This window comes from Pelophylax lessonae (assembly GCF_965119305.1).
Source record: "Pelophylax lessonae genome assembly, chromosome: 2".
In the NCBI taxonomy this organism is placed as follows: domain Eukaryota; kingdom Metazoa; phylum Chordata; class Amphibia; order Anura; family Ranidae; genus Pelophylax; species Pelophylax lessonae.
In genome coordinates this window covers 153438192-153582370 of record NC_138769.1, presented here as the reverse complement: position 1 = coordinate 153582370, position 144179 = coordinate 153438192, and the positions used below count along the sequence as shown (strand labels likewise).

Below are 144179 nucleotides of genomic sequence, written 5' to 3'. Positions count from 1 at the left end.
AATGCGTCCCGCTATTTTTTTTGGCGCGATGCTACCGCGATTCGGCAGGCGGAAATCGCGGCAACATCGCACAGTGTTTGGGGTGCTATTGCAAATCACGGGCAACGCACAGGCGTCCCGCGATTTGCAATGATTTCCGGATCGCGGGCGGAATCATGGCGATTCTGCCCGCGATCAATACGCTGACATGTGAATGCAGCCTCACACTAGTAAAGGTGGTGATCAGCGACTTTTAATGGGACTGCGATAGTGCGGCAGATAATCTGACACTAACTGGTGCTGGGGGGAAACTGACTAACTGCCACTGACATCACCAGTGACATTAATACAGTAATCAGGGATAACACTATACACTGTCACTGTACTAATGACACTGGCTGGGAAGGGGTTAACATCTAGGGCGGTCAATGGGGGGCCTTACTACGTGTAAAGTGCTCTGCTTTTACTGATAGATCTCTAAGTTCTCAAACAAACAGAGAGGTTGTTCTTTATGTACAGAGCTCTGTGTTGACTGTCAACACAGAGCTCTGGGCTGTGATTGTACCCAGCCAGTCAGCAGGTCCCAGCCATGAATCATTGGCAGGGATTTGCTGATAGGCTCCGTGTACAATCACAGTGGATGCCAGTTGCACACACCCTAAACCCAGAAGCAGTCAGCGACAAACATTGCTTTACCTGTGTGAGCAGTACATTGCGGGCGGGCAACAGGTAATTAATTCAACACATATCGCTTTTGTACTATAGCATTTTTATTGTTTGTTTTGTACTACACATTTTCATTATGAGTTAGTGCATCTATGTCAATTTGCAATATCTGTTAGCTGTACACATGAAAGAAACATACGAAACCATAGATCTGTTGTTGAAGCACATCCAGTACATCAAGTACAACTGGAATAACTGTTGAGATCTAAAAGTAGTGGCTCTCCTGCTTGGAAAGCAGCTCAGATATACCAAGTACTGTTGTTACATTTTTAAATGGAACAGCCTTGCAAGAGAGCCACATTACATTAAAAAGGAAATAGGTTCCAGGACAGGAAAACTGGAATATAAACCACAGGTTGGTCCAATAAAGTTGCACTGATGAAAATATTGTGAAAATGATGAACAAGGAAGGTGAAGGCTTTCATTTTTTCAGACAGAAATTTCAAAGAATAATACTAAGAATAAGCAAGGCATTTTTTGTTGGTCCACAGATCAGATATGTCATCAATAACAAGCAGTTTGAAGATCTTTTAGTAGGGCAAAATAAGAATAAAACAATTACCCTACATCCAAGCAATACATCCAAATTGCCTCTTGTTTTGTCTCTTGTGCGGACAAACAGTTCTTTCTTCAAAAAATCCAGTGAGCTCCTAACTTCTTGTATGACAACACTACCTCTTCTGCACTGAAATCCTAAGCGGTGGTCACTCCAGCTGGACTACACTTCCCCCCTCTCCTCATCTCCTTAACATAAAGAGAAGGTATTATGTAAGATTATGTCCCAAGGACATGAACAGTACAAATGTGCATAATAGGATTTTAACCACTTGCCGACCGCCCACAGTATATTTACTGCGGCAGTCAGCCCCTCACAGGCAAAGCGACGTAGGACTACGTCGCTAGCCTGTGAGGCTCTAGGGGCGAGCGCGCGCCGCCGGAGGCGCTCTCCCGCCCCCTGATCGCTCCTGCACATCCCCGCGCGTGCGACTAGAGGACCTGATGTCCGCCGGTCACTCGCCATCGTCCGGTGCAGAGGGAGAAAGGCAGACGGCTGATGTAAACAAAGCCGCCTGTCATTCTCCCCTGTGTAAGAACAAAGATCATACGGTCCTGCTATGTAGGATCGTATGTCTCTGTTGTTACACCACTAGCCACATCCCTTTACAGTTAGAAGCACGCCCCTAGGGACACACTTAACCCCTGCATCACCAATAAAGTTAACCCCTTCCCTGCCAGTGTCATTTTTACAGTAACAGTGCATATGTATAGCACTGATTACTGTAGTAATGTCACTGGTACCCCCAAAAGTTTCAAAAATGTCAGTCAAGGGTCCGATCTGTCCACCGCAATGTCGCAGTGCCGCAAAAAAAAAAAAAAATCGCAGATCGCCGCCATTACTCGTTAAAAAAAAAATACAACAAAAATGACATAAATCTTTCCCATAGTTAGTAAACGCAATAGCTTTTGCGCAAACCAATCAAAATACGCTTATTGCAATTTTTTTTTTTACCAAACATATGTAGCAGAAAACACATTGGCCTAAAATGTTCAAAAATTTTGATTTTTACATTTTTTGGGGGAATTTCATATAAAAATATTGTTATTTTTGCAAATCCTTCGATCCTCCAGAAAATGGCACTCCCCCATGGTCCAGCGGTGGAGCCTGCTCTGGACATGATGACATCAGGAACAGTCCACGTTTCAAGACTGCAGAAGCTCAGGGGTGCCAGACTGGTCTTGTGCTGGGAAGATCAGGTAAGTATATCTCCTCAGTCCTCTCCCATAGAAAAAAAACAAGCTGTTAACCTGCCCCAGCACCACTGCATGTGAAAAAATGTTTTTGCCCAGAGTTGGACTTTAAGAATGAATAGCAATGCTAAATATATATACAGCTTGTTACAGTATATTTCAATAATGTGTTAAATTTGGGTTTTAAAGGAGAAGTATAGCCAAAGCTATTTTGGCTATTATTCTCCTAGGGATCACAGGAGTGCAGTTCGTTCTACACTCCTGTGACTTGTTTTCAGCCAACAGCGGGGTTTAGCTGAGGTAACAGAGCTAGTCCAAGGATCCAAACCATATGGTTGGGATCCACCCAGATGCCTGTACCGGCAGCTGGTTCAGCCTCTTGGCGAGTCGCTGAGAGCCTGAGCCAGCCGCTTCCGCCCTCTCCACAGCCCGGTGATCCAGTGAGTGCTGGAGTGGCAGAGCAGAGAGCAGATGACTGACAGTCACCAGCTCTCTGCAGCCTGAAGACCAAGAGCTGAGTGACCAGCGATGTTTGATTGCTTAGTTGTCGTGAGGCAACACTCACATGGAGCACGCTCATCAATGCCTGAGACCAGACAGAGTGCAGAGTTCCTCTGAAAAGAGACTTGTCCCATGTCATTACACACTGTAACTTGTATGTTTGCATTAAGAAGGACGTGCTAAGCCTGTGCTCACTCCAGTAGTGCTCACTCCACTAGTCCAGCGTACCTCTGGTACCTCTGGTACCACACTTCAACTAACAGAATCAGGTCCCGCCGTACGGCGGACCTCATGCGTGTAATGTCCTTCCTGTACCATGTAACTAGGCCATAGATCTCTGTAACGCTTGTCTGCTCCTGGTTGCTATGTGAGATGGTCTGCCAGAGAGGGAGCCAGAATATTGACCCTTCGTTACTGGAGGACCTATCACCTTACCAGGTACCACGCTTATCGATTGGTTGCTGTAGCTTTTTATTTCTCTTGGTTACCCATAGCAACTACAATTCTCTTCCTTGTCTAGAAAAGTTAACCTTTTGTAGTTGTGTTACTTTATACCCAATAGTGTAATTCCAGACCCAGGTGCTTTGGAATATGCCATAACCAACATGCTCCCCTTTGAATTACAGACCAGGCTTAGCGCAGTTAATATAATTTTACTGTAGAAAGGCTTCATAGCAATACAAAAGAAATAACGTCCTGTTCCTAAATCTAACTAAAATAGCATTTTGGATGCTGTCTGTGATCTTTAGTACCATTATAGCACGCATAGGTGGGTCTCCATACCCTTGGCGCTACGTACTTCACTCCGACTCCTGGCTCCGGCCTAAGTGGTTCCTTCTTTATATATCACAGGTGGACCCACCAGAACCAAAAATCCAGGAATTAAACTGAAAATGTTTAAGGTGGTTGTAAAGGCAGAAGGTTTTTTTTTTTATCCTAATGAATTCTATGCATTAAGATAAAAAGCCTTCTGTGTGCAGCAGCCCCCCTCAGCCCCGCTAATACTTACCTGAGGTCCAGCTATATTCAGCGATGTTGCAGGAGTGTCTCGGCTGCCTGGTACTCCCCTCCTCATTGACTGAGACAGTGGTGCAGCGCCATTGGCTTCCTCTGCTGTCAATCAAAGTCAGTCAGCCAATGAGGAGAGAAAGGGGGCAGGGTTGGGCCACAGCTTCATGTCTGAATGGACACAGAGCTGTGGCTCGGCTCGGGTGCCCCCAAAGCAAGCTGCTTGATGTGGGAGCACTCAACAGTAGGGAGGGGTCAGTAGCCTCGAACAGGGACCCGAGAAGGGGAGGATCTGGGCTGCTCTGTGCAAAACCATTACACAGAGCAGGTAAGTATAGCATGTTTGATATTTCTAACTAAAAAAAATAAGACTTTACAATTACTTTGAGCTCATCCCCAGCCTGGGCCAGCTGCTGAACTAACTACACACATTTCAACCTGCCTACAAGTGGGGAGAGAAGGGAATGCCAATAACTGATGGGCCATGGGGGCCTATGGATAACATCGCTCCCAGACATTCTCACCCATTGTTGAGCGCTCTTTCCTTTCCCCTGCAGCTGCCACTGGCATAAGTGACCGACTTGTTAGGTTGAGCCTGGAATTCTACTTTAAAAGAACCCTGGTGATCCTGCTATGAAGGGTTCTGTTCAAGCAATTCCCATTATGGGGTTACAAGTGTCTCCCAATTGTACTTCTGTGTTGTCACACTATAACATTAGGCACTGTTCGGGTATATTGACAGCTGGTGAGGTCAACTGTCAGAACACAATAGCCATAGAAGGTTTTTCCATCTGTGCTGCATAGCGTAATTGGTTGGAATTCTTTTCAAAATCTCAATGTGTATGGCCAGCTTTAGTTACCATCTTCTGAATGAAAGCCTTTGTGAGAGGTTGATCTTGAGGGAGCCTTTCTTCAGTATAGTCAACTGTGTAAAAATATTTAAACCACCTTTGACTTGACTAGAATGTTCCAGACTATGAAATGTCTCACCTCTCTAATCACACTACCAAGAATCATACGCTCTCCTGTGCTAACAGCAGTTTCTGTCTAATATTATAGAGTACTAAAGGTTCTGTGTAGTGTGGCACACATCTGGATCACAAAGTATAATTAAATAACTGCACCTAATCAGCAGCCTATTCATCTGTGGCATAGCACTCGGGGAGAAAAATGCAATGAACGTCAGCAGAAAAATATACACTATAAATCTCTAAAGTGTATATTAATCTGCCTACGTTATTGTGTGTTGATTACCTTTCTGAGAGACCATTTAGAAGCATTACGTGCAGCGGGTTTCTGATTATTAAAAAAAAGTTCTCAAAACTTCTGTGTAACTAATTTGTACCTTCAGGGAGTACTTTTTGCAGTGGGTTTCAGGGACAAAAGCAAAAATGTCACTTAGCACGTTAAAGAAAACCTTTACTGAAAGGAACATCACGGAGACTACATCTGTTGACCTTTCCTTCTGAAAATGCTAGTTGTCTGATTGTCATGCTGATCCATTGTTGTTAGTGTGCTGTTGATCATTGTTCAATTGCACGCTGCAGTGAGTCATTCACCAAGCAGTGTTGCTCAATGTACTCTTGTCATGTGACAAATAAGGAGCTGCCCTTGCCGAAGTCCTTTTGAAAATTATAGTTGCCATGCTGCTTTAATGTCCAATTACCTGGACAATGGGCGAGTCACTGACCAAGCAGTGTTGCTCAATGTACGCTTGCATATAAGAAATACAGAGCTACCCCTTCCAAACTCCTTCTAAAAATTATAGTTGCCTAGTAGTCATGCCGATCCACTGCTTTCAGTACCTTCAGAGTAAAGCCCCGTACACACGCAACGATTATCGGCCGACCGATCGTCCGTCTTTTGTCCAGAGTGGTGTTTTGTTGGTTGGAATGTGCCTAGACTGCACACAAATTTTCTCGCCCAACAAAATTCTACTTCAGAAGTGATGTCATGTGTTGGGTTGCTTTCTTTGTGTTCTTTCTTCTCTGAGCATCCCCAGACTTGCTCATCAGATTTTTCCCTGTCGAAATCTGTACTGACTGCACGAAAATCGGCCGTTGTGTTGACGGCCAAAAAAAATTTTATAGTCTGCACACCAGATTTTTTTTCGGCCGAAAAGTCGGAGTTGGTTGTCGGAAGCATCATACTAACAAGCCGAAAATCGGCAGATCGGTCGTCGGACGAAAATTCCCTGCCGATTTTTGACGCGTGTGTACAGGGCTTTACACAACAATTATGCAGATGAAAAGCTCGGACTTTACTGTGACCCAACCTGCTGCATGCTTGTTGATTATTAAAGTAAAACTATAGGCAAAGAGTCGGTTCACACTATGGCGACACGACTCTGTACTACTTCGGGGGCGACCTGTGAAGTCCAGTGCACCGCGACACGGACTTCATATAATGAATGTCTATGCAAGTCGCCCCGAGGTCGCCCCGAAGTAGTACAGGACCCTTTTTCTAAGTCGGAGCGACTTGTGTCGCTCCTATTAGAACGGGTCCTGTAGCGGTCAATGGACCGCGAGGGACCGTGACTTGTCAGGTTGACAAGTCGCCTGACAAGTCGCGATAGTGTGAATCGAGTCAAATCCTTTTTTTTTTTTTGTTTTTGTTTTGTTTTAGATAGAGTGGAGAGGAATTAGAACCTCTGTCACTTTTTATTGCTCTCTGTGCCCCCCCCCCCGTTAAGGAGATTCACCCTATTTGTCCTGTTTACCATTATCATTGGAAGTGAAAGTAAAAGAAAATCCCAAATTTTTGGGTTGTTCTCAGAAAACTAATAGAGGGGAAATCTTCCAGTGGGGACACTAGTTCTAATGATCTGGGATTTCCCAAATAATTCCCCTCATTTGCAGGTATTTTCTCTTTTTCTCTCACTTCCTGTTTGGCTATGGGACAGGAAGTGAAGGGAAATCCCCCACAATGGGACACAGATAGCAAAAATAAACTTGACAAGGGTATAACCCTCCCCTACTCTATCCAAAATGAAAAAAAAAATGTGCCTATAGTTCTACTTTAAGATATTTCTCTGAGCACAAGTTTCCTAATACCAGCTAACCTGAAAAAAGTCCACCTAAATATCTAAGGCCCGTTTCATACGGCCAGATCCAGTTTTGCTCAGCAGGGTATCGGTCCGCTGATCCCCTGCAGAGCTGAACTGAGCTGCCGGATTACAGGTCTGTGTCCCCTTTGCTTATGCAGAGTGAACATGGACACAACCTGCGCTGCTCTATGGGCAGTCGGATGTAAATGGGACTGGCTGTCCGTTTACACCAGTCTGCCCTCTGCTCCAGCCAGACAGAAGGGAAGGGACCTCCCTTCCGTTTGTTTTTGCCAGATCAGATCAGATCGAATGTAGCTGGGTGTAAAACAGACACAAGTCCATTTACATCTGACTGCCCATAGACGAGAATGGTGGGTCTAATCGAGTCCACCTGAGAAACGGACAGGTGGACCCAATCGGGTGGCCTGTCTAAAAGGGGCCAAACACAAGTCAGATAAGAATGATCACTGAGCACCTTAAAAAGCCCATTTTGACAAGAATTATCATTAGTATTTTGATGATATTAATACAGCAACTCAGATTGTTTTCTATACACCCTGTTCACAACATATACAGTATGTGAGGTGGTGTGCACTTTGTGACATTTTAATAAAGTAAAAAAAAAAAAGGGGGTGTTGTGTTCTAACAACACATCACACCTCCCTTCACAATGCACACCAACATGCATCATATGGAACCCTTAAACATATGTGGCAGCACCTATTCTACCAACCATCCCAATATGTGTGATTCTGGTAAGTTGGCTATGCCTGATAAAGCGGACCATGTATTGCCCCAAAAACGTAAGTTGCATTTTTATATTGAGAATTTGTAGTAAAGCTTACTAAATAAGGAACCTTAATGTTCTGGTGACAATCTTTTCTTGCTTGTTCTACAAAGCCACCATCTCAGTGCCATCTTAAGAGCCTTATAGGCCCCTGGGCAATGCAGTGCACTGGGGCCCCCTGGCTACACAATCACCCACGAGAATAAAAATATACATATTACAGGGACCAATATATACTACAAGAGAGTACAACTACCTGGAGTATATACCTTACTATATACATATTACAGGGACCAATATATACTACAAGAGAGTACAACTACCTGGAGTATATACCTTACTATATAAATATTACAGGGAACACTATATACTACAAGAGACTCTTTTAGTATATAGTGTTCCCTGTAATATGTATATAGTAAGGTATATACTCCAGGTAGTTGTCTCTTGTAGTATATATTGGTCCCTGTAAGATGTATATACTCCAGGTAGTAGTTGTACTCTCTTGTAGTATATAGTGTTCCCTGTAATATGTATATAGACTATATACACATTACAGGGAACACTATACTACAAGAGAGTACAACTACTACCTGGAGTATATACCTTACTACAGGGCTCAAAATTTAAAGTCCTGAGCTACTAGCCAGGCCTTAAGGGTTACTCGCCACCAGTTGCCCCACCCAACTCCTACCCTGCCCCGCCCCTAATTCCGCCCCTAAACACGCCATAAAATTATACTGTTAAATGTTTTTGCATTAATGCAGAAGTTACAAAAATAAATATTAATAACAACGTTTTCAGTGCCCATCAGTGCAGCCTAATCAGTGCCCATCAAGGGTCTGGAACCCCCAAATCACCATCCTAGTATCCCCCCCCCCCCCAAATTTCACCTCCTAGAACAAATCCTACCCGTCAAATCCTCCCCCCATCAAAATTTTCCCCCTAGCACAAAAAAAAAACATTATTCCTACTGACACAACCCCCCCCCCCCCAATACCCCTTTTTAACAGCCCCAAGACTTCCTGTTATGGCACAAATCCATCCCCCCATTCCAATAATCTCTATAAGGGCGATCCCCAAATCCCCACTCCTGGCACAAATCCTCACCCCCCCAGCACGAATCACTCCTCCTAGCACCCTCCCCCCCCCCCCCAATTCCCCTGCTAGAAGAAATCTTATATTGTCACCTCTCAAATTCCCCATCCCAGCACAACCCCGCTCCCCCCCCCCCCATATCGATCCCACTTAGAAGTAATCATCTTCTCCCCACCCCTCCTAGTACAAATACTTTTTGGGGGATTGTCCCTGGGGGGGGGGGGGTTGGAATAAGAGAATTTGTAGCATGAGGGGTGGGGAGAAGATGATTACTTCTAGGTGGGATCAATATGGGAGGGGGGTTGTGCTAAGAGGGGGGGGGGGGACTGTGCTGAGATGGGGGGGTTGTGCTAGGAGGGGGGATTGTGCTGAGATGGGGGGGTTGTGCTAGGAGGGGAGGGACTGTGCTGAGATGGGGGGATTGTGCTAGGAGGGGGGGGCTGTGCTGAGATGCGGGGGGGTTGTGCTAGGAGGGGGGGGGGACTGTGCTGAGATGGGGGGGACTGTGCTGAGATGGGGGGGTTGTGCTAGGAGGGGGGGATTGTGCTGAGATGGGGGGGGGACTGTGCTGAGATGGGGGGGTTGTGCTAGGAGGGGGGATTGTGCTGAGATGGGAATTTGGGAGGTGACAGGATAAGATTTGTACCCCAGTGTAGTTCACCCTTTCCTCCAGCATGTCACAGACCTCAGATTCAGCACCTGTGATACCAGATACATCGCTCTGTGATCCTCCTCTTCTTATGTCAGAGCGGAGGAGGAGCGGAGGAGAAGCCGATTCCTATTCCTAAAGCTTTGCACGGACAGCTGGCGGGAGAGATGCGGCTGCAGAAGCAGAAGGGGAAGAAGATTGCAGCTCAGGAAGGACACTGCATGTCAGATCGGACTATACAGAGTTTGTTACCCGCCCCCTTTCCACATTGCTTTGACTCGGAGGAGAGGGGATAACAAACTCTGTATAGTCCGGATCTGACATGCAGTGTCCTTCCTGAGCCGCAATCTTCTTCCCCTTCTGCAGCCGCATCTCTCCCGAGCTGTCCGTGCAAAGCTTTAGGAATTAATTGTCTTCTCCTCCTCCTCTCTGACTCAGGGGAGAAGTCCCGATCTGACAGGAGTGTGTGAAGCCCGGCGAGAAGACAGAGAGAGCGCATCCCGCTCTCTCCTGTCACAGAAACACTCCTGGCAGCGCCCCTCCACCTCCCATGACACAGACGCCCAGCCAGAGCAGCCATTCATCCATCCATCCCACCCTACCTTATACGGGTGTACTGCCGATTTTTCCAATTTGGGCTTGAACCCCTCCATCAGTCCTGCTGGATAATGTCGGAGCGGCGGATCATCCCGCTCAGCTTTAATTGTAATTGGCGGACGCTCGCTGACATACACAGTCCCGCCTCCTAGCCCGGCTTCTTTGATAGACAGAACATGTCCTGGTTGGCCAGGTGTTCTGTCTATCAAAGAAGCCGCGCTAGGAGACGGAACTGTGTGTCGGCGAGCGCCCAGCCATTACAATTAAAGCTGAGCGGGATGATCCGCCGCTGACATTATCCAATCCTTCGGCGGCTTTCCTCTCCTCTCTTCCCCTGGCAGTAGCTCGCCATACATAATTTTCCACTCGCAAAATGCGAGTAGAAAATTTGAGGGCTGCCTTACTATATACATATTACAGGGACCAATATATACTACAAGAGAGAGTACAACTACCTGGAGTATATACCTTACTATATACATATTACAGGGAATCCTATATACTACAAGAGTCTCTTGTAGTATATAGTGTTCCATGTAATATGTATATAGTTAGTAAGGTATATACTCCAGGTAGTTGTCTCTTGTCTTGTAGTATATATTGGTCCCTGTAATATGTATATAGTAAGGTATATATTATCCTCCAGGTAGTAGTTGTACTCTCTTGTAGTATATAGTGTTCCCTGTAATATGTATATAGACTATATACACATTACAGGGAACACTATACTACAAGAGAGTACAACTACTTACCTGGAGGATAATATATACCTTACTATATACATATAGGCCAGGGACCAATATATAGTAGGTAGTATATCCTCCTCCAGCCAGGACAGGTAGTAGTTGTCTGACTGTCTCTTGTGTCACTCACTGACTGTCACATCGATTAGATCCCCATCATCATACAATGCCATCATTATCACTTCACATCATGCCATTGAGAATGAGTTAAAAAAAACTGGCAGACTTACCTTACCTTACACGGCTGCACATGGCATGGGAGGAGGTGGGAGGAGGCGGAGCCAGTCTTCTTCTAGGGTCGACTCGACGGACGGAGCCGGAGGAGAGTGAGGAGGAGAGCCGACGAGGAGGAGGATCCTCCTCCAAGTCCTCCGCTGCGGCGGCGGCGCTGTGCATCCTGGGTCTGCTCTGCTGCTCACGTCACTGGTTGCTAGATGCCAAGCGGGCTGGCCTTAGCAACCAGTGTGTGCAGGGCAGACTCGAGCCACCCACGGCCGCCGCCGGACTCCGGACTGGAGGGGAGGGGAGGAAGCAACAAGGGGGGGGCCCGGACGCCCGGCGGACAACGGAACGGGGGGGGCCCTAGACCACCAGGGAGTGGGACATCACATGCCACCAATCCATCGATCCATGTGGGGCCCCTTGGCAAGTGGGGCCCCCGGGCAACCGCCGGGTATGCCCAGTGGAAAAGACAGCCCTGCACCATCTGTCTGGACACTTGAACACTTTTAGGTCTGAGAACTGCTGGATGTGTCAACGTCTCTTAAAGTGAGCCTGTCCTGGCTCTTAAATAAGTTTGGGGTTATAAAAAAAAAAAAAAAAAAAACACCCATGCTCACCTTCTTTCTGGAGCATCAGTCTTATGCTACAGTTATCCCTCGCCAGGTCTAAGCCAAAGAACTGAGCGATCGCTGATATTCAGATTTCAGTTCAGTTTGCTCAAAATGAAGATCGTTGACTGAAATTCACCAGTCTTTGCTCGGCACCTTCAGTGCTCACTGGACCGCTGGGCTGTGGAGGGGGCAGGAGTAGCTGGCTCCAGCTGGCAGTGTTGTGTGGAGGGGCTGAGCCAGCTGCCAATCAGGTACCTGGTGGATCCCAACAATATGGTTAAGATCCTTCCAGAGTCTGTGATGTTGGCAGATAGCAGGTTTTAGCTCACTGTTGGCTGATTCTGGTTCACAGGACAGCAAAAGTGCACACCTGTGGTTCCCCCAAAAAAAACTATGGCCAGAAAGGCTTTGGTCATACTTCCCTTTTAAACATTTATAAAGTAACAACAGAGATTCAGTACAGACATCTTGTGGTTCTTGCAAATTCCCATGTTAGCCATCAAATCAATCCCTTTGTTACTATGGGGTCCCTTGGACGCTAGTCCTAGTCTGTACATGGAACCTCTACTGCCCACATCAAGCTCTACCACTCCTGGTGCCAAGTCCTCCTCTTTGCCATTCAGCTTTAACATAGCGGAATTTCAGTGGGAAGTAAACACTCTTCCATTTAATAAAGGCCTTTCTCCCCCTAAACACAAAATCAAGCGGTGGTGCTTGCAGCTCTGACTGTTGCTGCAAAATTGGGGGTTTGGGGTGCCGTTCAGAATCAATTGCATCCAAACATGCATTTTGATGCGAATTGGCAGGCAGAATCACATTAATTCTTCATGAGATTACTAAGAGCCCAAATGTGAACAGGGCCCTATTAAGCAAAAGCAGAGTATTTCTGCTTTTGCACCCTTGTTGGGAAGTTATTGCTCTTGTGTATATCTTGTCATGTACCAAAGTATATGTAATCCCAATCCTTAAAATCCTAAATACCCTTTAAAATGTATTTTCAAAAGGTTGTTTTATATATTCTTATACCACCAACTTTCATTAAGGCTCCATTCACACTTGTGCGACTTGTGGTTCAACTGTGGACATCAAAGTTGCATGACAAGTAATTTCCAATGTTTTCCAATGATAACCATTCATATATGCACAACTGAAAGTTGCAGCAACTTCCAAGTAGTTCTACACTACTTTGGCCTGACTTTCATGCAACTTGAGGGCCATAGACTTCAATGTTTAAACAAAAAGAACCTCATATGACCAAAGATGTGATTGCCTTCATCCCAAATATTATCTACAAATTGGACTCCTCTATTTGGTGGGATTGTGAAGGAAAATTAAATTGTACTACTAAAGTATTAAATATAAATAGTACTATTGTTACTTAAAATTTCTTGTATTTTACTTAACCTTATTCTATAACCCCCCCCCCACAAAAAAAAAAATGGGGTATACATTATAAAACATTTGAAACATATACAGACAATCCATCATAGAAAAAAGGACGGCAAATGGCCCAATGTGGTAATTCCAGCTACTCGGTGGTATCCACATCCAGGCACAATTGATGCTATTCAGAGCTGAAAACTTCCAACGTGTTTCAAACATTCAACTTTTCCCTCATCAGGGAGTGCTTACCACTCTCAAAAAAGTAATTAGGCCACAGCGTTAACCAACAGAGACCATCTGGACAGGCTTTATCAGTCCTCCTCATAGTACACAAGGACCATTTTGGGCACTTTCCAACCATCAGATTGTCCTCAAATATAAGGAGCCTAAAACCCTTTTGAATGGGAGTAAGATATAACAATATAGATGTATATGTGGAAGCCCCAGTGAAGAGGAGAGTTCCTGGTTTTGCTCTTTGGAGGGCGAAGCCTTTTCTGGGGTTGCAAATCCTGCCTTCCTGCGCTTCTCAGGCGAGGCAGAGAGGGATGGCGGGACTTCCACATATACATCTAGATTGTTATATCTTACTTCCATTCAGAAGGGCTTTAGGCACCCTATGTTCTAATGCAGGCTACAAAAAAAAAGAAAAAACAGGGATAATTTTGTTGATCAAGGCTACGCACTTTCCTTCAGACACTTTTATACAAGTGATGGTGATTGGTGATCTGCTCTTTAATTATGTGCTTTAGTTTAATTACTTTGCTGCTGTCTAATTAAGCATGTTATTGTTAATAAACATAATGGCGAGGAAATAGGGAACTTTACAACATGGAAATAATAAAATATGATGTGCTGATTACTTTGTTAATTAGTAGAATACAGTAAGTGGAATGTTAGGAATAAAGCAATCGGTTAAGTATTATTAATTGCTCTTGCCGTGTCTGAAAACTCTCTAGTTCCAGATTTACAATAATGTGAATTCAGGTAAGGCAAACTTCATATTAAACACTTGATCATGTGCAGGAAAAAATGAAAAATAGACACAGCAGTCCTCCTCACAAATCAGTCCCTTGTGTGTATGGGGCAGTTATTGCATGTGTTATAAGGTTCCATTCCAACTTTTTTCTGCAAAACTCTTGCAAATCCTCTAAAAATGTTTTCATTATGTGTTGGAAATATTAATCAATGTGGTTTTCATGCTTCTGCTGTTGTCCATCATAGTAGATTTTTGCACATATGGTGGAAATGCCCCAAGGTAGAAATTTTAGTTCAAGGTTTACCCTTTGATTGATGGTCAGTGGGAAGGATGCTTCATTACACTAGGGATCATTGGAGGTCGGTGTTATGCACCCTTAGTTTTATGGTCAGTGGGGAGAATATCCTATTACACTGGGGATCAGTGGGAAGAATATCCCCCTCTTGGCTAAAATAATTATTGATGTCAGAGAGGCCCCATTGGTTCCACACCATTGGCTCAGCTGAATTATATTGGTTTCAGGACTATGCAAGCTTCAATATGGCACTTTTCCACTGCAAGTACCGGCTCGGCCCTGCTTGGCCCGGTTTGCTTTTCCACTGCTGGTACCGCATGGTACGGTGTTGGAACGGTTCGGTACGGTACGGTTCGGTACGGTACGGTTTGCTTTTCCACTAAAGTTAAGTGGGTGGGTGGGTGGGATAACAACGGGGTGGGTGGGATTCTCGGACCAATCAGTGGCTAGTAGTGACTGCATGCAAAGGATTGTGGGATATGGTACCGGGTATGGTACCTGTTGGAACCACAATCGAGGTGGTACTGTTTTTGAGAGCCGTACCGTTCGATTCCATGCAGTGGAAAAGCGCCGATGTACCGTACCGAACCGTTCCGACACCATACCATGCGGTACCAGCAGTGGAAAAGCACAAAAGTGAGCCGAACCGTTCGGTTCCATGCAGTGGAAAAGCACCAATAGATGGGAGATCAATTCACCACTGATCAAAAAGCCCTAGTAATGATTAGCGGAACCCTAAGAAAAGCTGGTCTTGTCTGTACAATATACTGTGATCTTTCCATTCTATTGCAGGCAGATGCTTGCAATATCAACTATAAATTACTTAAAAACAGCCACATTCAGTACGGCCGATGCCTCCTGCAGATATTTATGTATTTGGCATTAAATATAATCTCTTGGCAAATGTGGCCATTGACAACTAACAAATGCAGTGTACTTTAGGGTACATCAGGGGTGGGGAACCTGCGGCCAGCACGATCCTTCTGTTCTGCCCCCCGTGCCGCTGTGTCAGAAGGAGCCGATGGCTCCGTTCTGACACTGTGAATTCTCCGAAAAGGGTGGACCCGAAGCGCAGAGCAGTGCGCCTCGAGCCCGCCCATTTGTGTGACAATAGCGAACGAAAATTCGCTACTGTCTCACGGATCCGCCTCCTCCTCGGCCAATGTCATTGGCCGAGGAGGAGGCAGGAGGAGGCGGGACGTGGGACGCGGGAGGACTCGAAGAGACGAAGAGAGGAAGCCGCCCGCCGCTAGAACAGGTAAGTCAAGTGCACTGGGGCTTGGCACGCTGTTCACTCTGCATTGTGGTCAGTCACTCCGCATTGAAAGGGGGCAGGCTCTGGGCACTCCGCATTGAAAGGGGGGCAGGCTCTGGGCACTCCGCATTGAAAGGGGGCACGCTGTGGTCAGTCTGCATTGAAAGGGGACACGCTCTGGGCACTCCACATTGAAAGGGGGGCACGCTGTGGTCAGTCTGCATTGAAAGGGGGGCACACTGTGGTCACTCCGCATTGAAAGGGGGCACGCTGTGGTCAGTCTGCATTGAAAGGGGGGCACGCTGTGGTAACTCCGCATTGAAAGGGGGCACGCTGTGGTCAGTCTGCATTGAAAGGGGGCATGCTGTGGTCAGTCTGCATTGAAAGGGGGGCACGCTGTGGTCACTCCGCATTGAAAGGGGGCACACTGTGGTCAGTCTGCATTAAAAGGGGGCATGTTGTGGTCACTCCGCATTGAAAGGGGGGCACGCTGTGGTCACTCCGCATTGAAAGGGGGGCACACTGTGGTCACTCCGCATTGAAAGGGGGGCACGCTGTGGTCACTCCGCATTGAAAGGGGGGCACGCTGTGGTCACTCCGCATTGAAAGGGGGCACGCTGTGGTCACTCCGCATTGAAAGGGGGGCACGCTGTGGTCACTCCGCATTGAAAGGGGGGCACGCTGTGGTCAGTCTGCATTGAAAGGGGGCATGCTGTGGTCACTCTGCATTGAAAGGGGGGCACGCTGTGGTCAGTCTGCATTGAAAGGGGGCACGCTGTGGTCACTCCGCATTGAAAGGGGGCATGCTGTGGTCAGTCTGCATTGAAAGGGGGCATGCTGTGGTCACTCTGCATTGAAAGGGGGGCACGCTGTGGTCAGTCTGCATTGAAAGGGGGGCACGCTGTGGTCACTCCGCATTGAAAGGGGGCACGCTGTGGTCACTCCGCATTGAAAGGGGGGCACGCTGTGGTCACTCCGCATTGAAAGGGGGCATGCTGTGGTCAGTCTGCATTGAAAGGGGGGCACGCTGTGGTCAGTCTGCATTGAAAGGGGGCACACTATACCTTGATTGCTGAAGGCCCCTTTCACACTTTTGTGACCTCAAAGTCACGCAATTTTTTACAGCGTTTTTTGCCGCAAAGCAATGCCTATTACATTTATGCATACATTTTGTACGGCCCCCGAATGATGTTACAAAAATCCAAATGGCGCTTGGTAGAAAAAAGGTTCCCCAGCCCTGGGGTACATCAAGCTTGCATTTAAGATCCCTCTGATCTCTTAAGGTGCTTTTGCTTTGGCTTGTATACAGAGGTAAAAAGTTCTGATTTAAAGAAATTTGTGGATACACATGTCCCAATTCTGGGTGGGAACGGGGTAGTTGAAATAAACGGTCAGGGAAATTATAACAGCCGGTTCACACTGGGGCGACCTGTCAGACGACCTGGTCGCCTGACAGGTCGCCTGCCATAGAGAAGCTGTGGACCCGCTCTAATAGGAGCGACACAAGTCGCTCCAACTTAGAAAAAGGGTCGGGAGCTTCTTTGGGGCGACCTGGAGCGACCTGCATAGACTTCAATGATATGAAGTCCGTGCCGGCCGCTCCGAGGTCGCGGTGCGAGCTGCGCACCGCGACTTCACAGGTCGCCACCGAAAGTCGGGTCGCTCATATGTGAACCGGCTCTTAGGCTCCGTTCACATTTAGGCGTTTTGGGGCGTTTTTGGGGCGTTTTTCTGCTCTAGGATCAGCTCTCAAAACGCCCAACAAGACAAATCCTATTCATTTCAATGGCCCCTGTTCACATCTGAGCGTTTTGACGCTGTTTACAAAACGCCCAACGCTCAAAAAAGTACATGAGCTTCTTTTTGGGCAGATTACAGGCGTTTTCCATTGATCTCTATTCAATCTAAAAACGCCTGCACAAAAATCGCGGTAAAAAACGCCGCAAAAATCGCGGTAAAATCGCGGTAAAAAAACGCGCGAAAAACGCTACGCTCAGGTGTGAATGTAGCCTTAAGGGTTTGGTAAATGTTTTATAAACAATCTTTGTTTACAAATAAACATCAGATTAAAAACATTTTTTTTAGAGCACTACTAGTTAGCTAAAGAGTAAGGACGTTATTTGCAGTTTATCTCACTAAAAACGTAGGGACTTTCACAATGCTGCACTTTTTTAAAACTGCATAGTGCGTTATAAATGCATTGCATGCAATGCATAAGCGGTGAATAGCTGGTTGTTAAGGACACCAACGGGGCTGGCTCCTTAACAACCAGCTATTCATTGGTTGTTAAGGATGCCGGTGGGTGGTTAAGGAGCCAGAACTCAATGGCATCCTAACAACCAGTGATAATACCTCCCTTGTAGTCAGCATGCTCCAGCTCATCGGAAGCTGAAAGACAGTGGGCAGAACAGAAGGGAGCATCGGCTCCCAGAATCTGAGAGAAGGAGGCAGGGGAAGACAGGGCCGAGCACTAAGTGAATGGGAGGGTGTGTGAGGGAGGGCACTGTTTACATCCCCGCTGATTAAGGAAGTCAGGATGTTCCGGCTCCTTAACAATCAGCTATTCACTGGTTGTTAAGGATGTTGCTCCTTAACCACCAGCAAAAACACACACTGGGTGCATTTTTGTTGGGGTTCCCATTGACTTCAATGGAAGGTGCATGTTTGGTGTGCTAAAGAAACAAATATTAATATGCAATACTTAATTTTTACCGAATTAATATATAAACGAGGGGTCTTCAAAAAGTTTCTGCACTTTTATATTTTCATTGGAAACTGTTAAGGTGGGAGGAATAGTAATTGGTCATGTCTGAGAGTGTCATGTGACTAGTCTGTCTGGCTAGCCGGCTGACCTTGCAGTTTAGTATAAGAGTTGTCATATATATATATATTTTATATACACACACACACACACACACACACACACACACACACACACTTATCAAAAGTATTGGGACGCCTGTCTTTACACGCACATGAACTTTAATGGCATCCCAGTCTAAAGCTGGATACACACTATCCAACTTTTGTGGTTCGATTTCCTTCAGATTTACCTTTTCTATGTAGTGCAAGAGCCTGCCTGATTGCAAACAAATTGAAAGTGTTTAGGTTTGACCTCATATTATATGGTTTTGGTAAGTCTAAAGGAAAAAGTCTTCAGAAAATCTTATAGTGTGTATGGCCCATTAGTCCGTAGGGTTCAATATTCAGTTGGCCCACACTTTAGAGCTATAACAGCTTTAACTCTTCTGGGAAGGCTGTCCACAAGGTTTAGGAGTGTGTCTATGGGAATGTATGACCATTCTTCCAGAAGCGCATTTGTGAGGTCAGACATTGATATTGGATGAGAAGTCTCCGCTCTAATTCATCCCAAAGGTGTTCTTTTGGGTTGAGGTCAGGACTCTGTGCAGGCCAGATAAGTTTCTCCAACCCAAACTTGCTCATCCATGTCTTTATGGACCGAGCTTTTTAAATTAAAGGTTAAATTACACACAGGTGGACTCCATTCACTAAATTAGGTGACTTCTGAAGGGAATTGCTTCCACTAGGTTTTAGTTAGGGGTATCAGAGTAAAGGGTGCTGAATACAAAGGCACGCCACACTTTTCAGATATTTGTAAAAAGAAAATGGGAAAACCATTTATTATTTTCCTTCCACTTCACAATTATGTGCCACTGATGTGCCACAATGTAAACACATTTAATCCCAATAAAATTCATTTATGTTTTTGGTTGTAATATGACAAAATCGTTTTTGATTGTAATATAACAAAATGTGGAAAATGTCAAGGGGTATGAATAATTTTTCAAGGCACTGTAAATATATATATATATATATATATATATATATGTATCTATATACACACACACACACACACACTCTTCTAAAAACAAAAACAAAGGAACACTTTGAAAACACATCAGATCTCAATGGGGAAACATATTATGCTGGATATCTATACTAATATGCACTGGATAATCTGTTAGGAATGAAAGGATGCCACCTGCAGCAGCTCAAAATGGTACTCAGTAGTTTGTTTGGCCCCCACGTGCTTGTATGCATGCCTGACAATGTTGGGGCATGCTCCTAACGAGACGACAGATGGTGTACTAGGGGTGTTTTATTGGATTTAGGTCAGGTGAGCGTGGAGTGCATTCAAAAGGTATCAATTCCTTCATCCCCGGGAACTGGCTGCATACTCTCACCACATGAGGCCGGAAATTGTTGTGAACCAGGAGGAACCCAGGACCCACTGCACCAGTGTAGGGTCTGACAATGGGTCCAAGGATTTCATTCCGATACCTAATGGCAGTCAGGGTGTCATTGTCTAGCCTATAGAGGTGTGCGTTACTCCATGCATATGCCTCCTCAGACCATCACTGACCCACCACCAAACTGGTCGTGCTGAATGATGTTCCAGCCCAGGCAGCATAATGTTGGCTTCTCCAGACCCTTTCATGTCTGTCACATGTGCTCAGGGTGAACCTGCTCTCATCTGTGAAAGGCACAGGGTGCAAGTGGCAGATCTGCCAATTCTGGTATTCATTGGCAAATGCCAATCGAGTGCCATGGTGCCAGGCATTGAGCACAGGGCCCCCTAGAGGACGTTGAGCCCTCCGGCCACCATCATGAAGTCTGTTTCTGGTTGTTTGGTCAGAGACATTCACACCGGTGGCCTGCTGGAGGTCATTTTGTAGGGCTCTGGCAGTGCTTATCCTGTTCCTCCTTGCACAAAAGAGCAGATATTGGTCCTGCTGATGGGTTAAGGACCTTATATGGCCCTGTCCAGCTCTCCTGGAGTAACTGCCTGTCTCCTGGAATCTCTTCCATGCTTTTGAGACTGTGCTGGGAGACACAGAAAACCTTCTAGCAATGCCCCAGTTTGATGTGCCAGCCTGGAGGAGTTAGATTGCCTGTGCAATCTCTATAGGGCCCAGGTATCACCTCATGCTACCAGTAGTGAAACTGACTCTAGCCAAATGCAAAACTAGTGAAAAAAAGAAAAGATGAGTAGGGAAAACAAAATTTCAGTGGCCTCCACTTGTAAACCATTCCTGAGATTTTCTTATTGTTGCCCATCTAGTGTACCTGTTAATTTCATTAACACCAAACCAGTTGGAACTAATTAACAACCCCCTCTGCTACTTAACTGGCCAGACCTTTCATTTTTTTGAGCAGTGTATATATATATATATATATATATATATATATATATACACACACACACACACACACACACAGTGCCTTGCGAAAGTATTCGGCCCCCTTGAACTTTGCAATCTTTTGCCACATTTCAGTCTTCAAACAAAGATATAAAACTGTAAATTTTTTTGTGAAGAATCAACAACAAGTGGGACACAATCATGAAGTGGAACGAAATTTATTGGATATTTCAAACTTTGTTAACAAATAAAAAACTGAAAAATTGGGCGTGCAAAATTATTCAGCCCCTTTACTTTCAGTGCAGGAAACTCTCTCCAGAAGTTCAGTGAGGATCTCTGAATGATTCAATATTGACCCAAATGATTAATGATGATAAATAGAATCCACCTGTGTGTAATCAAGTCTCCGTATAAATGCACCTGCACTGTGATAGTCTCAGAGGTCCGTTTAAAGCGCAGAGAGCATTATGAAGAACAAGGAACACACCAGGTAGGTCCGAGAAGGAGGTTGTGTAGCTTAAAGCCGGATTTGGATACAAAAAGATTTCCCAAGCTTTAAACATCCCAAGGAGCACTGTGCAAGCGATAATATTGAAATGGAAGGAGTATCAGACCACTGCAAATCTACAAAGACCTGGCCGTCCCTCTAAACTTTCAGCTTGTACAAGGAGAAGACTGATCAGCGATGCAGTCCATGATCACTCTGGATGAACTGCAGAGAGTATTGCATGCAGAGATCTACAGCTGAGGTGGGAGACTCTGTCCATAGGACAACAATCAGTAGTATACTGCACAAATCTGGCCTTTATGGAAGAGTGGCAAGAAGAAAGCCATTTCTTAAAGATATCCATAAAAAGTGTTGTTTAAAGTTTGCCACAAGCCACCTGGGAGACACACCAAACATGTGGAAGAAGGTGCTCTAGTTAGATGAAACCAAAATCAAACTTTTTGGCAACAATGCAAAAAGTTATGTTTGGCGTAAAAGCAACACAGCTCATCACCCTGAACACACCATCCCCACTGTCAAACATGGTGGTGGCAGCATCATGGTTTGGGCCTGATTTTCTTCAGCAGGGACAGGGAAGATGGTTAAAATTGATGGGAAGATGGATGGAGCCAAATACAGGACCATTCTGGAAGAAAACCTGATGGAGTCTGCAAAAGACCTGAGATTGGGATGGAGATTTGTCTTCCAACAAGACAATGATCCAAAACATAAAGCAAATTCTACAATGGAATGGTTCACAAATAAATACATCCAGGTGTTAGAATGGCCAAGTCAAAGTCCAGACCTGAATCCAATCGAGAATCTGTGGAAAGAACTGAAAACTGCTGTTCACAAACGCTCTCCGTCCAACCTCACTGAGCTCGAGCTGTTTTGCAAGGAGCAATGGGCAAAAATTTCAGTCTCTCGATGTGCAAAACTGATAGAGACATACCCCAAGCGACTTACAGCTGTAATCGCAGCAAAAGGTGGCGCTACAAAGTATTAACTTAAGGGGGCTGAATCATTTTGTATGCCCAATTTTTCAGTTTTTTTATTTGTTAAAAAAGTTTGAAATATCCAATAAATGTCATTCCACTTCATGATTGTGTCCTACTTGTTGATTCTTCACAAAAAATTACAGTTTTATATCTTTATGTTTGAAGCCTGAAATGTGGCAAAAGGTCGCAAAGTTCAAGGGGGTCGAATAATTTCTCAAGGCACTGTATATACACACACACACATATATATATATATATATACACACATATATAAATACATACACATATATATGTATATATATATATATATATATATATATATATATATATATATATATATATATATATATTACACACACACACACACACACGTATGTATCTCACACATATGCAACACCCCTGCTTGGAACTTAGTTATCCCTACCCTGAAGTCCACTGGTACCTTCATAAAACAAAAATATCAGTTGATTACTAAATAGCTCAGTTTTAGTAATACTTCCCTTTTAAAACACATACCAATGAATTTGAAATGCAACAGTAAAAAAACACAGAGTTGCTTTAATTCAGCACTATCAAAGCCCTGTACTTACATATCCAGCTGTGAAATCAAGGTCAATTGAGTCAGAAGTTGACCGTAAATGAACTGTTAAGGATGGATTTTCCCTGTATTTAAGAACACATTGGACTGTATAATTATTTCCTATTTGCACAAGACATATTGTCCTGATAACTCTTACAACAGAGAGGCTTGTAATCAGGAGCAAAGGAGGGGACCTTTCACATGCCTGTACTTAGAATGCAATAAATTGTGGATTTCATTAAATAGGTCCTACAAATTTGTACACTTCATAGACAAAATGTTTTTTTAATAGAATATGCCTTTTGTGTAGCTCTCATTCAATAACAAAGATGTATGTACTTATTAAAAATCTTAAGCATTGTTTGTCAGTTTTTGTCTCTGCAGAATTCACAGTATAATTGCATATTGCCATTGGAAACATAATATAGCTCATATAAAAACAGCACAATATGAACAGAGTATTATTGCACATTTATCATAATAGAATTGCCAGCATTTTCAAACCATTTCCAGAGATGTGTTTCTGCTGAATAGGCCTTCAAAAACACATCCTAATTTACTATATACTGTACTTAATCATATGTTTAAAAAAGTGCTCAGTCTAAACCACTGCCCAGGAAGAGTGCTTGCTTTTTTATATTCTTTCCCCAGGAGATAAGTCCAAAGCTCTGTGTTTGGAAGTCATCAGAATTTAAAGTGAAGTGTGGATTGCAGGACCCAAAAGATCCTCCAACCAAAGGCACAGTGCAATACACAAATTTCTATTTGTTCCTCTCATCTGTCCTTGTATGGATCTGCCTTTTAGCAGATCCATAGCTGGGGCTGTGACTCGCAGCAGGGAGTCCATTGCATTCCCGGTCTCCGTTTCAGGTGCAAATCTGGTCCAAATGTTTGCCTGAATTCGGACCTGAAACAGAACCAAGACACACAGGACCCTTTTTCAGTGTGCACCTGGCCACCCCAGAGTCTCCTGTCAACCTCCTGAAACCCGCATACAATTTGCATAAGTGTGAACCCAGCCTTAAAGTATGTAGTACCCTCCTAGGTAGGTGCTAGTGAGAAAGTAAAGTTTGAGCTTGGCTGCAGGTAAATCTATATTGTTCTCTGCTAACCAGAGAGCAGGATCAGTTAGTAAGCTCTACTCATTGTGCTTAATATGCGATTCATTGTGTACAGAGAGAGTTTCACACTGGTACAATAGGGAGGCATGATGGACAGTGGGAGGAAATCAGAAAAATGGATGCATAGGTTTTGATAGTCCTGGTGATTGGCAGAGGGCATGTCGCCTCAGTGCATTCCGGGATACTGTATAAAAGCCAGGAGCACATGTGCTGCAAGGTCTTTTGCTGGAGAGCAGAGTCCTGGTGGAAGGGGGCAGCTGCCTCCACCTCTGTAGCAGTGGCATGCGGTCACAGGAGGTCGTCCTGAAGGCCAGAGGAACGGATGAGAGGAGCTGAACCCAGAGGTTCAGCAGAGCTGACTGAGGAGGAGACAATTGAGACCCTGGGTCTCGTGTCAAGGGGCCTGACCTGAGGGGAGCCACCCCAAGTGTAGGATAGTCAGTGGATGGGTGTCAGCAGTTAAGATAAAGAGGATGCTAGAGAGAGTGTCCTGAAAATAATTGTTAGTCCACCAAGTCGTCTTAGGAAAAGAGACTTAATTCCCAAGTTCACCCATAGTGGCAGGGTGAATGAACAGCCTGGCTGTACCTGAAGATAGGAGTCCAAAACCACTTGTGCAAAGTTAATTTGGAGTATCCCATTATTCCCTTCTCCTATCCCTAATTTATAATAAACACAAAACAACCAAAATACCCCTGGACTGATAATTGGAGTGAGCAAAGGAAGGAGAAAGTAAGCAATTGAAACTGTCACTTGTATGCTGGTAACTCAGGGGGACCCGGAAGTGTGAAATCTGGCAGTCCTTAGGGGGGGGGGGGGGGGTTAGTGCTACAAGTAGAATTCTAGTCCTTTTTTGTTTTTTTACGATTTTTGTTTACGATAAAGTGGGGAAGGGCTAGAGACTTATCAGCATTTTACAGTTGTGTCCTTTTTAGGGAGATTTCTCCCTACTTCTTGTTTAGTAGTTGTTGAACATTAAAGGCTAACTCCATCATTTGCAAAAATAATAATGTATCCATACATATGAACTAGTAAATAAAAAGTGTATTTATATTTTTGCAGTTGAAACTGCAAAGTATTGCATCTGCAATTAGTGGATCATAGGTGCAAGGCTCTGGCCCTTGCAAACTATTCCTCCCTCGGCAGGTCTGTACCTTCAGTTATGGTGGTGGAGGAAATTTCAATATACCACAACTGCGATGGTGTCACCACACTTACTGTATGCTCCATTGAAAACTACAAGTCCTTCAGCCAGCCATAGCGGCATCATGCACATGGACAGGGAGGGCTGCAGACTGTGAATATAGGTGTAACATGAAACATGCTCATAAAAATGGACCTAGCTCTTAAAACCTCATGGTGTTTACATCTCTATTGCTTCCATTCTGGAGCCGTGTTTTGCACAGGCACATTTAAATGAACTCCTGTGCCTACTGAAAAAGCAGGAAAAAGGACCCTGCTCCATTTTTTCAAACCGCAGCCCGCACGGAAACTGCAGTTGCAGTACAGTTCTCAGCGTGGGGAGTGGATGCTGAAATTTCCAGTGCATCTCCTACATTTTTCTGTGTGGGTTGTTGTGGCTGCGGGAAGAGGTGTGGACCCGCTGCAGGAACCAGCCGCACAAGTGTGAACCAGGCCTTAATTTGTAGGATACAATGTGTGAAATATGTTTGTACAGAAAATGTACTGAAAGAAAAAGAAACTTGATGACAACATTGTATACGAGAATAGCACCAATAAGCAAGAAAATGGGCTGTCCTGTGAATCTGTAATGAGGCAATGTATTGTTAGATTGACATCTAATCTTCATATTAATGAGGGCAGGATGCCGCTCAACCGACCCAGTGCTCGTTGTAGTGAATGGCTTCATTTCTCCAGGAGCCCACTGACACGGATCACCCTGCCCACCGGGGCTTAGTCATAGGAGGTGGGGAATACGAGCAGGACAAGAATTTACAAGTGCATAATTGGCAATGAGAGGAAGGAGAAGCGTGTTTATAATTAATGTAACGATTTTCATTATTTTTTACTCACTTTATCCTGATTATCTTCATTTTTCCTGTTATTTTAACTTAAATCGTGGTTATTTTTTTTTTTTATTCATAACTTTTTTCTGTTTATTTCTTTTTCATTTTAATTTTAGTCTAATTTATTTTTGTTTACTTCTTTCATTGGATATGCTTAGTTTTCTTATTTTTAACTATTCATTTTTATCACTCTTTTCATTTTCATTTCACTCCCTTTTTTTCCGCAATCAGTCATTCCCACATTAACTTTCACATACTTCCCTTGCTTAGGTTGATTATAAACATGTTTCTCTTTCCTCTCTCACAGCCAATGATGAGCTTAAAAATGCTTGTCCTGCTGGGCGAAACACGTTAGAAATTCAGAGCTGTTCTGCATCAAGTGTTCACTTCCTATGTAATCTCAAGGAAAGAAAATGGCTTTCTTAAGGCCCGTACACACGTACCGATCGTCGGCATACAAACGTCGGTGGACGAAGGATCTGCCGATTGTACGCGTGTTAGTATGGTGCCTCCGACAGATGTCTGCGCACAATCCGCGGACAAAAGTCTTTCGTGCAAACATGAAAATATTTGTATGCCGACACCAGAACGGACGATTGTTCGCCTGTCAGTACACAATTCGGCCGACAGACCGCAGATTTGCAAGACTGGGCATGCTCAGAAAATAGAAAACACAGGGAAAGTTAACCATTACATGACATCACTTCTGCAGTCGGCGGACAAAATTCTTGTGCTGTCCTTGTGCTGTCTTTGCACTTTTCAGCAGACACCGACATCCCGGGGAGAAAAGAGGAACATTTGTAAGCCGACCATCGGTACGTGTGTACGGGGCTTTAGTCCCTGTGATTACAGAACAATTTGCCATAATGTTGCGGAGATGGGAAAGTAGGTGAGTCTGAGTAGTTTTGTTAGCGAAAACCAGGCAGGGCTGACAACGATCAGTCCACAAAAAAGCTGTGTTGTCAGCTCACAACTGAATTTAGAAGCTGTGTGCATTTCTGGCAGATCAACAGGTACTTTTTCCATACTTTCAGGGTGGAAATAAAAGATGGGTAATATGCATGTACTGCATTTTTCTAATTTTACTCTGACATACACAGTAAATTTTGCAGAATTCTGACTGCAATGTTTCCTAGATTAACAATTTGCCGATTTAATTTCTGTAATTGCTCATTGAGGGTATTAGGATCGATTCACACCAAGACATGTTGCTTTTGAGCGTTTCTGTAGTGCTTTTTGGATGTGCTTTTCACGTTTTTATTTTTTTTTTACCACGATTTTCATTTTTAATGCTTTATTTTTTTGGGGGGAAAATGTGTTGTTGGGCAAATATTAAAAACGCAAATTGCGGTAAAAACGCACTACATGCTTTTCTGCAGCTTCCCCATTGAAGTCTATTGAACCGTGGCGTTTAAGCCTGGGTTCACACTACTGCAATGCAGGAACCATCGCGATTCTAGTGCGGGTTCCCGTATCGCATCTTTCCCGCAGGCAGTTCACGCTGCCCTCTGCGAACCGATGCGGGTGTCAATACAAAGATAATGACACCCCTAGATCGGTGCGCAGTGCAAACTGTGAATTCGGACAGGAACATGTTTACACCTAGGCGATCCGATTCCAGTGTGGGAAAAAAAATTTCTGCACCTTTTTCTTGCGAATGGGATGCGAGTTTAGCTATAAAAAAAAAAACTGTATGGCTAAATTTGCGTCGCACAGACATCACATGTGATCTGAACAGCAGTGCGGTGTGAATCGCATGCAATGTCTGTGTTCCCTATAGTGTGAACCCAGGCTGAAAAAAGTCCCTGACCCTTTCTAAAAATGCAGAGGCACAAACATGCATTGATGTGAACATATTCCATAGAAACCCATGTTAAAAAAATGTCCTGCATTTCTGCAAAAAGCATGGAAAAACGCATTGGTGTGAATAGAGCCTTACGGAAATGGGAGTGGCTACATAATTTAGTCAAGCATTATCTGTATTAATATAATTGCATAAGATTCAAGCACTGATACTGAGGATGTGGTCTTACTTGGCAGGATTAGTTAGAAATGTCCCAGGGTCAATAATATATACACATACATACACACACACACACATATATATATATATATATATATAGAATGGGCCTTGGCTGCCTTGCAGCAGGACCATGATTTTAAGCTGGGCTGTCATGTCTCCCAAGTGTTGCTATTGAGGTTGGGCAGTCTCCCCACTGGCTCCATGGGAAGGGTTCTCATTGGGCAGTGAAGGAAACCCAATCAGTGGCACATTCAGGCCTGTATCTACCCCAGAAAGGCAGACTCTGCCACACAGGATTCTGGGAGTGGGTATAAGTCTGAGGGGAATGCATGACGCAGTGTCTTTGGCGGGAAGTAGAGTCCCAGGAGGGAGGGTACGGCTGTCTCTCCTCCTGTCAGAAGGATCGGGTGTCTCGAGTGGCTGCCTGAGAGTCCAGAGAAAGAGCGGAGCTGAGCTGCAGAGTGGATCCAGTGTGCTGAGGATCAGTGGAGATAGAGGGGTTCAATTCCAGGAAAGCATGCCAAGTTCGTGAGTACTGTGAATTGCCCCTGAGGGTCTGCCTAGTATAGAGGGGACCACTCCGGTAAAGGTCCCAGGGATCCAGGAGCCAGCTAGTGTCAAAGAGGGTGCCTAGTGAGAGGACCCTGAAGTGTTAGAGGGGGTGCCTAGTGAGAGGACCCTGAAGTGTAGAGGGGGCGCCAGGGTTGGGCCCTGAAGAGTCAAGTGTTAAGGGTTACAGCAGCACAAGCAGTTACAAGGAGCTACCTTAGTCAGTGAAGGGCTGGAGGGAGCCATTCGCAGGACTTTTGAGCTAGACAGAGTGTCAAGAGTTACTACAGTCCTGGATCTTCTGCGTTAACCAAGGAGTTAAAGTCGAAGTTTTAGCACAGTTCAGCAAAACAGTATTTTAAAGCGCCAGGAAGCATTGGTCGGCATTCAGCTGGCATCAGGACAGCGCTAACAGGCATTTTTCTACAAAGTGTCCCAGTTAAACCTAGTTGAGCCAGAGGAGTATCCCACTCATTCCCTTCTCCCATCCCCATCACAAAATAAAAAAAACAAAGATGCCGGAATGGTCATTGTCTCAGCTTGGGTTTTCAACTTAAATGTGTTGGAAGTGTTACCGGTAACAATGGCAGACCCACATCAGGCCCAATGCCTGGAAATCCTGCTATATATATTATATATAAAAATAAAAACTTCCCTAGCAATACCACTTCTGCATAAAATTCTATCTTTTTTTAGTCAAATGTTTAAGATTAGCATTGCAAATTGTGTCCAATCATATAGATACTGATCCAAAGGATGGAAACTATTAACGTGAACATTTGTGGAACGTATGCATGTATACTCAGCCTGTGCACATTTTATAAACTATTGCACAATACTGAAACTGCTTCTCTGCATTAAAAAAAAAAAAAAGCCAGAAACATTTGGGATACATCTAAATAACATTACTAAAACATCTGTCCTTTATGGAACCTGAACATAACTTGTGTAGTTAAAGTTCAATATCAAAACGAACCAAATTTTAGGGTGGATCCTTTATTCGCACAAATAATTTTGGACCATTTTCCTCATTGATTATATAATAAGTGCTAAAAAAAAATAGTTATTACAGGAACTAAGGCTTTTTGGAATGATTTTTGTGGATGAGTAATTCGTACTCTGCCACACCATATCCGGACTACATTTTCTCATGTGTATTAAAGAATGTTTGGGAAAACCTAATGTTGAACACAATTTTTGTTTTGTAAATTCTTTTTATTTCTTTGAAAAAAAAAAAACTATAGGTATGCTGAACACAATTTAATGCATATTCATTCAACAATAAATTTTCGCATAAGTACCTGAATCTGCCGTGATTATGAGCAGATCAATGTTAATGATTTAAGAGTAGAAAATCAAACAAAAATCTAAACTTTCTTTTGATCTAACATTCAATGGCCCAATTATTGTATTTTTCCATTTTTCAGTGATTGTCAACATATGTCCCATGGTTTCCAACATTAACCACTTGCCCTCCAGCAGATTTTACCCCCTTCATGACCAAGCCATTTTTTTTGCTATACAGCACTGCACTATTTTAACTGGTAATTGCGTGGTCATGCAAAATTGTACTCCACAAAATTTCTATAATCTTTTCCCCCACAAATAGAGCTTTCTTTTGGTGATCACCGCTGTTTTTTTTTTTTAATTTCTTACTCTATAAATCGAAAAAAAAAATATTTTATTTTTTTACTTTCTTTAAAAAAAAAAAAAAAAATGTAAAATCAAATTTCTTCATAAATTTAGGGCAAAATGTATTCTGCTACATATTTTTGGTATGGGATATATACTGCAACTTATAGCGGGACTGTGCATGCACGGCGGTCAATCTGACACTGACATTTCCAGTGACTAAGTAGCCCAGTGATCAGTGCTAATAATATACACTGACACTGGCTGGGGAGGGGTTAACATCTGGGGCAATCAAAGGGTTAACTGCGCGCCTAACAAGTTAATAGTGTTTACTGTGTGGTGCTTTTACCAAAGGATGTGCCCGATTTTATTCCCAGCTTTCAAGGAAAACAAACACCGGCACATGCCACTGTCAGAGAGCTCTGTGTTGTCTACCTTCACAGACCTCTCTCTGCCAATTGGAGGGTCCCGGCTGGCTCAGATGCAAAGCAGTCCCTGCGTGATGTTTCTTTTAAAACTGACACTTTCAATGATTCCATTTCTGTCCCCCACTGCGCTTAGTGGTTTCTCCTACCGACCTTCATATCAATATTGGATACAATTGCAAGACAACTAAATGCCATGGGTAATGCAGATCAAATGACAAAGTGTTGATTTCAGAAGTCACGTTAGTGCTTTGCATTAACATTATGTTTTATGGTGCAAGAAGCAAGAGAGGTTAAGTATTCCTTCACAGAAAAAAAGGCCAAATGTTTGATCTTTTTTTTAACATTTTGTGCCTTGGACCACAAGCTTATGAAATGCAGTACACACTTAGACAGCAAAAAGGAGTCACACTTACAACTTACCATTGCCATTTCAGAACATCAGTGATATACTAAACAAGCATTTATGACAAACCTGTTCTACTTACCTGCTCTGTGCAGTTGGTTTTGCACAGAGCAGCCCAGACCCTCTTCTTGGGTCCCTGTTCACTGCTCCTAACCTCTCCCTGCCATTGAGTGCCCCCACAGAAAGGAATGGGGGCACCTGGGCCACATTTCCAGGTGTCCATTCAGACATGGCTCACTGAATTTGACTGACAGCAGCGGGAACCAATGGCGCCCAGCTGCCATTTTAGCTAATGAGGATGTAGAGTTTTGGTCAGCCAGACACTCCTGCAATATCGCTGGATCAAGATGGGCTCAGGTAAGTATGATGGGGGCTGCTGCACAAAGAGGGTTTTTTATCCTAGAACCTAGAATGCCTTTACAACCACTTTAACCGCTTCCGGGCCGCCCCATGCATATATATTGCGGAAGGGCAGCCCTTCAGTGTGAAATCACGTACCTGTACGTCATTCCCCCCCCCGAGTCTGGGGCACGCATGCGCACCGTCGGCGACCCGCTCCTGCTGTGATTGGACACAGCGGGAGTCAATCAGCGGGTCCAGAGGACCCGATGTTCGACGGTATCCAGCGATTGTTCCTGAGAGAGGTAGAACAGTGGTCTGCCCATGTAAACAAGGCAGATTGCAGTTCTGTCAAAGGGGAAGATGGAGGTTTTGTTTCTGCTAAGCAGCAACACGGATCTCTGTCTTCCCTCAGTCAAAGCATCCCCACACAGTTAGCAAGAACTCCCAGGGAACACATTTTACCCTTTGAATGCCCCCGTTAACCCCTTTCTTGCCAGTGTCATTCGTTTAGTGAAAGTGCGTTTTTTTTTTTTTTTAACACTGATTACTGTATTGGTGTCACTGGTCCCCAAAAAGTGTCACTTCGTGTCAGATTAGTCCACCACAATGTCGCAGTCCCACTAAAAATCTCTGATCGCAACCATTACTAATAAAAAAAAAAAATTTAAAATTACATTTACTTAAAACTTAAATCTAGCCCATAGTTTGTAGATGCTTTAACTTTTGCGAAAACCAATAAATATACACTTAAGATTTTTTTTTAACCAAAAAAATGTAGCAGAATAGATATTAGCCTAAATTGATGAAGAAATTAGATTTTTTACATTGTTTTTTATTGGGTATGTTTTTTAGCAGAAAGGAAAAAAAAAAAAACTGGAGAGGTGATCAAATACCATCAAAAGAAAGCTTATTTATAGGGGAAAAAGGGACATAAATTATTTTTGGGTATGGTGTTGCATGACCACACAGTTTTCACTTAAAGTAAAGCAGTGCCGTATTACAAAAAATATTCTGGCCATGAAGGGGGGTAAACCTTCCGGAGCTGAAGTGGGTAAGCATGATTGCAGCATCATATTATTAATAATCTATAAAATGGGAATGCAGGTACAGATAGCTCTTCCACACTGATACAGGTTTTGTGCAGCACATACATTTCATCAGTGAGATGTGTGGAAAGGGAGCTAATTAGTGGGGCTTGACAAATGGTGTGTACCCACTCCATGAGTTGCTTTATTTTTTATCAGGCTACATAGGTAGTCCATACCTTCACCCAGCTTTTTCTATACCAAACCATGATAAAAAGGAATTTCTCTAAAGAGGGAAAAAGGTAAAGGACCACGTGATCACTAAGCAATTTTAATTTTGCATAGCAACAAAAGCATTAAAGTGTATACAAGGCAAAATATATATATATTTTTTGTTTTGGGAAGAATGCAGTCCCAGCTCGGTAGATTCACCCTAATCACTTGTCCTGGTGACCACTGCCTTCACTACTGAAAGTAATGGGAAACAAGTTTTGAGTTGTCACAGGGATCAGAGGTAAGGGGGAGACCTTTTCCGATAGGGAAGCCTGTTCTGGTGTCTGGAAATCCCTTTGCTTTTCAAGAATTCTCGTCTTACTTCCTGCTCTGTCTTCTGGGACAGGAAGTGACTCAAGACAAAACAAAACAAAAACCAGACAGGGCTCATAAGATTTCCAAATGGTATCAAAGGTTTGGGTTTTACATACATTTTAAAGAAAAACACCAGATTGTAACTTTAACTGTCATAGACAGCATCTTCAAATTCTTTCATACTGTAAGAACGAAAAACCTTTTGGCTGGCATTCCATTTTCAGAAATGGAATTTTGTTAATGTTGACTTAAAGGTGGTTGACACATCAACTTGGATGATTGATATACAAGATCTCAAACACAGCATCTGCTCATAGAGCTTTGTACAGCTGTATGTAGTAAACCAAACACTCACATCTCGCTTACCAGTCCTTGCTTGGCGGAATAGCGAAAGTTTCCGAAACACGCATGGACGCTTTCCTCTGGAAAAGAAAATTGCCACTAGAAGACAGCCTTGGCGTAGTAAAAGCTCATCTGTATTCAAAACATGTTAAGATGTGCCAAAAATGGCATCACAGTCTAGTCCTGCTGAATCACTTAGGTTGACTGGAACACTGAAAGGTTTAAAGGCTGCTAATTTACAAAGCATGGATCGTGTTTTTCCACATTTTTTTTGTATTGTATATGTTCAGGAGTACAAATAACATTTCATTTTTTTTTTGTAATGAGTTTTTATAAAATATTGCATATACATATTTACCCTTTTCTAGCCGGTAAGTGCAAAGCTAGTATTTCATGGTTTAAGATAGTTTATTGCCAAATTGTGAATACAAACCAAACCAAAGAATTTCAGGTTAAGCAAACCTGAATGACCACCTCTCTCCCACATCCTGTTCTGTGGAACTGGTGCCCTATTGATCCTGTACGATCAGTTAACAAGCGCAATGCTAGTGCTGGGCTTTCTTATTTAAAACATCTAAAGAAAGTACATTTATAACCTAAAAAAGAATAATAAAGACATAAAAGTTCCTCTGTAAGGATTTATTACAAGTATTTTTTGTAATATAGAAGCATGATAAAATCTACCACAAAGATGCCTCTGACCTATGATTGAGGAGAGTGTATGGCTGGCATCGCTTTCACATTTTGCAAAGGTTGTTCCCTAAACACCCTGAAGTTTTCAATCTTAAAGCCTGTACATACTGGGGAAAATAAATGGCTCTTTACTTTACTGCAGCCTTCTCCAAACAGGGTGCCTTGGCAAAATGCCTAGAAGTTTCTTAAAAATGGTATACAAGCCAGTTGGAGGATCAAGCCTGCCTATTAAGTTACATAAAGCCACACGTTTTGATTGTGCACCATTACATCTCAGCAGCCAGTGTCCCAACCACCAATGACATTGGTTGATAAGGAGGATGTTGGGCACTTGGTTTCCTATATGTGTGGTTGTTGGTGCGTTATGTAAAACTATACGTTTCCTTTTTAAACTTTAGAATGGGGTGCCTTGAGATTGTGTGGGATTTTAAAGGGTGCCTTGACTAAAAAAAAGGTTGAGAAACACTGCTTTACTGTATGAAGCATACATGTTCTCATCCTCTGCCAGGCTGCTCAATATTGTATTGTGAGTTTTGACTTGGTAAACAGATCCTTAGGCTGGCCATACACTATACAATTTTCTTGTTCAACTTTCCTTTAGATTTACCAAAACCATGTAATATAGGGTCAAACCTACAAACTTTCAATTTGTATGAAATCAGGCAGGCCCTTGTACTACATAGTTTAAGGTAAATCTAAAGGAAATTGAATAAGAAAATTGTATAGTGTATGGCCAGCCTAAGTGTACACAGGGGCTATGCCATGCACTCTTCTCTTGCTTTGTTGCTCAGACGACAAGCACTACATTTTGTGGGGGGGGGGGGTCACAAGTTCCCCTATACATAGAATTACCAGAATATTCCCAGGTAGATTAACACCAAAAATCTTTGTGACTTTTACATTTTCGGATTTAGAAAACTGAAATATTATAGAAAAAAAAAAAATCTAGTGACTGAGCATTTTTTTAAAAATAAGATCAGAGGAAAAGGCATAATGTGCTCTTACCCTAGGGTCACATATCCACGTTTGTGCGGCCACGACAACCCATTCAAATGAATGGGCTGCTGTGGCTGCGTTTCCGCAAAAAAAGGTGCATGAATCTTTTCAAAAACATGGCTGCAGGGTTATCACATGGTCTTTTTGACCATGCGATTTTACTGCAGTTCACCCAACAACAAATGAGCTGCATGCTGAGATGCGTGGGTGTGGTATTCAGAATGCATGGCAGCCCGTGCATTTCCTAGGAGCGTGATTTGCCTGCGGGAACAGATGCGATTCCCACAACCAAGATCGCACAGTGTGGGCTAGTGTGAATCTAGCCCTAAGGTGCATATCTCTTTAATACAGGTTTTTCCCTATGTTATGGAATTTAAGTCAAAACGGTTTTTCTTTTTGAGAAAGGAAGGGGAGATTCGCCATTTATTTGTCTTGATGAGCATTGTCACATTGAAGTTTTTGATCTTCCATCATTTTCTGTCTGAGGTGTCACCAATACAAAAAGGTGAGGAAATCTTCCAATCAGAACACCTGTCCTCCTGACAACTGTCTAAAAGGGACATTTCCTGTTCCTCTCGGGGGCAGGAAGTAAAGAGAAATCACCTTAAACAGAGGAGCAAAAAAAGAACCAGACAGGAGTTTTAACCCATCCTTTCTCTATCCAAAGTTGAAAAAAATTGTTTGCACTATACATACATATTTTCCCAGTTTAAAGCAGAAAAACAAAATAACAGTTAATTGCTTTATAATTATGGAGAAATGATAAAACCTGAAAAAAAGAATTTGGAAGAAAATTATGGAAATTGTTTGGAAAAAGGGCAGAATTTTGAGAATAGTAATTAAAAAAAAAAAAAAACAAACACATTAAAAAAATAATTTTGGGGTCAAATAAAAATAACGCCTGTACATTTAAAAAACACACCATTTTTTAGGAAGCAAACATAATTTGAACGACAGCTTATATACAACAATGAACATAAATTAAGTGGTCACAAACTTAATATACTTAGGAAGAATATGTTTACTGTTGTCTGTATAACAATATAATGCATGATCTTTCACCAGGACAGGAGGTGATTATTATTGGAATGAAATGGACAAGGTTTTGTTAATTCCAGTATAAAAAAGTTTCCAAAAACATTTATAAATTCATTAGCTGTGAATTTAATGGTTGTGCAAGCTAAGTAACATGAACAGTGGCACAATCTTTAAGTTCCCATGAACATGTGTTGCAATGCCCTAAGATGTAACCGTGCCATGGAAATCATGGCAGCAACACGAACAAAAGTTAAGTCAAGAAAAGGAGTTGTTGGATATTTTAGAGATTTAAGAGTATGAACACAGCCTGATAATGTATATACATATGTTTCCTGAGATACCCAGGCTGACATTTCTAAAAGAAAAATTACATTTTTAATATATGGTCCTAAGAATATAAGTATACACAATTTTTCTCTTCCAAAAACCAATCAATTGAAAACAATCTATCGTTCATTTCTATGTAAGAAACTATATTTTAGCATGATTGTATTGCATAAGCGACTCCTAAATATTAACAGGAATGGCACCAGAAAGTCTCCTCAGTCCAGGACTAAAACATGCACAATTTACATAGAAATTATAATTTATAATTCATTACCAAGGAGGAAACCATTTTTAAAGTGCAAACTAGGAAAATTTAGCATTGAGACAAGTGCATTTCTCCACTAAAACTACACTGTTTTACTGCAATTAAGTGCAATTTTTATTAGTTTACTATAATATGAGCTTTACATCTGGCATTATAGTTACTAGAAGGCAGGATTTCCAGTTATTTCATATTAAAGGGCAGAATTCAAGTGTGTTTGTCCAAAACCTATTTAAAGGCCAACTCTAGTTTCTCCATCGGACCCCCACTACACCTACCCTCCTTTGTGTTGCTACCCCCAGCCACAATTAAAAAAAAAAAAAAAAAACGTACCCTTTTTTTTTCCTTTAGGTGTCTTTGGTCCAGTTGTGTGATGCAAAGAGTCCACTTCCTTGTTGACCAGTGAAAGGGTTCTAAATACTGCAGAGAATGGTGCAACGTAATGATGTGGTGCTATTCCCTAAAGAATTCTTCTATGAGCCCAAGTTGGCTTCATGATTTACCCCCCAAAACACCAGATCCTTGATGCCTATGGTTCACATAAAGTGGGTTTAATGAGACTGGGTGTCATTTATCCTGGAAAAAGTTTTTTTCCTTTAAGGTTTTTTTTCTTCCCTGGTAAGGTTGGGGAATTGTTTTTTTCTTTATCCTTACCAATCTGGAATTGGACTTTAAGTTTAGGAAGGTTGAACCATCATCTCTACAGCTAAACTCCCAAATTGATTCCTATACACTACATCAGGATCTCATTCTCCACTACCAATGTGGAATTCTAGCCTTCTGTGCTAGGCTCTCAAAACCAGATGATGATTTTTTTTATTTTTTCCTAATGAAAAATTACCTGAAACAACAATTTCAGGTTTAGATGGACTTGCCCTATAAACCAGGTGTTTAAAAAGTTTGCAGCACCAAATGTGTGTGTTTAATACTTCCTGGATACAAGCATCATCCAGAATTACATTCTGCTGCCACAAAAAAAATAAAAATAAAATAAATAAAATAAACTGCTGACTGATCTAGCTATGGATAATGTTAATACATATTGGTAATAGTGTTATGGCTTTTCAGAGTCAGTTTGTAACACCATGGTCAGGATGAGGGTGCCATGGTTTGTCAAAATGAAACCAATTTCCATCAGGCAAGAAGACGAATGATGCCATTATCGGAGCCCAACAGTAGAAGTCTCTTTGTCGGCAGGACAGCTAGATTGGTCAAGGTCCCCTTGAAGTTCTCTGAGCTGAGTTTAGTTGTGCTATTCGGTTGTGAAGAAGAATCCAGGAGAGAGTAAATGCCAATCTTATTTGCCACAGTGCCGGTTATAATTTCACTGCCGTAGAGATCAAGAGCATGAATTGGGTCAGAGTTTGATTTGAACTGATGTAAGGGTTTCTGCTCCAATTCCTTCCAGACAGTCAGAGAATGGTCAGAGGAGGAACTCACCACAATGTTTCCCTCTGCTGCCTGCATGAAAAAAGACAAAAGTAACAGTGAATCAATAAATACAGTTGCTTACAATGGTCTATATTCTTAAGTAAACAGAAACAAACTACAAGTTTACAGTAAACACAACATTTGAAGTAGAACTTTAGGATAAATTAAGGGCTTGGGCAAAAACGGAATTTTTGTAAAATCTTACCGTAAAATTCCTTTCTCCGAGTCCTCCGACAGTCACCGCCACTTCATAATCTTCACTAATGGGGTATTGACCTTTGCTCCGTAGGAGTAGCTAGGCAACAAGATTTGTTAATATAAAAGCTTTTAGCATATCACACCCCTAGGGGGCGGTCCCCTCAGTCAATACCTCCCTGCTTCCTGCATTCTCAACTCAGTTTCAGTAGCATAGCAGTAGAGTACATAAACAAACCCCAAAAGAGGGGCGGGGGCGGCGACTGTCGGAGGACTCAGAGAAAGGAATTTTACGGTAAGATTTTACAAATATTCCGTTTTCTCTTACGTCCTCCGACAGTCGCCGCCACTTCATAATCTTCACTAATGGGGACGTCCCAGAGCAGTGTAGACATGAGGGGTGGGAAAAACGCAGCCGCGCCTAAAGCAACGCAGTACCCACATCAGAGAAAGGAACCTTACCAAAGTAAGAGAACCAACTGGGCAACAGGAAAAAACGTGCTCAACAGGAGCAACAACCCAGGAAAGAATAAGTAACCTAGGGGTAAAAACACCCCAACAGCCAAGGACCCAAACAAGGGACCCTAAGGCACTGCCACACTAAGAACCTTACGGCCAAAGGAAGCATCTGCCGATGCCTGAACATCCACTTTGTAAAATTTGGAGAAGGTGTGAACGGACGACCAAGTCGCCGCCTTACACACCTTGGCCACAGAAGCCTGATGACGATAGGCCCAAGACGTACTCAGAGACCAGGTAGAGTGCGCCTTTACAGGGAAAGGAGGAACCTTCCCCTTCAAAGCATAGGCTTGCACAATGGTCTGTCTGATCCATTTGACGATGGTCGCAGCCGACGCTGCCATGCCCTTCCGAGGACCCTCTGGAAGGACAAATAGAGAATCCGACTTGCGAAAGGATTTCGTCGATGACAGGTAAACCCTGATCACCCGAACATCATCCAAGGAATGCAAAGCCACCTCCTTTGGATGCTTAGGCTTCGCGCAAAGCGAAGGCAAGACGATATCCCCATTGAGGTGAAATTCCGAGATCCTCTTCGGAAGAAAAGAAGGGTTAGGTCGTAACACCACCTTATCCAAGTGAATCACCAAGTAGGGAGAGCTGCAGGACAAGGCCGCCAGCTCCGACACCCTGCGAGCCGAAGTGATCGCTACCAAAAAGGCAACCTTCTTGGACAACAGAGACAACGAGATCTCCCTGATCTTTTCAAAGGGAGCATGCTGTAACACGGACAGAACAAGGTTCAAGTCCCATGGAGGTAAAGGATCCCTCCGAGGAGGGGCCAAGTGCCGCACCCCTTGAACAAAGGTGCTAACCAAAGAATTAGACGCCACAGGGCGTTGAAAGAGAACGGCCAGCGCAGAAATCTGACCCTTAATCGTGGCCAACGCCAAACGCTGGTCCATGCCCGTTTGAAGGAAGGCCAACACTCTCGATACCGAGTATGAGCGAGGGGAGTACCCCCTGGACTCACACCAGGCAAAATACGCCTTCCAAGTACGGTAGTAAATCTTCCCCGAAGAGGCCTTCCTAGCCTTGATCAAAGTGGGAATGACCTCAGGGGAGAGACCCCTATCCTTCAGGACCTGGCTTTCAACAGCCAGGCCGTTAAAGCCAGCGACTGTAAAGCAGGATGGAATATCGGTCCTTGAGACAGGAGATCTTCTCGAAGAGGTAGACGCCACGGAGCGTCGACCGCCAGATTCACGAGGTCTGCGTACCAAGACCGGCGAGGCCAGTCTGGCGCCACCAGAATCACCGTGTGCGGTTCCGAGGCCAACCTGCGAAGGAGCCTGGACAGCAGCTGAATCGGTGGAAAGGCATACATCAGACGATACTGATGCCAGGGCGCCACTAACGCGTCCGAGGCGTCTGCCCGAGGATCGTGCGTCCTTGCTACGAACCTTTCCACCTTGTTGTTTAGACGAGACGCGAACAGGTCCACATCTGGGGAACCCCACTTTGCGCACAACATCTGAAAGACATCCGGGTGAAGGGACCATTCTCCCTGGTCCAGGGTCTGGCGACTCAGATAATCCGCCTGCCAGTTCTCCACTCCCGGAATGTGAACTGCCGTTATCACCGGGACGTGCGTCTCGGCCCAAGACAGAATGTCGGCTACTTCCCGAGCGGCTCCGGCACTCCTGGTGCCCCCTTGGTGGTTGATGTAGGCCACCGCTGTGGCATTGTCCGTCTGCACCCGAACCGGACGGCCCTGAAGCCTGTCCGTCCAACGCAGAAGGCAGAGATTTATTGCTCGCAATTCCAGAATGTTGATCGGAAGGGAGGATTCCTCCTCCGACCAAGTTCCCTGGGCAGACAGAACGCCCAGAACACCACCCCAGCCCGACAGGCTGGCATCCGTGGTGATCACCGTCCATGACAAAGGACGAAAGGACTTGCCCCCCAACACCGCCGGGGACTGGAGCCACCACAAAAGACCCCTTCGGGTGAGGCGGCTCAACGAAATTCGCAGATCCAGAGATTGCGGACGCCCGTCCCACTTGGCCAGGATCTCCGCCTGAAGATCCCGTGTGTGAAACTGGGCAAAGGGAATCGCCTCGAAAGCCGAGACCATCAATCCCAGACACCTCATACACGTCCGGACAGACGAGCACTGAGTGTCCCTGAGGGACCTGACTTCGTCCTGAAGTGTCCGGAGCTTGTCTTCCGGCAGGAAGACCTTCGCTTGAACAGTGTCCAGGATCATCCCCAGGTAGGGAAGACGAACCGACGGACACAGCGTCGACTTTGGAAAATTGATCGTCCAACCGAACTCCTGCAGAGTGTGCATCGTGATGGACAGGTCGTTCACCAGGCCCTGACTGGTCGCAGACCGAATCAAGATATCGTCTAGATACCCCAAGACAGAGATGCCCTGGGCTCTCAACAAAGCCAGAACCGGCGCAAGCACCTTGGTGAAAACCCGCGGAGCCGAAGCTAGACCAAAGGGTAACGCCACGAATTGGTAATGATCCTCCGCAATGGCGAATCGAAGGTACCTCTGGTGACCCTCGAAAATGGGGATGTGAAGGTACGCATCCTTCAGATCGATGGAGGCCATGAATTCCCCCGGAATCAGGGCAGCCACCACTGAGCGCAGGGATTCCATGCGGAACTTGCGAACCCGCACAAAGCGGTTCAGAGCTTTCAAGTCCAGAATCGGACGCACTTTGCCCTCCTTTCTGGGCACAGTGAACAGATTGGAGTAGAACCCCCGAAATCTGTCCCGATGGGGCACCGGAACCACCACTCCCTGGGCCCGCAGATCCCGCACCGCCAGGTGCAGATCCTGCAAACGCTCCGGAGACAGCTGAAGATTTGAGGGAAAAAATCTGCTCGCCGGCCGAGAGAGAAACTCGATCTTGTATCCAGATCGAACGATTTCCTGAACCCACTTGTCCCGAATGCGGGCCAGCCAGGGTTGAAGAAAACCGAGCAAACGTCCCCCCACCCCAGAACCGGGTGAGGGCTCCCCTTCAGGCCGAATTGGCATGGGAAGCGGACCCGGACTGGCCGGACTTCTGCTTACCTGCCCACGGCTTCTTCTGGGAGCCTTGGCCCTTGAAGGGCTTGCCCTTGTATTGCGACCGAAAGGCACGAAAGGACCCCTGAGAGGGCCTAAACGAGGTATTCTTCTTACCGCGAACAAACTTATTCTTGTGAGATTGGGGTAAGAGAGAACTCTTACCCCCGGAGATCCCCTTTATCAGCGTATCCAAAGACTCGCCAAAAAGGCGAGATCCCGCATAGGGCAAATTAGCTAAAGTCTTGCGAGATGATTGGTCAACCGACTAGCATTTCAGCCAGATCAGGCGACGGTGCAAAACCGCCACACTAGAGAGGCGTGCAGCCAAAGGGACTAAATCCAAGTCCGCATCACACAAATACATGACACCCTGATGAATTTTATCCACCATAGCCAATGTTGTCGGCGGAGCAGAGTCAGCCACCAGGGTGCGCCTGAGCACCTGCGTCCAATCCGCAATAGCCTGGGCTGCCAAAATGGAAGCAAAAATAGGCTTCAGCATAGAACCGGCAACCGTATAAGCATGACGGGCAAGAGACTCCAATCTCCTGTCCGTAGGGTACCGGAACACCGGGGTATCCTCAGCAGGAATCGCGGTAGATTTATTCAAAATCGCCACCGCATGATCCACCTGAGGCGGCGCACACCAACGCTCATCAGTGATGGGCGTAAATGGATAACGCAGCTTGAACTTACTTGGCACAGTAAATGGCTTCTTTAAATTGCGCCATTGCTCATCAACAGCGCGCTGAAATTCCGCAGGGCAGGGAAAAACCTGCGCTGTTTTGCGCTTCCTTTGTGTCCCATAAGAGGACAGCAAAGCAGGAGGACATGGTTCATCCTGCAAATGCAGTGTTTCCTTGATAGAAGCAACCAACTCATCCATGAGTGCAAGCTCTTCAGGCGAGCCAGGGGGAGGATTATCAACCCCTTCTACCTCAGCCTCCCCCACAGACCCCCCAAGGTCCAGAGATGAACGAGACCCTGAGAAGGGCACTCCAGCCATAGCAGCCCCATCACCCTCTGAATCAGAGGAAATAGACAATCTGGGCCGTTTTGCGGATCGATCAGCCATTAGCATTTGCACCTGAGAAGCCAAGTTCGCCACAATAGCAGCCAGATCAGCCCCCTCGAGGGATGCAGCAGCCCCTTGGCCCCCCACCAAGGTGGGAGGAAATTTGCAATCCTGAGAATCCATGCCCCAGCAACAATTGGAAAAAAGGAGTACTTTTTTTTACGAGCGTAGCCCACCGCACACTACTGCATAGATCGACCCCCACAGGGATAAGAACACTGAGCAGGGAAATACAGGATAAGGAGAAGTAAAAACCTGGAGAGGCCACACAGGCTGCTGCCACCGATCGCTGTCCCAGAGCAAAAGGAAGTGATGTAATGACTGACCGCCCTATAAAGCCTATGTAGGCTACACAAACATGGCCGCTCGGCTGAGGCATTTTTTGGGCAATTACAAAATGGCGTCGACATGTGGTTGTACATCGATCGCCATCAAAATGGCGGCGTTTGGCGGCAAAACACCGCGCCCTACTCACTTAGGGCCGGACACCACAAGTTTGCCTCAAAAAAATGGCGGACCGCAATAGCGGCCGCCGCACAGCATGTCTAACCCCAGTCTGCCCACACAGCACACATAGCAGATCGGGAGAGCCCCCCCCCCCCGCAGCCCACAGAAAAGGCAGCTATTCCACACAGGAATCTGACAGGGAGCTCAGCACATATACAGACATGCAGGGTCACACAGTCACAGACTGACACCCAAACAGACAGGTCCCCACATAGAAATGTACTTACCAGTCCGGATGGCGTGGGGAGCCTTCTCTAGCGACCAAACCGCTGTACTGAGGACAGGGAGTGTCGCAGCCAGGACGCAGTGGAACTGCGGTGCGAAACCGCAAATGGCGTCCAGTGAGGTAGCCACCTCACAGGCAGCATCCCTGCAGCGAACAGGGATGGGTCGTTCAATATGCCAGGGAAACCTGACTGAACGCTCGATGGCAGGCTGGGGAACCCCTGGCCCTGAGCCCTGGGAACCAGGGTGGCCAGTCCGAGACCCAGCTCCGCACGATCATCTTCATCCGAAGAAACTAAACTAAATGCTGAGAAAAATAACAGCTAGTAAAAGAAAGAGAAAAATACTCAAATAAAATAAAAAAAGAGAATAGAAAGCTGAGACTGAGAGCCCCAGCACAGTATCAGCCAAGCTACTCCTAAGCTAGGCATTAGAAACTGAGTTGAGAATGCAGGAAGCAGGGAGGTATTGACTGAGGGGACCGCCCCCTAGGGGTGTGATATGCTAAAAGCTTTTATATGAACAAATCTTGTTGCCTAGCTACTCCTACGGAGCAAAGGTCAATACCCCATTAGTGAAGATTATGAAGTGGCGGTGACTGTCAGAGGACGTAAGAGAAACTTGTTTTTTCTTTGCTTTTATCTGCATTTTTTTCTTGTTCAGTAATGTTTATCTTAATAGAAAATCAGCTAAAGTTTCCAAAAAGTAGGAGGTAATCCCATTTGGTGGTATTGCAATACCAATAAATTCAAATTACAGAGTAGTTAGGAGTGCTTTGTTTTAATAGATAAAAGAAGAACTAAAGGCAAAGCTTTATTTCCCCGTTTTGGATAGGGCAACGGAGGGATAAAACCCCTCACAGATTTTGTTTTGCCTTCCGTGTCCCATTGAGGAGATTTCCCTTCACATCCTGAGCCATAACAAAAACAGTGGATGAACGGCAGTCACCACTAATGCACAGAGAAAACAAGGTTACATTAGGGAAGACATCCAAGTTAATTGGGCAACAAAAAGAATGAAGTAGTAACAGGTGAAGGTCATGGGGGAACTGTCCATGCCTGCATTTATTCTAAATATTTACAGTGCCTTGTGAAAGTATTCACCCCCCTTAGTGTTTTTCCCATTTTGTTGTATTACAACTTAGAACTAAAATTGATTTTTTGGGGCTTTGTACCATATGATGTACACCAGGTCTATACCTTTAATAATCAAATAGGAGTGCCCAAGTACCTACAGGTAACAGCGCTACTAGATTTTTTGGGGCTTTGTACCATATGATGTACACCAGGTCTATAACTTTAATAATCAAATAGGAGTACCCCAAGTACCTACAGGTAACAGCGCTACCTTCCCTTCTTCACTATGTAAAAACTTAACCAAACTGATAATTCAAAAACATATAAAGAAAAGGCCACTCAGTGTCCATGTGCTTGGTGACCGTCCCAAATTTTAACACACAATAGTGCTTTGGAGAAAGGGAGAGACAGACAGACCACATGAATTTCACAGCGCACACACCAGATGGTTTTGACCCCTTGTGTTAGCAAGCAAAAACGGCATGTGTACACAGATCCAAGGTATCACAGCTTCAGTGTTCCCCATATATCTTCATCCTGCTTTTTAATGAAGATACAATCTGCCCTTTGTATAGCTCAAAGTATTTCCTCCATATACAGGCATAGGAAGAAGAGGAATCCCCACAGAGTGAAAGTAAAATGATCATTTATTAAGTTATTACATTGATAAAAGCTTGCATTTGCCTTGTAAAAATCTACAAATGCCCTTATTAAAAGATCCCTGCCGCCCGTTTCAGGGTCTGAATGTGACCAACTGGAACTACCTCCCTACGTGTTTCGTTATCAAAAAGGTGACATCCTCAGGAGCTAGCTAACTTTGTTTATGAAAAGCGTAGGATGGACGTCCAGCTGACATATCTGGAAGTGGAAAAGCATGCTTTTATCAATATAAGTGCAATACACTTTATTTTTCAATAATATGTTATTTCACTATGTGGGATTCCTCTTCTTTCTTATGCCTGTATATGGAGGATATACATTGTGCTATACAAAGGGGCCTTCATTTCTTCATTAAAAAAGAGCTGGAGGAAGATCTATGGGGGAACAATAAAGCTGCAATACCTTGGATCTGTGTACACATGCACTGACACTTTCGAGTGGACTTTATAGGTTTTTGAATTATCAGTTTGGTTAAGTTTGTATTAACACATTATGGGGTATTCACATTTTATCAGAGGGGTTATCACACAGCATAACAGCAGCAACTTTATTTTTGAATTTGTAATTTTTGTTTATTACATACTAGAGATATGCTGGTTTTCGGTAATTCGATATATCGTGGTATTGCATACCCACAGTATTGTTATTGTGGCATTTTTAAAATACCGTGTTTGGGCTCTTTCACACGGCCGCTCCGTGTGTCCGCAAATCATCCTATTTTTTTGCGGATGATTTGCGGGCATAATGTAAGTCTATGGCATTGCGGATGTCAGCGGAAAACCATCCGCTGACATCCGATTTTCCTCCTTTCAGTTCTGTTCCGTTTTTTGGAATGGAACAGAACCCTATTTTTCCTCCGTTCAAAAAAGGAAAGGAAGGAAAATTGGATGTCAGCGGTGGGCAATCCCCATAGACTTACATTATGTCCGCATATCATCCGCAAACGGATGGGATGATATAAGGCATACGGAGCGGATGACACAAATGTCATCCGCTCCGTGAAAAAAAAAAAAAAGTCCGCAGCGGAGCTTTCACACGGAGCGGCCGTGTGAAAGAGCCCTTTATCTGCTCCTCAAGTCTGATTTTTGAATTGATACATTTCAGTGAGCTGGATGACTCATTCACTCACTCAACAGTTCACTCACTCAATAGAAACAGCTCTGGTAATATGATCCTAGAGTGACTTAGCTCCTCCCTGTAACCAATTAGACGACTCCCAGGCCCAGCACACACCCACATGCTTCTTCCAGGGCTCAGACACAGACAATCTGCCTAATACAAGCAAGTCTCTTCAGATAGATAAATCTAGATAGAGATATACACACACACACACACACACATACACACACAAACATACATACATACATACATGGGCATAGCAGCATATATATATATTATATATATATACATATATATACACACACATACACACACACACACACACACACAGAGAGGCATAGCAGCCCACATTACATTATTATATAGCCATCAAGCAGTGTCTGGCCTACCTGGTGATGACTGGTCCTGGCACTCTGATCCGATGGCCTGGTCATTAAGGGTGCAAATCCTTGCGGTCCAGAAGTGGTTAAGCCTACAGGAGGACCGGTGTTTTTATCTATAAATTACTTTACTATTGCTTTAGGCCTGGTTCACATGTATGCGGGTTGGCGACCCACATTTGCACAGGCATAGCAGCCCATTGATTTGAATGGGCTTGAGCTGCTATGCCTGCATTTTCGGCTGAAAAAAGGTGCATGCAGAATTAAAAAAAAAAAAAAAAAAAAAAAAAAAAAGCAGTGGCCATGAAATCCATCCTCCTTTTGCACCATGTGACTTACCTGCAGTTGCTGCACACGCAAACTGTTTTTAAATGATGGGCCCACGTATATAAAACACGCAGAAAGCTTGCCAGAGCAGGAACTGTAGGTTAGTCGCATGGTGCAAAAACAGGATGGATTTCAAGGCCACTGCATTTAAAAAAAATGCTGCATGCACTTTTTTTCTGCGGAAAATGAGGGCATAGCAGCCCGTTAAAATCAATGGGCTTCTATGCCTGTGCAAATGTGGGCCGCCAACCCGCATACATTTGAACCGCCAACCCGCATATATGTGAACCAGGCCTAAAGCAATAGTAAAGTAATTTATAAATAACACCGGTCCTCCTTCAGGTTTAACCACTTCTTGACCACAAGGATTTGTCCCCTTAATGACCAGGCCATCGGATCGGAGCCAGGTAGGCCAGACACTGCTTGATGGCTTATTTTAGGCCTGGTTCACAGAGTCTGTACTGACTGACTATATAATAATGTGCATAAGTGAACCAAAGTCCCTGAATTCCGCAATTAAATTCAAGTGAGGAAGAAATTTAATGATTTAAATTTAATAATTGAATACCGTGATAATACCGTATACCGTGGCAAAACCTTAATCAATTAATCGCAGCATGAAAATCTGATACCGTCACAAGCCTATTACATACAGAGTGGGTATCTTGTATGGTGTAAGGTCTACAACTTTGATGCAATATTAGACAACCCCCCAAAATTAATATTTTTATGGGGCCACCATTTGCTGCAATAACAGCTGGAGGTACCTCTATATTAGCTTAGTACACATACTGGGATTTTTGCCCATTCTTCAAGACAAAATTGCTCCAGCTCATTCAAAATAAATAGGTTGCATTGACGTGCAACAATCTTTGACGTGCAACAATCTTTATGTCATACCGCTTATCCTCAAGTGGATTGAGGTCTGCGCTTGACTAGGCAGTTAGAAGACATTTACCGTAAATGTTTATCTTTAACCCCTTTGCGCCGGGGGGGGGGGGGGGGACTTCCACTTCTGTTCACCTAGGCGGTCAGAGCGGAGGTGGATACTTGTCAAAATCGGGCGGGGGAGGAGGCCTTAAAGCAGAATTTCCCCTTTTGTATGAAGCTACGCCTTAAAGTGGTCCTGTGGACAGATACTCCCATTTCCACCATGGATCTTTGCAGCAGCTTCAGGTTTTTTGTTGCATCTCTAATTAATGCCTTTCTTGCCCAGTCTGAGTTTTGAAGGTGGCCCCTCCGTTATCAGGTATGTAGTGGTGCTATATTCTTTCCCTTTTATTATAACCCCTCCCTGACCTATATTTTTCCACAACCTCACCTCTGAACTGTTTGAAGAGCTCATTGGTCTTCCATTGTTACTTGTTTAGTGGAGCTGCAGACTCAGGGGCCTTTCAGAATAGGTGTATTGTATTTATATTGACATCATGTGACACCAATTGCACACCGGTGACCTTACGTATTCTAAATTATGGGAATTTCTGAAGTTAACTGGTTTGACCACATCTTAAGGGTTTCATAGCAAAGGGGGAGAATACTTATGCACACTTAGGATTTCAGTTTTTTTTTTTTGGTTGAGTCACAATAAAAAATATTTTGCACTTTCAAAGTCATATGCATGTGTACATCTCATAGTACAAAGCCCCAAAAAATCTATTTTAATTCCAGGTTGTAATGCAGCAAAACATCAAGGGGTAAATACTTTTGCAAAGCACTATTAATAAGATGATCCTGCCCTACAGGTGAAACAGAAGTGTAAACATACAACACATCAATTTTTACACTAGCCATATACCATTTCATCTTACAAAACAGCACCTTCTTGCAACTTACAAGACCCATGTGTTCAACCCAACTTAAAGGATTCTCTTGCAAACTAACATTTTGTGAACAGATTGTATGGTGAACCTGGGGCATGCTGGAAAAGTCTATGATTAACCCAAATGCATTTCTGCACCAAACAAGACCTTGTTTTTGCCTGAACTATGCAAGAACCATCATCCTTGTACCCATTACATGTACCAAACACTTTTCTATATCGTATTTTGTGCATTGAAAAACACACAAGCAAGCAACAGCACTGTGATTTATATCAGCTGTTGTCAAGGGTAAAATAATAAAGAATAAGGGTCATTTGCTAATAAAGTTGTGACTCCTCAAAAAGCAAAACCTGCTAAAAACTGTGAATATTTTTTTCCAGGAACACAGTATGGTATGAACTTCCCTGCTAGTACAGGATCATTCTGATGATCCTGACAGATGCACCCTCATTTTCCAATGTATGTAACCCACCTCAAATCTGTGTACAGTAAACCCCCGTTATATTGCGGTTCAGTTTTAGCGGTCCAGGTATTTTGCGTTTTTTCTGTAAGACCTATTAATATTTTTTTTTACTAATTAAATCATTGTTAAGTATTTTTGTGTTTTCCATTGCTCTTGCTCTGTCTCTCAGTATCTTTTATGTGTTTAAATGTGTTTCTATTGTTTTAAAAGTGTGTTTAAAGACCTTAAAATGCTTTAAACGTACAGTGAAAGTTATAAAAACATGCCTACAGTATATTTAAATAGGGTATTTCTATTTCGTGGATTTTCACTTACTGTGGGTGGCTTTGGAACATAACCCCCACGATGGAGGGGGGTTTACTGTATATTGCCCAAAGGATGTAACCGACACACAGACCCTATATAGGCTTTGCAAATCAAGCCAAGCTTAAAACTACAGTTTAGAACATTATTACACGGATACAATTCTTAGTATTGTTATCTTTTAACATTTATCATATGGTTGGTTAAAACTAAAATGTGTTTTCTTTACACCACACTACACTGCGTGGATTAAAATGAACAGGTCGCACAACACTGGTTATACATTATCAGCACAGAGGGAGACTTTGTCTATCCAAATCAGGTTTAAATAAAAGGGACCATTTCCTCAAAATAATACAAATGTTCTGCAGGGATAAATGTTGTTTTACCTTGACTCAGAACAGGTTAAACAAACTATCACAGCGTGCATCGGGGCAGGTAAATATAAAGAAGAGTTACTCATTACTACGGCTTGAGAAAAATACACCAGCGCTCATTTTTGCTTGTGTGCTTTAATGTTAAATTAAATCCAAGTATGTATGGATTAGTAGATCCTAAATGTAAAAAATATGAAAAAAAAAAAAAAACTCCCAAGAACCCTAGCCAACAAGATGAATCGCAAGGTTTAATCTCACTGGACTTAAAGAATCCCATGTTCTTCTGTAATATTACAGCATTAAATCAATTTGAAGATTGAGTTGTTCTGTAAGACAGCACAGCAAAATCCTTAACTTAAATAATATACATCACTTATTGCTTTCTGGTATACCTAAACAGGTCTGTCGAATGTGAAAATTGAAACTTTGATCATTACTATGATCTACCGGCTTTCCTGCTAAAGTTTTCTATGGTCAGACATTCTCTGTGTCTGCATATCCTCCATGACCACAAGTAAAATATAAAGTGGATATTTAACCACTTTACCTCTGCTCACAGTAATATTACTGCGGCAGAGTGGCTCGTTATCGTCTGACGACGTAATACTACGTCGTCAGACACTCCCCCTTCTGGGCGGCGCTTGCGCGCCACCGGAGGCTCGCTCCCGCTGTTTTCATTCACAGCGGGAGTCGGGCCAGGGGAGGAGCAGCGGCGATCGCCGCTGCTCTTACCCGATCGTCGGGGATCGAGTCTGGAGATCCGCCCGCTGTGTGTAAACACAGCGGGCGGATCTCCATAGTGACAGGGAGTGACAGATCGGACTGTTCAGCATAGCTGGACATCCGATCTGTCCATGACTCACTCAGTCACCTCCCCCCCTACACGTCAGTAAGCACCAGGCATACATTAACCCCTCCCTCTCCAATAAAATTAACCCCTTCCCTGCCAGTGTCATTTTTACAGTAACAGTGCATATATATAGCACTGATTACTGCAGTAATGTCACTGGTACCCCCAAAAGTGTCAAAAATGTCAGTCAAGGGTCCGATCTGTCTGCCGCAATGTCGCAGTCCCGCAAAAAAAATCGCAGATCGCCGCCATTACGCGTTAAAAAAAAAAAACACCAAAAATGACAGAAATCTTTCCCTTTGTTAGTAAACGCAATAACTTTTGCGCAAACCAATCAAAATACGCTTATTGCGATTTTTTTTACCAAACATAGGTAGCAGAAAACAAATTGGCCAAAAATTTTTAAAAAAATTGGTTTTTACATCTTTTTTGGGGGGAATTTCATATAAAAAAATGTTAAAAATATTGTTATTTTTTCAAAATAAACGCTCTTTTTTTGTTTATAGCGCAAAAAGTAAAAATCGCACAGGTGATCAAATACCACCAAAAGAAAGCTCTGCTTGTGGGAAAAAAAGGACGTAAATTTCGTTTGGGTACGGCTTCGCACGACCGCGCAATTGTCAGTTGAAGTCGCACAGCGCCGAATCGCAAAAAGTGGCCTGGACGGAAGACAGCAAAATCCTCCGGTGGTAAAGTGGTTAAAGTGACTCTGCCAAGACAGAAGTATGGGGGCCAGGGCTGCTGTTAGAAACAACCTAAAATGCTGGATATCTGACTTTGTTAGGTTTCATTCATAGTCCCATGAAAAACATGCTGCAAATGGGTGTCAGAAAAATGCCAGGACTACTATCTCTATACTTGGCTCGGGTCAGGGACTCAGCATTGAGTTCAAAACATCAGAATGACAGCCAGAGAACTAGCATTAGTAATGGCAGCCTCCAATAATATCACATGGCAGTGTTGTTTTAAGAAGTGTGCACAGACTTGGTTTCATCCTACTATCATAGTCTTCCTGCAAAGCAAAGGGTTGGGTTGGGTTCCTATTGCAGATACTGAAAAATGTCTACTTCTGTTGCAGCTGAACTGAATATTTAAAGAATAACTCCCCCCAAAGTTTTATACTTACCCAATATATCTTCACTTTGCAGCCCCCTAGATGCATTTGAATGGTGGGCCATTGAGATGCATCCAGAAGAGATTCTTACATGCATGATTAAAAGCAGCTGCCTGTCTGAGACTTTGCAGTGTATCTGGAAGCCTCACATTGAACTACACAGTGAAGATATGACAGTAGTGAGGACAGACAAGTATGAGAAGACTGGGGAATGCAAAGGGTGCAAGGGTTTGTTAAAGTCACGGTGGTCAACTTAAAACTCATTAAGGGCTTCAAATGTGTCCCAACACTTTGAAGGAACCTCTTATATGCAGCGTGTTTTCCTACTTTGAGGTGCATTTCGTTATTACGCAGTTCGTTCAAAATTATTACACTAACAGTGGCCAGAAATCTCAATCCTGCTGCATGTTTTCAAACATATAGCAACACACACTAAAGAGAGAGTGGTAGTATAAGCAGTATGATTAATGTCGTCAGTAAAAGTTACCCCCAGCATTGGTGTCTATGCAATATTAAATCCCAATACTGGGATCAATAGCGACAGTAATAACCCCCTGCAGTGGTGTCATACTTTGCATTAATAAACCCCAGCATTGATGTCAGTGGTAGTATTAACCCCACCCATCTTTCCCACATTGATGGTAAACTGTAGTGGTATTTAAACCCATAAATCCTTAGGTTGTAGTTGTACCAGGATGATAGCTCCAGCCATCATCCCAGGACCAATATTTTCAGCTAGCGATGAGCTTTACTGTAGAAATTATTAGAGTAGCTCTACAGCCGCTTAATCACTTACACAGGGAGCGGAAGGGGGCTCCACCTTCCCCCACCACCCCCTTTTACTGAGTTTCCCTGTGCAATTGGGGAGCCTGGTACCCCTGCCACCGCTGGGTGCACTTCTGAAGTGAGAGGGGAAGGTACATTTTTACCCGCCTCCCCTCTGTGATGTAAGAAACTGTAAACTGCAATCACGGTTTGATCAGATGCTTTAGGGGGCAGGAGAGATTGAATTTACCCCACATCTCTTAGTAAAGTATACCGGTCACTGTCCATGCTATCACAAGGGATGTTGTTTATATATATATATATATATATATATATATATATATATATATATATATATATATATATATATATATATATATATATATATATATATATATGAAAAGCACCCCTGTCCAAGTGATAACAAATTTGCAAGTCGTGCACGCATATGTAAATAGTGATCGCACCACACAGGAGGTATCACCGCAAATGAGAGAGCAATAATTCCAGCACCAGACTTCCTTTTTAACCCTAAACTGGTAACCTGTAAAGACTTTTAAAGCATCGCCTATGGAGATTTTGTAAGTACCACTGTTGCTGCTCCACAAGCGTATGCAATTTTTACCACTTCCCGCCCGCCCTATTGTCGATTGACGTCGGGAAAGTGGTCGCATTACCCCGACCGGACGTCATGACGGCGGCAGGATAATGCACTCTGCGCGCATGTCCGATCTCGGTAAAGAGCCTACCGACGTAGGCTCTTTACCAGGTGACCAGTCGTGTCCAATCACAGCTGGTCACATAGTAAACAGGAAGAGCCGTTGATCGGCTTTCCTCAGTACGTGCCTGACAGGCACGAGTAAAGGAGCGCCAATCGGCGGCTCCCCTGACAGAGGGGGGTCGGCACTGGTAATTGGGTCATTGATTACCAGTGCAGACCCTCTGGGAGGGGGGCACTAGAACCACCAGGGATGCCCACCCATGACCCCAGGGATGTCCACTATAGCCACCAGGGATGGCAATCAGGGCTCAGGGAGCCTCCCATTGCCCTCCCCATCAGTGCTGCCCGCCAGTGCCCTCCCCATCAGTGCTGCCCACCAGTGCCCATCATTGCCATCTGTGTCGCCCACCAGTGCCCATTATTGCCCACCAGTGCCGCCTATCAGTGCCCACCAGTGCCGCCTATCAGTGCCCACCAGTGCCGCCTATTAGTGCCCACCAATGCTGCATATCAGTGCTACCTATCAGTGCCACCCAGCAGTGCCACCCCATCAGTGCAGTCTCATCAGTGTTCATCAGTGCAGGAAAAAAACAATTTATTTACAAAATTGTATAAACAAACAAAAAACTTTTTTTTTTTCAAACTTTTCGGTCTTTTTTTTATTTGTTTAGCAAAAAAGAAAAAACCTTGATGTGATCAAATACCACCAAAGGAAAGCTCTATTTGTGGGGGGAAAATTATATAAATTTGGTGTAGGTACAATGTTGCATGACCGCGCAATTGTCATTCAAAATGCAACAGCGCTAAAAGGTGAAAATTGGCCTGGGCAGGAAGGGGGTAAAAATGCCCTGTATTGAAGTGGTTAAAGTGTGACGTTTTAAGTATCTTTTACTCGGTGTAACAATCTTTTAATTTTTAAGAAAAAAAAAAGGGTATTGCATTGCGTTTGTGTGCGCTAAAATTTATAAAAGCATTTTTTTTGCATTTTAAAATGGCTGCGCAAATATTGTGCGACATTAAAAATTGCAACAAACATTTTATTCTCCAGGTTCTCTGCTATCAAAAAATATATGTTTGGAGGTTCCAAGTAATTTTCTAGCAAAAAAAAAAACAAATGCTGAATTTTACATGTGAGAGCTGTCAAAATTCGCCCTGGGTTCAAGTGGCTAATATACCCTAATTGGGGTGGCCATTGGCATTGTTATTTAACCCCACTCCCCCCACATTAGTGACCAGTGGCATCCAGAAAACCAGTGGTTAAACAGAAAACAGATAATAAAATTAGGGAAATAGATGTATAAATAAAGACTGCATTCATTATGATGGGCAAGGTAGATGAAATTAAGAAGTTAAAGCGCATTATAAAATACAGTAACCAGATTGGCAAACCTCAGTGAGCATTGAGTCACACTTCATGTAAACATACTACTACCTCAAATTGAATATTGATTTTACTGCCCACGTGTGTTGGCCTTCAACTTGAAACACATTAAAAGTTAAATAAAGGGGGGGGGGGGTGGAGAAGGCGACAAATGATGCACAAGTTAACAAGTAATGTTTTGTACATTTCAGGTAATCATAGAGTGACTAATGTGACTGGACTCTATTGCTTCAACGTCAGAGGAAACCTTTTTGGCGAAAAAAAAAAAAAAAAAAAAAAAAATCGAGAATTTGTGGAAAGAACTGAAAACTGCTGTTCACAAACGCTCTCCATCCAACCTCACTGAGCTCGAGCTGTTTTGCAAGGAGGAATGGGCAAAAATTTCAGTCTCTTGATGTGCAAAACTGATAGAGACATACCCCAAGCGACTTACAGCTGTAATCACAGCAAAAGGTGGCGCTACAAAGTATTAACTTAAGGGGGCTAAATAATTTTGCACGCCCAATTTTTCAGTTTATTTGTTAAAAAAGTTTGAAATATCCAATAAATTTCGTTCCACTTCAGGATTGCGTCCCACTTGTTGATTCTTCACAAAAAATTACAGTTTTATATCTTTAGGTTTGAAGCCTGAAATGTGGCAAAAGGTCGCAAATTTCAAGGGGGCCGAATACTTTCGCAAGGCACTGTAGATCTGGAGAATTTAGAGGCCCAGTCAACACCTTAAACTCATTTGGTTCCTCAAACCATTCTTGAATTCATCAGATCAGGCCATGTTTTTCCATGCTCTGTGGTCCAGATTTGATTCTCACATAGCCACTGTGGGCACTTTTGGCTGTAGTCCCTGGTCAGCTTGGGCACCCTGAACAGTCTGCAGATACGCAGACCCAAACGCAACAAACTACAATGCACTGTGTTCTGACCCTTTCTATCAGAACCAGCATTACCTTTTTCAGCAATTTAAACTACAGTAGCTCTTCTATTTGATTGGACTGCATGGGCCAGCCTTTGCTCTTCCATTAATGAGCCTTGGCCATCTCTGACTCTGTCACCGGTTCTCCTTCCTTAGACCTTTTTAGTAGGTCCTGAACTCTGCAGACCAGCAACAAGAGCTGCATTTTGAGTTGCTCTGACTAAGTCATCCAGGCATTATAATTTGGCACTTGTCAAAGAATTACACTTTTTCTGCTTTCAACACATCAGGGGATTTTTTTTAACTCAGGAAGTGGGTGATTTTTAAAGTGTATTTTTACTTTTGCAGTCAAACCTGAGAAAACCCCACTGTTTGGAATATGTTCCCATTTACACAGCCTGCCAAAAAAACAATTGTTTTATTATTTGTTACCTTAGAGTTTGTTTGAAGTAGACCTCTGACAGACTACCAACTGCTCCAAAAATGTGAAATGAGCGAAAACTTAGTCTCTCAGTCTGTCACCACAAAAAAAAAAAAAAAAGGACACAGTGGGCAAAGTAACCCTTTGTTTGGACAGATAATGTTCAACTTTAGTTTACAACTGATAATGAAATCTGCCAGCACAGCACAGAAAGGGTTAAATTATGGAGAATTTACTTCTAAGCTCCCTCTTCAAAGCAGAGGAAAACTTTGGAAGTTGTATGGAGGAAAATGCCTTGTTGATGTCAGAGGTCAGAGAACAATGGGCAGACTAGTTTCAGATGGTAGGCAACAATAAGGCAACAATAACTAAAATAACCACTCGTTACAACCAAGGTATGCAGAATACCTTTTCTGAACGCACAACACATCGAATCGTGAAGCAGAAAACCACACTGTGTGCCACTCTTGTCAGCTAATGACAGGAGAATGAGGCTACAATTCACACAGGTTCACCAAAATTGGATAATAGAAGATCGGAAAAAGGTTGCCTGGTCGGATGAGTCTCGATTTCAGCTGAGACATTCAGATGGTAGGGTCAGAATTTGGCGTAAACAACATGAAAGCATGGATCCATTAACAGTATCTGCACTTGACTTTTGTTCAAAAGTCTTGGTACAAATGATAGACATACTGTATATTTTACATGTTCCTTTGAGTTACATTTAAAATTACCTTCATCTGAAGGATATCACCCTCGTGTGCAGGCCACCCTCGCAGAACCAGACCGGTCCTGGTGTCCAGCAATATAATGAATCCAGATGAATAACCTGCAATAACGCTGCGCCCATTTGGACTAACTGCTAGGTAACGGATGAGGCCTGCATTCATATGGCTGGCTAGCTTGAATTCATGCTAAGGAAGAGAGCATAGACAAATCAGTGTATATTTAACAAGAGTAAAACTGATGACATCTAATGATAGGAACAGTAGTAGTCTTCAACATAAAAATAGGTTGTAAAGCATGGTCATGGTTTCTCCTTTTGTTAGAACTTGCCTACTATAGTGATTACGCCCTACCATTTATACCCAGATATCTTTTAAAGAAGAACACAATAAGTTTAGTGGTAGAAAGGTTTAAGTTTACTCTCAGTAGGGTATTCTTTTACAAAGTTTATAAAGAATAAAAAAAAAAAAAAAAAGATCGCATAATGTGCAGAAATATTCTACTGTGGTAGGGAAGAATAAGAACCCTAACCCTAAGAAAAATCCCAGGATAAGTGTTAACCCCTAACTTTTTTAACTACCAGAGCTGCTATTGTAAGAAGGAAAACTGTGTAGTGTTACACAGGACTACAACGGGCTTTTAAGAGAACCTTCTAACTAAATTATTACTGAGCCATTGCTTCTACTTTGTTGTTGGGAGTGGGTTTTTTTTTTCTCAGAGCAGGTACCTAGTTTTTACAGGTACTTCACCTAGTTCGGCCCCCCCGCAATCTCCCGGGACACATCACAGATCCCAGGAGGCTAAGGGACTATTCACAAAGTGCAGCACAGCTTGTGCATGTGCAGAGAGGAGTTGGCTATGAAGCCACAGAGAGTCACAGGCGGCTTCCCAAAGTCAATATAACGGTACAGGGGGCCCAAAGACGATCGAAGAACCAGCCTGGGTGAAGACAACACTGGATCCCTGGGCTGATATGTGTCTTTTTTATTAAAAGTCAGCAGCTATAGTATTTGTAGCTGATGACTTTAACTTTTCTTTTTTTGTAAGCAGAAGTTTCTTCTTACGTTTAGTCTAGCCTTTGTCACCTTGAGAAAGTTGTCTGCTGTGGCTTCGAAACTGTGTATTATGCTTTTTTGCACATTTTGGTGTCATCATTGTAATAGGACCTCATTAAAATTGCGAGATCTATGGGTTGAATGCTCACTTTTTTTTTCTTCTTTGACAGACCTGTTCATGCTCTAAAAACTTTCCATACTGACAATATTGTTAAAGCCCCTGCACCATGATTTAAATGTACGTTTCGATGTACGTAATCCCCTTTAAAAATGCTTTAACCACTTGCCGACCGCCGCAAGTACATATACTGCGGCGGTCAGCCCCTCACAGGCAAAGTGACGCATCGGTACGTCACTAGCCTGTGAGGCTCTGGGGAGTGAGCGCGCGCCGCCGGAGGCGCGGTCACGGACCCCCCCGCGCTTGTGAGCGGTGGACCCGATGTCCGCCGCTCACTCACGATCGTCCGTGACAGCGGGAGAAAGGCAGGCGGCTAGTGTAAACAAGCCTTTTTTTCTTCTTTATTCATCTGCACTTCCGGGTCCGGCCACTTATAGGCGATTACAACACTCGGCGATTCGCAAGGGCTCTTGGGATAGCGGTGTCCTAGTATCCCAGCATACCTTGCGAATCACCTAGTGACGAAATCTCACATTATTACACCGGCACCAGCTGTACTCAGGGATGTATTGCTTTGAGTCCGCGCTCCACTCCGCCTCCGCCTCCTGGAGGGTGGAGGCGGAGCAGAGCGCGGACTTAAATCAATGCATCCCTAGAGCTCACCGAAGAGGCAGGGCGGAGCGCGGACTCAAAGCAATACCATCCTGAGTACAGCTGGTGCCAGTGTAATAATGCGAGATTTCGTCTCTAAGCAATTCGCAAGGTATGCTGGGATACATGACGCCGCTATCCCAGGAGCCCTTGCGAATCGCCAAGTGACGTAATCGCCTATAGGGGGCCGTACCCAGAAGTGCGGATGCATAAAGAAGAAAAAAAAAAGGTATTGCCTTGCAAAAAAAATGCATTTACATTGGTAAAAGCATTTTTAAAGGGGATTACGTACATCTAAACTTATTAAAATGGGTGGAACTCCGCTTTAAGTAAAAACTGACACATTTCTGACAGGCTACTGTTTTGTACATACAATACAATGCACCTTATTATCATTTGCAAGAGATGGCATTCATAGTCACTTTGCTTAGAAAGTGTTTTTTTGTTTTTTTGTTTTTTTTACTTGCTGATATTTATCAAACCCTTAGCTTCATCCCCCATTTAATATTCCGATACTGCATTTCCTTGCACACATATTCATTGCCTGATGACCACAAATCATTTTTATTGCATTACACAAAGTGAGGATAAAAAGAGTAAGCTTGGAGAGTTCCCCAGAATTACTTCGGAAATTCATTTTAAAGCCAGTGCAAGGATACGTTTCATGTCGCCTAAAAATAATTCATCCCAAAATGGATTTATATACAATTTTTTTTTTTTGGGTGGGGTAGGGTTTTATTCATTACTGTGGATAATCTGCTGGTGGGTGTGTGATATCCGCAACAGATTGCCCCATAAAAAATGTAACTTAAATGAAATCAGAAGCACAGCTTAAGCCAAGCTTAGCTTGTTACAGGATATTTTTTTTTCTTTATGGTGGAGTAGCCAGGAAACTTTACCTAGTAAGCAACATATCGGCAGTGATAGTGAGAGCTCAAAAGACAGAAAACCATATAGAAAGTATAGAAATCTTTGGCAAAGAAAAAAAATTAACAGAACGGTATAGATGAAAACCTGAAGTCCTGGCTTCCGAGGATCGATAAAACGAAGCATCGAGTCAGAGCTTCCAAATGTCACACTGCAGTAAGGTGGAGGCATTGTTGCCACAGCTGTTATGGGTACCTTAGTATCTCCAGCCTCATAAGTGCGAATGGTTTTACCTATAGCGCAGAAAACATTGAAAAGGAAGCTATTGTTAAGGTAATTATAATATTAGAATGACAAACCTTTAAACACAATATAAACCTTAAACACGGAATCACAATACCATACCAGGCACTACAAAAAATAATAGTAATTCTAGATATATCCATCACATATAATTATACCCTTTGTTCCCCTTTAACACAATCTCCCTTTTCAGCTGCTTTAAACCAAAACCAATAAGTCAACACTACCACCGCTTGTTTCATTGGATTAGTCTGAGCTTCTCACTAGGATACTAAAAACTAGGGAAAGGTCAAAATCCTGATCAGTTTTTTTTTTTTTTTACCGCTGTAACAAAAAATGAAACAGAAGTGCCAAACCACTGCTAGAAGGCCCGGATACAACTTTATTTGGGGTTCAAAAGTGCCAAACCAGCTGCTGACAAGGCCTGTGCTTGTAATCACACTGAGAAAAATTAAAGCTGCAATTCATTTAAAGTTTATTAACATTGTTGTCAATCAAGTCCTGATGAAGGGGTGCTCTTGGAAACCAGAAACATGTTTGATACTCTTTGGATTGCCTATCTGACTTATTGGAAAAAAGTTGATTTTGGACCTCTTGGCAGTGGAGTGGCGCTTCAGTTTCAGTTTTACACTACAAGTCAAGGAGACACTGGAGATTCTCTGAGGTGTAGAAGCTGACTGCCTAGGAATCAGATTATTTACATCAAAATCAATACTTTAAAGTGATACTAAACACACACTGTTTTACATTGTTCCCTCCATTTCTGTATGTGGATGATGGCACTAATTATTTTAATTTAAAAAAACAACCCACACATCTAAGTACCTTTTTTCCTTATCGATATACAGCTGTCACATGACCCAGCTCTTTCCAGCCTGTCTGCAGGGAAACATAAGCAGGAGGAGCTTCTAATCTCCTGCTGCTGGTCACGTTAAAAAAAAAAAAAAAAAAAAAAAAGCCTTTGGAATACAGAGTAAAAATAAAATGATTCATAAACAGTTTTTAATTGGCATACAAATATGCCAGTCACAGGATGTGTCATTCTGCTCCAGCCTGTGTCTTAGAATAAGAGAAGATGAAGCCTCCATTATATATGCAATATCCCGTCCTTACAGTGTTTAGCATAAAAAGAAGGGTCGGGACTTTAAATGAGACACATGATCAGTCTGTCAGGATAAGTAAATACATTTAATGATGTCAACAGATGTACACATGATCATAAAAAATTACAGAATAATGAAGCAAATGGGTATTCATTCATGGGTATTACATAAACCGGTAAAAGTTCCTCAGATCCAGTTTTCATAAAAACATATGTAGATGTTGGGATGAGAGTAATAGAGTAGTTGGATAAAATCACAGCAGAATAAACTCAATGTTGCAACAATGCAGGAATGGTATAGTATGATTGAAACATCAAAAAACTCAACGCCTTTCGTGAACTGATAGTGCCACTTCGTCAGGAGTAGAGGTTGGTTTCATAGCTAAAAAAAAAAATATTATTATATATATATATATATAGATATATAGATATAAATATAAATATGTATAGAGCAACAACAACGACGTTCAATGAAGACTGGACAAAAGAGGGAGAGAATAAATCTCCCAGTTTACTAAAACTTACATTGCAGTTGAAATGAGTGCTGGCATGAGAGGCAAGACATGGGGCCAGGGGTCTCCAACGGGAGCTGAGGGAACACCGGGCGTGCAGTATAAGTATAATAAAGTGGTAAAAAATATGAAGTAAAAAATATAGTGCTGCTTTGCCAAATGCTAGGATAAAGAAAGTATATTAATGAGGGGGTGACGCCCAAGCGAATGAAAGGAAATGAGCCAAGTGTGTAGGGCTCATAAACCCGAGTATGGAGGAAGGCAAGTAGTGAGAAATGGAACACCCCGATTGTGAAACCCCATAGGGATGGTGTGACAGGTAAAAACAAGAAGGGAGACCTCGAGAAATGAAGAGTAAAAAGAGACCAAATCCAATAGTGAAGGATGTAGAAGAGCAAGGGGAGTGAGGAAATTAAAAAAAAAAAAAAAAAAATTATATGGAGTGAATACCAGAGAACTGGCCCAGGCTTCCAATGCCATAAAAACATCACCCCACAATGTGTCCCCAGCATCACGCCAGTGCATGTAACAGATCACCAAGAGGGTGAAGGACGCCAAGGTAGACCTACCCACAGGTAATCCGAGTGCACTGAGAGTGGATTGATATTGCCAGTGCATTGGCGCCAAAATGACGTGCTGCGCCGGCGTAGTGCGTGGCGCCAATGCGCGAGGTACCGCCCACCCGATCCACTGCGCCGGGAAGGGCGAAGGGAGAGCGTCCATCAAGCATTGCAGCTCCCGGGGTGAACAGCGGGCAACCAGCCAAGCCACCAGGGACAGCACATGTCCAATACAAGTAATAAACAAAACAGATACAAAAGATACAATTTTGGCGCATGAGTTTTTGCTTCATTCTGTAATTTTTTATGATCATGTGTACATCTGTTGACATCATTAAATGTATTTACTTATCCTGACAGACTGATCATGTCTCTCATTTAAAGTCCCCACCCTTCTCTTATATTCTATTGAATAGGGAAGGAGACGCGTGGCATGTCCCACCAAGAATCTCATTCAAAGTCCCAAAACTTCCCCCCTTTGTTTTTATAGTGTTTAGCTGGTTAGTCAGCATGGAGGAAGAGGGAGGGAGTGGGTTGTCACTTACCACTGTGTATATGCCCACTTGTGTCACTTTATACCCATATGGGGTGCTCAGATGTGATAGGGAGGAAATGTTTAGCATAGAAACTCACTGAAAACTGAGCATGTGCAGAGTTGCCACCACAGCTGCAAAATCCTTAGCTTAATAGAGGCCATGAACAGAAGGTGGAGATAGAGAACAGCAGGACACTTTAGACAGCAACACCAGTGGGACAACCCTATGGGTCCAATGCTATTTTTGCTATTTTTCTAAGTTACTCATAATTTATTTTTATTGCAGTTTGTGTCCCTTTTTTTGCAAAGAATCACAATCACCATTTGTCCTGGTAATCACTGTAACCTAGACAGAGTTTTGACTAGGAAAAGTATCAAGATTGCTTACTGTGATTTATTGTAGAGAGAACGTAAAAACATAAGGCCATACTACAGCAGATTGTAATAGGCTGTCACCATTTCTCTGTGTAACATGGGTGTCCACAGAAAAGTGCAATTTAATAATATGAGGAAGGCTATTATGCATCTGTAGATATCACGTCTAATGCCATGTTTTCATGCAAACAATTAAAAAAAAAAAAAACATAACTCCACACTTTAACCACTTAACGCAAACTGACGTAGACCCACGTCGGTTGCATTTAAGTGGTTGTACCGGGATGATGCCTCTAGCTAGAGGCATCATTCCGGCACAGTTGTTTAGAGCCGGCGGTCTGCTTTCCTGCGGTAACGACCGATGCAGCCCGTTTGATCGTTACCCCTGCTAAAGGCGGTAGATTCAAAAAATTAGTTTTCTGCGTTTTGAATACATGGAAGTCTAGTGGAGGGGTTTGGGGTCTTTTAGACCCCGATGCCTCCATAAAGAGTACCTGTCATTGAATATTGCTGTCACAAGGGATGTTTACATTGTTTGTGAGAGACAGCAATAAAAGATCAGATTTATTTATTTTTTTAAAACCTGTGAAAAAAATTAAATCAAATAGGAAAAAAAAAAAAAAACGTAGCCGCCCCCCTGAGTTTGCGCACAAAAGAAAAACGTATATGGAAGTCGCGCCACAAATGAAATCGCTGTTCAAACCATGTGAGGTATCGCCGCGATCGCCAGAGTGTGATCAATAATTAAAAAAAAGCTACACTCTAACTCTAAAACTGGTAACCCTTAAGAATTTTTAAAGCGTTGCCTATGGAGATTTTTATTGACCGTAGATTTTCGCCATTCCACAGGTGTGCGCAATTTTAAACTGTAACATGTTGGGTATCTATTTACTCAGCGTGACATATTTCACAATATACAAAAAAAAAAAAATGGGCTAACTTTACTGTTTAGTTTATTTTAAATGCAGGGAAATGTGATTTTTCGTAATTATTCCCCAAAAAATGGCATTTGAAAGACCGCTGCGCAAATACCACATCACAACAAATATTGCAATGACTGCCATTTTATTCTCCAGAGTCTTTGCTAAAAAAATATATATGATGTTTGGGGGTTCTAAGTAGTTTTCTAGCAAAAAATACCGATTTTAACTTGTAAACAAAAAGTGTCAAAAATAGGCTCAGTCTTGAAGTGGTTAAAGAGGAAGTAAACCTCCTCTGACACTTTTACCTATAGGTAAGCCTATGATAAGGCTTACCTATAGGTACTAGGTACTGTAAATATCTCCTAAACATGTACCGTTTAGGAGATATTTACCTTACATGCAGCCAGTGACGACACTGGCGCATGCGCTCTGAAGGAACGGCCGCTGGTGCCATTTCTTCAGAGCCCCGTGCCGTGACTGTCGGCTCCCGCGCGCAGGAGTGACGTCACCGTGGCTCCGGCCAATCAGATGGATGCCGCAATCCCAGAAGACGGGCGACTGGACATGTCGCCCGTCATACAGGTAAGCGGGCGGCACGGCGGGGGCTCGTTCTAAGGTAAGTATTTTATAATGAGCTAGTATGCGATGCATACTAGCTCATTATGTGTTTCTCTTACAGGTTGCCAAAAAAAAAAAAAAAAAAAAAGTTGTATGGGTTTACAACCTCTTTAAGGTAGAGGTTGTTTACAGTGGTGGCTGGTACTCTATCAGTCGGGGGGGGGGGGGTGTTGGCAATGGGCGGCAGATGGATGTGTAAATACAAGTACGCCAGAAAGTCTCCCTGATGAAGGGAACAAACAGCAGGCCTTGAGGATTACATGCAGAATTTCTAAGCCCTTTTTGTCACAGGAACTGGGGCACTAGTCACTTGATCAAGATGATGTGCTAAAAGACATAAGTCAGTGCTAGAAGACATAATGTCTGTCCTACTGGATGCACTACTGGAAAGTAGGGGTGCATCTTCAAGACAGAGGTTTTGTGTAGGTTGGGAGAAATTCGGAAGTCTGGAGATTGCAGTTAAACTGGGCACCTAGTTTGGGTCTGGTCTTTGAGGTCAAGGCCTGGGAGTAATGAAAGGAAACATTTCAATCAAAGAGTCTGCCACATGTCCACTGACAGAGACTCAAAGAAATTAAGATGGAAAACATCCACCAACCTGTACACACTGTAGCCTAAGGATGCTGGCATGAGCTCTGAAACACTCCACTAGCAGAGCATCAGTGTAAGGGAAACAGGATCCTTTATCAAGCCTCAGTCTACTCTCCTAGTGTTTGACAGACTGAAATCACAGCCAGGGCAGGTCTCAATGTAGGGCCTGCCAGGGAAAACAAGATTTTGAAAACAAATCTCCAAATGTTTAATCAAGAGATTTTTAAAGACATGCCCATCTTGCACTGTAATTGTAAGTGATAATTTAAGACAGGAAACTGGGGTCCAGAGTAGGAATGGCCAATTTCCTAAAGATTCCTCGAATGGGTAAAGGGCAATGTAATGGCAGAGGGAGAGTTTATCAGAAGTCCCTCAGTTTCCATATAGGACTTCTGGGACTACAGGGTGTCATCAACCTAAGGGATCCTAAACAGGTAGCAGCTCCTGTAAAAGCTACAGATTGGTCTTCTTGTTTCCAAGTGGTGTGCATCCAATACGTTAAGAGCTGAAATGCTCTCCCTATGCCTAGGAGCAAGGGCAGCTGCCTGTGGCTCCTCAAGACCAATGGTATGTGCACAAGATTTCTGAGATTCCACACCAGATACTCTGCGGCTGAAGACTCAGACGCCACAGGCTGATTAGATCCTTCTGGAAGGGAAGGCATGGAGGTACGCCTATAGCCTCTGTGGTCAGAGTTAGCAATCAAGGTTGAAGTGACCCATAAAATCCAGCATAAGTGCAATAACTTTCTGGACAGAACTGCAGAAGGAGCCTCAACAGATGGAGTTAAAGACGACACTGAGGAGCGTAGGGACACAAGCAGAGTACAACATTCAAGGCTATCAGTAGCAACAAAATGAGGTTGAAAGATTGTAAGAGGTGCATGAAAGTCAGCCAGCCCCCAGTCTGATGTACTCACCCTCCAGTCTGTCACCAACCAAATAAAACCTGTCTCTTGGTACAAAGAACAGGGGTTTAGTTGACACACATTTGCAAACGCATGTGAAAGCTGCAGAGCCACTTCACGGCACCCTGTTTAAATCTGCAGTCCTACACTCTTAATTTAGTGTCCTCACACTGGAGGCACATGGCCGCTAATGGGTGGATGGGGAACAGGTGAGAGGGAGACAGCCCAACCTCCCCCAACCCATCCCCATGCACGACTGGCTGTTGTCTCAAAAGCTCAAATAATTAGGTTATAATATAACCATGGTGCAAACTGGAAAAGACCAGCTGAAAAGCATTACACCTCCATCCCCTTGTTGGATGCAGTATATGGATAGGAAGGGATTTTATGTATGGGGCATGGCCTGTAAAGCACACTGCCTTTGAAATCCCTAATTTCCTTTGGGACTTTATATGAGACAAGCAGGTCATGCTATTGGTCTCCATCCCTGTATACGGAAAACACTAGGGTCAAATCAAAACTGCATCCACCAAAAACGCACGAAAATCGTACGGTGGGACTTTAGATGAGGCACCAAGCTGTAAGCAAGGTGTCTCCATCCCTGGTTGCTTTAAACATATTGGACTAGTTGGGACTTTAGATGAGACCCAAGCTGGTGTTGCCCGGCGTCTCCATCCCTATAACGAGAAACAAAATGAGGTTGAAAGATTGTAAGAGGTGCATGAAAGTCAGCCAGTCTGGCCGTGAAGTGGCTCTGCAGCTTTCACATGCGTTTGCAAATGTGTGTCAACTAAACCCCTGTTCTTTGTACCAAGAGACAGGTTTTATTTGGTTGGTGACAGACTGGAGGGTGAGTACATCAGACTGGGGGCTGGCTGACTTTCATGCACCTCTTACAATCTTTCAACCTCATTTTGTTTCTCGTTATAGGGATGGAGACGCCGGGCAACACCAGCTTGGGTCTCATCTAAAGTCCCAACTAGTCCAATATGTTTAAAGCAACCAGGGATGGAGACACCTTGCTTACAGCTTGGTGCCTCATCTAAAGTCCCACCTTACGATTTTCGTGCGTTTTTGGTGGATGCAGTTTTGATTTGACCCTAGTGTTTTCCGTATACAGGGATGGAGACCAATAGCATGACCTGCTTGTCTCATATAAAGTCCCAAAGGAAATTAGGGATTTCAAAGGCAGTGTGCTTTACAAGCCATGCCCCATACATAAAATCCCTTCCTATCCATATACTGCATCCAACAAGGGGATGGAGGTGTAATGCTTTTCAGCTGGTCTTTTCCAGTTTGCACCATGGTTATATTATAACCTAATTATTTGAGCTTTTGAGACAACAGCCAGTCGTGCATGGGGATGGGTTGGGGGAGGTTGGGCTGTCTCCCTCTCACCTGTTCCCCATCCACCCATTAGCGGCCATGTGCCTCCAGTGTGAGGACACTAAATTAAGAGTGTAGGACTGCAGATTTAAACAGGGTGCCGTGAAGTGGCTCTGCAGCTTTCACATGCGTTTGCAAATGTGTGTCAACTAAACCCCTGTTCTTTGTACCAAGAGACAGGTTTTATTTGGTTGGTGACAGACTGGAGGGTGAGTACATCAGACTGGGGGCTGGCTGACTTTCATGCACCTCTTACAATCTTTCAACCTCATTTTGTTTCTCGTTATAGGGATGGAGACGCCGGGCAACACCAGCTTGGGTCTCATCTAAAGTCCCAACTAGTCCAATATGTTTAAGGCTATCAGTAGCAGACCCTTGAAAGGGTGCAATGCAGGCAGTAATGGATCCATTATTGGATTGTGCCTGGTACACCAGAATTTGTTCATGCGTATCTGGGATCCAACATGTCCCACTGCAAAACAGAGTCCCACCTTAAATACTCACTAATGGGCGAGAGATTCAGATGACTGGAAGTGTCCAGGTCACTGTAGGCGGGCAGTAAAAACAGAGAAGGAACCACATGTCTCTTGCAATTAGGAGCAGTGGTGGATGTCGCTATCTCATGCTGAATAGTGGGAACAAGATTGCAGAAGGCATGCACATAATACGCCACCTAGCGCACAGTGCTTGGTCTCTAATGTTAAACTTTTCCTCAGTAAATTAATGGGAAAATAGGGATAATGAAGCACGATGTTATATTAATGGGGTAGCTCCCAGTTCACTGACCCACATGGCCTGCTCATAAAATTAAACTTCAGACCAGAAATTAAGCTAAAGCTCTGGTCTGGAAGGTGCAATGTGGCTAACATAGTACGCCTAGGTCTGGAAAGTGCCTAAAAACTGAGCCCAGTGCCTGAAGGTCGAATCCCAACAAAAGTCCAGGCCTGCGAGGTTCAGGTACAGCCTCCAAAGCCAATGCTGAGAATATGCTCACCTGGATAGCCAATGTTTTAAAAAGGAAACCAGCTCAGGCAGTGATAAAAATTGAAGGAAAGGGGCATCCATCTACCTAGAACACTAGCAAACTAAGGCTTTCTGGGAGTAGAAGGGGTTTTACCAGGTGGGCCATGAAGTTCGTTTGCCAATGTCTAAATCCTCCTGTAGGCGGCAGTAAAACCCAATAGCTTCTCAATCCTGTGCCCCTCCATGAAGAAGAAAAATGTGTTTTCTACCATACACCCCCAAAGAGGGAAAAACACCCTCTAAACAGCAGCCTGCAAAACCTTGGGGCCAAAAGAAGCATCCGCAGATACCAAAACATCTATTAGGAAGGAACGACGAACACGGGCAAAGAAAGACCTTAACTTTGTGGCCCACCATAATGAGTATGACAAGATAACGCCGCCAGCTCTGATACCCTGCGAGCAGAAGTGAAAGCCACCAAAAAGGCCACCTTCTGGGACAGCGTAAGTAGGGGAATCTTCCGAATATTATCAAACCAAGTTCAGATTCCAAGGCGGTAGAGGAGACCGCAACGGTGGAGTCAGATGTCAAACCTCTTGATGAAAGGTACGCACCAGGGAGTGCGTAGCCAGAGGTCGCTGAAAGAAGACCCCCAAGGCAGACACCAAGGCTGACACCTGACCCTATTGCGGGCCACAGATTCCACCTTCCTGTCAGCTGGGTCTTTAAAACCTGGAGATTCATATACCGGAATCATGGTCCACCACTGGTAGAACAGTTAATTTCTTGAGAAGAAATTCCTAAAAGGGTTACCGTACCGCACTACAAAAGCGTATAGGAACCACAAAGAAACGTTTCCAACGCTCCCACTCTTTGGAGACAAATTTGTCAAAACAGGAGGGATAAGGAAACGCATTTTCCATGCGAGACGGCTTGTGGATGCCAAAGGGGACCGGCACCTCTGCCGCAGCATCAGAGCATCCGCCATTCCTAAAGTATCCTGGACAAATGCAACCAGTGCGTCAACCAGCATAACTACAGAGGTGAAGAAATCATCCCCATTATCTGATAATCAGGGAGCATGGCTGCAGACCCCGCAGGGTGGGCCACGTCCTTGGCGGTCGAGTCAGATTCAGGATCTGATGAGACAGATGGGGCAGGGGAAGGCTGGGGATGTATTTTGCTAGCCTGCCGCCCAAAGGCCACCTCCACCCAGGAAAGAAAAGAATTCCAAGACCGCCGTCAATGCACCAATGGAGGGCAAGACCCAGAGAGACCTGCAACATCTAAGATGGGTCAGGTGGGGAAACGTGCTCCTGAGACTCCATGGGTAAAGAGGGGGACCCCCACAAAAAGTGTCTAGCACAGCTATGGGCCACCGTGCCGGTAGCACCACCGGGTCACTAGTAAGCAGAGCACCCCACAACCTGCACCAGGGAGAGGGAGGGACCCCACCAGAGTAGCGCCTTTCTGCACCAGGAAGCACTGCTCCAGGGGAAAGAAAAAATCCAGGAGTCAACACCAAGGAAAAGGAGGAGCCCCAGAGGCTCCCCTGTTATGGCTGCCACTCTATTAGCACACCGGACCAACAAAAAAATAGCCGGACTACACAAACATGGCTGCCGGCCATTGAAAAACCATAGGCTATGACAAAATGGCCCCAGCTACCCAGGAGGGATCCCTGGAGCCCTGGCATGTGACCAGCAAGGAGAGAGGGGGGACCAGGCACAGGACCACAGTAACAGTCAGCCCCCCCCCTCCTCCAGCCAAAAAGCCCAGGAACCGCCGGCATGCCCCACCCCCCCCCCCCCCAGGTCAGTGCAGCACACTAGCCCCAGTCACTATCTCAAACCACCACGCTACCCCAGATGAGAAGGGTCGGCAGGAGGTTGGGTACCAGATGGTCCACAGGGACCACCAACAACCAAGCGGGGGGGGGTCTTAGGGGAAGGAGGGGCCGGCATTCACCCCCAAAACCCTCCAGGGGGAGAGGGAGGGATAACTACTCACCATACCAGGAAACAGGCGGGCATTGCTCCAGACAGCACCTTCTCGCCATTGAGGAATGGTGCCACTCAGGCCAAGACCTGGTTGTATGCAACCTCACGAGGCATTTAACTCACAGGCCAGCCCCCATCCAGTGGGGCTAGGTCACGGCAGCCCTAGCGTGGAGCGGTGGTCTACACATGCTCACTGGCCAGACTGGGGTGACTACTGGATCTAAATTATCCAGCCTGGCAGTTGATTGTAGATCTCGCAGGAAAAAAAAACAAGAGAAAAAAAAAAAAGCCATTTAAAAGAAAAAAATTGCCAAGACCAGAGATCCTTACTGCTGACTAGACAGAAAAAAACTGAAGACCTATAGTAGAGAGGGGGAGTATACAACCTGGGACTGACCATAGGCATAGCCAAGTGTTTTTTCTGCCTAGTGTCCTACTCCTGCAGGGGGCAATATATTCCTATGGTTGTGAATAATAGGGAGCTGTGTCCGTCAATGAATGAAAGAGAAAATTTAACCCAAAAAAAAGATCCCATACTCTACACACACACACACACACACACACACACACACACACACACACACACACACACTAGATAAAAAGGAATAATTCAATCTCATTTAGTCAATAATTAAGTCAGACTGGACTATCATAGTCAAACATTTTAACCAACAGCAGGTCCATTGGACCTCCTTTCTCATAACAGAATTAAGAATCTAAAGCCATATAAATAACACTTACATGATTTATTGTAGGTCTGTGCCTTTAAAGTGATATTAAACCCAGAAGCAAACATTATCTTGCAGCTTAATTTTTAGATGTGGTGGTTGCATTAGTTTTATTCTTTAGCCTTTCTCTTTATTTTTATCTGGTGATCTGGCCAGTAAGTCTGCGGTTTTTCAAAAGCTCTCCTACAAATGTAGCATTTTGTAATGCGGAGACAAACCGTTTACTTCTACCGGGTGCTCAAAATGATCCGCTTTTATTTATTCACGTAAAACCTTTATCCCAAAAGAAGAAAAAATGGTTTGCTGTAACTGCAATGTTAGCTGGAGTTTGGCTTCAATTTGTTAGTGTATTTAAATTTGCTGGTACATCTAACACACCCCTCCCCCCACACTGACATGCTGCTGTCCAAAGGTGCCCCCCTGTGCTACTTCATCCAGAATGGAGGGCACTCTAATACAGGAGATGCGTTACTGACAACATTACCAGGTGAAAACACAGATGAAAAAGCCTAAAAAAGAAAAACTAAGCATACCTAATGATTGGTAAGCTGCAAAATATTGCATTTTTGGTTTTTGTTTAATACTGCTCATCACAATGAAAACATGTGCCATAATGAGCTACAACCATTGCTGGGACTAGGTCATTCAGCACCCAGGAAAAATCAAATAATGAAAAAGTCCATCAAAAGTGAACAAAGTCTCTTTCAACTGAAGATGAGTGATAACCAATAATTCCGTGTCAGGGTGACAGGTGAAGAAATACAAACAGGTGTGATTTCACTGATAAGTGCTCAGGTGGCCTCTTACCGCAAAAAAGATCCAAAGATAATGAGTGAACTAACGGTGAGTAGTGATGGTGACACCCTAAGGTAAAGTGGATTCTTACCACAAGTTAGGGAGAAGTGAGCTGTAGCTGTGGTACCAAAGAATCCAATTCCTGGTCAGCTTGGAATGGGAATAATCTCCACTGGGATGGATAGATCAAACGGCTCCTTTACTGCATGGATCCGGAATGACTCCGGATATGGGAATTCAAAGGAATAACCACCATGGAAAAAAGTAGGGAACTTTTTAGTTGGCCTAGGTCAGTGATGTGTCACTTAATTGTATCATATGGCAATATGACACGTTTGTTTATCATTCTTAGAAGCGCACTTTTATAATTTATAATAATTTATTTATTATAATCTTGTTCTGCATACCTACCCTTTTCACAGTACTGCTTCTATCCTACACTCATTGGTTCCTGCACCTTTTTCACTTTTTCATTCAGCACCCAGGGCCAAGATGGCAATCTGCCCTGCCCCTTCTCCAAGATGAAGGGGCGGGCCTAATAGTGGTGCGTGGCATAAAATGTATATAAGGTTTGTGGCATGTGCTAAAATAGTACGGATAGCGTTACACTACAGTGGAAAAAAAAAAACAGCAAAACTGCGCTATTCAAAAATAAATAGGAAAAATTGCGTGCATACAACAGCAGCAACTCTTCTGTGGGACACACACAGCATATAGATTGTAATCCAAATAGAACTGCGCATAAAATATAAAGAAATTAAGTCCAAAGTCCATTCAATCACAAAGTGCAGTGGGAGTGGGAAAAACTGCCGATGCATTGGTGGTGTCACTGAGGAGTCAGTGGGATGAAGGAGGCAAGGGCTCTGAGGTGTGCATAGAACTAAAGGGATCTAGGGGGGGGGGGGTTCTGAGGAAGTAAGGGGGACTGAAAGGGCTCATTGAAATGGTGACTGACAGCAGCAGGAGCCAATGGCTTCTCTGAGCCAGTGAGGAGGAAGCGAGCAGACAGAGCCTCTGCTCTCCTGCACATCAGTGGATTGAGATTGGGCTCAAATATGTACTGTATAATTGCGGGGCTGGGAAGGAAGCTGCATGCAGAAGGTTTTTTACCTTAATGCACTGCATAGAACGCATTATGGTAAAAAAAAAACATTCTTCCTTTAGAATTATGGTAGGCATCTGCTCTGTAAGTTGTTGGTATGTCTAAAATGTCAAACATGGATTGTAGCATTATGGCACTTTGTATCACTGGCCATTTATGGCTGCACCAAGATTGTAATGGCTGTACAAAAACCATTAGTGAAGGCACATTCTCCTAAAAGGCTTACCTTTGGAATTACTCAGAAGTCTTTTCCTTTTTTTTGGTGACAGTTATTTTCACACTTATCAGTTCAAAGCACAACCAGGTGCAAATTACCATGTAACACAGAGGTTTATTTCAATTTAAAAAAAGTTGTTTTTTAAACTGATGCAACTGAGCAGAAGCAGCGATATAAAAAACAGCCACTAGATGGCAGAAAAGGAATTCTTTAAGAAGACTGGATTGCTGAATACAATATTTGTGAACTGTAGATCACACACGCATACACACATCCCCCCTACTTTTCTTAGTTAAAATGAAAGCTATTAGAAATAAAAGACTATAGACAGTGAATTTATGTACTCATTATTTAGGATAAGGCAGCATTTATTGCCTAGAGGCAATGCACCCAAGCCACCCCAAAATACACTGGGGAGCTGGGAAGAATAACGGTGTGGGGCCCCTAGCAGCCAACAAAATGCATATACCTACAGTGGGTACGGAAAGTATTCAGACCCCCTTAAATTTTTCACTCTTTGTTATATTGCAGCCATTTGCTAAAATCATTTAAGTTCATTCTTCTTCCTCATGAATGTACACATAGCACCCATACTGACAGAAAAACACAGAATTGTTGACATTGTTGCAGATTTATTAAAAAAGAAAAACTGAAATATCACATGGTCCTAAGTATTCAGACCCTTTGCTCAGTATTTAGTAGAAGCCCCCTTTTGATCTAATACAGCCAGGAGTCTTTTTGGGAAAGATGCAACAAGTCTTTCACACCTGGATTTGGGGATCCTCTGCCATTCCTCCTTGCAGATCCTCTCCAGTTCTGTCAGGTTGGATGGTAAACGTTGGTGGACAGCCATTTTTAGGTCTCTCCAGAGATGCTCAATTGGGTTTAAGTCAGGGCTCTGGCTGGGCCATTCAAGAACAGTCACGGAGTTGTTGTGAAGCCACTCCTTTGTTATTTTAGCTGTGTGCTTAGGGTCATTGTCTTGTTGGAAGGTAAACCTTCGGCCCAGTCTGATGTCCAGAGCACTCTGGAGAAGGTTTTTGTCCAGGATATCCCTGTACTTGGCCGCATTCATCTTTCCCTTGAATGCAACCAGTCGTCCTGTCCCTGCAGCTGAAAAACACCCCCACAGCATGATGCTGCCACCACCATGCTTCACTGTTGGGACTGTATTGGACAGGTGATGAGCAGTGCCTGGTTTTCTCCACACATACCACTTAGAATTAAGGCCAAAAAGTTCAATTTTGGTCTCATCAGACCAGAGAATCTTATTTCTCACCATCTTGGAGTCCTTCAGGTGTTTTTTAGCAAACTCCATGCGGGCTTTCATGTGTCTTACACTGAGGAGAGGCTTCCGTCGGGCCACTCTGCCATAAAGCCCCGACTGGTGGAGGGCTGCAGTGATGGTTGACTTTCTACAACTTTCTCCCATCTCCTGACTGCATCTCTGGAGCTCAGCCACAGTGATCTTTGGGTTCTTCTTTACCTCTCTCACCAAGGCTCTTCTCCCCCGATAGCTCAGTTTGGCCGGACGGCCAGCTCTAGGAAGGGTTCTGGTCGTCCCAAACGTCTTCCATTTGAGGATTATGGAGGCCACTGTGCTCTTAGGAACCTTAAGTGCAGCAGAAATCTTTTTGTAACCTTGGCCAGATCTGTGCCTTGCCACAATTCTGTCTCTGAGCTCTTCAGGCAGTTCCTTTGACCTCATGATTCTCATTTGCTCTGACATGCATTGTGATCTGGAAGGTCTTATATAGACAGGTGTGTGGCTTTCCTAATCAATTCCAATCAGTATAATCAAACACAGCTGGACTCAAATGAAGGCGTAGAACCATCTCAAGGATGATCAGAAGAAATGGAAAGCACCCGAGTTAAATATATGAGTGTCACAGCAAAGGGTCTGAATACTTAGGACCATGTGATATTTCAGTTTTTCCTTTTTAATAAATCTGCAACAATGTCAACAATTCTGTGTTTTTCTGTCAGTATGGGGTGCTATGTGTACATTCATGAGGAAGAAGAATGAACTTAAATGATTTTAGAAAATGGCTGCAATATAACAAAGAGTGAAAAATTTAAGGGGGTCTGAATACTTTCCGTACCCACTGTATCAACTGTATAAATAAACCCTTCAGAAGCCTCAAAAAAAAAAAAAAAAAAAAACTCCTGAGAAGCCCCAACAGGGGTTACACTAAGTAGTAACCAGGGTCTACTGAGGCTGTGTACATGATCTGGCCTTCCCATAAAGACCATATTTACTTACAATTGAGCTTGTAGTGTCAGTACATTAACAGTCCACTATCTTCTAGTTGACTCAGATGTACCCCCGAATGTGGAGGGGGCAATCAAGTGCCTCCTCTGTGGTGTCAGAATTCTAATTTGGACCTTTCCATAATATGCAACAGCGAAAATATGGCTTTCAAATTTGGTGTGAAGGATATTTTAGGGCACTTTAACTACTTAAACGTATGAAGCCAATCTTTGGCAGGCTGCAGAGAAAACAAATGTCTGACCAGGAGAGAGAAAGCAAGCTTAAAAACATAAAATAAGGAGTAAAAACATAAAATAATGAGCACATCAGTGCATAAGTCCTTTATTAAACACAGACCTGCTAAACAAAAAGCTAAATTTGCAAGAGGCTGATGGGGATAATGCTGTAAATGCCTTAACTGGAATATGCACAGCAGGTGCCCACTTGCGAGCAGCAGCAGGGGCCAGTATGTTAGTACGACACTATCAGAAGCATAATCACTGGCATGCTCAAACCACGTATTTTACATCACTGAGCCATTTTAGGGCTATTCCCTTTTCTTCAGAGTGACCCATCTGCCATTTTCTTTTAAGCAACCCTTTTATTCAGAGTGAAAGGAGGTGGGGAGGTTAATAGGATGATACACACTAGGGTGTACTTGGTAAACAAGGATCATTATTTAATGGTTTATCATTTTCCAGATATATGCCTGGTACACACTATTCGTTTTTTTCCATTCAACCCAGCGGGTTGAACGAAAAAAAGCTGTCAGCTCCGGTCCAAGCTGCTGTACCCACTATGCGAAGTAAGTATAGCGATCTCTCCTGCTGACAGGGGGATGGTCCCACGCCAGAACACTTGATTAGCACTCTCTGCTATTGGCTGAGAGCGTTGCTCGGGAGTTGGTTGGCTGCTGGTCTTCCAGCATGCTCGTCTAAAATACACACTAGGCTGAACGTCGGACGTTTTTTTGGCAAAATTCTCCCGACGTTCAGCCCGTGTGTGCTGTCTGTGCCCACAAAAAAAATGTAAAACACTACTAAGGGACACCCCCGCCACTCTGGCAGCACAGCTGGTTGCCAGTCACAGAGCCCCAATCAATCCTTTAGCAGAGAGGGAGAGGACCCCACCAGACTCACCACCCCGCAGAAACCAAGCACCGGAGCCACCAGGAGAATCTGCACTGTGCGTATGGCGTTCCGGAAAGGAAAGGATCCAGGAGTTAGCATCAGGGGATGAGGACGGGCTCCCTCATGGCCACCGCTATTTTCTATGGCAAACCAGCGCAAAGACTACACAAACGGCCGGTGTGCATTGCAGCACAAAGGCTACAAGAAAATGGCAGCACCATGAGGCTCCCAGGGACCCAGGAGGGATCCCTAGACCTGAGGACAGGCACAGACAGGATGGGGGGCCCTGGCACGAGCCGCCACCAGGTACGACCCCCCCTTGCACAGCCGACTGTCCGGCTGCTGGCAGCGCACCCCCCATCGCCAGCATAGCGCCCTGCCCCCACCCCGGGAGGTGTACCAGACCACCCATACAGCCCTAGCATTAGTGGAGGGGGGGGGTTGGAAAGGGGGACAAGTGAGGGGGGTGCCTAACAGGAAGGACGGGAACCTGGGGATTCAACCGTCCCATGGAGGGGCCCTGCTGCTCGGCGAGCACGTGACCGGTCATTTTTTTTTTATATAAAAAACAGAGACAGAGGCACACAGGCTTAGGAGACAAAGCGGATTATACAAAACTCCTGCAAGTGGCTTAACAACCACTTTAAAAAGGTCAGCATGCTGATGAGGCAGGTTTGGAGGAATATCAGTAGATTAAACTTCAGCTTAAACAAAAAAAAAAAAAAATGAAGAAATACATGTAAAAGAGTAATAATCACATCTACTATTTATATACATGTGTAACTATTGGTGTGCAGGTAAATGCTTAGAGAAATATAGATCAGTTTAATTGACTGCACTATCATCAGACTACTAATAAGTTGGTTCATACCTGTACATTGGTCCCATATGCATACTCCTCCATCACAGCTCACTATCTGTTGTACAGATTCCAGCTGGCCCACATAGAACACGGTCTTCTTGTGCTCAGTATAAGTAAGACGTGGTTCAATCTCCCTAGTGCCATCTCCATAGTTGTACAAAGGCCACAACCGAACTGTTTTGTCCTTACTGCCGCTTAGAAAGAAATCTTCTCCACTAAGTGGTTTAACAGATTTGATGGCTCCAGAATGGCCTATGAAACTCTGGAGCTTGATCTGGTGAAAGTAAAAATGAGGTTCCTGCTGGCTCACGCCAATCTCATACTGCCAGTATGCCAACCAGTTTCCACATAGCCCATGGGCACTCCTTTGAAGATCCTGCTTAAAAGTGTTATCATCACACTGGAAGTTCTCCGCTACAGGGCTGCGGCAAGTGGACTTTGATGGAGATGGCTGACTGTCTTTTGGGACCTGAATGCGGTTTCCAACCAGGACACTCCCAAAGGTGCCAGATTGGGTGTCTTCCTCTAAGCTGTGAAGAGGGACACTTGTTCTACCACTGTACTCGCAGGGCAGTGATTGATTGTCAATCTCCTTTGGAATAACTGTTTCTTGATAAACCATTGTAAGTTTCCATATTAAATCGTGGTTTGGAACCAACTGGTTAATAACATCACCTTGAAGACAAAAATGTATATGCGTATATCACTATACAGTGGGGAACTTAAAGTCAACTGATAAATTACAAAATCTGCATGACAAATACAATATATCACACACTTCAGAGACTAATACTGTATAGGTGTGCTGTCATTCACAACAGTTATGCTACAGTCTCTGTTTTAGAAATCAATTCTGAAAGTGGTCACATTACTTTTAAAGCTGGAGCATAGGTGGCTAAAAAAAAAAAAGGATCAATAATGTCTCAACCGCGTTCTATTAACATCACTCCAATACACACACACTTTTTAGGAAGCACAGCCAATGCTTAATGCTTTGGTCCTTTGTTCTGATCTTCTAGGTGAAAAAAGCAGCAGCGGGTCGCACGAAGCAGTCTGCAGGAACACTTGTTACCAATCATTACAATCTGTTAATTTAGACACTGCACTGCATGCATACAAATGTGTATGTACAGTTGTGCTCCTAAAGTAATACTAAAGGCTCAGATTTCTTCTTTTTTTTTTTTATATCATGTCATACTTATTGCAAAGAACAGCCCTGATCCTCCTCTTCTCGGGTCACTTCCCCCGCCGAGTGCTCCCATAGCAAGCCGCTGGCTATGGGGGCACTTGTGTATGCTCAGTCCCGAGCCCTGCTGTGTGTGTCCATAAGACCCTAAGTCCCTCCTTACTTGCTGTGATTGACAGCAGCAGGAGGCAATGGCTCCCGTTGCTGTGTCTCAGCAAATAAGGAGGTAGAGAGCAGGGACAGCAACAGCTCTTGTGCACATCACTGGATCAAGATAAGGCTCAGGTATGTATTTAGGGGGGCTGCAGCATACTGAATGTTTTTTACCTTCATGCATGGAATACACTTTAAAGTAGAGCTAAAAGCAAAACAATTGTTTTAGCTTTGGATAGAGTGGAGAGAGATTGGAATGCTTGTCGGCTTTTATTGCTCTGTGCCCCCGTTAAGGAGATTTGCCCTCTCTACTTGTCCTGTTTATCACGATCATTGAAAGTGAAAGCAAAGAAAATACCACATTTTGGGTTATCCCCCAGAAAAGTAATAAAAGGGAACTATGCCAATGGGGACAATAGTTCTGGTGACCTTAATTTGCAGGGATTTCCTCTGCTATGGGCCCTAAAGTGAAGGGAATCACTCTAATGGGACACAGATGGCAAAGAAAAAAAATAAAAAAATCTGGCAGGGGTTTATAACCCTCCCTTGCTATATCCAAAAGGAAAAAAAAAAAGTTTTGCCTATAGTTCTACCTCATGTTTATATACCCTATGCAGAATATGTAAAATGTTAGCCATTTTTGCTGCACCAACACAACAAAACAGCCAACTGCTAAAATACGCCAAACAGTTCCCAGAGAAGACTCACTCACAGAACAATAGTTTGGAGTACTACAACATTGAAAGGTATGGTCCCAACAATGAACACCAAGTTTAAATTGCCCCTTTAAAAAAACAATATCGCACACATTGTTGCAGGTCTAAAAAAAAAAAAAAAGGGTGCATTTATTATTTTTTTTCCTCAGGAGCCTGTAGACCATTGCACCCATGATTAGTAGATCACTGGTGCAATGTCAGGCTCCTCACAATCTTCCTGCAGCTCTGTGCCTGTACCTCTGTACAGGCTGTTTCAGAGCTGCAGGAAGACTGAATGGACTATGAACATGCTAATCAGAACCCTTGCAGTCCATTGAAAATACAAGTCTGTCTGGTGCAATGGCAGCTGATAGGACTTGTATCTTCATACACAGTATGAAGATAGAAATATGACAGCATCTTTGAGGGGGGGTTAGGATTCCTTTTCTACTACGGTATCATGGAGGGTGAGGGGGAGAGGGCTGCATAGTAACAAGTTACACCATAAATAAAGGTGTAACATTTAACAAGTTACTATAGGTAATCTTATTCTTTAAAAAGGAGTCAGCAAGGCCTATGAGAAGCAAACAAAATATCTTGTAAATGTCACGTGATTTCATTTTGTTTAATGTAAATCTAGACTGTTCATTTTTGACTTGGTCAATTCCTCAGAAGTACCTGTCCCTTGTGCTGATCCTTCTTATGTTAGCTGAAATTTTCATCCATCGATGGGCCTCTCTATCCCCGTGTCTGTAATCTTCTGGTGCGGAAGAGGTAAAAGTGTGGGTGCTGTCACAGGCTCTCCTCAAGAGTGCCTGGCTATGCCCACCCTTACCACCCAACTCCCCCATTCACAGAAGCAGGTACTTTTATGAATAGAAAAAACATTTTTAAGATTTCTACATTTCTGACTCTCTCATAATACCTAGAGATCAATGAATGCAAGAATAAATAGAAATATATTGCAGCAGACTGATGACTTCATTGCCACTAGATGCTTTTCTCAGGTCTAGACACAGTCACTCGCATAAAGTTTAAGAAATGTGAAAAGGTACAGTTTTAATGAAATAGTTGCTGCACAGTACTGCATTTCAGGATTTTATTCATGCCAGTCTGCAAACATACTGATAGTTGCATAATTTAACCAGACCCATGAGATAAAAAAGCAGCCTAAAGATTTATCTTATGATCTTATGACAGGTGTGCTTAAAACATCAGTTTTGGCTGGCTTTGGTTTTTAAAAAAAAAAAAAAAAAAATAAAAATAAAAAACACTGAGCTTATATTGGAAAGAAACAAGTGTTTAAATGAACCATCTGTGACCCTATGATGTCTGAATAAACTGGCTTTGAATGCAAACAGGTAAGCATACTAGGTAATGTAAGAACTTGTCCATTTCCTTTGTTAGAAAAAAAGTTGAAAAAAAAGTTAAGTCCTATATTTGCCCCACGTGTATGCTATAGTAGGAACATTGTCTGTGTCCCTGTAGCATGTTAAAGTGGGGTACACACTAGTAGAAAATCTGCCGAAAATTCCCGTCTGAGATAAAATCGTCCGATTTTCGCCTAGTGTGTACACAACTTTCAGCAGCCGATGCCGACATTTTCAACTAAAAAAAAAAAACGGAGGGACAAACACCAAAATTTTTTTCGTCCGTCCCCAGACGACCGATTTTCGTTTAATGTGTATGCAGTACGTCCGTGAAAAATCAGATACGAAAGACCGCGCATGATCTGAAATTGCTGACAACCCGGAAGTCTAGGAACAAATGTGCCAAAAAAAAGAAAAATCGGACGAGAAATTTCGTGAACATTTATGCACTGTCAACTAAAAACGGTAATGAACACTGAGAAGACAGAGAAAAATCAGAGGATATTTCTTCCGATTTTCGTCAAGTGTGTACGGCCCTTAAGGAGGAGGGGGGGGGGGTCTTATCCTTTGGCTGCCTTGGATGAGCATATTAGTGTGTAGCCTCTATGTTTGCAACTCACCTATGAGACAGGAAAAAGGTATGAATGTGGCATATGCCATCTCAGCATTGTATACTTTTTCCAGTTCCTCAGTTAAAGTCAGATCTACAGGTAATGTTCTTCCATCTGAGCAGTGGACACTCTCTATGCATGGCTCCAAACCATTCTGTGCCTCTGCAGAAAGGCCCTAAAATTCAGATTATAAGAGAACAAACATAAGAAAAGCATTCAGTCAAGCGACCTTGATTCTTTGTAACTCGCTTTCTCTGCACAAACACAATTCATTGCCGAAACAGTATTTGTGTGTTGGACAAAAGAACATTTCTCACCCTCTAGTCATTCAAGGCTGATGGGGAAAAAGGTATCAGTTGCAAATACACTCCTGTCAGGGGCACCATGTAGAATTAAAAAGAAGACAAGGTATGGATAATCTTCCAATGTATTATTCTCATTGAAGATTACCTAAAGCCAGTTTTCTCAGAAACGAAGACTCTGAGGTCAGGCGTAGTCACATCTGCCTGCACTTAGCAACTGAAATGGCAATATGACACACCTTTTACTATTTCTGCAAGAGCAAGGAGTTAACCACTTGCTGTCGCTGCACTGCCTTTTTACGTCGGCAGTGTGGCTCTCCCAGGCAAAAATCACATTAAAAGGCGTCATCTGCCTGGGAGGCCACTAGGGGGCGAGTGCGTGCCGCCGGAGGCACGCTCCCACCCCCGATGGTCAGCGGGGAAGCCAGTGCTGGTGTCAGGCGGCTCCAATGGCCGCCTGACAACGGCGATCTTCCCCCCCGACAGATAAGGACAGACGGCTGATGTAAACACAGCCGTCTGTCATTCTCCTTGACATGATCACATAGACCATACGATCCTGCTATATAGGATTGCATGTCTCTATGATCAGATAAAAAGCCCAACCCCCCCCCCCCACAGTTAGAATCACTCCCCTAGGCTTACATTTAACCCATTGTTCACCCACAGGGTTAACCCCTTCCCTGCCAATGGCATAATTACAGTAACAGTGCATATTTTTAGCACTGATTACTGTTGTAATGTCACTGGTACCCCCAAAAGTGTCAAAAATGTCAGTTAGGGGTCTGATCTGTCCGCCGCAATGTCGCAGTCCCGCAAAAAAAACGCAGATCACCGCCATTACTAGTAAAAAAAAAAAAAAAAAAAAAAAAAAGACAAAATCTTTCCCATAGTTAGTAAACACAATAACTTTTGCGCAAACCAATTAAAATATGCTTATTGCAATTTTTTTTACCAAAAATATGTAGCAGAAAACAAATTAGCCTAAAATGTTAAAAGATTTTGATTTTTTTTGGGAATGTTATATAGCAGAATGTAAGAAAATATTGGGTTTTTTTTTCCAAAATTGTTGCTCTTTTTTTGTTTATAGCGCAAAAAAAAAAAAAAAAAAAAAATCATCGCACAGGTGATCTAATACCACCAAAAGAAAGCTCTATTTGTGGGGGAAAAAAAAAAAAAGACGTCAACTTTGTTTGGGTACAGCATCGCACGACCGCGCAATTGTCCGTTAAAGTAACGCAGTGCCGAATCGCAAAATAGGGAATGGTCATTAACCACTTCACCACCAGAGGATTTTGCTGTTTTACGTCCAGGCCACATTTTGCGATTCGGCACTGTGCGACTTTAACTGACAATTGCGCGGTCGTGCGATGCCGTACCCAAACGAAATTTACGTCCTTTTTTTCACACAAACAGAGCTTTCTTTTGGTGGTATTTGATCACCTGTGTGATTTTTACTTTTTGCGCTATAAAAAAAAAAAAAAAAAAGTGTAAATTTTGAAAAAATAACAATATTTTTCACTTTTTTTATATGAAATTCCCCCAAAAAAATGTAAAAATCAAAATTTTTTTACATTTTTGGCCAATTTGTTTTCTGCTACCTATGTTAGGTAAAAAAAAAAAAATCACAATAAGTGTATTTTGATTGGTTTGCACAAAAGTTATTGCGTTTACTAACTAAGGGAAAGATTTCTGTCATTTTTGGTGTTTTTTTTTTTTTTTAACGAGTAATGGCGGCGATCTGCGATTTTTTTTGCGGGACTGCGACATTGCGGCGGACAGATCGGACCCTTGACTGACATTTTTGACACTTTTGGGGTTACCAGTGACATTACTACAGTAATCAGCGCTATACATATGCACCGTTACTGTAAAAATGACACTGGCAGGGAAGGGGTTAATTTTATTGGAGAGGGAGGGGTTAATGTATGCCTGGTGCTTACTAACGTGTGTGGGGGGAGGTTACTGAGTGACACAGGGACAGATCGCAGGTTCAGCTATGCTGAACCCTGCAATCTGACCCTGCCTGTCACTTAGGAGATCCGCCCGCTTTGTTTACACAAGCGGGCGGATCTCTAGACTCGATTCCCCGACGATCGGAGAAGAGCGGCGGTGATCACCGCCGCTCCACCCCTGGCCCGACTCCCGCTGTGACTGAAAACAGCGGGAGTGAGTTAGCTGGCAGCACCGCACTTTTGTGGAATGAATAGTATCAACCCTACCCAGTTTTCTGTTAAACTACTCAAACCTTATCCCTGTCCTGTTGTTGGCAACATAGAGAAGTAATCATTCTGCAGTGCCAAGATAAGAACTAGAAGGGCTAATTAGGCACACTGATATAATACAAGTATCCACAGGACTCAGAGCAGCTCTAAAGGTGGCCACACATGGATCAAAATTCAGCTGGCTCAGCAGTGACCAGTCGAATTTCAATCCATGTATGGGCCAGCTGGTTGTAAACAAGGCAATCTATTGATTAACTTGTGTACAAGCGGACTGTTGGATTTTTCCAAAACAAACCGTGGCACCAGCTATAGCTATATTCAATGCTGGTAAGTAGGGCTATGCACTACCTAAAAGATCCAGATGCCTGCTTGCTTTTCAGGCTTGATAATGGTCAGCACCTTTACATAAAAGGCACATTATGCTCATAAGTGGACTAAAAAATAATGAATGCAGGCATACCTGCTGATGGATTTCCTGCATTACAGTGAAGTTGCTGAAGAAGATTCTGAGAGCGTCACCAAGATGCTGCTGGACCATTTCTCTCCCTATTCGCAGACAGATGAGGGAAATAAGGTTGCTGCACTTAACACACAAAGCTAGACGCGCCTGAGGGCCATTTGGGAACCTGTTAAAAAAGAAAAACAGTTCAGTGGATATGCCATTTTAACATAAGACCCTCAGTCACATTTTTTTTTTTGCTGTCTGTTCCCCCATTGTGGTTATTCACCCCTCTATCTGTTCTGGTGACCACGGTCAATGAGAAATTAAGGAGACATCCAAAGCGTTACAGCTGTCCCCAAAACAAGCAGGAAGGTAAAATCTCCCAATAGGGAGACATTCTTCAAACAGTTGTCTAAGAGGGGAATTCCCCTCACTTCTGCGCTTCTGGAGATTTCCGTAAATGTGTTGTACTGTGGCTTGGGACAGGAAATTAAGGGAAATCTCCACAATTGGTGTACAAATAGGAAAGAATTACCTGGCAAGGGTTTAAACCCCCCCCCCCCCCCAATAACATTTTAACCTAGTTTTTCCAAAACCAATACCGGTAAATAAGTTTGGCTATACACAGACTAAAAAATGAATGAATAAATAAATAAAAGCCTTTTTTAATATCTGCTGGAGAGACTGCTTCTCACGGCGACCAGCCACCAGCACAAGAAGCGATAACAAATCTCCCCAAAGGTACAATCAGGAAAAGTTTTAGGAGTGGATCTAATTTTCAAATACATACAGTATTTACATTTGCAAAGTTTGCAAAAATGTGGCAAATTCAATGAGCATTGGCAGCTTACCAGTCCTTCGATGTAGTGACTGCATTCGTGTTCTTTTTTTCCCTCTATTATCACCTGGTATTCCTATAGATGGATTAAAATTCCTCCAGTTCAGCAGGGACTGGCCAAATTTCAATCCATCTATGGTCGTACCAGCTCCACATAAGTTGATCTATATATCTGCAGGCTGCTGCAGATTGGCTGCAGTGCTGATCAGTGTATTCTGACATCAAGTGTATTCTGACATTTTTTTTTTTTCAAATCAGCCCCGACTGGTCAAAAAACAATCTTTGGCCAGCCTAATATACTTCCTGTCCCTGGATGTATGCAGTCACTTCTCCATTGCACCTATGGAGGGAGCCATGGTTGCCACCCAGACTGGATTTCAAACATGTCTGGTTATGGTCAACTTCATCACATAAGGGATAATGGGATTAGAAGTTTACACAAATAATTAATTACACTGTTATATGCTTCCAGGTAAGTTGGCAGGTAGTGACAAGGTTATTCCATTTATAAGTAGATTGACTGGTATTTTCTGTACTTGCTGAAAAAAAAAAAAAATAATAATCCAACAATCATATTTAAAGAATATGGTACCCCAACTGGGCGATTCACTGGGAAGATTAGTGTACTGCAAACCCGTAGTATGTATGTGAGCCGTTCAGGCTGGTAGGAAGTGTAGTCCTGTGCCTGCTGTTGTGAGTGTTGGCTGGGAAGGAGCCCTCCCATGCTCCAAACAATGACAGATAAGAGCTGAAGATCCCATTCCAAGTGAAATGATATCTTCTGAACAGGGGCACAGACAACAAAACAAGTATTTCAGGGGTGTTAATACTTCCCTATGCTACCCAAAAAAAAACGGAATTTTTGTAAAATCTTACCTGTAAAATTCCTTTCTCTGAGTCCTCCGACAGTCGCCGCCCCCGCCCCTCTTTTGGGGTTCTTATTGCCTACTGCTATGCTACCAAACTGAGTTGGGAGTGGTGATGCAGGGGGGGTATTGACCGGATGGGACAGCCCCCGTGGGTGTGTATATGCTAATGCCTTTTGACTTTGGACTAAGTCTATATGCCCAGCTATTCCTACGGATAGGTGGACAATACCCAATAGTGATGACTTAGAGGAGGCGGCGACTGTCGGAGGACGTAAGAGAAACTTAAATTTTTTTGGCAGGAGCTACACTTAAACAATGTACCTGTTCTGACTTACAAATTCAAAACAAACCTACAGACCCAATTTTGTTGGTAACCCGGGGACTGCCTGTAGGGATTATGATAAAAGAAGTAAAATCAGCGCAGGTACTCTACAGTTGGTGAACCATCACTATAAGCAACTCACTTAATAATACATAAAAACTATATATCACAATATAAGATGATCAGTCTGTGCAGTAATAAAATGTGCCAAGTTTATAAATAAATAAAAAATGTGAAGGAAAAAATGAAGTTCAGTAATAAGCGTGATGATCTGAAATCAGTGAACCCAAACTTGGAAGTGGGGTAGAAAAGAAGAAAAACAATGATGATTGTAGAATTGTTATTCTTCTTTTCTACCCCACTTCCAAGTTTGGGTTCACTGATTTCAGATCATCACGCTTATTACCGAACTTCATTTTTTCCTTCACATTTTTTATTTATTTATAAACTTGGCACATTTTATTACTGCACAGACTGATCATCTTATATTGTGATATCTAGTTTTTATGTATTATTAAGTGAGTTGCTTATAGTGATGGTTCACCAACTGTAGAGTACCTGCGCTGATTTTACTTCTTTTATCATTGTCTTTATTGTATGTGGTGACACTACACTATTGGCTGTAGGTCTCTGGTGCTCCATTCCGGTTTTTCTCACCTCCTCCTGGTTATCCGTTTCCCTTTTCTCCTTTTGATAGCGCATAGGTTTACTTTTACCTTTATTTTGCCTGTAGGGATTAGTGTCTGAAGGTTCTTGCATATCCAGGTCATAGTATAGCTAGTGGATATACAAAAAGTATTCAAACCCCTTAAAATTTTCCACATTTTGTCATGTACAACTAGAAAAACGTAAAAGTATTTTATTGGCATTTTAGGTGATAGAACAGCAGAGCTGTTTTTATACTGAGATTACATTACACACAGGTGGACTATTTACTAATTAGGTGACTTTTGAAGGTAATTGGTTCCACTAGATTTTAGTTAGGGGTATCAGAGTAAAACAGAGCTGAACACAAACGCACGCCACACTTTTTGGTTCCATTCACACCTGAGCATATCGTTTTCAGGTGTTTTTTACTGGCTTTTTTCAGGTGATTTTTGCCGGTGTTTGGAGGCAGTCATTGACATCTAACAAAAACACTTGTAATCTGCCAAAAAAGAAGCGCATGTACTTTTTTGAGCTTCAGGTGACAAAACGCTCATTTGTGAACAGGGGCCATTGAAATGAATGGGATTTTGCTTGCTGGGCGTTTTGAGACTTTAGAGATGAGCATTTTACGAGCTGAAAAGCTCAGATGTGAACAGGGCCTTAAGGTATTTGTATATAAAAAAAAAAAAGTAAAAACCATTTATCATTTTCCTTACACTTCACAATTATGTGCCACTTTGTGTTGGTCTTTCACATAAAATCCGAATAAAATACATTTACATTTTTGGTTGTAACATGACAAAATGTGGAAAATTTCAAAGGGTATAAATACTTTAAGGCAATGTAAACATAAATGCTACATCTATTTGAACATCACTACCTCTGGCTGTATTGATTAGCGCAAACCTGTTGTAACCTTGTTTTCGGGATGCAATTTTGGATTCAATATTATCAGAAATAAATGGTTTCCAGGTTGAACTGGATGGACTATTGTCTTTTTTCAACCTCACCTACTATGTAACTATGTATATGTAAATAGGCCCTACTTTCAATCTAAGCCAAGATTACTGTAACAAGCAGAAAATCAGATATTAACCATTCAAATGATATCCTTTTTTTTTTTTTTTTTTTTTACACATGGCATTGAAACCTCCTGCTTCAATCCATTACTCTTTTTATATTCCCTTTGATCCATGTGCTTTTTTTCTATCCCATATTCTGTATTGATCACCTTCCCAAACATTGCATAATATACGTTTTCATTGGTTGTCCACATCATAATTTCAGAAATATGAAGTTTATGCTCCAAGCAAAATCTTGATTACTGGGTAAATATAGTAGAGATCTGCATCTGAGCGGGCAGAGAGAAGACATGAAAGCCTATTTTATAAATATGTACTCTCTTCATTATTATATGCTGTGCAACTATGTATTATTAAATACCAGGATATTGTATTTATGGCAGTGCAGGATGTTCCTGAATGGAAAACGATGTTGACCTTGAGGATAAAGAGACATTTTTATGTACACAATCTGAGAATAAAGGGGAAATTAAAAAGGCAATTGTTGCGAATATTTTCTACTGATCAAAGCTTTACTACCGAACAAATATTTATCCAGGACTGTAAAACCCTTTGGAGCATTCTTTTTTGGGATCAAGCATACAGTGTATTTTTTTACGGTACCAACATTTCATTAGGTTTAAAGAGAAACTACAGATTTACATCACACAATGTAGAGCTGCTGTGAATTATGTAATCTAACACTAAAGTAAAGTGATATTAAAAGAGGGAGGGGAAGGGAGAGATAAAAATGGGAATGGGGAAAAAATAGGACTTTAGATGAGACTCTTGCCATCGGATCCCCATCCCTATGTATATGATTGAGCAATAGAACACATAGTGTTAAAAAATGAGTGGGACTTTAGATCAGGTGTGGCCAGTTTACAGATAATGATATACATAATGATGTATACATATGCTGGTAAGCACCAAGAAGTATACAATTAATTAACATCATGTATTTATTAACATATCATGGCAGTTATCAGTACATATAAAATACAGAAACCGTAAACATACAAGGTATGTATAATAAAATAGTCTGATAGAACCATACACAATGAAAAAGGCAATAAAATAGTATTTCAAAGAAATATGTGATTGAAATGAATAAAGAATGGTTGGATGCATGATGTAACTAGCAAATATAAAATTGCCTCATAGGCTCAGATACATGATGGAGCTTGCAAATATAGATTGCCTCATAGGCTCAACGCGTTTTGTGAAAAGAATTTTCACTTCCTCAGGAGCAGGCATGATTCTGATATCTAGAAGGACACATATACATAAGTGATATTGCATCCAACAAAAAAGTATATTTGGAATATTAGGTAAGAAATGTGACTTACACAAGGGTATTGGTTGTCAGTGAGGCTGTGAATCACCCAGAAAGTCCAATATAAAAAGTCCCACTCATTTTTGAACACTATGTGTTTAATTGCTCAATCACTAAAGTAAAGTGGAACTACACTGCATCTGAGCACCACAAATAATATTTAAATTATGTCTCCATGGCTTATTTTGCTAAGAAACTACTTTGAAAAAACACCCCCTAACATTTCTGGTCGTGGCCAACTTGAGTAAGGGCAGTTGATTCATGTAGCAAGTACTTCCTGTAATCCATCTACCCTTAGCTCAGGCATGCATGCAGGGGGTGTGCTTAGCTGGGAAAACCACTACTTCCCTCCTGAAGACTCTTGGGATGTATGACATTTTCTTAGGCCTAAAAACTAGGAAGTAACTGAAGAAAAAAAAAAAATAGTTTAACAAGTAAACATAATAATTTCCTATCAATTTACTAATGCTCGCAGCAAAAGGATTAAAACAGTCATTGTTGATTGACAGAGTGAAGTTCCACTTTAAGGCCCATCTTCACTTTTGGAGGAAAAAAAACAAACAATGCTAGCAAGTGTCAGATCATTCAAAAATGACATGTCTCAAAAATAAGGTTGCTGGAGTCTATGGATTGACATATTTTCAGAGCCACAACCCAAATTCAGCCGGGCAACAAGAATTTTCAAAAGGTTTTTCATTTTTTTTTTTTTAAATGTTTCTATTGGATTGGCTTGTGTCTCACTATGTAAAAATTAAGGCTTGCAATGACAGCCCACATAGTTCTTCAAAGACAGAGGTACCGTGGCTGTTGTCTTGTCAAAAAATGGTTTCATGTCATTGCTGCGTAGAGAAGAACTCACAAGATATACAAAAACTCAAAATCACACTAGATTCCCTTCAAAAATCAGTCCCACATGGCCCAAAATTCATACGTAAAGGGTCCAAGCCGGGCAATATTGCAGCAAATTTCACTGTGCACAATTACAGCAACAGCCAGATGTCTCATCTCATGCCAAGTTTGACTGCCTAGGAGGAGAATTAAGTAAATATCTATCTAAGCCACATTAGCCGTATTCCTCTTCAAAACTTCAGAGATTTTAATTATATATATATATATATATATATATATATATATATATATATATATCCATCATCACACACATACATTAAGTATTGAACATGCCACCATTTTTCTATGTGATTAAATTTCTAAAGGTGCTATTGACATGAAATTTTCACCACATGTTGGTAACAACCTATGCAATCCAAAACATACAAATAAACCAAAACAAATAAGTTTAGAATTTAGGTTTATGTATAATAAAATGGACTGATACAGGGAAAAAAGGTATTGAACACGCTAACTGAAATTTACAAATTGTTGGTAATGACAGCTTCAAGATGCCTCCTGTATGGAGAAACTAGTCGCATGCATTGCTCCGGTGTGATTTTGGCCCTTTTCTTCCACACAAACAAATCTTGATGGTTCTGTGGGCCTCTTCTATGAACTCTGATCTTTAGTTCTATCTACAGCTTTTCTATTGCATTCAAGTCAGGTGATTGCCTGGGCATTCTAGGAGCTTGATTTTCTCTTTTTGAAACCAATTGAGAGTTTCCTTGACTTTGTGTTTGGGATCATTGTCTTGCTGAAATGTCCACCCTTGTTTCAACTTCATCATCTTGGTGGATGGCAGCAGATTTTTATCAAGAATGTCTTGGTACATTTTTCCATGTATCCTTTCTTCAATCACATGAAGCTTGCCAGTACAGTATGCTGAAAAACAGCCCCACACCATGAGGTTCCCACCTCCAAACTTCACTGTTGGTATGGTGTTTTTGGGGTGATGTGCAGTGCCATTTGACCTCCAAACATGGTGTGTATTATGGCATCCAAAGAATTAAAATTTGGTCTCATCTGACCAGTCTATATTCTTCCAGTATTTCACAGGCTTGTCTTAATGTTGTGCAGCAAACTTTAAACGAGCTTCAACTTGCTTTTTCTTCAGAAATGGAGTCTTGTGTGGCGAGCGTGCATACAGGCCATAGCGGTTGAGTGCATTACGTATGGTTTTCTGTGAAACAATTGTACCTGCTATTTCTAGGTCTTTCTGAAGCTCTCCACAAGTGGTCCTTGGCTCTTGGACAACTCTTCTGATAACCCTTTTCACTCCTTAATCTGAAATCTTGCCAGGAGCATCTGATCGTGGCAGGTCTAAGGTGAAATTAGGTTCTTTCCACTTCTGGATTATGGCCCCAACAGTGCTCACTTGAAAATCCAGAAGTTTAGAAATGCCATCAGTATGTTTTTCAACAAAAGTTGCAGAAGTCTTATGAGAGCTTTTCACTTTTATCCATCACAAGATGTTTCTTATGTGACACCTTGGTAATGAGACACCTTTTTATAGGCCATCAGTTGAGACTTAACCTGCCGATAATAAATTTGCACCGACAAGGGGCAGGATTGCTTACCAATTACTGTTAGATTTCAGCTGCTGTCTTGGCTTTCCATGCCTTTTTGCACCTCCCTTTCTTCAAGTGTTCAAAACGTTTCCTGAGTCATTCCATTTTATTACACATAACTTAATTTCTGAATTTGTTTCTTTGTATATATGGGTTGCATGGGTTGTTACCGACATGTGTTGAAAATTTCATGTATTATATATAAACAGTATTATATACAGTCATGGCCAAAAATATTGGCACCCCTGTATCTCTGTCAGATAATGCAACACTTCACACAGAAAAAATGTTACAAATGTTTAGGTATTCCCATGTTTATTTCTTTTGCTTATATTAAAAGGACACAAAGTGGAGAAACAAAAAGCCAAAGCTGACACATTCCATGTAAAACAAAAAATGGACTGGACAAAATTATTGGCACCTTCTCAATTGTAAGAAATAAATAATTGCACTTCAAGTTTGTGCTGCTCCTACAATTTGTAATAAAATTCCCCTGTATCAATCAACAGGTACTGACAATATAGAAATCACTCCAGCAACCAGTTAAAATAGTGAAAAATTGACTCAACCTTTCTGTTGTATGTGTCGGTTTTCAACAAAGAGCACAGAGAAGAGAAAGAGCAGCAAAGATATGTCTTAGGATCTGAGGGAAAAAAAACTGTGAAAAGCATGGACAATCTTAATGTTCCTGTATCCACTGTGCACAACATTGTCAAGAAGTTTACAACCCATGGCACTTTGGCTAATCTCCCTGGACGTGGATGAAAGAGAAAAATGTATCAAAAAGTTTGCCAAAACTTACCCGAGGAAGCCAAAATCCCTTTGGGAGAATGTGATGTGGACAGACAAAACAAAGGTACAGCTTTTTGGTAAAGCCCATCATTCTACCATTTTCAGAAAAAGAAATGAGGCCTTTAAAGAAAAGAACAGTCAAACATGGTGGATGTTCACTGATGTTTTTGGAGGCTGGTTTGCTGCTTTAAGCACTGGATGTCTTGACTGTATGCATGGCATTATGAAATCTGAATTAGACCAACAAAGAATTTTGGGGTGCAGTTTAGGGCCCACTGTCAAAGTTGGGTATCTGTCAGAGGTCATGGGTCTTACAGCAGAACAATGACCCAAAGCACACGTCAAAAAGCACAGAGAAATGGTTTAGAAATGGTTTAAAACAAAGCACTGGAGAGTACTGAACTAACCAGCAATGAGTCCAGATCTAAATCCCATAAAGCACCTGTAGAGTGATCTTAAAACAGCAGTTAGGAAAAGGAACCATTCCAATCTGAGATACCTAGAGCACTTGGTAAAAGAAAAGTGGTTCAAAATTCCAGTAGAGAAATAGGTGAAAGAAACCCATTGATGGTTACAGGAAGCGAATGATGTCAGTTATTTTTTTTTCCCCAGGACTGTGCTACCAAATATTAAACTGAGGGTGCCAACAATTTTGTCCAATCCATTTTTGTAGTTGTGGCTGGAAGGTGTCAGATTTGTTTTTTCTCCACTTTTTTGTGTCATACCAATACAAATACAAACAAAATAAATAAACAGGAGAATGCCTAAACATTTGTAATTGCAACAATTTTCTGGGCAAAGTGGTGCATTATCTGACAGAAATGCAAGGGTGCTTATATTTTTGGCCATGACTGATATACACTGCTCAAAAAAAAAAAATTAAGGGAACACTTTCTAATCAGAGTATAGCATCAAATCAATTAAACTCCTGGGATATTGATCTGGTCAGTTAAGTAGCAGAGGGGGTTGTTAATTTCATTAACTCCAAAGCAGGTGAAACTGATTAACAGGTGCATTAGATGGGCAACAATGAGACAACCTCGAAAACAGCAATGATTTACATGTGGAGGTCACTGACATTTGTTTCACCTACCTAGCTTTTCTGACTGTTTTTCATTAGGTTTGCATTTGGCTAGGGTCAGTGTCACTACTGGTAGCATGAGGCGATACCTGGACCCTATAGAGGTTGCACAGGCAGTCCAACTCCTCCACGACGGCACATAGATACATACCATCACCAGAAGGTTTGTGGTGTCTCCCAACACAGTCTCAAGAGCATGAAAGAGATTCCAGGAGAGAGGCAGTTACTCTAGGAGAGCTGGACAGGGCCGTAGAAGGTCCTTAACCCATTAGCAGGACTGGCAACTGCTCCTTTGTGCAAGGAGGAACAGGATGAGCACTGCCAGAGCCCTACAAAATGACCCAGAGCAGGCCACTGGTGTGAATGTCTCTGACCAAACAATCAGAAACAGACTTCATAAGGGTGGCATGAGGTCCTGAAGTCCTCTGGTGGGTCCTGTGCTCACTGCCCGACACCGTGGAGCTCAATTGGCATTTGCCATTGAACACCAGAATTGGCAGGTCCACCACTGGCGCTCTGTTCTTTTTACAGATGAGAGCAGGTTCACCCTGAGCACATGTGACAGACATGAAAGGGTCTTGAGAAGCCATGGAGAACGTTATGCTGCCTGTAATATCATTCAGCATGACCGGTTTGGTGGTGGGTCAGTGATTGTCTGGGGAGGCATATCCACGGAGGGACACACAGACTTCTACAGGCTAGACAATGGCACCCTACCTGCCATTAGGTATCGGGATGAAATGCTTGGACCCATTGTCGGACCCTACCCTGGTGCAGTGGGTCCTGGGTTCCTCCTGGTGCACAACAATGCCCGGCCTCATGTGGCGAGAGTATGCAGCCAGTTCCTGGAGGATGAAGGAATTGATACCATTGAATGGCCCCCTGACCTAAATCCAATAGAACGCCTCTGGGACATTATGTTTCGGTCCATTAGGCGGCGCCAGGTTGCACCTCAGTCTGTTCAGGAGCTCAGTGATGCCCTGGTCTAGATCTAGGAGGAATCTGTAATCTCATCAGAAGCATGCCCCCTGACGTTGTCAGGCATGCATGCAAGCACATAGGGGCCAAACAGACTACAGAGCACCATTTTGAGTTGCTGCAATAAAATTTCAGCAAAATGGACTTTGATTTTCAGGGTGTCTTTGAATTCAGCCTCTGTAGGTTGATAATTTTCATTTCCAAAAAATGATGTGGCATCCTTCCATTCCCAATACATTACCCAGTCCATATCAGTATAGATATAAAAAGCATGATGATATTTTTCCCCATTGAGATCTGATGTGTTTTTAAAGTGTTCCTTTATTTTTTTTTTAGCAGTACATATACACGCATATACATAAATACACACATGGACTGCATTGATATATTATGTAGATCTTCTGAGTACCCAGAACCGTTGTGAATGGTCTCTGTACCAGAGGAATTTACATTCCAATGTTTAGTTTTAAGAATTCTGAGTAACTGGGGGGAAACACAGACAAAGCATACAGGATCCATGCAGACAGCATCCCTTGTTAAAATTAAACTGCATCCCATTGTCGCAAAGTAAAGCACCAAGCCAATTTTTTTTCTCTATTTACAGAACATTGACTAAAGTCACGTACAGTGAAAAATATTGCCCTGGTTCCTCTTAGCATCATAAGAAAATACAGAATTATCTGAATATGTTCACCAAGAGCTGGCAAATCTATTGGGAATGACTGTTTACCACAAATGGTCAAACTGTTGTGAAAGTATTATTACTAGAGAGAGACCTTAGCTTTTATTAACTTTAATTATTATTTTATGAAAAAGCCCTCATTCTACAATAAGATTTTTTTTTTTTTTTTTATCAGAAACGTTTTTATTGATTTCAAAACAAGGTTACAGTGCAGTGCTCAACATGAGCAGACATATAAACAGGAACAGATATCAAGGGTATAACATATCCAAAGGGCAACTTAAGAATAACATATTAAAAAAATGCAGGATACAAGGCATCAACAGATTAGTACATGTGGTACAGGTACAAAAATATCAAGAAGGCAACTATCAAGGCATCCCCTGGGACAGTGCTACTACTCGTGCCCAGGGCCAGAGAGAGTGTGTGACACACTGGTCGAGTACGACAGTAATCAGATCAGATGAGAATCCAGAGAGGAGGGGAACCCAGAAAGAGAGATAAAAGAAAGAAGAGAAGAAAGAGGGGGGCAGGGGCTGCAGGAGACAGCATCATTCAGAAGGGCATAATGTGAGAGTCAAAAAGGAGTGGAAGGAAGAAGGAGCAGAAGGGGATAGGGCCTCACCTGAACCCCTGCAAAACCACCCACAGACCCCACACCTAATCAAACTTCTGGGGACAACCCCTGCTCATATAGGCAAGTTTGTATAACGGCAAGACTGAGTCCACCAGGGTTTTCTACCGAGAAGGCAGTGGGGGAAAACACAAATAGTTGCATATGGACCCTGTGGGAGACCAAGTCACATAGACCCAGCAGTGAAACCCGGGGATCAAGGACCATAGCGGAGACACCCATTCCCCTAGTTTCGGTGACCACCTTCTGCCAGAATTCCTGAACAGGACAGGACCACACCATGTGCAGAAAGGTACCAACTTGGCCACAGCCCCGGGGACACACATCCGAGCTGCCGGGATAGATCCTAGCCACCCTCTGAGGGGTATAGTAAGCCCTGTGGAGGAACTTAATTTGAATAAAGCGGTCTCTGGCAGAGATCATTCTAGATACATAGCATCCCAGCCCCTCCTCCCAGGCCTTCTCATCTAGGGACGGATGTCCTCTCTCCATTGAGCATAGAGTCGAGGGTTTGACCCCTCCAATTTGCATGTTATTCTTAGGTATACTGAAGAGAGGATACAGTCGGCGCGCCTAGTAGTCAGGAAACGTTCCACCGAATTGGAGGCCAACGTAATAGTCTGCGGGTATTGGGACTGCAACGCATGCTTCAGCTGCAAGCAGCGGAATAGCATAGAAGAGGGGAGAGCAAATTTTGGAACAGAGTGTCGGGAAGGGGAGAAGCTCACCCGCAGGCATCACCTGGTGTAACTTGGTGATCCTGAACCGGTGCCAGAGTGCCGGATCTGGGATAGATCGGATATGTCGTAGCCTGGGGTTCCCCCAAAGCGGGGTATGAGGGGGGACAGTGTCAAGGTCACCGACCACAGCTGACATCTGTCCCCATACCCGAACCGTAGTCCTCATCGGCACAGTCAGCACCTGGTGCACACTAGGCCCACGATACACCAGGTTACTAATATCGCCACCTCAAGTCCCACAGCCGGGTTATCCCTCGGCTGTGCAAACCACCATCGCACCGTGACCAGCACCGCCGCCCAGTAGTAATGACGAAAATTAGGCAACGCCAACCCACCCTAGGACAACGGAGCTGTAGGGTAGTTTCAATAAGAGTTTAGGCGCAGTTGGAACCTTTACACCGAGATGGACCAATACATATCTATCTAGGTTTTACCCCCTTAAAGACCAGGCCATTTTTTGATATACGGCACTGCGTTACTTAGCTGACAATTGCGTGGTCGTGCAATACTGTACCCAAATAAATTTAGGTAATTTTTTTCCCTCCAGAAATACAGCTTTTATTTTGGGGATATTTGATCACCTCTGCGGTTTTTATTTTTGCGCTATAAACAAAAAAAGAAAAAAAAAATATATAATATTTTACATTCTGCTATAAAACACATCCAATAAAAAAAAAATGTAAAAATTCAAATTTTTACATCAAATTTAGGCCAATATGTTTCTGCTACATATATTTGGTAAAAAAAAATACCAATAAGCGTATATTGATTAGTTTGCGCAACTAATGGCATTTTCTTTCTTTTTTTTTTACTAGTATTAAAGGCGATCAGCGATTTTTAGCGAGACTTCGACATTGGGCGGACAAAATCAGACACCGGACACTTTTTTGGGAACCAGTGACAAAATTAGTGATCAGTGCTAAAAATATGCACTGTTCCTGTACGGACACTGGCAGGGATTTAAGATCAGGGGCAATCAAAGGGTTAACTGTGTGGCTATCTGGTGCTTGCTGTGTGGGGGAGGTGCTCGGACTTGATCAAGACAGAAATTGGTGTTCCTGCTTGAACACAAGATTTCTATCTTCTCCCCTGTTTGGCAGATCGCTGTTCTGCCTCTATGGGGAACGATCGCAGGTGGCCGGTGGACATCGGGTCCGCCAGACCAGCTGATTGGCATCCCGTGTCCAAACAGCGCACGATCGTGCCTTTAACAGTGCACTCACCCCCAATGTCTATTTCACAAAATGACATACAGGTACATATTTTCACGTAATAGAGCCTACCACTCGCAGTAAAAGTGCAGTAGGCAAAAAGCTAGAGTGGAACTTCACCCAAAAGATGAAGTTCCACTTTTGAGCCTCCTCTCATTCTTGGCTACATTTATTTTTTTGGGAGGGGAGCGGATACCTAGTTTTGACAGGTACCTTACCTGCTCCCACTTATGCTTGGATCGCCTAGGCAATCCAAGTGGAAGCTGGTTAATCCCCTTCCTCCCCTCTTTGCCTGCAGCCTTATGGGACATGTCACAGTTCCCAGAACGCTGCAGAACCATTCACAAATCCCACTTGCAGTCACAATCAGCTTGCCTTAGTATACATGACAACGCCGGACATCAATTTACCAATGAAGAACTGGCCAAGGTAAGGATGGTGCTGAATCCTTGGACATGTAAGTATCCTCTTGTTAAAAGCCTGAAGATTCCCTATAAGAAATTAAGCTGAGCAGTAAGGATGATGCAAATCCAGCTGGAGAGTCAGGGCTCTTTCACACGGGCATTGCGATCAGATCCGCCTGTCAGTTTTTTAGGCGTATCTGATCGGATCCTCCATGCAGCTCTATGGGGCAGCGGATGTCAGCGGAGACACCTCCGCTGACACCCGCTGCCATCCGTATCCAATCCGGTCCATGAAATCTGGACGGGTGGAAACTCTATTTTTCCATCCGTTCAGGGATCGGATGAGAGCGGACAGGCGGTCCACTCTCATCCGATCCCCCATAGAGAGCAGCGGGGGCTGTGACACCTCCCTCTCCGCACTGCAAGCGGAGACAGAGCTGTCATGCGCCGGCTCAGCGGGGATCGGCTGATCGATTCCCGCTGAATAGCACGGATCCGCCTACGGAGGCGGACTGTGTGAAAGAGCCCTTACTGAAAGCTGACACAACATCTGACTAAAGGGCCATACACACTATAAGATTTTCTGAAGACTTTTTCCTTCAGATTTACCTTTTCTATGTAGTGCAAGGGCCTGCCAGATTGCATACAAATTGAAAGTGTTTAGGTTTGACCTCATATTATATGGTTTTGGTAAATCTAAAAGGAAAATGTCTTCAGAAAATCTTATATAGTGTGTATGGCCCATAGAGTCCACCAGAGTACACATAAATAAGCACAATAACAGAGGCCTCCAAGGGTACCAAAGAAAAGAACACTGGCTCCTAAGTTGAACTACTAAAAGTGGAAACCTCCTCAACACATTTGTGATTTATAATAAAAAAAAAATTGGCACTAAAAATGGATTAAAAAATAAATAAAAAATTGTGCTTGCTGTAAAATCTTTTTCATGAAGTTCATGAGGGACATGGGAAATTCTGATACATTTGGATTTTACTGCAGTCAGAGGTTGGCAATTAAAAATAAATAAAAAAATGTTGAAGCCAATCCCAGTATAACCACACCTCCAACCATTAAGCCTCAGTTTTGTGAGCAACCAAAGCATAGGACAAAAACAAAAAAAGAATCAGGACTTGTGTCGGCAAGTATATCTTATTTTCTTGAATGTCCTTTGTGGGACACAGGAATCTAAATTATGATACAGTAGGGATATCCAAAAGCAATTCAACTCAATAGCCACTGAGAGTCTCTAAGTGCCAGTTCACAACACATGCAGTCCAGTGCATTTTTTTCTGCATCAAACATGCATGGATAGTAGGTTATATGGTTTCCAATGGCATTTCACACCAGGGAGGACATTTCCAAGAAAAAAAAAAAAAAAAAAAGAAGAACATGCTGCATTTTTTTCTGCATTGAATTGAACTGGAATGCGGTAAGTTGCATCAACCTAACCCTCCATAAAAGGACAATTTATCACCACTAAGGGGAAGCTGCCACCAGAAAAAACAAACAATGGGCCTCACTCCTCAAAGTCTACAGAACTAACCCATTGTCCAGCAAAAATAAATAGGAAAAACATTATCAACTGGGAGAAAAAATTGATGTGGTTAACAATAAAACTGTACTAAGCCAAGTCTAAGGGGAAGTTTGGACAGACCTACTCTGTCCAAAAAGAAAACAAGCCGGTCAACAGCACCCATATATGGCCTAAGTGGTGCCCAGCCATTCAAAAATCAACAGAAGCAAGATCGCTGTCTACAGGTACATTTACAGATTTGTCTTGACTATAGTAGGAGCACCTTTGAGTCTAAAGAAAGTATTTTTATTAGAGACATGGAGGATGCATATTTTCTTAAAAAAAAAAAAAACAACAACGTTATGAATGTGTAAAGTTCAAACTTTATGACCTTGAAACCATTGTCCTAACCAGAAAAAGAATGGGGAAGAATGATGGGCTTTCAAAGCCTTGTTATAGTTTAGCTTTGAACTGAAACTAGGAAGGAGCTTTCACTCATGTGCCTCTCTTTTTACTTTCTGCTCTGCAAAAGAGGAAATACGTTTTCATCTATAATTTTTAAAATGCATTTTATTTCCTCATGTGGGCAAACTACTCATAGGATAAAGAACATTGAACACTCATACTGAATGCTGCAATGTACTCATTGTTCTTAGGGATGTTATAGAAAGGTAAAGCTGACTGTACTATCCATAGTAAACAAATCTCAGGTATTTTTATTCTGTCAAAATAAAAGGTTATCTCAAACTGGTTATGATGGAGAACCCCATTGATTATTCATATTTTCTGTTCTTACGTCGTACAGGAAAACCACACAGCGCACTATAAAACGACACAAAATATAACCAGTTTGCCATCCTGAGTTCAAGAGCTTAGCAATAGACCGGCAACAGGACAGAATGCCAGTCTTACAGCCAGCATGAACAAGAAAACAGTGGCACGATGCCCATCTTCTCGCTTTGTAAAAAGTGACTAGTCGTGTATAATGCTGTAATTACTTCTAAAAGCAGGGAGGCCACAGACCGAATTTTTAATATAGTCACGACTGCTACTTCAGCCCATAAGCTTTTTTTTAAGCCCTTTGATTGCCAAGATATACTCCACACTTAAGTCACTATCCAAAAATCCAGCTTTGACTAAAGCCCCGTACACACGTACCGATGGTCGGCATACAAATGTTCCTCTTTTCTCCCCGGGATGTCGGTGTCTGCTGAAAAGTGCAAAGACAGCACAAGGACAGCACAAGAATTTTGTCCGCCGACTGCAGAAGTGATGTCATGTAATGGTTAACTTTCCCTGTGTTTTCTATTTTCTGAGCATGCCCAGTCTTGCAAATCTGCGGTCTGTCGGCCGAATTCTGTACTGACAGGCGAACAATCGTCCGTTCTGGTGTCGGCATACAAAAATTTTCATGTTTGCAAGAAAGACTTTTGTCCGCGGATTGTGCGCAGACATCTGTCGGAGGCACCATACTAACACGCATACAATCGGCAGATCCTTCGTCCACCGACGTTTGTATGCCGACGATCGGTACGTGTGTACGGGCCTTTACAGTATAATACGAACTCTCAGTAGTCAACAGGGTTAAAAAGGCAGATAATAAAAATCTAAACAGAGGCTTGGACAAGGACAAATCAAAATGAGCACACAATATGCACACAAATATGCCTTAATAAAATCAGTAGATCCTATGATATGGGCAAAGATTACAGTCAGGGTTAGCCTCACCCCCTTCCACCTCCTGGGCCTCTCTATACGTCAGTAAGGCTTCTTACGAATGCTATCCCTACCAACCTCTGGAGGAACCAGCAGGTGGTGCTGTTCCTCCAGACCAATCTATTAACCTTCTATGAAGAAGTGAGCTGCCATTTGCATAAAGGAAGTCCTGTGGATGTGGTGTATCTGGACTTTGCAAAGGCATTTGATACAGTTCTCCACAAACGCTTACTGTACAAACTAAGGTACGTAGGTATGGAACATAGGCCGAGTACCTGGATTGAAAACTGGCTTCAAGGGCGAGCCCAGAGGGTGGCGATACATGGGGGAGTACTCAAATTGGTTGGGTGTGGAAAGTGGGGTCCCCCAAGGATCTGTCCTGGGACCAATCCGGTTTAATTTATTCATAAACGATCTGGAGGAGGGGATGACCAGCACATACTCAGTATTTGTGGACGATGCTAAGCTATGCAGGGCAAAATCTTCTTCACAAGATGTGGAAACATTACAAGAAAGCATGAACAAAATTATGGGGTGGGCAATTACATGTCAAATGAGGTTTAATGTTGAAAAATGTAAGGTAATGCACTTGGGTGCCAGAAATACAAACCCAAGTTACTCGCTAGGGTGAGAACCTCTGGGGGAATCCAAGACAGAAAAGGACCTGCGGGTCCTAGTAGACAACAACCTCAGCAATGGCATACAATGCCAAGCTGCTGCAAGCAAAGCCAACTGAATACGGTCATGCATAAAAAAGGGTATTCACTCCAGAAATAAAACGATTATTCTCCCACTCTACAAGACTCTGGTCTGGCCGCATCTCGAGTATGCCGTCCAGTTCTGGGCATCGATCCTCAGGAACGATGTGCCGAAACTGGAGAGAGTCCAAAGAAGGGCAACAAAGATAAGGGAATGGAGGACATAAGCTATGAGGAAAGACTACAAGCATTGAACTTATTCTCTCTGGAGAGGAGACGCTTGAGAGGGGATATGATATCAATGTACAAATTCTGTACTGGCGACCCTAGCATAGGAAACAAACGTTTCAGCAAAAGGGAATTTAAAAAGACACAAGGCAATTCACTAAAATTAGAGAAGTGGTTTACCTTAAACTGCGTAAAGGGTTCTTTACTGTCAGAGTGGTAAGGATGTGGAATTCTCTTCCACAAGCAGTGGTATCAGCAGGGAGCATCGATAGTTTCAAAAAAAACGATTAGATGGGCACCTTAACGACCACAACATACAGGGGTATATCATGTACTTTTAACTGCAAACACACACGCTCACACACATCATAGGTTGAACTGGATGGATTGGTGTCTTTTTTAACCTCACTAACTATGTAACCCATTGATCAGTTTGATTTGCAGTTCTCACAGTAGGTAACCTCCATTTCTACTTTTATTTATTTTTTTTCAGAACATTCAATATAGATTATACATTACCCAACAACGGTAGAGGTCAAGAAGCTTAGAACTGGCAGTAGGACATCCTGGTTAATTTTTGGTAAAATGTCCATCAAAGTAGTGTCTGAAAGGTAGATGATGATCTTTTGAGTCAAGGTGACGGCAGCTAAGAGACCAGCTTCCCTGCGGCTGTTTAGTCTGCACCCACTGCTGGGAGCCACCTGCATGTGAACAATAGCAGTTAATGAACAGACTATACATGAAAACATGAATTCAGTTCCAAACTTTGTATGTACATCACACATTGATTGGTTCAGTAAAACCTGCAGAGATTTAGGCCAGCTATACACAAAGCAAATTTCTTTCCTGCAACCACGGGCTTGATTTTCCCATCAACACAGTCTTGATACAGGAATCCCTCCTGCCAGGCCATTGTCTTGTCCAGGCAGGGGAAGTCATCCCCCGTGGGAGAAACAATGATTATGGCTAGCGACTATAGAACAGCCACAAGCGATAATCGCAAATGAATCTGGCAGGACGATTGAACCATAATTGATTGGTTCTGCCCATTAACAGTTCAAATCTTGGCCGGTTAAGGCTGAACCGGCCTTACACGCTGTCATACACATATATGATCAGCCACTGGAGAAAGTGTGAACAATAATCCCAAGGCTAGTAGGTCTTTATCCACTTCAGGGGTACCTGGACACAAACTGAGGTGTTCATGTGACTACCTGACAAACATGAATAATTGTGTCATCCAAGGAACCAAAAGGACTGCCTCCAGCTAACGGAAATTGGAAAAAACGTAGGATTTGGTTAGAAAATTAACTCCAAGTAGGCTTCGTTCCAGGGTCACAGGCGGTGGACCAGATACATAGGGCCGTGAACATTATATCCTTACTTCACTCTAATTGGGATGGCTTAGGACTTAGACAGGGAATGTTATTATCACTAGATCTCCATAAAGGCCTTGGATTCCCTCTCTTGGCCTTTCCTGTTCCACATTTAGAGGCAATGGAATTTTGGGCCCAAATTTCTCCCATTATTAAATGTGCTGTACTTCACTCCACCATTTAACATAGTAGCCTTTGGCCGTAAATCAGAACTATTGCAAATTAGAACAGGGGCCAGACTGGGCTGTTCTCTCTCGCCACACCTATTTGTTGTTGCTAAAGAAAAATTGGCTGTTGTCATCAGGACCAATGCTAACATAAACAGTGTCTTGAGCAGTGACAGAGATCATAAATGTTCAGTATTTGCGGATTATCTTTTATTATTTATCACAGACCCTGTCACGACCCTACCTAATCTGGTTTCACTTCTATCCAAATTTGGAGCGATATCAGGCCTGACAGTCAACCAATCTAAAATCGGAGGCAATGGACATTAATCTTCCTGCCTCGACCTTGACGTCTATACGTGCTTCCTTCCCGTTTTGGTGGTGTATGCAGGCCCTCCCCTATACAGGAGGAAAATTCACCCTATAAAAGGCTTACTATGTCCCCCTCCTCTCTTCTATGGCAGAAGACTTGAACTGGCAGAACGCTACTCTCTTGGATGGGCAGAATAGGTGCAATTAACATGACGACCCTTCCCAGAATTCTTTATTATTTTAAGTCCTTGCCAATACCAGTTCCCACGACATTTTCTAAACAACTAAAATTATCATTTTTCAGATTTATCCAGAGCCAGGGAGGTTGCAGAGTGGCTTAATCTTCCTTGTATGTCTCAAAATGGCAGGCGGGACTGGGAGTTCCCCACTTTTTGCGTTACTATAGAGCAGCCCAATTGGTGCAACTCTAGAAAAAATATTTTTGTACAACTTACAAACCTAAAAATGGGGAAAACTGGAGGCACAAGCAAGTTCCTCACTGCCCATTGACCTTCTACTGTGATTATCCCCTAGGGAGAGTAAAGCCATTCTGAGCCCATTTCTTTCCCAATTCCCTGGGTCTCTAGGACAGGTTATGCAAAATATATTCTCTAAAGTCACCTCATATCTCAGTGGCCCCCATTTTCGTAAATCCGCACTATCCACCAGGCCAACATCTGCAACAGTTTACATGGTGGATTAATATAGGTCTTTACAGGATAGTATATTTTATAGGACCATAAGGGCATTAGAAAGCCTTCTTACTTTTGGGATACTCTGGAACTGCCCCCAACTGAGTCGTTTAGACTCTGCCAAATTACTCATTATTTACAGACACTATGCCAAGATCAGGGGGACATCACCTGTCATGACATCACCCTTTATGAAAACAAATGCCTGAGGGGTCTGAGGACACGGGGTAGTATTTCAGAGCTGTATACTTTGATAGCGGATCAGGGCTGTAAACTATCAGTTAGCCGGGGAGGCGTACCTGGGGGAGACTATCAATGAGGACGTTTGGTCCAAGTGGTCAACCATGGTGCACAAAGGAATTCTGAACACTTCCCTGGTGGAAGCAAATTATAAAAAAGGTACTGTCGCAATGGTACCTCGTTCTGACAAGGTTAGTCAAAATCTACCCGGGCTGCATCTCCTCTCTGCTGTTTCAGGGGGTGTGGCCAGAAGGGTACAATGCTCCACATTTGGCGGACGTGCCTGAAAGTTTAATGCTTCTGGATAAGAATTTTCAATTTGGTTTACTTGGTGACTGTACTGAATATACCTAAAAACGTTAAGACAGCCTTATTTTCTGATTGATTTTGCAAGCGAGCTACCCAGAAATCTCAAAATCCTCACCTTTTTTTTTTTTTATCTTCCTGGCAGCCAAGACCAACATAGCACAAGCATGGAAAACCCCAGATAAATTTATCATTAGTTAAAAAAAAAAAAAAAAAAAAAAAAAAAGATTCCTGGATCATTATAAAATGAAAAAAAAAACCGACTAGTATCCTTTGTGATCAACATCAGCTTCGAAAAGGTTTGGGAACCCCTGGATTAGAGATCTCCAGTCACCATGAGCGGTGGGGTGGAGGGAGGGGTCAGGAGTCGGGAACGCGGTGATCGACTGTAAACCTCTTTTTCTCTTTTCTCCTTTTGCTTATCTCCTTTTTTTTCTATTCCTTCATACAATTTCTCACTTTGCTCGGTTTTTGGTTTCCACACATTTGATAGTGAGCTTTAAGGTTACCCTAAGCCTAGATTATACTTGCATTATACAATGCTTTTCAGAATCATATAAGCAGAATAGCTTTGCATTGCGAGAAGTGTTAATGGTAACATTGTTATGCACACAGTGAATGGTCTTCCTCGATCAGTGAGTTCTAGGCCTCTCACAAATCTTCACCTTATTCTCGAGACAGAGACGGTCGTGGATAGTAACTTTGATATTGTATTGCTGTGCAATGACCAAAATGTACTGATCCAGAAGACAAAATGAACTCCATACATCTATTAAAAATGTTTGTAGTAATGTATTTATTTTATTGAATCCTATTTTTTTTTTTTTTTTTTTATCTGCCGTCAGTGGAGTCAATTTTGCAATTTTTCAGTCTTCGTGTACTGTAAGCCACACGGTTTTACTCTAATTGTTTTTAAAACAGATTTTTCTTTACCCTCCTCCCTCCTGCTCCCCTCTATTTATTTGACTCATACTTTTCTCTTCTACTTTTTGGATGCTGCCCTGAAATGTGTACCCTGTATGCAGGGCCGTCTTTAATATGGATTGGACCCTGGGCAAACATTTTCTTGGGCCCCCCCCCTCCCATGCAATTTAGCTCTCCACCCCAAAGTCTCAATAAACAAACACACACATAGAATTACAAAAAAAAAAATTCTTTGCAAAGTGAAGCTTTACCTCATTTACTAAGCTCTGGAGCAACTGCTCTTGTCTTGCAGAGTGCAACTGCACTTCCAAAGTGCTCAGTCTATTTACCTATTGTAAATCAAGTGTAGAATGAACCTGTGCTTTCCCCATGCAGTGCTGCTTGGGAGGGGGTTTAAGAGCCGGTTCACACTGGGGTGACTTGTCAGGCCAGGTCGCCTGACAAGTTGCCGCGGGTCGCCTGTCATAGATTAGCACAGGACCCATTCTAATAGGAGCGACCGACTTAGAAAAAGGGTCCTGAGCTTCTTTTGGGCGACCTGGAGCGACCTCACAGATCACCCTGGCAAGTCGGGTCGCTGCAATGTGAACCGGCTCTTAAAGTGATTCCAAAGGTTTCATTTTATTTATTTAAATAACAGACATGTTATACTCAGGGGCAGACTGACCATTTTCATGCATAGTGCCCCTTTACACATCGAGTACCCCTTATCACATCACAGCGCCCCATTACATTGCAGCAATTTTCATGTATAGTGCCCCTTTACACATCGCAGTACCCCTTATAACATCACAACACCCCATTACATTGCAGCCATTTTCACATCAATGTATATACTAGTGCGGTATGACTTAAACTTGCAGGGGGAGCAGTTTTTTTATTTGTAAATTACTTTACTACTGCTTTAGGCCTGATTTACATGTATGCGGTTTGGCGGCCCACATTTTAGAAGGGCATAGCATCCTATTCATTTCAATAGGCTGCTATGCCTGCGTTTCCTGTAGAAAAAAGGTGCATGCAGCATTTTAAAATTTCAGTGGTCTTGAAATCCACCCTGCTTTTGCACCATGCGGCTTACCTGCACTGGCAAGCTTTCTGCATTTTTAGGTATGTGGGCCATGCATTTAAAAACACTGTGTTTGCATGACACAGTTAACGCAAATGCACTGTGTTTTTAAATGCATGGTCCACATACTTAAAAATGCAGTAAGCTTGCCAGTGAAGGAACTGCAGGTAAGTCGCGTGGTGCATGATGCCACTGAAATTTTAAAATGCTGCATGCACTTTTTTTTTCTGCGGGAAACGCATAGCAGCCCATTCAAATGAATATAATGTTGTGCCTTTGAAAATGTGGGCCCCCAACCTGCATACATGTGAATCAGGCCCTTCAAGCAGTGTCTGGTCTGGTGGTGGCCCAGCCATGCAGCATGCTCTCTAATAAATAAATCCTTCTGGACACAGCCACAGCCTGCATTCTGGAATGGTCAGGATTTACTAACTGGATTAAATGCTGTCATGTGCACCCCCCCACCTTCTATGCATCTGTGCAACTTAAGGGTGGTGGATGCGCTGACTGGGCAGCAGTGGAAAATCTCTAAAAATGTCCAGTGGCAGGTTCATTTTTTATTAGAGGGGGTACATTATTACATTATTATTGACACTACCTATGGGGAGCCTGGGAGCCTAGGGAGGAGAAAGACCTACCTGGTCCGGTCCTCGCCAGCTCCGCTCTGTTCAGTGGCTGCGACGCTGCGTGACAGGACAGGAGCACTCTGCTATAGGCTGGCTCCACTGTCCTCCGTCACACACCATTTACGGCAAGGGGCAGGGTCAGAGCGTCAGTGGCTCTCGAGGCCCTGCCCACTCACCTCTCCTCGCTGCTTGCTAGAGAGCAATGATACAGCACAGTGCGCCGATGCCAGGCCCGGCCGGATGCCGGCTTTTCTGCACAGTATATCAGGTGACGGACAGGGTCACGGACCGGTAGATTTACAGCGGTCAGTGCCGATGGGGCTCCCGATTTGCGGCTTAAGGGGCAGCTTTGCTTTGGGCCCCTAAAGTTTGACAGGGCCCTGGGCAGCTGCCCCTTTTGCCCTGCGGTAAAGACGGCCCTGCCTGTACGACTCATGGAACTATAATTTGCTGTTATGTAATCGCTTTCGAAAATTGTGGCGGCTCTTCTACGACAAATTTTGCACTGGAATCATAGAGTCCCACATCGGTGCTATTTATTGTAGCAAATTGTATTCCACTGTTCTGATCTTTCTGTTGTGCTCTTTAACCATAACTTGCCAGTGCCTTAGCTACTGTATTGTTTGCGGTTTTGTACCTCAAATTTGAAAATAAAACAGATTGAAAGAAAAACACAAAAACTGAAGAACTTTGATCTAATAAAGAACACCTTTATTTAAAAAAAATGTGTGTTATCTGGAAAAAATACCTGAATTTGAATTGATTTCCCTTTTAATCATCTGTGGAACTCAGACACGGAGAGACAGTTCTGGGGAATCAATCAGATGTGCTACAACTGCAAGTGCTGACATGGAAAAGGAGACAGGTGGATGACGCTTCAACCTTTTTGCCGCTTTTCAAGTGTCCAGGCACAGGTTGGGGGCATGCAATTGACCAAGCTGTGTGGCTTAACTGCAGCAGATAAGAGTTAGGTCACCAACCTGACTGTGCTGAGAATTAGGGCTGTGTAAATCTCAGGGCTGGATGGGCAGAAACACAAAAAACTTTGAGCAGGTTGTGCAGCTTGCTTGTATGTATATTAGCTGTGTTCTTAGCTATCTACCTAGGGTTCAGCTTCAAATGTCTGCAACAAAAATGTTTTTATTCATTTTTGTCAATGCAATTATTTAATTTTAGCAGGTGTCATTTATACATCTGATGTTAATCTGCTAATAACAGGATTTTAAGGTTGGCCAAAAACTGAATGTGATATGTACAGCATAATTTGCAATTTGTTTGCAATTCTTTACAACATTGAATAGTTTTGCTGAAAAATGAAAAAAAAAAAAAATCCACAGGATTCATGTAGGACCACCCGAGGAGCAAGAAAATGTAGTGCTTATTAGTGTATGATCAATTTTCTTCCATCAGGATTTGCAAAAAAAAAAAAAAAAGGTGAATGGACAGAAAGAAGCTATAATCAAAGCTACTGCTTTGAATTTGGATTTAAGATAATCTAGACAACATACACTGGAATTTCCAAATGTATCACAAAAAAAAAAAAAACACTGATAAAAGAAAACCAATGTAGGAAGGGAAAAGGCAGAATGTTTTGCTAAGTTTGCACTCCAGGTCACCAGCTGAAATACAGGAATTTCACCTTCCTGGTTTCTTGCTAGTTTCACACTGTGCTGCCTCTTACAGCAAATCGAGGTACACTTTAAGCGGCCCAGTACAGAAGACGACTATCTTCCCTAGTCTTTTCCGCTTCACATTCTACATAACCAGTCTCTCAGCTCTGATAATGGGTAACTGAGAATAGGTTTTTTTTTTTTTTTTATTATACAAACAGGCTTTGCAACAGGTAAAATCTGAAGCTGGACTCTAAGCAAACAGCTAAAACACAGCTGAAATACACAAGACCAGTCTTATCTGCCTAAAGGAATTGCAATTCTGTCTATCCACTTTTACCATTACTACACCTGTGCCTCACAGCACATACTGGAGGTTGAAGGCAAAAGCAACACAGTTCAAGTCATTTGCTCACTTTCTTCCGTCAAATACCTGTGCATGCAGCAGAGCTTGATTAGATATTGTTGGCCTTCCCTCTCCCTTTGTGGTGCTGTGCATAGGATGACAGAGACCAAAAACGCATTTAGGGCTCTTTCACACGGCCGCTCCGATTTTTTATTCCGCTGCGGCACTTTTTTTTTCACGGACACGTCCGCTCCATATGTCCGCATATCATCCCTTCCGTTTGCGGATGATATACGGATATAATGTAGGTCTATGGGGATTGCGGATGTCAGCGGATGACACCGCTGACATCCGATTTTGCATCCTTTCCGGTTTTTTTAAACGGAAGAAAAATAGGGTTCTGTTCCATTCCAAAAAACTGTACAGAACTGAAAGGACAAAAATCGGATGTCAGCGGATGGTCACCTGCTGCAGTTTTAATTTCAGGGTGAAAACAGAAAGCAGCACAGGTCTGCACCTGATTAACAGAGGGAATATGTCCCCCTATATTTTTATAGGGGTTCCCGCAAAGTGTAGTCCTGTTGTAGGGGATGAGAGCTGTCAGCAGAAACCGAAGTCCGATTCCCCAATGGAGTTGCTCTCTCATTGGCTGAACTAGTGAGAATTAAACTATTGCTGCCTTTTCTGTCTCATGTGATTCTGCAGTTTTCTGGCAAGAAAAGCAGCTACATCCATTAAACTGGGGATGCATTTTGGGAATTCAAAATCACCAGTGTAACATGACTTGTGAACCAGGTGCTCCATTGCAATGGATCCAGTCACATGGTGACAGCTTCTACCAAAATAGTTCAGCCTTCAGATAGCTTACTTTGAAAAAATAAACCTTTATTGTGCTGGGTGGGGTGTGCTGTGCTGGAACGTTACACTCAAAATACGGGTGTAACATGTTCCAAAGTTGAACCTTTCTGACCTGTCTGCTCCACTAGAAAGCTTTCAGTAAAGAGTGTGAGAGGAGACAAGTGTAGTGCGTGGCCTGTACATTCTACATTCTGAGTCATACACTGAACTTCCACTTCTCATACTCTGTTAATTTTGCCGAGTGCAACGTTTCCCAATGATGTCTATGGATTTGTCCACTTATTACAGGCAGAAGAACCTAGTGTACAATATGGTAGTTACAAGTATGTTCATTTCCAAAATCAGCCTCACCTCACAAATTCTGGAACTTGGCTTTGAATAGCCAGACTAAGTCTTGTTTCACACTTGGTCGCTCCGACTTAGGGGGCGACCTGTGAAGTCGCGTACAGCGCGACTTGCACGGACTTCATAAAATGAATGTCAATGCAAGTCACCTCCAGGTCGCCCCGAAGTAGTACAGGATCCTTTTTCTAAGTTGGAGCGACTTGTGTCGCTCCTATTAGAACCGGTCCTGTACTACCCAATGACCGCAACGGTGCACGACTTGCCAGGCTGACCAAATCGACTGACAAGTCGTATTAGTGTGAACCGGCACTAAGGGAGGGATTACAAAAAAGAAAATACCATTTAATGTTTGTGTACTGTTAAGCAGTATCCATTTGGTGTATCAAAATACAAGACATTTTATTTTTATTTTTTATTAAAGCGGAGTTCCACCCACATTTTACAATGCCCTCCATGCAGCACTTGTGTGCATCCTAACAATGAATTGGCAATTATTTTTGTTTTCCCGGTTTACTTACCTTCTTTATGGAGCAAAATCTTTTCACTTCCTCCTTATGTGGCCGCGGCCAACTACGTCATTTCTGGCTTTGCATTGGCTCCTGGGAGAGGAGTGTCATCAATCTCAGGAGTCAACGGGGTATGGAAACCTGGCCTGCAAGCTGTGGGACTCGCTTGCAACACACTGCGCATGCGCGAAATCCCAGAGGAGGGACACTACGGCTTCAGATGCCCACGCTGTACAATAACTGCTCAAAGTAAGTAATTCATGCTGCGATGTAAACAAAACAGGGGACAGTTTACTGGATGTCTTTATTTAAATGCACGAGCCCTGACTATTCTATGGGTATTTTTAGCTTAAAAAAAATAAATAAATAATAATTTGGCTGGAACTCCGCTTTAACTGCTTGGCATGGCATCCGGCGGTAGTTACAACTTACCAGGTAGCTGATGTAAGGCAGATACTGATAGGTAAGAAAAGGTTCCCCATAGAGATGAGCCATATGCATCAGGCACTCCAGCACAGGCCTTGACACCTGATCACCGTACACCAACCTCTTGACATTTAGTGGGCTATTTTCCTCCATGTTAGATAGAAACTGATGTCTCTGGTGACCTGCATACGATAGGGATCATGCATATATTAACCCTGCAATTTTTCGATTGAAAAAACAGATCCATATTTTTTCTGTAACGCTTTTAACAAAATGTAATTTCATCAAAATTTTTCAAGTTAATACTAAACGTAACTGAGAGAACTGGCCTTCCATCCTCAAAGCACATTGCAGGTGAGGTCTATATTCAGTTTGTGCTTTGAAGTTGTGTATTACACTGTTAACTAGCAATGCAAAACAAATCGACAAAATAAAGAAACCACTAAGTACTGAAAAAAAAAAAAAACACAACATGGATGATTGGGAGTTACAGCTGAAATGCATAAGGTTGACCATACATGGACTGATTTTTGGATAAAGATTGAACTATTGCAAACCAGACAAGAATATAAACTTAAAAAATAAGTTCACATTTTCATAATATGTTACACCCATATACCGGGTGTAAAATGTAACACGTCATGAACAGACTGCCCCCCCTATTCCCGTTGTGACAGCTAGCGGGGTTCTTCTCTCTCTCCCCCCCCCCCTTAGCTGTCCCCGCCCGACCAGCCGCGTCACTAATTGACAGGGCTCTGTGCCTTAGCGGCTGTCGGATTGTAGTTTTCAATGAACTACCACGACTCTGTGGAGCATTGTTGTAGTGCGTTCATTCTTCCCGTCAGATTGTGTCTGCTTACCCATACGGGATATACAGGCAAGCAGATACACTGGCAGATCTGCTGGAAACCTGCAATGTTTTACAGGCTCCAAAAAATATATAAATGCACATTTATTTACCTGCAAAAAAATATGCATTTATTATTTTTTCCCAAAAAGTGAACTTATCCTTTAAAAAGTTCACCTGATCTGACGTATGCCTGTTCACCCTCCTCTAGCCCAGCAGACATCCCAGGCTTAGGGAAAACAGGAACTGACCAGGTTGGATTTTTCATGTCTGATCACTACAAGTTTGCAAAACAAAAGCAGCCATATCAAACTTGAACAACCAGCTTTGTCTATAGAAAGCTGCAGTTTTGAGGCTGAAGGGTTTGTGAGCAGAGCAAGGGCATGCAAAAAGTTATCACAGGGCAGGCAAAACAATCAGTTCTAGCTCCATTTACAGATCTAGTGGTCCAATTTTTAACAAAACTATAAGATCTAAAATATTTAAACAAGGCAGTAACTGGATTTTTGTAATAAAAATAGTAATCATACATGAGTGCACTGATTGGGATTTGCTATGTGAAGCATGTGAGACAGCAATTTCTTAAAATAAGAGACAAACAATTACCAACATAACAGGACGTGAGTAATCGTAGCAGATTCCTGCCAATGCAGCGGGAGGTCACAGTTGGACCTAGCTTGGCTGAAAGCCACCTTACCATCTTACAAGCTGTATCTGCAAAACAAAAGTGCACCCAGATAAAAAGTACAGTACACAGGAAACTATCCTGATAACGTTAAAACAAAGCAAAGTAACCAAGGTTGAAAAAGTTTTGTAGTAGACAGAGTTGAAGGAATTAAAAACAGGGGTGCTTAACCTTTTGAAGAGCGAGGGCCACCTAAGTGATTTGGTAACCGGTCCCAGGCCACAATGAACTATATGGTTTTACTGCCCCCAAACCAAAAATGTAAACAATCCCTTACTGTCTAAGCCCCCTATAAGGCTGCTTCACACTGATACGCTGCAGTTTATCTGCACCTGCAATTTTCCTGCGCTGAGAGATGGGCCAAACCTGCAAAATATAATAAAAATCTATGGCTCAGTCCAGCTAACCCGCAGGAAAGCTGCAGTGTGAAAGCAGCCTAATAGTGGTTAACCCCTTTTACAGGTGTTGTTATGCCCACTGCTAGAAGCTATTATGCCCAGCATATGTGTTAATACACTGACTTTTTCCTCTTTCAGCTGCTGCTGACATCGCTCTCCAGGCTGCTAGAAAGGATTAGAGGCAGAGTGCACTTTGGTATCACTCCGCCTGGTACAGGAGCTGAAGCTACAGAGGAAGCATCCGTTTATGCAGCTCCTACTGCCAGCAATGCCTCACTGCACTCTAAGGGCTCTTTCACACGGGCGATCAGTTTTTATTCTCCGCTTCGGTCCTTTTTTTTTTTTTTCACGGAGTGGATGACACTTGTGTCATCCGCTCCGTATGTCCGCATATCATCCCATCCGTTTGTGGATGATATACGGACATAATGTAAGTCTATGGGCATTGCGGATGTCAGCGGATGACACCGCTGACATCCGATTTTGCTTCCTTTACGTTTTTTGAACGGAGGAAAAATAGGGTTCTGTTCCGTTCCAAAAAACGGAACAGAACTGAAAGGAAGAAAATCGGATGGTATTCCGCTGACATCCGCAATGCCATTGACTTACATTATGTCCGTAAATCATCCGCAAAAAAAATAGGATGATTTGCGGACATACGGAGCGCCCATGTGAAAGGGCCCTTAAGATTGCAGGCCACATCAGAGGGCTCCGCGAGCCACAGGTTGAACACCCCTGCTTTAAAAAAGAACCACAAATCTTAAACACAAACTAATGCAATTATAAAAAAGCATACTGTGTCAAACATTACAAAAAAATACTCAGTTTTTAAATCCCAATTTAGTTTACATTATTAAAAGGCATGATGCACAAACACATAGTTTTATACTATCGAAACGCAAACTGTATATTAGTTAAAAGACTCGATCATCTAGTGGACCTAGCTTTATGCAGGCATATAACTACAGAACGTTCTAAATATTTTTTTATTTTTAAGACAAACAGGACAGGCGTAAGAGCAAAACATTATAACAGCAAGTATAAAAATGTGCTTATTGAGGAGACAATTCAGTGCCAATTTGTGAAGAACCATGAATGCCTATGAAACACAATAGTCTTATGCTGCTTTTTTTTCCATGATAGAAGAAATGTCAACGTCTATGAATGAAATGGTGTATAAAGTAGAAAAAGGTAGCATAATGAATGTTGAAAAAGTAATAAAAAAAAAAAATTGACAGCTACATATTAATAAAAGGGTAGTTAAAAGTAGTTAGAATAAATCTAACAGAACATAACCACCAGCAGAAGTTATAGTTCATCATATAATAAATAATGATATCATGTATTATACCTGCATATATCAAAAAAAGAAGGGTTTTAAGGCACACCTATTCACCTAGATAGAGTGGGGTCATGAGTAGTCGGTGAAGGTGATAAAATGTTGAGTTTGCCCAGGGATCCTTTCACTTTCGCACTGAAACCAAGTAATGTAAAAATAAGCATGGTCTCTCTCAACTGATCCCTTGGTTATTCTAGGCCAAAAAGTTAAGCCATTTACCTTCTTTTTTTTTTTTCTAATAGATAGGTTTGTGTCATGAGGCATACAGGTTTTCTAAAAGCATTATTTTGAACAAATATGATTTTAGACTTGTTAAAGTTGGAAATTACGGTAGGAGCCATTTAGAATACTTTTTTTTATTCCGAAGAGAAATCGGTTTCCATATGGTTAGTGAAGTGGCACTCTACATTGCCTGCATTATAAAAATAGACCAATCATTGTGTTTAGGAGTCTCAAAATTCATGAGAGGTTTTTTTTTTTCCCCATTTACTTTGACTGGGCAAGACTAAATGGTTGGATTAAAGTGAGGAACTGGGTATTACATTTTAAGACACGAAATAAGTGAGGTGGTGAAGGTCCAGTATGCTCGATGTACAACATGATCTTGAACTGGACCTCTCTAAGTCAATACCACCACCTTTCTCAAGCATATCCAACCAATCAATAGCAATATTCTTAATGGTCTATTAAAAAAAAGGTATTGTTGACATGTGGCATAGGCATAAGGCCACCAGTTTTTAATTTCAGACAGTACAGGTGCATCTCAAGAAACAAGATTAAAAAAAAAAAAAAAAAATGTGATTTTTGACTTACCCTAAAATCCATTACTCTGATGTTCATTGACAGACACAGCTCTTCATCTTCAGGACCGTAGGGTTATGCTGTCCCCTACAGGAGAGGGACACTAGGCAGAGAAATGCTTGAGCACATCTATGGGGCAGTGCCTGGGGGTATACTCTCACTTCCTGCTATAGGTATTCAGTTTTGTAACAAGCAGCGTCAAAAGAAAAAAAAAAACAAACAACTCCAAAGAGGGGGCGGGTGCTGTGTTCATCAATGAACATCAGAGAAATGGATTTTATGGCAAGTCAAAAATACCATTTTATCTTTCGTTTATTGATGGACAAAGCTCTTCATTTTCATTACCGTAGGGACGTCCCAAAGCAGTCAAACATGAGGGGTGGGAACAGCAGAAAAACTTCCCAAAGGCTAAAACAAACCCAACCAGGTAACATGGAGCACAACTGAAAAAAAAAAAAAAAAAACACCCTAAAAGAGGAGAAATCCTCTAAACAGCAGCCTGCAACACTTTGCAGCCAAAAGAAGCATCCGCAGATGCCAACACATCCACTTTATAAAACTTTGTAAATGTGTGCACAGACGACCAAGTGGCCGCTTTGCAAACTTGCACTACTGACGCCTGATAATGGAAGGCCCAGGAGGAACTAAGCACCCAAGTAGAGTGCACCCTGACAGGGAAAGGAGGAACCTGACCCTTAATAGAATAAGACTGAACCACAGTCTGCCTGATCCATCTGGAAATGGTTGCAGCAGAAGCAGCCAGCTCCTTGCGAGGTCCATCCGTGAGGACAAACAGTGAGTCTGACTTTCGAAATGACTCCGTAGCTGCCAGGTACACCCTGACTGCCCGAACCACATTCAGGGAATGCAAGGCAACTTCCTTAGAATGCTTAGGACACAGGCAAGGCAACTCAATGTCTTCATTCAGATAAAAATCGGAGACTTTCTTTGGAAGGAACGTTGGCCCTGTCAAAGAACCACATTATCACTATGAACAACTAGATAAGGTGAACGGCAAGACAGCCCTGCCAGATCAGATAACCTGCACCGAAGTAATAGCCACCTTCTTGGACAATGCAAGCAGGGGAATCTCCCGAGGATTTTCAAAGGGAGGTTTCTGAAGAACTGTCAACACCAAATTGAGATCCCACGGTGGCAATGGAGACCGTACCAGGGGAGCCAAGTGTCTCACTCCCTGTGAAGGAGTCGCGGCAGAAGCTTTACAGGAGGAAAGGGGTATATCAGACGATAATGACTCAAGAAAGCCACTAGGGCATCTGTGGCGTCGGCTAGAGGGTCCCGAGACAGTGTCACAAACCTCTGAACTTTCATGTTGAAGCGAGAGGCCAACAGGTCCACCTCGGGAGTACCCCACCAGAGACACAACTGACTGAACACCTCCGTATAAATAGACCATTCTACCTGGTCCAACGCCCGTCGACTGAGATAGTCTACCTGCCAATTTTCCACCCCTGGAATGTGTACAGCAGAGAGGGCTGGAACAAACCGTTCTGCCCACCTTAGAATGTCTACTACTTCCCGACCTGCCAGCACACTTCTTGTGCCCCCTTGGTGATTGGCATAGGCCACAGCTGTGGTTATGTCCAATCGAATCCGTACCGGACATCCTTGGAGGTTAACTGTCCAATGATCCAGGCAAAGCCTGATCGCTCAGAGCTCCAGTATATTGATCGGTAGCCTGGACTCCTCCAGAGTCCAGACCCCTTGAGCACAATCCGTGCCGAGGACGCCTCTCCACCCAGACAGGCTGGCATCCGTGGTGACAACCGTCCGGGACAGGGGAAGAAAGGATTTTCCCTGAAGAAGTACTGGAGAACAAAGCAACCAAACCAGGGGCCCCCTTGTTCTCCAGGTCAACATGAACAGATTGTCCAAGAGACTGAGGATCCTTGTTCCATTTTACCAGAATCTCCTTTGCAGAGATCTCGTGCGAAACTGTGCAAATGGAAGTGCCTCGAAGGTAGACACCATCAGGCCCAGCACCCACATGCAGGTCCAAAGAGATGACCGTCTGCTGGACAGCAGAAGCCGAATCGCCTCCTGCAACTTCTGAAGTTTTGCCACAGGGAGGAATGCTCTGGCTGAGGCCGAGTACAGAGTCAGTCCCAAATATTCCAGGCTCGTGGATGGGACCAGAGCAGACTTCTGAAAATTTAGAATCCAACCAAACTCCCTCAGCGTTTGCAGAGTGATCTCCAAGTTGGCCAACAGGGCAGTCGAAGACTCTGCTCACAAAAACAGATCGTCCAGGTACACCAGTATAGCGATCCCCCGCTGACACAATAATGCTAGAACCAGGTCCAACACTTTTGTGAAGACCCGAGGAGCAGAGGGGAGACCAAAGGGTAATGCCACAAACTGATAATGCTCCTCGATCACAGCAAAGCGGAGGAAGAGCTGATGGGTGATACAAATTGGAATGTGAAGATAAGTGGATGTAAGAAGGTCCCCCTGATGTAGGGATGCTACCACTGTGCGAGTTGACTCCATTCAAAACTTCTGTACCCACACAAAGCAGTTTACCGCCTTGAGGTCCAGAATTGGACGCACCTTGTCATCCATCCTGCGAACCATAAACAGGTTTGGATAGAAACCCTGAAAGCGTTCTGACATCGGAACCGGGACCAACAAGTCTTGCACTGCCCCATAGCGTTCCTGTAAGCGATCTGGGGATAAGTGCAGGTTGGAAGGAAAAAACCTTGCTGGCGGGTGTAATCGAAACTCGATCTTGTAGCCGGATTGAACGACTTTGTGGACCCACTTATCCTGAATGAGGAAGGTCCATGGGTCATAAAACAGCAACGATGTCCCCAAACCCCTGATATGGGTGAGGGTGCCCCTTCATGCGGAGGAGCTTTTGTCCGCAGGCCTGACAGACCCCGCTCTTGGTTTACCCCGACCAAGACATATAGCTATTAGCACTAGAGACCAAGGATTTCCCACTGCCGAATCACCGCCCATCTGAGCTCCAAAAACATGGCCCCTGCTATTTTTAATGAGATACTATAGGCAAATGGCCGCTGAGGCTACACCAACATGGCCGTTTATCTGTAGCAAACCAGCCTACAAGAAAATGGCGGCCCAGGGCTCCCAGGGGGACCCACAGCCGGAAAAAAAATGATCCCACCAAGAAGGGGGGCCCAGACAGGCGCCCCCACCAGGCCCATTCCCCTCAAGGAGCAATCGTTTTGGGCACCGGCATCACGCTCCCCCCCCAACCCCCATTGCCAGTGCCGAACCCCAATTCACTTAAGAAAAGCCATGTCCACCCCAGGGTGGGTTGAGCAGTGGGGGGCCACAGAGACCACCAGGCTAGGGGGAGGTGAGACGCGATTGTAAAGCATAGGACTCGGGAGTCTGATTATCCCATGGAGGGGCCAACATCCACCCCAAAACCCCGCCGGGGTAGAGGGGGGGGGGGGACAGCTACTTACCACACCAGTAACCGGGTGGGCACCGCTCTGGACAGGACACCACTCCATGGTAATGTGGGTGCTGTCGGCCAGGAGGAACGCTGTGAATCAGGCCAAAGCCACTTCATATGCGCCCTCGCGAGACGTTTACCTCGCAGGCCAGCCCCCGTTCCAGAGGGGCTATGTCGTAGCCAACCTAGCGCGGAGCTGTAGTCTGCATGCGCTCGCTGGCCGGACTAGGGGGACCTTAAGGATCTAGATTATCTAGTTTGTTGCCCAGTCCGGCAGTCAATAATAGATTCTCACAGGAACAAAATAATTAAAGAAAAAAAATAGCTAGGACCAGAGATCCCAGCAAGAAACTAGGTCCTTAGAAACATAGAATGTGTCGGCAGATAAGAACCATTTGGCCCATCTAGTCTGCCCAATATATCTGAATCCTATGAATAGTCCCTGGCCCTATCTTATATGAAGGATAGCCTTATGCCTATCCCATGCATGCTTAAACTCCTTCACTGTATTTGCAGCTACCACTTCTGCAGGAAGGTTATTCCATGCATCCACTACTCTCTCAGTAAAGTAATACTTCCTCATATTACTTTTGTGATGGTGTTCACCATCACTGGAATTTAAGGACAGATGGGTGAGGGGTTGAATTGCTTCATTTTTGTCAGCAAGGTCAATTGTTCCCTTTGCCATGAGGTTTCTGAGCAGGAAGCCCACTCCTAATATGGTCATCCCAGGAAGTTCTGAGGAGCCGGACTGTCTGGGGTGGCTCCCCATTCAACTATTGTCAGGTGGGCTAATGCTAATGACCGCACCTGTTGTCTGCTAAGGGAGGTATTGACACAGAGTAATGTGTTTTCAGGGCTCGTTAGACAACCATTGTTCTGTGTCTGACTATTGTGTACATTGATTGCCCCATGGGGCTTCTGTCTCCTTGCATTGGTCAAAGTTATCTGACCAATCACTACTGACTCATTTTCAAGCCCTCATTTGCATTGGTCAAAGCTATCTGACCAATCCCTGTTGACTCATTTCAAGCCCTCATTTGCATGGATATTCCACTTTCTGTATAAAGTGTGCTGTGTTCTTCCAATAAATTGTCTTCCTGTTTGAACTTACATACAGCCTGCTTGGTGTTTGTTCTAATGGATTCCGAACGGCACATAGCTGTAGTTTGGATCCCGGATCCTTGGTTGACCGAACCATCAGACAATGCGATCTGCAAGCTGACTGACTAGAAACAGAGGAGTGTCGGGAGAGCGGACAGAGCGAGCAAGGGTCTCGTCACAACTTTTAAACCTTTGCCCCTCTAATTTAAAACTGTGTCCTCTTGTGGTAGTTTTTCTTCTTTTAAATATGCTCTCCTCCTTTACCGAGTTGATTCCCTTTATGTATTTAAAAGTTTCTATCATATCCCCTCTGTCTCTTCTTTCTTCCAAGCTATACATGTTAAGGTCCTTTAACCTTTCCTGGTAAGTTTTTTTCCTGCAATCCATGTACTAGTTTAGTAGCTCTTCTCTGAACTCTCTCTAGAGTATCTATATCCTTCTGGAGATATGGCCTCCAGTACTGCGCACAATACTCCAAGTGAGGTCTCACCAGTGTTCTGTACAGCGGCATAAGCACTTCTCTCTTTCTACTGCTTATACCTCTCCCTATATATCCAATCATTCTGCTGGCATTTCGTGCTGCTCCATTACATTGTCTTCCCACCTTTAAGTCTTCTGAACTAATTACTCCTAAATCCCTTTCCTCAGGGATTTAGGAGTAATTATTTCAGAAGACTTAAAGGTGGGAAGACAATGTAATAGAGCAGCACGAAATGCCAGCAGAATGCTTGGATGTATAGGGAGAGGTATAAGCAGTAGAAAGAGAGAAGTGCTTATGCCGCTGTACAGAACACTGGTGAGACCTCACTTGGAGTATTGTGCGCCGTACTGGAGGCCATATCTCCAGAAGGATATAGATACTCTAGAGAGAGTTCAGAGAAGAGCTACTAAACTAGTACATGGATTGCAGGAAAAAAAACTTACCAGGAAAGGTTAAAGGACCTTAACATGTATAGCTTGGAAGAAAGAAGAGACAGAGGGGATAATGATAGAAACTTTTAAATACATAAAGGGTCCTTACTCCGGAGTAGGCAGAAAAAAAAAAAAAATACGAAATACCTATAGGAGGAAGTGGGAAAAAAAACCCCAGGGACTGCCCCCATAGGCATGCTCAAGCTTTTCTTTGCCTAGTGTCCTACTCGTGTAAGGGGCAGCATAATCCTATGGTCCTGAAGATGAAGAGCTGTGTCCGTCAATGAACGAAAGAGAAAAGTAATTTCAGTAATTTAATTCAAAAAGTAAAACTCATAAAATTCATTACACACAAAGTGATATATTTCAAGCATTTCTTTCGTTTACATTTTGAGGACTATGGATTACAGCTAGTAAAAACCCAAAACTCAGTTTTTAGAAAATAAGAATATTACATAAAACCAATAAAAAAAAAAAAAAAAAGGATAAATACAGAAATGTTGGCTTACTGAAAAAGTATAGTATGCACAAATACTTGGGCAGGGCTCCTTTTGCATTAATTGCTGCATCAAGGCGGCATGGCAGCGATCAGCGTGTGGCACTGCTGAGGTGTTATGGAGGCCCAGGTTGCTTTGATAGCAGCCTTCAGCTTGTCTTTATTGTTGAGTCTGGTGTCTCATCTTCCTCTTGACAATACCCCACAGGTTCCCTGCTGGCCAATAAAGCACAGTGATACCACGATCATTAAACCAGATCCATTGGTACTTTTGGCAGTGTGGGTCCTGCTGGAAAATGAAATCAGGATTTCCATAAAGCTGGTCAGCAGAGGGAAGCATGAAATGCTCTAGAATTTCCTGGTAGAGGGCTGCGCTAACTTTGAAATTGTTAAAAAACACAGTGGACCAACACCAGCAGAGGTCATGGCTCCCCAAACCATCACTGACTGTGGAAACTTCACACTGGACCTCATGCAACTTGGATTCTGTGCCTCTTCACTCTTCTTCCTGACTCTGGGACTTGGATTCCCAAATGAAATGCAAGATTTACTTTCATCCGAAAAGAGGACTTTTGACCACTGGGCAAAAGTCCAATCCTTTTTCTCATTAGTCCAGGTAAGACGCTTCTGACCTTGTCTCTGGTTCAGGAGTGGGTTGACACAAGGAATGCGACAGTTGTAGCCCATGTCCTGGATATGTTTGTGGTGTGTGGTTGCTCTTGAACCACTGACATCAGCCATAGTCCACTCCTTGTGAATCTCACCCAAATTCTTGAATGGCCTTTCCTTTACAATCCTCTCTCTCTATTATCCCTGTTGCTTGGGCACCTTTTTTGATCTCACGTTTTCCTTCCATTCAACTCTACCTTAATATACCTGGACAACTGTCAAGTAGACAGTCATCCCCATTATTGTGTAACCTACTGAACCAGACAGAGACCACTTAAAGGCTCAGGAAACCTTTACAGGTGTTTTAAATTAATTAGCTGATTAGAGTGTGACACCATGAGTCTACAATATTGAACTTTTTAACAATATTCAAAAAATCTGAATTTTGGGTTTTCACTCGCTGTAATTCATAACTGTCAGAACTAAAATAAAGAAATCCTTAAAATATATCACTCTGTATGTAATGAACCTATATATGTGTCACTTTTTTATTTGAATTACAGAAATAAATGATATTTCTGATGATATTCTAATTTTTTGAGATGCACCTGTATATCCACAACAATTATTTTCCCTCTGGGTGGGTTTTTCTTAAAGCAAGGGCAATTGGTTTAGTTAACTCTAGTTAAAAGTAGACTAAATGTGCCCTAGGAAAATGACTGTTTGCATTGCACAAGTAGATACGGGTCCATGTTCCAATTTCCCCTCATTCCCTGTCCTTATGACGACAACAAGTCACTAAGATAGGAAGTAAAAAAGAGAAAAAGAGATTGAAAGAAATTGTGGATAGGTAGAATTGGGAATTCTTATACAGACATCTTGCTGCCAGAATTCTCAAGAGATAGCAGCAAGTCATTCAGTTTAATCTACTTCTAGCTCTTCGAGCTTCCAGTTCTTATTTTACATGAATAATACATTATATAATAAAGTAAGCAGGTTTCTAGAATTATAAATGATGAAGAATAATCTTACCTATTAAAATCTTTTGTTCTTTTTCTTCTGTCTGATTATTTAAATCGGGTTCTTCCTCTTCCAGTTCTTGGCTTTCACTGGCTACAACTGTATCAGTTGAAGCTTCTGTGTTGACTGAGAGGGTTATTTCTGAAAGGCCAGGAGAAGAATCCCGCTCTTCCTCTTCTTCAGACTCCTCACTTTGTTTTAAGTCTTGACTACTATCTCCAGACTTCATGCTACTTTTTTCTCTGAGGGAGTCACTATCTGCCACTTTCTCATCTCCTAGGGAGACTTCACTTGCACTGCTTTTGTCACTTAACCTTCCAAGGCTTAGAGACTCTGGTTCTTGAGTATGAAGGGCATCATTGACAAATAGTCCACCTTGAAAGTCCTCATTTTCTGCTAGGTAAACTTGATCATGAAAGCTAACCCCAGAAGTATAGTCTAAGAGTTCATGGGAAGAGCCACTATGGTCTACGCTATTCTGCAGACCGTCACCAAATTCACCAGCAACTGGGCTCTCCCCACCACTTTCCTCGTCTTCAGCCGTTCCAGACAACAATTTTCCTTCATCTCCTGAACTTTCTACTCCAACAAGTATTTGAAGCACATGATTAAGTAAACTGGAAAGAAATGCCTGCAAACCCAGGCGAACTATCAACTGGGCTACAAAGCAATCTGTGTACAGATAAAATCTTCCATGGATAAATGAAGGGTTTTCATATGCACCAATGAGTGGCTTCAATAAATACTTGTTTGTGTTTTTTGGGCCCAAAGCTTTGGCCACAGGCTCAAAAAGATACCATGCTGCATAAACAGCCGTACTTCCTTCAGTCATTAGTGACAAGACAAATGGAAGAATTATTTCTAATCCTTCAGGAGTAATATCACAAAGAATTCCATCTATTTGCTGCCACAACTGGAACACAAGCTCACGACCTTGGCTGTCATCTTCTGTTCTGCGTGACTGATAGGTCAAGATGAATTTATGCAAGTTAGGGAAGTACTTAGGGAAAGGAATGGTTGAGCAAAATGGACTTAGGAGCTGAGAGGGAGATGGTGGAGGAAGACCGTTAGAAATGTGAGGAAACTCAAACAGTTTGACCTGTGTCTCAATGTCCACAGTGCTAAAAAGCTCTTCATCTGGAGCATGTAGCTGTAAAAAAGACTCAAGCATCTGTAGAAGAGGTGTAGGAATCTCTTTCATGTGATGTTTTCCAAGATTGCGAACTAAAATATATCGTTCCAAAAGTGGGGATTTAGGGGCCATAGTGTGGATTCTTGGGGCAAAAACAATTTCTGCCATCATAACACCCAAAGCTTGTATATCGCTCTGAAAAAGATCTAAAAGGCTCAGTGGATGCTTGTTGTTAGATTCTTTCACTGGAAGTATGGTGCTATGCAAACCACGAACTAAAAAATTGTCAAGTTTTTCCAGTTCTTCCAAAGCTTGAATAGGATTAAAACCTTCAGGCAATGAGATCTTTCCACAGTTTTCTTCTGAGGCAATCTTGAATGGCCTGTTTGACCTAATAGGAGGAGATCTGCTTTCACCTGAGAAGTTACTGGAACTAGTAATTTGGTGAGAGGGAATAGTGGCCTGATCAACACCCTTTCCTGAACTTCCTAGCGCATCAAGAGCCTCAGTTCCTTGCTCTAGATCATCATCTGCTGTGCTCTCTTTATCGCTGGTCCAATGACTCTCACAAGCAGTGGCTTCCAGCACAAGACCATTGACAGTATGTTTGTTATTAGATGCAGTCATCTCAACAATGCTATGTCTAGATGTAACTACAGCAGGAGCTTCAAAAAGAGAATAACTAGGCCCAAGAAGACGTTTGGGATGGGGCTGATCAAACAACTGTACAACGCCGTAACACGTCAAGTTAGTGTGATTATCCACCAGGTGAAGACAGACATTTTTTTCTTTCACTGCATTCTTCCCAGTCAGCTTGTACCCAAAAGTAAGGTCTATCCAGTGATGAAGATCTTGAGACACATCTCTGCTTTCTAAAAGTGCTCGGTGTACATTTATGAAATCTTCATATGAACTGCACCATGATGGAATGTCTAGATCTGGCATATCTGCATGAATGGATTTGAATATTGTAGGTTCTGAGAAAAATTCTGGAATGCACTCATCTGGAGTCCATGCCTGCATACGTTCCATGCTAGCTGGATATTCATTTGGTTCCCACTGAGAACGCACATGATTACAAAGGACAGCTTTTGGGGTTCTTCTAGCCTTATATACATAGTATGTAATATCTGAAAGAACATCAGAGATATGGTGAGGAACATGCAACTGATCTGAACTGCCACCACCTGCTACAAATGCCTGTTTTGTCATCTCATATGTGAATTCTAGTTGCTTGTCCCCTTTGTTTAAACGGAACTTGGATTTTTTCAGGTCTCTAAATTTGCCGTTTTTAGTAGTGAAATCAACAACCCAAGGTAAAACTGGATGGTAATTTGGATCTCCCTGTCTTCTGCCAGCCAGTTTATTCAGATACATAAGGTAGTCAAAATTGCTAACCCTTCCATGAATCCAGTCAATAACCATGTCTTTCAGCTCACCATTGCACGACACACACAGTGCACTTGATTTTACTTGATCCATGCTATCTGATGAATCTGCTCTACTACTCAATGAGCTTTCAACTTTCCTTTCATAATCAATAAAATTAGGCCTTAGCTGACTGCAAAGTTTTTCATCAACAGCCACGTTGCATAATGAAATGGATCCACTTGATAAGCCTGCTAAGTGACATGCCTTCATGGCCTGGAGAATATTATACAAAATAAAAAGTACTTTGGCATGACTGTTTGCGAGCTTAGCAGGGCTAAATGTGATAGCATCATATAATGAATACTGCATATATGGCAAGATAATATACAACATGCCAGATGATTCCAGCAAAGCTTCAGCTGGGACAATATTGGGGCAAGAAGGAGCTCCAACAAAACTGGCACTTTCTTTGGAAGGAGACAGACTGGTAGATGCTTTGTTTGTGACAATGAAAGGGCAACCATAGATTTTCTGGAGAGACAACTTTAGAGCATCCAGGGCCTGCATGCTTGGCACTTTAGTTACATTTTCATAGGGCTGCACATAACTCCTTTGGGCTTTGAACCACATGTTCTTATAGTTTTGTTGGGCCACATTGTTCATAAAACTAAACAATGATGCACAGTCCCCATTCTGTCCTTGTAGGAAGCCATTGTTTAGAGCCAATGAGTAGGCCAGCCTACTTTTTCTCAGTCCATGAATCTCTAACCTTGTCCAGCCAGCAGGTAATTTCTGGACTGAACGCTGCAAAAATGTCTTAATTTCTACACTGCTAAACCCTTCAAGCTTGGGGCATTGCGATGGAATGGTTTTGCGTTCTTTCAGGTTGAAAAGCCATTTTTGAGATACAAAAGCAATTACATGACTGCCAGCTTCAGATATAGCAAGTTGCTTCTGATCAATGCCAAGGTCCTTTTCAACAGAGTCCATTAACCACTCCATATTTGGCAAAGGAGAATTTGTGTTTTGTCACATTTTAGTATTTTGATGCTGTGAATAAAAAAAGAAATAAAAATAAGATACACACATTAGAAATAGGTACATTTTCAATGGTTTTACTTTAGTCTTAATAAAAAAAAAAAAAATAAAAAAAAATTCTCCAGGACAAAATGTTTTCTAGCGAGTATGGTCTCTACCTACCGAAAGGGTTAAAACATCTGCTAGTTTTTTTGTTCTCTGTATCTTCTTGGGGAGATTTCCCTTCATCTGCAGTACCATCGGCACAAGGAAGCAAGCAGAAATCTCTTAAAAGTGAGAAAAATCATCTCTTTTGGAGTTTCCCTCACCTTTGAGTCCCAATGATAATGGTCAACAGGACAAAGAGAGAGGGAAGAGAAAGTTCCCTGCAGCACATATACAACAATACTAAAAATAATAAAATTGGGCTTTAGATACCCTTGAAGACAGGGAACTTACAGTGTATTTTGTTTTTGTTTTTTTGGATACAGAAAGGAATAGTTAAAAGGGAAGAGGAGAATATACTTCCCTTTTAGTCCTAGAGTTTCAATAGGAAATCACACAAAAGTGAAGGGGATTCCCACTTTACAGTTTTCACTGTAACATTTGTCAGTGTCACTTTTGAATGATTCACCCATGGCTCTTGCTCTGTTGAAAATTAAAATTTTTGCTTTTTACCTTACTTTCATTTTTGGTGACAAGGACCACCAAGGCAAATAGGAGGTCTAAAAGGGAAAAAAAAAAAAACACCCACAACACACTTTGCAGGTAGTCTAACCCTTCTCCACTTTAAATCCACCCCCCCCAAAAAAAAAAAAAAAAAAGTGCTTTTACATACACTATCTGTAGTGAACAGCTTACCACAGAGAATATTGTAAGATTTGCTAATGATCTGACATTAACCACTTTAGCCCCAGAAGGTTTTACTCCCTTAATGACCAGGCCATTTTTTGCAATTCGGCACTGCGTATATTTAACTGACACTTGCATAGTCGTGTGAGGCTGTACCCAAAATACAATTGATGTCCTTTTTTCCCCACAAATAGAGCTTTCTTTTGGTGGTATGTGATCACCTCTGCGGATTTTAGATTTTGCACTATAAACAAAAAAGAGCGACAATTTTGAAAAAAAAAAAAAAAAACACAATATTTTTTACTTTCTGCTATAAAACATTACCAATAAAAAAATCAAATGTTTTTATCAGTTTAGGCCAATTTGTATTCTGCTACATATTTTTGGTAAAAAAAAATCCCAAAAGGCGTATATTAATTGGTTTGCGCAAAAGTTATAGCGTTTACAAACTATGGGATAGATTTTTGGACTTTTTATTTAATTTTTTTGCTGTTTTTATTAGTAATGGCGGCGATCAGCGATTTTTGGCGGGACTGCGACATTGCGGCAAACAAATCTGACACTTTTGAGGGACCAGTGACACCAATACAGTGATCAGTGCTAAATAATATGCAATGTTACTGTATAAATAACACTGGCAGGGAAGGGGTTAATACTGGGGGTGATCAAGGAGTTAAGTGTGAGCCTAACTTGTGCTTACTAACTGTGGGGGGGGGGGGGGGGAGAGGGCTCTGTGACAGGCACACAGAGATCGGTGTTTTTCGGTTTATCTGATTGTGCTTGTCTGACAGGAGAGCCGTCTGCCTTGTTTACATTGACAGGAGAGCCGCCTGCCTTGTTTACATAGGCAGGCGGCTCTCCCGTCAATCTCTCTGAAGATCATGGGAGGCCGGCAGTGATCACACTCGCTCCTCCCGCGGTTTGGCTCCCGCTGTGTCTAATCAAAGTGGGAGCACGGCTCCAGCGCCACGAGACCACGTGCACACAATCTCGTAGATCTACGTGACTATGTGCAGCCGAGCTGCTCTGCCGCAGTAAATCTGCGTGGGGCGGTCGGCAAATGGTTAAGGAACTTAAAGCATAATACAAATTAGTAGTAAAAAATGACAGCTCAGAAGGAGCCACTGTACTAACGTCTATCTCCCCTGCTGTGCTACTGTGTTCTGACAGGGAGACAGCGCCCCCACCAGAACACCTCCGGTCAGCGCTCTTAGCCATTGGCTGAGCACGCTGATCGGCAGACCCTTTTCAGTCATGCCCCTTTGGCAAAAGCCGGCCGCACGGCCGTCTTCTGTCTGACCAACTGTAGTACACACAGGCTGAATGTCAGCTGGGATACACGGCTCACGTGTATAAGGCTTTATTGTAGTTTCATTTTTTTATCTATTAGAAAAAGTGAGGGTGCATAAATAGTAAAACTCTCCCTTGCAGTGGGTCTTCCCCCGCACTGCATGGATTAAATGCTCGTTTAGGTCTAAGCTATTAAAAAAAGCAGTTTTACTTACCCAATCCTGTGCTCCCAAATTTTTCCTAATAAATAAAAAAGTTAAATTGCATTTAGACTTTAAAGAGGTATTAAATCCAAAACCAAAAATGTAATATATTGCAGCTTACCAATCATTAGATGTTGGTGACTGCATTCGTTTTCTTTTTTAGGTCGCCCCCCACACCGTTTTCACCTGGTGATCTGGCCAGTAACACAGCTCCCTTATTAGAGTGCCTCCACTCTGGATGAGGGAACACAGGGGGCACCATTCTACTGAAGAATTGTCAGTCTCTGAGGAGGGGAGTGTTAGATGCAGTAGCAGTTGATGTAAATACAGGCAGTCCCTGAGTTGGCTGGCTTAAGTGGTTGTAAAGTCACTGCGGAGAAATCCTGTAATCCCCTGTCTTACAGGAAGATATATACAGGAAGATATGTGCAGTATCTGAGTTTTTAAGAAAGGATTCTGCAAAATACCTTATTTTACAACGCAGTTAGGTTCTCATGTGACCTGCCGGCGCTCTCCTTTCCTAATCCGAAACACTGAGATTCCCCCCTGACAGCAGGAGAAGGAGAGGAAGAGAGTAGTGGGATGCCGCGTGTCCCTTGCCACCATTGCCTGCCACAAGATGCAGCTTCCTACTGTAGCCTGCCACCACAGCCACCAATAGATGCAATTTGCCACTTTTTAAGAGTTTAAGGCCAATTTCATTCAGGACATTCAGGAGCAGGAGGAAACCGGCACATGCACAGTTAACCTCAAAAGAGTCTGGCCTATGAGATGAAAATAGACAGACCTAGCCACGGTGATGTGGGCGGGTGGTGAGAGATGACATAAATTTCTCTACTCGGCTTTTGCAGCACCTCCAGAGCAGCCCAGCTACAAATAGGGTACGGACTAGTACCAGTACGTGGCCAATGGGTTGGGGACCCCTGCTTTACTGGATTAGAATGATGCCTCCTCCTTTGCCACCTATGGGTATTTAATTAATAGCTGAATCAACCACTTTCCACTGTGGATTGTTTAGGGATGTATTGTGCTCCTACACGGTTCATCTATTACTGCCTATGGACCCACAGTCCTTTAAATGGACCTGCTCAGCTTTGCATAGTCCCTGGATGCTCACCATTCACATCTGGTGTTCCTTACTATTGCCAGAGTGCCCGGCTCCTTCCCAGATGATGATACCACTTCCCTAGTGACAACTGCAACTGTCAAGAAATCCCATGTGCAATCTACTCCTATTGGGAGAGAACCATGGACTGAGTGGGGTTTTGTCCAGGACAAAGTAAAAGTTTAATTTTTCCTGGGCTGAATGGCACCTAGAACTCATTGCTCAACTAGACTCCTGCCAGAATGCCCCACAACTGATTCGACCAATAAGAACCAGATGAACCAGTCGTAGTTCCAGCATACCAACAGAAAATAACCTCTTCTGCAAAGACGTGGTCCCCTGAGCTGACAGTGACAGAACTGCTCCTCAAACCTGTTAAGCTGGCGGCTTGCCAGAACCTGCAAAGCCATGGGGAGAAACCAATTTCTTTGTATTCAACCTTAGGGAAAACATACACCAGTCTAAGGACTTTAACATGTTAGGATTAGAGATGTGCTGGTTTTCAGTAATGCAATAAATCGCGGTAATGCATAAGCACGGTATTGTTATCGCGGGCAGTTAAAAATACCATATTTTTCGCTCCATACACTGCCCCCGAGTCTCCCCCCGGTGTCACGACTCAGCTGTCATTTACTGAGCGGAGCCGCTACTTCCTGTATAGGTCTGGCTCACAGGCGGAGCGATATCAGATGCACTCCGCCTGTGACAGGAGGAGCCATCACAGGAAGCAGCGGCTTTGCTCTATACTGCAGCCACATGCTTCCTCCTGGGCTCAGCCGCAGAATGCCTACAAGCAAATCTCTGCAAGTACCCACTACTATTAGTGTGTACGTGTATGTATGTATGTATATATATATGCACAGGCATAGCAGCACATTGATTCAAATGGGCTGCTATGCCTGCGTTTTCGACTTAAAAAAGGTGCATGTAGAATTTAAATAAATGCAGTGGCCGAGAAATCTATCCTGCTTTTGCACCATGTGACTAACTTGCAGTTCCTGCACACCCAATCTGTGTTTTTACATGCTGGGTCCACGTATATAAAAAACCAGAAAGCTTGCCAGTGCAGGAACGGGTAAGTCGCATGGTGCAAAAGCAGGATGGATTTCAAGGCCACTGCATTTTTTACAATACTGCATGCACCTTTTTTCTGTGGAAAACGAAGGCATAGCAGCCCATTCAAATCAATCGGCAGCTATGCCTGTGCAAATGTGAGCCGCCAACCCACATACATGTGAACCAGGCCCAAAGCAATAGTAAAGTAATTTATAAATAAAAACACTGGTCCTCCTGCAGGTTTACCCACTTCTGGACCGCCAGGATTTGCCCCCTTAATGACCAGGCCATTGGATTGGAGCTGAGCAACAGGACCAGTCACCAGGTAGGCCAGACACTGCCTGATGGCTTATTTTAGGCCTGGTTCACATGTATGCGGGTTGGCGACCCACATTTGCACAGGCATAGCAGCCCATTGATTCGAATGGGCTGCTATGCCTGCATTTGAGACTGAAAAAAAGGTGCATGCAGAATTTAAAAAAAAAATGCAGTGGCCGTGAAATCCATCATGCAACTTACCTGCAGTTCCTGCACATGCAGACTGTGTTTTTAAATGCTGGGCCCACATATATAAAAAACGCAAAAAAAGCTTGCCAGTGCAGGAACTGCAGGTAAGTCGCATGGTGCAAAAGCAGGATGGATTTCAAGGCCACTGCATTTTTTTTAATACCGTGATAATACTGTATACTGTGGCAAAATCTTAAATTAATCGCAGCATGGAAATTTGATACCATCACATGTCTAGTTAGGCTATAGCGACATCAGCCACCGTGACGGAGTCTTTCTGTCCGAGGGTAACTGGACATTCTGTTGTAAATTTCTGAAAAAGTACTGAGCAAATTGAACCACCATGAACGAGGAGACTATCTTTGTCAATCACCTCATACAGAAATTAATCGAGGGATCTCGCAAAGCCTCACTTTATTCTAGAGGAAGAATCCCTGCTCCTAGACTGTGTTCATGAACGGTTCAGGCACTCCAGATGGAGCGTCGACACCAACCCAACTTTTAGAGATGGAGCATCTAGCCCGTTTCCCCAGAATGTGTACCATGACAGATGATTAAGCTATTGCATCCTGAGCAGAGTCCCCAAATGTTGATAGTACCTGGACCTTCAAGAGACCCAAAATCTTTGTGAATACCCTGGGTGTTAAGGACAGGTTGATTGGCAGGGCCACAACTGAAAATGCCAGTTTTCTACAACGGTAAACACCACCAGAAAGGAGGGAAGAACGGGACATGTAGGCAAGCATCCTTATTATCCACTATTGTCAGAAAGCCTCAAAAAAAAAAAAAAAAAACCCCTACTGTATGCACCAACTCTACAAAAAACCTCAACCCTGAAGAACTCGTAGAGAAACAAAGTCCAAAATGGGTCAAATATTGCTATTTGGCTGCGAAAGCCAACTTGTCCTTTGGTATGATCACCCTCCAAGTAAAAGGTGATCGAAGATTGCTTAAAACGATAAATATTTAAAGCATCAAATGTAAAGGGGAAAATCTCAGAATACTAAATTGTAACCATGAGCCCCCATACAATGGAACCATTTGTTTGCTACCTCCCCCCGCCAAACTTCTGCCATGCCCATAACTGCGCCCCCCCTCCCAACACCCGAGTGGAGGAGCCCCCTTACAGCTAAGAAGACCAAGCGACCAACCCTGCCAGCTTGAAGGGGCCAATACATCCTTTGGATTACTATCTTGTGGATACAGGAGAATATGAACTTTCCTTACTCCACTGCTCTCTAGCAACAGAATACGAGCTGCACTCCTATATCATCACATACACTGCTAGACCAGCAATTGCCACTAAGCCTACACTGGATATAAAGATTTCAGTGAGAGGGACAGCGACAAAACAGATCAGAGACTGTCAAAAAAAAGATGCTTCAAGATATCCGTTTTCACAATTGGAACTGGTGAGGAGGAAGAAAGCAAGACCAAGGGTTAAGTATTGCTCTGTACTGGATCAACCCCACTATATTCTTCACCAGCTGAAGGAGACACAATGTTAATTATTTGATTTATGACAAACTTGGGCTTTAAAATAGAGTACAGGTTCATTTTAAGCATGTTAACATACATTTTTAATTTGCCCTGATGTGCGCTTTTCGTGCATTTTTGCTATATGTATTTGTCATAACTTGCTGTAAAGGTAATTAAAGGGCTTCCTTCGTAATGCATTAAAATCTTCATCATGCATTAAGCACTACTCATTCCCAGTGGCGTACCAATAGGGGGGGCGGGGGGCGGTCCGCCCCGGGTGCCACACATTAGGGGGGTGTCAGTGTGTCAGGGAAGATCAGGGTGACACCCGGGGCCGGCCGCTAGACTGCTTCCAACGTGGAGGAGGAGGAACTGTTTAAAGCAGAGAGGATGTGAGAGACTCACTGTCACTCCCGAGCCCTGAATACACAGCGATCGGCGCTGCCACAGTTTATTATGCTGGTTAATGAGAAGGCGATTGGTTGCTAGGACTGCCTATCAACCAATCACCTGCTCATTAACCAGCATAGTAACTTCTGCAGTTCCCGCCGAGGCGCCGATCGCTGTGTATTCAGGGCTCGGGAGTGACAGTGAGTCTCTCACATCCTCTCTGCTTTAAACAGTTCCTCCTCCTCCGCTCTCCTCCTAAAAAGGTAGGGGGGGCGGGGGGGGCTTTGTATTGTAAAGGGGTTATTTTGAGGGGGGGGGGCGGGGGGGCTTTGTATTGTAAAGGGGTTATTTTGAGGGGGGGCAGGGGGGCTTTGTATTGTAAAGGGGTTATTTTGAGGGGGGGGCAGGGGGGCTTTGTATTGTATAGGGGTTATTTTGAGGGGGGGGCTCTGTATTGTAAAGGGGTTATTTTGAGGGGGGGCGGGGGGGCTTTGTATTGTAAAGGGGTTATTTTGAGGGGGGTGGCTTTGTATTGTAAAGGGGTTCTTTTTTTGGGGGGGTGGCTTTGTATTGTATAGGGGTTCTATGGGGGGGGGGTGCTTTGTATTGTATAGGGGTTCTATGGGGGGGGGGGGGGGGCTTTGTATTGTATAGGGGTTCTATGGGGGGATTTATTGTAGAGGGGTTCTATTGGTGGGGGCTTTGTATTGTAAAGGGGTTATATTGGAGGGCTGTGTAATGTAAAGGGTTGTATGGGGGATGGGGCTGTGTAATGTAAAGGGTTCCAATGGGGGGCTGTGTAATGTAAAGGGGTCCAGGGGTAAGGGGGCAGTGTAATGTAAAGGGGTCCAGGGGTAAGGGGGCTGTGTAATGTAAAGGGGTCCAGGGGTACAGGGGCTGTGTAATGTAAAGGGGTCCAGGGGTAAGGGGGCAGTGTAATGTAAAGGGGTCCAGGGGTAAGGGGGCAGTGTAATGTAAAGGGGTCCAGGGTGTGACGAGACCAGTCTCGCCACATTGCATTGGAGGAGCCTGGTTGCCCGCCTGCTGCCTTTGGACTATGGACCAGACTTTAAAAGACTTTGACTCCCTGGCAATTAAACTGTATTCGTGGGGTCTGAGTGCCATTCACCTAATAATGTGCACTCAGACCTGAGCTATCTGGGGATATGTAACATGTCTATGTTTAGTGTATAAAAAGTAACTTTATATATTTTAAAGCAGAATACTGTATTTGGGTCCCCATGCGTGTAATGGAGTCTCGCTGTGAAAACTAGTTCTAGCTGCAGAGAGAGAGGGGGGGGGGGGGAGGATTGTTTCCAGCAGCCCCCTCCTGAGGAATGTCTACTGATTAACTGAGACTATTGATAAACATGTTAATGAGCTCACCTGGCTGTCTACTAAGGGAGGAAGCCAGGATGCATTGTGGGGATGTTTTGCTTCTGGGAGTCTGTAATGTGATACATGTCTGTTTGTGTTACAGTCTTCCATTTGGTCCCCTAAGGGAGTGTCTACCAGGTGGGAGACCTGCATAAATACAGGGGCAGGGAGCCCTCAATAAACATACCACTGCTTGACCTTCCACACGGAGCTTTGTCTCGTTCTTGGGGGGATTCACTGTATGCTGTTGGAGACCGATTGCTAGGAATGTAAGCTGATGTATGCTTCTCCTGTTCGTCTGCTAGCAGCTATTCGTGAGGTTCCAGGTTGGAGTGCTATATTGTATCCAGTTCGGGAGTGTGATCTCCTGCAAGTAGCTGTGCCTGCTCTCTCAGAAAGGGGCATATCGCCTAAACGGATTTTAACCCCTTGTCTGCTGAAACGGTCCGTTACACAGGGGTTGTGTAATGTAAAGGGGTCCAGGGGTAAGGGGGCTGTGTAATGTAAAGGGGTCCAGAGGTAAGGGGGCTGTGTAATGTAAAGGAGTCCAGGGGTAAGGGGGCTGTGTAATGTAAAGGGGTCCAGGGGCTGTGTAATGTAAAGGGGTCCAGGGGTACGGGGGCTGTGTAATGTAACGGGGTCCAGGGGTACGGGGGCTGTGTAATGTAAAGGGGTCCAGGGGTAAGGGTTCTGTGTAATGTAAAAGGGGGTCTCCATAGATTTTACACATGACACGTCAATGTTCGTTGCCTGGGGGTGGTGCCAGATATAGGATCCGCCCCGGGTGCCAAATGCTCTAGGTACGCCCCTGCTCATTCCACTGGGTTTCAGCAATGCAAGTAAGTAAAAGTAGCAAAATAATTCTTTCCTCAATTGCACTGAAACAAAGCTTGGACATTAGATTGGTCATTGAGTTGTCTCGCCCCAAGTTTATCTTCAGTAAAACACATGAATTTCACTTCAGGCAAATGCACAGATGGGAACAGGCCCTAAATGAGGAACCCGGTCTCCTAAAAAAAACTGTCTAACTGCAGAAAACAGGACAAAAAAGTGAAAGCAGTCTCTTATCTGCAAGTCAAGGTTTTCTCACTGAACTCCTCCCAATACAAGCTGGGATCACAAGATGAACAAACACATTGATAGTAATTAAGAGCACCCTAGCAGCTCAATGTCTGCACACAGTTGCCAACACATCCATGTACACTTTATTATACTGTAGTGGGTCTATAAATGCATAGCACATTCTTAAAGCGGTAGTGTAGTCATTTTTTTTTACTTTTACCTACAGGTAAGCCTATAATAAGGCTTACCTGTAGGGACAATTACTATCTGCTAAACCTGCACAGTTTAGGAGATATTTGCCCTGCATGCAGCCGCTAACGCTAGCGGTGCATGCGCTCTGAAGGTCTGGCGGACCTTCAGGAGTTCCTTGCCAGGCACTTGCCGTAAAGTGACTCCCGCGCGCATGCGCAGGAGCGACGTCATCGCAGCTCCGGCCACTCACAGCGCCGGAGCCGCCGAACCCGGAAGAGACGCAGAGGGAGCATGTCAGCTCCCACAGCGGTGTCCGGGGGTCCATGTCGGGGCTTCGTTTTAAGGTAAGTATTTAATTATGAGCTTGTATGCGATGCATACTAGCTCATTATGCCTTTGTCTTGCAGGGGGTTTTTTTTTTTCCCCGGCAGCATACAACCGCTTTAAAGGGTAAAATATATATATATATATATATATATATATATATACACACACACTCTGAAGGGAGTAGTACACACCATTGTAGGAAATCGTTAGTGTCTTGGCAATTTCTCGCATGGAATCGCCTTCATTTCTCAGAACAAGAATAGACTGTTGAGTTTCAGAAGAAAGTTCTATTTTTCTGGCCATTTTAGGAGTATAATCAAACCCACAAATGCTGATGCTCCAGATACTCAACTAGCTCAAAGGAAGGGCCAGTTTATAGCTTCTCTAAGCAGCACAACAGTTTTCAACTGTGCGAACATAATTGCACAAGGGTTTTGTAATCATCAATTAGCCTTTTACCAAGATTAGCTAACAGAATGTACCATTAGAACACAGGAGTGATGGTTGCTGGAAAAGGGCCTCTGTACACCTATGTAGATATTCCATAAAAAAAAAAAAAAAAAAAAAAAAAAAAAAAATCAGCCGTTTCCAGCTAGAATAGTCATTTACCACATTAAGGCCCCTTTCACACTATCCATCCGTCGGACAGATTCCATTTTTCTCAGCAGGGGATCGAGCCGCCGATCCCCCGCTGAGGAGCAGGATGACAGCTGTGTCTCCGTGCTGTGTGCGGAGACACAGCTGTCAGGTCCCCATACATCTCTATGGGGGAAATCGGATGGGAACAGACCGTCGGTCCGTTCTCATCCGATCCCATCCGATCCGATCCGCTGGACGGATGGAAAATAGGGTTTCCATCCGTCCAGATTTGACTGATCGGATGTCAGCGGACATGTCTCCGCTGACATCCGATCCCCCATAGAGATGCATGGAGGGACTGTTCAGATCCGCCAAAAAAACGGACAGGCGGATCTTAACTGGTCCGCCTGTGTGAAAGGGGCCTAACTATGTCTATTTCTGCTATTTCTGATTAATTCAATGTTATCTTCATTGAAAAAAACTGTGAATAAGTACATTTCTAATTGACCCCCACACTTTTGAATATATATATATTATATATATAGCACATGCAACTGCTACACAATGTTGTAATTTAATGTTATTAAAACCTTTCCAATTAAATCTGCAGAGCTGTCATTTTCTGTACAAATTCTATAGAACTTGGCAACCTGAAATTGTTGTACACAGCTGGTGTACAGAACTTCTCCAAAACATTTCCTGCTTGTGTGAGTGGCTCACTGATGTTCCCAGAAGTCAACACAAAGTCAAGTTTTAGGCACCCACCACCCCAAGAAAGGTTTTGGTGAGATACTCTCCAAGGGTTAATTATTACTAAAAGGGAGGCAGGCACTGCAGCTTCTCTCATTATAACAGAGAAAGTGCATCAGCATGCATGAACCAGACCCTCCCATTCAGAATGAGTATGGGATCAGACTGGTGAAACAAACAGCTACCATATTTCTTCACAGCAACAAAAAGGAAGGAACCTGCTACCTTTTTTTTTTCCCACCAAAAAGTGGAGTTACTCCTTAAAGCCGAACACTTTCCTACACATAGCAAGGTTAAACATTTGTTTTGTCTAGGGCAGGAATCCTCAAACTACGGCCCTCCAGCTGTTGTGGAAATACACATCCCATGAGGCATTGTAAACTCTGACATTCACAGACATGACTAGGCATGATGGGAATTGTAGTTCCTGAACAACTGGAGGGTCATAGTTTGAAGACCCCTGGTCTAGGGATTGGATTAAAGTGAGATCCCTACCTCATTCCTGCTCATGTCAACTTTTTCCTCTCATAAGGCTGATCCCCTGAAGTCACTACTCTATGCTGTCTAACTGGTCGCAGCTCTCCGACACCAAGTAAAATGCAGGACCAGCTTCTTGCATTGTACATGACAACGCCAAGGGCCTGCCCACATCAAGGAGCGCTAAAGAGTGACGGGGGCAGGGGGGGGGGGGATAAGGATTAAGGCATTTTACTTTGTTCATCAACCCCTAGGAAAAATTAACATATAAATCTCAAAGTGCAGAGGGGGACCAACAGCAATGGTTACTTTGTTCCAGCCTGCTGTTCAACAGCCTTGGCAGGGCAAGGTGACAGCGTCTTTGCAAAGTGACCCCCGTTCCATGAATACCTTGACCGTGCTCCCTCACCACTCTTTCCTCCGTCAAAACTGATGACATTACAGAGCGCTTCCAAGTATAGGGAGTATCCTCCCAAATGGCAGTGCTCGGGTCTAGCAGTGAATCACCAGGGCCGAGCACTGACCCAACAGAGGAAGTGTTGTCACTGCTTACTTACTCCAACATCCAAAACTGGGGATTTTTTATTTTTAGTTATTTTTTTTTTTTTAAATCAAAAAGGAGTTTATTAAGCCACTATACAACTAAAAATATATTTACAGTAATCTCTTTTCACTTCAAAAATACAACTGTACAAAGTATGAATACAGTAGGAAGTATAGAATAGAGTAAACGAATAGTCAACATTTAGACAAGTATTGACGAAATTAAAAAATGCAGTAATGACCAGTTTAGTGGCATTATTCTCACGTCACTCAGGAAAAGAACTTTCATTTAAAACTGGGGATTTTAGTGGCAACAGCGACAGAGGAAGGAGTGCAGTAGAAATGCTGACAGGGGGTAAATTAGTGGTGCACCATAATCAAAATTCTGGATCGAAAATTCAGGATGCTCTTGGCCGAAGACTGAAATGGACAGTTTTTAAAAAATATATATATCTATATAATTGTATTATACAGTATTTTTTCTTTTACTTTTAATTAATCGTTTTTGAAGCACTTTTGGGTTAAAAAAAAAAAAAAAAGAAAAGCTCCAGAAAAATGCATGTTTTTAAGTTCTTAACACTAGTCTGCTGCAGCGTAACACACCTCCACACTAAATGCATTGGAAATGTGGCAAAAATGCATCAAAAACACATCTGTGTTGCATTTTTGATGTGTTTGAGTCACATACTATTAAAAGCGCACCATAATCTTGCACGTTTTTCAGTGGCCATTATCGGCACCTTTTTTTCTATCGGCAAAATGCCGATAACCCTATATTTTTGGCCAATTTATTAGTGCATCCCCAGTGAATATCAAGGAGGCGGGGTGTACTTTTACAAAAACACCAAGGTACAGCTTAGTACATGCTTATAAATGTATACACATGCAATACTTGAAGAAAACATGAAAAAAAAAAAAAAAAAAAACATGGAGGTTGCTATCTATGACCTCTCACTTTAGGATTCTTCACGAGTCACAAGTATGTCGCTAGAGATGGCGGATTTTGCAGATGATCATATTTAATCTATGTCAGCAACGCAAAGCCAGTTGGACAGAATTACAGCCGGGTAACTACCAATTTTAGAAGTAGGCCAACAATGGCATGCCCCAACTCCAAGAATTACAAAAAAAAATACCATGCAGGGCTGGCCAGGATGTTTAGAGTTAATTAACCCTTTCATTTTTAATGAAAAGGTGAACATACCCTTTAACCACTTGCCGACTGCCTAACGACGATTTACGTCGGTAGTCAGCCCCTCACAGGCAAAGTGACGTAGGTCTACGTCACTAGCCTGTGAGGCTCTAGGGAGCGAGTGCGCGCCGCCGGGAGGCGCGCTCCGGCTCGCTCACGAACCCCCCCGGGCGTGAGCCCGGCGGACCCGATGTCCGCCGGGCACTCACCATTGTCCGTTACAGCGGGAGAAAGGCAGGCGGCTAATGTAAACACAGCCGCCTGTCATTCTCCCCTGTGTAAGAATTGAGATCATACGGTTCTGCTATGTAGGACCGTTGATCTCTGTTCTTACACCTCAAGCCACATCCAATCACAGTTAGAAGCACGCCCCTAGGGACACACTTAACCCCTCCCTCTCAAAAAAAGTTAACCCCTTCACTGCCAGTGTCATTTGTACAGTAACAGTTAATATGTATAGCACTGATTACTGTAGTAATGTCACTGGTAACCCCAAAAGTGTCAAAAATGTCAGTCAAGGGTCCGATCTGTCAGCCGCAAGGTCGTAGTTCCGCAAAAAAAAAAAAAAACTACAAAAATGACAAATCTTTCCCTTAGTTAGTAAACGCAATAACTTTTGCGCAAACCAATCAAAATACACTTTTTGCGATTTTTTTTACCAAACATAGGTAGCATAAAAAAAAAAATTGGCCTAAAAATGTTAAAAAATTTTGTTTACATTTTTTTTGGGGGAATTTCATATAAAAAAAAAAATTTGAAAAATATTGTTATTTTTGCAAAATTGACGCTTTTTTTGTTTATAGCGCATGATCAATAAAAAAAAAAAAAAAAAAAAAAAAAAAAAAAAAAAAAAAATCGCACAGGTGATCAAATACCACCAAAAGAAAGCTCTGTTTGTGGGGAAAAAAAAAGGACGTCAAATTATTTAGGTACAGCGTCGCACGACCGCGCAATTGTCCGTTAAAGTCACGGAGTGCCGAATCGCAAAATAGGCCCTGGTCAGGAAGGGGGTAAAATATTCCGGGGCTTAAGTGGTTAAAGGATAAGTTCACCATTGGGAACATGTTATTTTATGATAGTGATCTCTTCCTGCTTGGCTATGGGACAGGAAGTCAAGGGAAATCTCCACAATGGCACACAGAGCAAAAAAAAAAAAAAAAAACTAAGAGGGGTTTTAAACCTACTTTACTCTATCAAAATGAAAAATAGAAAATTTTGAATTTAGTTACATGAAAGTTAAACTGCATAGCATCTGAGCACCACAAACCAAAAGCGCTATTGAATTAATTTGTAATATTCAAAGCAAACTCGTCCATCCAATAACGTCTCCTTGCTTTTTCTTTGAAAAACAACCCACTAGCATTTCTGGCCATGGCTATCTTGAGTATGGGCAGATGATTTATACAGCATTTTCTTCCTGGAATCCGTCTGCCTTTAGCTCAGGCATGCAGATCTTGTATTGATGGTGGGAGAGTCAGACCACTGCGCAAAGCCTTCTCCAGCACATCCAAAGATTCTCAATGGGGTTAAGTCCTGGACTCTGTGGAGGCCAATCCATGTGTGAAAATGATGTCTCATGCTCACTGAACCACCCTTTCACAATTTGAGCCCGATGAATCCTGACATTATCTTGGAATATGCCCGTGTCATTAGGGAAGAAGAAAAAAATCCATTGATGGAATAACCAGGCCATTCTGTATATTCAGGTAGTCAGCTGACCGAATTCTTTGGGCACATGCAGTGACTATCCAATAGGAGAGTTACTGCATGCTTAGTTTGGTTAGTTGCTTAGTTAATTCCAGGTGGTGACTTTTTTTTTTTTGGCCAGGCAGTATATTATATAATGTCTATTAAAAGGATAAATTCACTTTTAGCAAAAAATAATAAATGCACATTTTTATGCAGGTAAAAAATGTGCATTTACTATTTCTTGTTTTAGGAGCCTGGAAAGCACTGCACCAGCAATCACTAAATTGCCGTTTCCATGCAGGTCTCCTGCAGACTGGCATTATGAGCTATCTGATCCGTACATCGTACAGACAAGCAGTTACACACTGACACAAAGAATCAATGGACTACCAAAGTGCCATGGCCTCTCAATAGGATCCCACCTCCTGCTCTGGGATGGCGGGTTGGTAGGCCCAGATTGCTGGTTCCTGACCCGCCATCCCCAAGTATTATTGTGAAGAACGGAGCTGCACAAGAGGAAGCAGAGCCGATGCTTCCTGTATAGTGCCAGCTCCTGTCACAGACGGAGTGATATCAAATGTACTCCACCTGTGACAGGAGCGATACAGGAAGCATCCGCTCTGCTCTCTACTGCAGCCGCATGCTTCCTCTAGCGCCGCTCCTGTCACACTCCATGTCTCTCAGTGGTGCCAGCTGTCCCAGCCAGTAGAAACCGCCAACAGTACCAACCCTGGAAGACAGCCAGCAGCAGCCACCAACCATACCCATCTGGGGGACAGCAGCAGCCAGCAATACCTGCAGGAATCCTGAGGAAGAAGTGAAGATTGAGGTCAGTTGAGGTGAAGGTAAACCGCGGTTTCATCCGTGTGAAAGCATTAAGATAAAAAAACCTTCTGTGTGCAGCAGCCCCCCTTACACTTACCTGAGCCCCATCTCAATCCAAAGATGTTGCACGAGAGACTCGGCTGTCCAGGATTCTCTCTTGATTGGCTGACACACAGCAGCGGGCACCATTGGCTCCCGCTGCTGTCAAAGCCAGTGAGCAAATGAGGAAACAGAGGGGGCAGGGCCGAGCTGCGGCTCCATGTCTGAATGGACACACAGAGCAGCGGCTCAGCTCAGGTGCCCCCATAGCTAGCTGGTTGCAGTTGGGGCACTCAGCAGAAGGGAGGGGCAAGGGGAGCCAGCGAGGGACCTGAGAAGAGGAGGATCTGGGTTGCTCTGTGCAAAACCACTGTACAGAGCAGGTAAGTATAACGTTTCTTAGTTTAAAAAAAAAACAAAAAAAAAAAAACACTTTAATATCACTTTAAGGCCCCTTTCACACTTGTGCGACTTGAGACTGCA

At 43.2% G+C, this 144179-nt stretch overlaps 1 protein-coding gene across 1 annotated transcript; it reads right to left on the bottom strand.

The window, feature by feature from the left end:
* Positions 1–37641: 37641 nt before the first annotated feature.
* WDR81 (WD repeat domain 81) lies at positions 37642–127791 on the bottom strand. The gene is made up of 10 exons (XM_082244832.1): positions 124255–127791; positions 114040–114147; positions 112593–112768; positions 103306–103487; positions 84595–84760; positions 81617–81782; positions 77602–78267; positions 59880–60025; positions 57050–57229; positions 37642–38109 (listed from the first exon to the last, which is right to left on the bottom strand). The coding sequence occupies exons 1-10, from the start codon at positions 127745–127747 to the stop codon at positions 37783–37785; spliced, it is 5610 nt and encodes a 1869-aa protein (XP_082100958.1). The 5' UTR covers positions 127748–127791; the 3' UTR covers positions 37642–37782.
* Positions 127792–144179: the final 16388 nt, after the last annotated feature.

Excerpts from the sequence above, each read along its gene's own strand:
- WDR81 (XM_082244832.1), bottom strand. The coding sequence starts at position 127,747 with ATGGAGTGGTTAATGGACTCTGTTGAAAAGGACCTTGGCATTGATCAG. Across the intron at positions 84,761-103,305 it reads TTGACCTCTACCGTTGTTGG|GTTCCCAAATGGCCCTCAGG; the intron begins GTAATGTATAAT and ends CTTTTTTAACAG. Across the intron at positions 81,783-84,594 it reads TGCAGGAAATCCATCAGCAG|GGCCTTTCTGCAGAGGCACA; the intron begins GTATGCCTGCAT and ends TCTGAATTTTAG.